At 34.7% G+C, this 130,459-nt stretch overlaps 4 protein-coding genes, 2 long non-coding RNA genes and 1 pseudogene across 6 annotated transcripts; 2 read left to right on the top strand and 5 right to left on the bottom strand.

Annotated features, from left to right (window-relative positions):
• Window positions 1-5,138: 5,138 nt before the first annotated feature.
• On the bottom strand, window positions 5,139-22,316 carry LOC126723346 (NAD-dependent malic enzyme 62 kDa isoform, mitochondrial). The gene is made up of 19 exons (XM_050426699.1): window positions 21,977-22,316; window positions 21,765-21,861; window positions 20,478-20,596; window positions 18,227-18,394; window positions 18,010-18,138; window positions 17,717-17,777; window positions 15,677-15,780; window positions 15,483-15,566; window positions 14,442-14,548; window positions 13,706-13,817; window positions 11,296-11,409; window positions 10,469-10,534; window positions 8,373-8,445; window positions 8,150-8,236; window positions 7,736-7,790; window positions 7,585-7,656; window positions 7,061-7,123; window positions 6,830-6,944; window positions 5,139-5,765 (listed from the first exon to the last, which is right to left on the bottom strand). Exons 1-19 carry the CDS (start codon window positions 22,172-22,174, stop codon window positions 5,691-5,693), a joined length of 1,899 nt encoding a protein of 632 aa, XP_050282656.1. The 5' UTR covers window positions 22,175-22,316; the 3' UTR covers window positions 5,139-5,690.
• Window positions 22,317-48,320: 26,004 nt separating this feature from the next.
• Window positions 48,321-49,793, top strand: LOC126723345 (uncharacterized). Its single transcript, XM_050426698.1, has one exon. It carries the CDS (start codon window positions 48,583-48,585, stop codon window positions 49,537-49,539), a length of 957 nt encoding a protein of 318 aa, XP_050282655.1. The 5' UTR covers window positions 48,321-48,582; the 3' UTR covers window positions 49,540-49,793.
• A 19,434-nt stretch (window positions 49,794-69,227) lies between these two features.
• On the bottom strand, window positions 69,228-73,480 carry LOC126723344 (probable purine permease 11). The gene is made up of 2 exons (XM_050426697.1): window positions 73,125-73,480; window positions 69,228-70,437 (listed from the first exon to the last, which is right to left on the bottom strand). Exons 1-2 carry the CDS (start codon window positions 73,129-73,131, stop codon window positions 69,347-69,349), a joined length of 1,098 nt encoding a protein of 365 aa, XP_050282654.1. The 5' UTR covers window positions 73,132-73,480; the 3' UTR covers window positions 69,228-69,346.
• Window positions 73,481-78,504: 5,024 nt separating this feature from the next.
• LOC126723343 (uncharacterized) lies at window positions 78,505-81,154 on the bottom strand. Its single transcript, XR_007654237.1, has 4 exons — window positions 80,981-81,154; window positions 80,451-80,492; window positions 79,613-79,654; window positions 78,505-78,886 (listed from the first exon to the last, which is right to left on the bottom strand). It is a non-coding gene; the product is annotated as an uncharacterized LOC126723343 (long non-coding RNA).
• Window positions 81,155-94,316: 13,162 nt separating this feature from the next.
• On the bottom strand, window positions 94,317-98,129 carry LOC126723342 (probable purine permease 11; annotated as a pseudogene).
• Window positions 98,130-119,128: 20,999 nt separating this feature from the next.
• LOC126723340 (uncharacterized) lies at window positions 119,129-121,032 on the top strand. The gene is made up of 2 exons (XM_050426695.1): window positions 119,129-119,891; window positions 120,319-121,032. The coding sequence occupies exons 1-2, from the start codon at window positions 119,630-119,632 to the stop codon at window positions 120,762-120,764; spliced, it is 708 nt and encodes a 235-aa protein (XP_050282652.1). The 5' UTR covers window positions 119,129-119,629; the 3' UTR covers window positions 120,765-121,032.
• Window positions 121,033-121,939: 907 nt separating this feature from the next.
• LOC126723341 (uncharacterized) lies at window positions 121,940-124,801 on the bottom strand. Its single transcript, XR_007654236.1, has 2 exons — window positions 123,985-124,801; window positions 121,940-122,677 (listed from the first exon to the last, which is right to left on the bottom strand). It is a non-coding gene; the product is annotated as an uncharacterized LOC126723341 (long non-coding RNA).
• Between the last annotated feature and the right edge of the window lie 5,658 nt (window positions 124,802-130,459).

Raw genomic sequence — 130,459 nt, 5'->3', positions numbered from 1 at the left:
TTATTTTTATTATTCACGTGTAGTAAAGTTATGACAAAATTATGGAAATTTTTGTGTAATTATTACTTACTCTTTTTGGATTTTGATTTTAATTTTAAAATGCAATTAAATTGAATGGACGCGGTTTGAAAATTTGAAATTTGAATGGTCTTTTTGTTGTTTGGGGGATGTGGGGACCACTGGGTGGATGAATTGGATTCGAGACGTTGTGGGGTTTGGCGGCTGAGGTCCAAACTCCAAAGTTAAAAAGAGTCCAAAATTGGATTGGTGGAATTGGAATTGTTGCCGTATATGATGAGAGAGAGTTATCTATGGGAAGGTTGGTCTGAAGGACCGAAGCCATGGCAATTCTTAGTAAACATTTCAACAACAAAGGGCCGTGTTTTAAGCGCCATGTGTGTTTAGCTTTTTTGTCTTTTTCTTATGAGTTAAGGTTATTCATTTACATTTCTTCTATAAAAATAAATAAATAAATAAATAAAACGTTTTTCATTAACATTAATTTTTTTCTAAATTTAATAACTGAGGGAGAGAAAATTTAAAGCATAAAAATCTTCATTGGATTTAACCCAAAAAAAAAATATATATATATATATATCTTCATTGGAAAATTTGGAAAATAGCAATTAAGACTTTTTTGAGAAACATAGCAATTAAGACTTAAATCAACAAAATGCTATAAGGCTGTGTTTGGTTGCCGTAAAACGTTTTCCGGAAAATACATATTTTCCGGAAATGCTAATTTCTGGAAAAGGAAAATATTTCTGTGTGTTTGGTTGCATTTCAAAAAATTTTCCGGAAAATATTTTCTAGTGTTTGGAAAAGAAGAAAGGAAAACACAAATCAGAAAACACAACCCATAAAACACATCCAGAAAACCCGCCGGCGCAAAGGCGATCTCGCCGGCGCGATCGCGTTCGCGAGATCGCGATCTCGCCGGCGCGATCTCGCGAAGGTGAGATCGCGATCAACGTCGCGATCTCGCGTTCACGAGATCGCGGTCGACGCTTCGCGAGATCGCGATCTCGATCCGGCGCGATCTCGCGAACGACGCTTCGCGAGATCACGCCGTCGATCGCGATCTCGATCCGACGCGATCTCGCGAAGCGTCGATCACCGTCGTCGAACTGCTCTTATCCTCTCGCGCGCGTGGACTGGAGCTCGGACTGGAGATCGGCGCGGACTGGAGCTTGGACTGGTCTTCTCCTCTCGCGCGCGCGCGCTCTCTCTCTCTCTCTCTCTCTTTTTCCGGAAATCCTTTGAAGTGAAAATGAAGGCAGAAATTCATTTCCGTGGTCAAAGCTGAAAATTTCGGTCAAACGGAAAATATTTTCCGGAAAATAATATTTTCCGTGACAGCCAAACGCCCTCTTTTCCGGAAATTGATTTCTGGAATGCGTTTGAAGCCGATTCAAACGCACCCTAAATTTGAAATCCTATGTTATCAAGCGCTTCTTCCACAATTCATTTATTGGTTAATTGTATCACGAAATGATACAAATCAGATTTGAGGTCAACTGTATCTCAACAAAAAAAAAAAAACAAACAAACAAACAAACAAACAAAAAAAAAAAAAAAAAGATTTGAGGTCAACTCGTTACTTGACTTGATCAATTCAGGTAGATAGATCTTTGACTTTTTGTTGACCAATAGGTTAGTCATAACCAAATTTATCAATCGGTTCGTTGGACTTAAAGAAAAATATCAGAGAAAGAGAGAAATCAAATTATGAAAAAAAAAATTTGAAATGATTCACAAACTCAAAGAACACAACAAATTAATAAGAAAGAGATAAGACCATTAAAAAAAACACACACACACACCGAAATAAAAGACCATAAATCAATTTATATCACATATTATACTAAATACTAATAAATATTGCACCATAGAAGTCATGGTTATTAAGTGATTATCTTCTCTATGTGGCAAGTTATTACAGTCTCTTTAGCTACACTCTCCTTACACTAGATATTATTTTTTAAATATTTATATAAATTATATAGTTTCCTTATAGTTTTAACTGGTTTCAGATTTAATTCCTAAATTCTATTAGGAGTTAATTAAAAGTTCAAAAACATTACTCTAATCAAAATTATACTATAAAAAAATATTTCAAAAGTTTAAAAAAAAAAAATTATTTACTTTATATTATTTAAGCTATATATCATAATTATTTGTTTTAATAATAAAAGTTAGATTTAATACGTCATGCTTGCACCGACTTAATATAATAAGTATTATAAATTTTATGATTTAATCTTGTGCCTCCTCTTCTAGAATTGCTATCTTGTTTTTTTATAAATAGTGTTACTGTTATGACTTGGGTACTAAATAAATTATTTGAATTTAGATAAGTGATAGAATAAGGATTCTTAGATAGAATAGTATTGTTATTTATTTGTATTCAAATAAATTCTTATATTTTAGGATAGGATTAGTTCCTTTTTTTTAATGATTTGTTGATAAGGTTATCTCATCCTTAGCTATTTATGTACGTTGAATACATTAATGAGAATTAATTAGAAAATTAACCAAAAATGTCTATTTCCTTTCTCAAGTTTAGGAGATTGATCATCTTGAATTGACTGCACTATTTGTTATTTTTCAGTTCACAATAGTTACGTTGTTTCAATTACCGATTCTTACCATTTAAATTATCAATCTATCGTATAATTATAAACCTGGGTAATACTTTCCTTTCCCATCACAAATTTGTGGATTATAGGTCTGTTTGTATTGCGCATCCGCGTTTCAAGCTTTTTTTTTTTAAACTAGCGTGTTATGCACAGTTCATTGGCCATGAACAGTATATTTAGGTCAATGAATAGTGCCAAATAGTAATAAACAGTAATTTTTTTTTTTTAATTGTTTTCAATTTTCAGTTTTAAGTTTTTAGCAAAATAAGTTGTATCCAAACACACACTATACCACACAAAAAAAACTCACAATGCAACTAAGAATAAAAAAATCAAATTGCATAATCACATCAAAATGTCAAAAGAATATCATGGCATATTTACTGAGTTGTTAGGGACATCAATTCCACATACCTCAATCTTACTCAAACCCCTAAACCTTCAGCCAATATTAGTGTATGTCAATGATGTTCGTAAAGAAGCAAGTAGATTGCCTTAAGCGATGTCTTGCTTATGAACAATACTACTACCAACCTGTTAACGGAACCATTGTTGACTGATTGCAGGAACCTAGTGAGAGAGATACCTAACAAGCAAATAACTCATGTCTATAGGAAGGCCAATCAATATGCTGATGCGTTGGCCAAATTGGGTGCAAGTAATTTACCCTCTTTTGTTGTATTTTTGAATCCACCACCTGTGATGGAAAGCATTATAGCTTTTGATAGAGCTAACTTGCTATGTAACAAACCAACTAATTCTTAGTTTAATGCAATTTCCATGGTTGACCCAAAAAAAAAAAAAAAAAAAAAGAAGCAAGTAGATATGCTCTTACAGATACAAGTGCATCTTTCAAATGCATTCCCTTGTTCTCCCCTATCTACATGAGGAGTTGTGTACTGGGGCCACCTACCTGGGTATCTGTCCCATCTATCTTGCCTTTGGAATTATGTAAAAAGGGCTTACGTCTCTTCATGGATGTTCTGTTTAGGTTTTGGTTAGAGATTCTTTTTGGTAGGAAAAAAATTTCTAAGACGATGGTAAAGTACAAGGTAAAATAAAATGCAAATAAATAAGAGAAATGTAAAACTTTTGAAATATACATTATAATAAATAAAATCAAAGAACAAACAAAAATGATATCCATTGCTTTATAGACACAATAAAAATACTCTCAAATCTTGGGAGTATTTTTATAGTTCACGCACCCAAAATATAGCCCTTCGAATGAATTTATGACCAAAATATGATAACCAAAGCACCCTATGAATTTATGAAACAAGCTTTCAAACAAGCTCTCAATCTATGAAATATGTACCAACCAACATATTTACCCTTCTTAATGTGTACTAATTTGCAAAGTTTGCAATTATGCTTAATTTGTTATGGATCATATCTTCATATTTCAGCTTACTTGTTAGTTGTTTCCTCACCTCTTTGTTGAAATCGTCATATTTGCACAAATCTCATTTAGCTGAAGAACGAGTTTCGAAAAAAACAATGAGATAAAAAATGAAATAAGATGGGCCTCAATGACCATTTTATTATGGTTGTTCTTATTTTTAGGTTAATTTTAGTGGTTTTGTATCCATATTTCAAAATGGTGAATTAAAATTGTTATCTAATATTTGTATAAAAATATAGTGTGTGTATATTTATATATTTGTAATTTTTCATACAAACGAAACGATGAAAAATGTTTTTTAGGACATTTTCTGAAACACAATCAAACCCTATAAAACAATTAGTTTTCCCTAAAAATCTTTAACTCGAGCTAAAGACATGTAACTTGAGTAATAAAAAGTATTCAGCTAAAAACATTTTCCGACAAAAAAAGATATCATACCAAAACAACTAGAGCCTTATATAACACACGTATGTTTAGCTTTGAAGTATTGAATAAGACACCCAGCTCAAGACAGAAATTTCCCCCATTGGCTTTTGGCAAACAAGGGAAAGGAAAGTTCCCCCTAGTTTCAACCTTTTTCCTTTCCTAATAATCATCCAAACAAAATGAAGGAAATATTCCACTGCTTTCTTCCTCATCCCTATAAAGTTTGATGACATCCTTTCCTTCATTTTGCCCTAAAAAAAGACATTAAAATTTGAGGACAAAAAATTATTATCATTTGAGACAACCTACAATCTTTTGAAAACTTTTTCTTCTCTCTTAAAATTATAATAATTTTTTGTCATCAAATTACAATGTCTTTTTTATTTCTTGGTCGAAATGATAAGATTAATCGTGTTTTTTTTTAACTTTTTTTTAAAAAAATTTATTCTAACCCATTAATCTAATCCCTTCACCAAGAAAATAAAAACTCTCCCAGTCTTATTTTACTTTGTTCACCTCTGAAAAAATCCAACTTTTAAGAGAGAATCATTTAATGTATTGTCTTACAAAAAAGTTTATCAATTTCCATAACTAATTCTTCGTTATTTTAAATTTAAATAAAGCAAATGGATAGAAAGGGAATATTGACTTTCAGACAAAGAAAATGAAAGAAAATTATGAAATTTATCTATTAACTTATTGAACAATATTTTAGAACATCTGGAAACAAAACAGTGAACATACAAAACAAGATTAAGGTAACCCTCTTTGTTCCGTCAAATCTTCTTAGACAGAATCTCTTACAAGATGACTGAGACTTACCAACCTGTTTGTAACTGGCAACCAAGTAGACAACGAGCTCAGCCTGCACTTTTTCTTGTTTGAAGGGATTCGTTTACAGTTTGCCTTCCAGTTTAAACGGTTATCATCCTATGCAGTTCTTCCATGTACATTGCGCGACCCAGGCTCCCAGCTAACACACCATCGCAAACATAGTGTTTTGGAAATGAAGATTTCTTTGTTAAGTATTTCAGTACATTTGGTTTGGTTACTTCAATGATACACAATTAAAGAACTGCGTGCATGCATCCCAAACATAATTAAGGAGCATTTTGCCATTTACATATAAATTAAGAAAAAAAAAATAATATTACATACAACAATGCTGTTATTCAGTTCTTGTGAGGGTATGGGGTATGGGGGGCTTTGGTAGGAGGTTAGTCGTTCCGGTAAACCAATGTTGGGTAATCTGGATTCCACATGTTGTTCTTCACAAATTCTTCAATCTCTTCCTGCAAAACAGACATGCAGTTATATTATCATAAAATTTAAAGTTCTGAAACTATAAACAGGCCCTAAATTCAAAGATGTTCAAAGTTTATGAACTGTAGCTATTTTTAAAAACCATATATTGGAGGTCCAAGACTTCTACACTACCAAATATTTATCCTGACATCAACCTTTTATGAACTGCGGCTAGACACCCAGAAGTGCCTATTGATGGCCAAGAGGGGCCTATCATGACAGCTTACCATGTATACACCCACTCCTTACATACAAGATTAGTCAATAAGCCAAATATTAAACCACCTACTTTAGAGTACAAGACAGAATATAAGAATTTTGAGTAATCCCTGCCCTTTGAGCATGTCCTCAGCACCAAGGAATGTGTAGCCCATGAGTGGCTTGTTATGCTAAGGCCATTTGCTTTGGTCTCATCAATATTCATGATGGAATAATCTCTTGTTCTTGTTCTCCACACTAAAGCCATTTTCCCAATCCTTTGCCATTTAACAAAACCTGCTAAAAGCCCACAAAGACTCCCAGCATTTTCACTTTCCAGATAGGTGTTCTCTGTTGTTGTTTTGCTTTTAATTTCCTTTATTGTTGTGGAAATTGCCAAAATCTAAGGCATAATGTGTGTGTTTGGATAGTATCTTAGAGGGAAACAAATCTTTGTGGGATATCTCCTTTGAAAATTAGACTTCCAAAATTCTAAAGTCAAATACCAAAACTTAATTAAACACATTGGAATATGGCTGGAGGCTAAGCAAAAAGTAATCCCATCAAATGATAAAAACTTAATTGACCACATGTTGCAGACAATATGTTGAACTAAATTCTTTATGTTGATGCTAACTTGATATCTTACATAGAAAGCTAAAAATGCTATACATCCCTTTTTCTTTTCTTTTTTTCATTGGTTGAAAATGCTAAACTTGCTCCTCTGTATCTATGGGCATTCATGCAAGGTGAACCAGGACATCAAAAGTAACAAGCAAGATTCGAGTTGGTATCATCCAACAAGTTCGGATCATATTATAGTTGCAAGATTTATGATCAGCAGAAAATATACCTGACTAAGTTTCCGTAATTCTCGGGCATCCATGCCACGGTATCCTTCTGCTACATCCTCTTCTATAGCTTCCTTCACCACGGCTGCAGCTACTTCCTTTGTAATATCTCTTATACTGCAAACATGGTTTAGGTCATCAGAAATGCACCAGACTAGAAATAAAATCTGCCTAACTGCCTCATATAAGTAATAAATAAACAGAAAATGAAAGGGAATGGTTAAATTACAAACCTAGATATTGACGGGAATATAACCCCTTTGAGAACCTCCTCTTCAGTCATATATGCAGCAAGGCTGTATATTGCAATTGATTTAGAGAATAAACAATATCAGAGGCTAAGGCAGGTTATTAGACACTGAAAAAAAAAAAAAAATCTACAAGATTGTATTAGTTTTGTTGGAGACCCTCTCCCCACTTCCCAGATCCCAATTCTTGCAAAGGTTAAACCCAAGACCTCCATTTATTTAAGGGGGAGAGGTGCCAGTTGGCTACAAGAGCTGGTAATTATGATGCATAGATTACCAATCATGAATTAGACTATTACATTTATTGAAGCCTGCAAGTGATTTATAATATAAAATAACAAAATTAATGACATATGATAACATTACTATTTTTTTTTCCTTTAAAGGATATTTGGGAGGATGGCAGCCAAGGGTATAGACATTGTTTTGGTGGCGTATAATTCTCAAGTTGCTTAGAACTTTCATCCTAAAGATATCAATTCAGTGAGTAAGGAGATATGATAAAGTACCACTCAGCCGCAGCCTGTAACATGCCATCAGTAATAATCCTGGAGCCAGATAGAAGAGTACCAAGCCCAATGCTGCATAAACAGTCTAGTTATTAATATGAAAAGTTAACTTAGTGAAACTCAAGCTTGGATCTCCCTAGATAAAACTAACCCTGGAAAGAGGTACATGTTGTTTCCCTGGTTGCAGTGGCCAATACGATCATTTCCTGTGGAAGTCAAAAGTAGTTAAGGCTCTTGCATCATATAAAAGTATTTTGAAGAGAAATTTCTGTTGTAAGTCCCCTATCAAAGATTCAAAATTAGCATGTAAGCCACAGACGCTCTTCATCCATCTAAGAAATAATAAGTGAATTTAACAGTTTCACGAGTAACAACTGGTGCATTTTTACTAACGTGTTCTAAATTAAACATATCATAACTAATAACAATTTCTGCACTTCCAATTACTACGCATGTAATCTGATTTTTCAGTAACAATTACAATCTCATGGAGAGACCTTGAAGTAAGACTATACTAATTAAATGAAAGTAGAACACAGTCAAATGTAATGGCCTTAATACATACCAAGATCCACGTCTTTGAATGGGCTTCCACTTGCAAATATTATATTTTCACCCAAACTGGAATATGCTTCCTCAGGAGTGCATTCAGCTGTCCCAAAAAAAAAAAAAAAAAAAAAGGAGGAAAAATAGAAGTCAAATAAGTAATGGTCAAAGTTGTGAACAAATGTGAATTACCATAAAATAATTATCTACTGTAAAAAAGGAAGAAAATGAAAGATCTATACCATTATTTGTAGGATTTGACATTGCAAATATGGCCGGTCTTGTTGAAGTTGAACCTTTAAGGGCATCTAATACCTGAAATGAATGCATCATATCAAATTTTGCAGGAAAAAGTCAGTTGTCAGAAACTTACACCATGTTTGGCAAAATGGAGTGGGAGGGAAGAGTATAGAGGTAAGGAAAGGAGAGTACTTTTCCTTTAAAGTGTTTGGTTCACAAAGAAGAAAGGAAAGGAAAAAAGAAACCTAATGTGGATACCCCTGCACAAACTCTCTTTCCTCTCATTTCTTTCCAATTTGGGAAGAAAGAAAAATGTGAGCCCAATTAAAAACAATCCATCAATTTTCCTTTTCCTCACTCCATTTCTCTCCAACCAAACAAAGGATTTTTCTTATCCTCCCTGCCTTTTCCCTCCCCCATCTTTACTTTTTCTCCATCTTCCCTCAACCCGGACAAAGTGTTAGTAAAAGTTTTTAAGGTACTTGGCTAACAAAATACTGTTTACATAATACGATTAACAGACGCAATTGACAAGATACCATTGAAAATATAAAATGAAAATATCTTCCCAAACTTAGCATTTGCCTCCTAGATAACTGCTTTCACTACCATGTGCCCAAGCTTTATGAGGGCAACATGCATGGTCATATTTTACCCACAAAGTTTCATTTTACGAATTGCACCATAAAAATAATTGGGCTAGATAAATTCTGTACAACCTTCTCATAAAAAAACAGATCAAACAGCTTCTTTTTCATGCAACACAAAAGAAGCTAAGAGCCTAAGAGTAAAAGCATAGATGTATCTTTTAAATTTTTTTCCAGGACTTGCAGTATACATCATCAATGGTCTCCAGCCACCTCAAATGGCAACTAAAAGTCAGGAACAAGAATAATCTAGTAACTAATGTGGGAAATCAAACTAAGAAGAATCCAATCCAACTCCATTTAGAACCTAGGAAGCACAAATGTTTCAGGCATACAGCCATATCAGTATCCAACACGCATCCGGTATGAATACCATGAGATACTTTTTTAGCTTTTAAAATCCTCCCTCTCTCACTCACTTTCTCTATATAAAATTAATAGCTTTTTAGAAGTTTTCTTATTTTTGACATATTCTATGCCCTTTATCATTTATTTTTAATCTTTTAAACTAAAAATTAGCATAACATGATGTTAAATTATTTATTTACATATTAATTTATATAAGTATCTCTTAGAATTAAGTAATGCTACAGACACAAACTATTTCACAACATTTTTACTATAGTAATTTTCAAATAATTATTGGTAAACATAAATGTGATGTTAGTAGTGGACCCTATTAGAACTAATAAAAACTTGCCACATCAATAGTTTGTAAAAATGTTGTAAAATAGTTCGTGGCTATAGCATACGAGGGGCTTCTTAAACTGATAGAATAGCTATATTTTCTTTCTTTTTAATATTTCATCAAGGACTATGCATCATAACATTTTTTATGGTTTAAAAGAGTAGTTTTTTAGGGGTAAAACTTTAAAAATAGTAGTTCATTTAATTTAATCTTGAGAATTAAATCCTCAAGATGGAAAGAAGCAAAAAGGTAAATATTGACTTTACAAATGAAACATCTTCCCCAAAATTGAAACTTTGCCTATCCTCTTTTTTCATCAATAAACTATTATATTTAATAGGTAAACCCAAGAATTAAGAATATGATGACAACTTTTTTTTACGATATTTACAATTGGACAGTTTTCTTAAACTCAAACAAAAATTAAACTCTACTCCTTAAAGCTTGAAACTTTATGGTCTATCCCAAATACACAGGAATATTCTACACTTTAAAATTTTTCATATAGAGGAGCAGACTTGGCATGTACTAAGCCTAAATCTTTTTGCAAGTTCATAGTTAAAAAACATAAGCACACAGTCACAATGACAAGAAAGGCCAAACTCTATAACATTTACTAACCACTCCCAAAATGGATAATAATCTCTAAAGCAGGATCAAGAAAGGGTATATATACCCAAAGAGTTTCATACATTAATATAATAGTCTAATAAAAACAGGACAAAACTTTCATTAATGAACAATATGAATCCTTTCTAGGTACCTCTTTTGAGAACAAACCCCCAACTGCAGACAATCCAAGAAGCACATCAGGCTTCACTTTCTGTACCTGATTAGCAAAGATTAGGCAAGATGGATCAGTACTGTGGTAAACAATGATAAGGCAGACAGTTTAAATGTTCTGCAATTAGACAATATTCCCAATTCAAAATGACATTCTTTCCCTTTTAATTTACGCATGTGTATCATACTTGAGAGTTGGTTTTGATTTGCTTATTTGGCAAAAGTACAGTTGTACCTAGAAAAAATTGAGGCTTTAAAAAGTTGCACATAAGCTGCAAAAAGAAGCTAATCGAAATGCACAAGTAACAACAATAAAACTTGTTTATCAGAAGAATAATAACAGTTCTTGATAATAAGTAATATCAGCTTAAATTACCAATCTCAATTTTTTTCCTGATTAAACTCTTACAAACCTCAGCTTTATTGTTATTTAATTCCCTCATATGCCTCTTATTTTTGTAGGAGGTCAAAATTAGGTGAGCACAAGAGTGAGTGAGAGAGAGAGAGAGCTTCTGTATTGCTGCTTTCCCATTGAGTGAATAGCTTCAGAATCCCTCATTACCAGGAAAGCTTGGTGCTTGGCAAAGAAATATATATACATATGGGGAAGGCTAGGTCTCAAATCCAGTTACATCAATCAATTTTCAATAACCTAACACAAGCAAAATATATACCAAAAGAACAAAGCAAATTTGTATATAGAGCACATAATAGCATTACAATCAAATACCGGAGATAAGTATATATATAAAATAAAATAAAATAAAATAAATTCACTAATTAGAACTAAGTGAGAATTTCACAAACCACTTCCACAAGACTTGCGCCTTCCCATAATTCCTGGCGATTAATTTCATTGACCTTCCTTGCAAACGGAAGTGCATCTGGATCAATGTTTTCACGATCTTCTGTTATCAGACCCTAGACAAGACAAAATACAAAGTCTAATTATCATATCCAGCCAATATTAATGAGTGAGGATAAAGACCAGCATTACAAGAAAGGAGGCCTCTTTTTTTCATATAAGTAAAACCAATTGTATTGAACTACAGATACATAACTAGGGGGCAGCATGGAGTATACCGGTTCTATACTCATTGAAAACCCTTCACATCAATAGTACAATAAGTCAATACAATCAAATGAATTCAAAGGCCTCCGCCCATCTAAAGACATCCCAATATAATAAGGACACAACAATTTGGTCTTTTAACCACTCAATATTCAATTCTAGCCTCTCAAAAGTCCTCTTAGTTCATTCCCTCCAAATGTGCCACATCAAAACACAAGGGAGCCATATTCCTTACCCTATCTCTAAAAGAAATAGGTCTTCAGTGCCTGTATCGAAACACTCCTCATACAACTTTAGGCATCACCCACTTGACTCCAGATGCATCAAAACTAAAATTCTTTTAACTCCCTCATTATTGGGCAATGCAGAAGCAATTGATCCACAGACTCTCCATCCTATTTGTAAATAACACATTGGTTCACAACAAACATCTTCCATTTTATAAGATTGTCTATTGTTAGAATCCTCACCTGAGAAGCTGTCCACCCACAAAATGCCACTCTCAATGTAGCCTTTACCCTCCATATTGCCCTCCAAGGCAAACCCAATGTACCATTCCCTCTTAAGGCCTCATATTACGAATGCACACTAAAGAATTCATTTTTGTTTAACTTCCAGGGTAGTATTAGTGCACCAAAGATATGCCAAAATTCAACTCTGCTACCATCCCCTACTTGATATCTAACAAATAACGAATACCACCCAGCGTTTATGGTCTTCCAAACTCCCACCGTGTATTAGACGTTCAATCCCCTTTGCCATATTTTACTGACACCAGTCGCTTCCATAAATACTCATTCTCCTTAGTGAACCTCCATACCCACTTCCCTAACAATGCCTTTTTAAACAAGCTCAATTTTTAAATCCCCAACCCAACTTTATACAGCAGAGAACATACTTTTGATAGTTACAACAAGGGAGGGGGTATTTGAACCCTAGAAGTTTCCATTGGAAACCGTAGGAGATTCCAACTAGTTAAGCTACAAAGCTTTTGGCAAATTTGGGTATTTTCCACCCCTCCCTCCCACCCCCCCAAAAAAAAACCCTGGTGTGATTTTTTCATAAGATTAACGACATTCATAGGCATTGTGAAAAGAGACATGTTATGAGTTTCTATTAAGTTAGGGGCCAAATAATAATATCAATGTAATCACTCATATATAAATAATATTTATGTGTGTCAGGGTAATTAACTTTGAAATTCCAAAACACACTTCCCGAGACAATATGGTATCAAAGCCCTAATTTTAACTCTCGCTGCCAATGCCAAAGTTTGCTGCTATCACTAAGTAAATTGGCAAGTTCAACAAAGAGCTCTTGATCAAAGTAATTCGACCCCCCCTCCCCCCTTTTTAGAGAGATATAGTTTCTTCCACCCTACTAGTCTCTTCTCCCTGTTCCCAATGCCATTTCATGCACTATGAGCTCTAAATGAAGATCCCAACAGCAAACCCAAATAAGTCAACTGCAGTGAACTCACCTAAGTGTAACACTGTAGATAAAGCTTCCACCTCCAGTACTGCCCCCTCAGAGTACCATCTCACTCTTAGGCTCACCCTCAAACTTGCTGATGCCTCAAAGTATGTAAAAACACTGCAAGAATCTGATGTACGCCAATTTGGATCACAAATAAATTGTGGTATCATCAATAAATAACAGGTGAGAAACAGTCAAAGAACCCCTGTTCCTCCCATCCATCATAAAAAGCAACATCTGTCTGATCTATCATTCCACTGCGAACCTCCATATCCAAAATAAACATGAGCAGAGACAGCAGGTCTTCTTATCTTAGTCCCTTGGAACTTGAGAAAAAATCAGCAGGTCTACCATTAACTAGAATTAAGAACCTCTTAAACACCATGAGGCTATAGAAGTAAAGCTTGGCATGATAAATAATACTCTGTAACACATTGATACCAATGGAAATCATTTTACATACTGGTCAAGGGCATTTAGTGATATAAAAGAACAAATCTGCAAGTAGGGGTCTTTCATAGTGTAATATCAATGATCCAAAGTATCCAATCCATAACTTAAAAATTCATCCACAATTTTAGATTATAGAAATTCCATATCGCAGATGGTACAGCCACTTGTGACCTTATAGCACAGTTGGAAACAGAATTTGGAAGCATGACTACTGACCTTGGCGTCAACTACCCAGAATTGACGCTGAGCACTGTCAAAAGCATGCTCATTATTTCCTAACATCCTTGCCATTGTTTTTCTTGCAGTGTTAAGAACCCCTATTCCTGCACTGCAAGCGGTAAAATAAATAAATAAATAAGCAAAGAAAACCTTAAAGTTGATATTTTGTGCTAAACATGCAGGAACTTTACTGTTGGGTCACACAACATTATTTGCAGATGAACTAAATCCTTGAGAAGCATTGGCACAACTGAAAAAGCCTCCCAACAATGCAATCAACAGGTTGCAAGATTATTGGTGTATGAAGAGAACACCATGGTAAACAAACCCACACAAAATGAACATCACAAACCTGCTGAGATCACCTTTTCTATACGGCTGCTCCATTTAAATATCCTGAATTCAGTTATGGATTTTGTGCATGTCTTTGAGGCGCAGATTATATTATATCTAAAGATTGAATTGTTCTCTTGAGATAAAATATATCTTCCTTTTTTTTTTTAACAAGTAAAACTAAATTAATCTTCTTGCTCTCATCTGAGTGTAATTCTTTGAGTAGCACGTTCTAAACTTCCAAATGGTATTAAGTAGAGTCTGATTTCCCAGGGCAAAAAATTTATTATTGGGATTATGTTCCATAACCATTTCTTCTTCAACCCCCCAAAAAAAAGAATAAAAAAATAAAAAAAAATATATATAAATTCTTCTCCATTATATAAATGAAAAGCCTAACCTTCCAGCACCAGCGACGACAATCTTTTGCTTTGGAAAGTCTATCATTGGCCTTCCTTGTGCTCTAACAGCTCCTAAAAGTCCAGCAATAGCAACTCCTGCAGTTCCCTGTAAGACGAATGAATTCAAAGCATGCCAGTAGTAATTGACATTCATATTCCTAAATGTTGAAATCTAATACAAATTAACGTGGTCTATGTCTTATATCTCAGATCTTTAAATTCGTAAAAGCATATACTCATCAATGAAACAATAGAAAACAATATCCACAAAAGGTACAGAGGCAAACATACAAACACCACTCACTATAATCACAAAGAGATTCATGCCATGGTTAAAAAATTGATACAAATGACATAGAAGAAAGATTATAATAAGAGATATTAATTAACTATACCTCCTTGACATACAGATGCTTGTACCAGTTCATCTTCTGGCTTTTGTACATGCTAAAGTTTACATGCTCGTTTTTGTGCCAGACTTGTTATTGATTACCAATCCCTTATTGCTGATATGCATTTTTCTACCCTAAGTGTAAGTATTGGTCTTGTAAAATGACTGGAGCTTAAAAGCCATGTTTGACAATCAGTTCCCAATAGCTCTTTTTTCTTTCTGATGAAGTATTTACTGAATAATTCAAGTACGTAGAACTCAATTATAATTGACGCAAGATGGCATGGTGAGTCCCAAAAGGATGTTTCTAGCATTAGAAATTAGTACAATTGTACAGAAACAATTATCTTCGCGACGTATATGATCACATAAATACCAGCAACAATATTAACACATAAGAATGCTGTGCTATGTTGACCATAAGTTTCATAGATGCATGGTACCATTAGTATTCATAATAGGTTTTATCATCAAAGCTTAAAACATTAAGCAACAGAAATGTTGTCATTATCATGAATGGCTGAGAAAGATTAAATTTATGAAGGTGGATATGTGACATGAGAGGTTGAGAAAGATTAAATTTATGTAGGTGGATATTGCTGTGAGTAAAAATAATGAGATGCTTTGATATAACCAAGAATTTAATTACCTGGACATCATCATTAAACATTCTGTATGTATTTCTATAACGCTGCAACAACTTAAAGGCCCACTTGCTTTGGAAATCTTCAAACTGCACAAACCCAAGTGTCTTTTATCTCATCCTTTAATAATAATAAAAGAAATGTCATCATGCATTCCAACTACTAGTGATTAAATTAGCATACGCAACATTTGAATTACCTGCACAATCACATTCGGCCATCGAGTAAACACTGCCTCCATGAATTCATCAATGACAGCAACATACTCATCACCATCAAGACGGTTTTCTTGCAGTCCCAAATCTGATAATCAAAAATAAAAAATTTTATTTTTAAGTGGGACTTATGCATTCATGTAGACAATAAAAATTTAAAATAAAATAATAATAATAATAATGAAAGTAAATACAACTTTTTAGATGATTTTTTTTATAGGCAAGAATAATTTTATACTATATGTAAAAAATGACATGAAGAAGCATAAAGAAATAAAATGAAAAATATTATCTACAAAGGTAATGACTCAATGAATGACTCAATGGAATTTACTATCTGTAGAACCCAATGCATAAGACCACTCATATAAGGAGCTAGTAAAAGTTGCTAGCAATTGACTCCTCGTGGTTTCCACATCTTCAAAAGTTCGTCAGTTTCTTTCCCGCCATATAGTCCACAACAAACATAAAGGAACAAGATTCTAGATTTCTTTCCCTCCCCAAATCCACCACCCACATAATAGCTCAACAACCTTGCCCGGTAATACCAATTGAATTCCAAATGATCTAAAAACAAAACTCCACAACTCAAATGCCACACTACAAATGTAACAGAAGATGGTCCACCATCTCCCCACTACATCAGCACATCCACCACCAACTCACAATTGGAAATTCCCCCTTGAGAAGGTTCTCACAAGTAAGGATTTTCCCCCAAGTTGCTGTCAACACAAAAAGGAAACTCTTTGAGGAGCCTTAGCCCCCCATATGGCCCTACAAAGGAAAGACACAAGGGATGAGCCCCATAATGCCCATAAGAAGATCGAACACTAAAATCCTCACTCCTCTTCAACTTCCACCTCATCTGATCTCCACCCTCAAGTAAGGATTTTCCCCATGCTGCTATCCACACAAAGAAGGAAACTCTTTGAGGAGCCTTAGCTCCCCATATGGCCCTCCAAAGGAACACGGGGTGAGCCCCGTAACGCCTCATAAGAAGATCGAACACTAAAATCCCCACCACTCTTCAACTTCCACCTCATCTAATCTCCCCCCTCCCTAATGGGAACATATGAGATTCTAGCAGTTGGAGGAATAAAGCCACCCCTTCTAACTCCCAATCATTAAAATCCCCCATGACCCTCACATTCCATCCCCTCTTCTTGTCTCTATAATAATGACTTCATTGAAGCTTCCCTATCCATCACATTCCATCCCCTCCTCTTGTCTCTATAATAATGACTTCACTGAAGCTTCCCAATCCATGGCATTTTCAAGCAGTATAAAATACATCATCTTCAAAGCCTAAGCTCCAATTTGGCATTATTGAATAAAAAGGGCAAATATAGGGAATGTAACTGAGCAAAAACAGGGTGCAAGATTCATAGACATAATTAAAAGGCTAAAATGCAAAACTCACCCTCTAAGTTTCACCAAAATTCATTTCAGTCTTCTAACTTTGCTTTCATTCATTTAAGTCCTCTAAGTTTCAAATTTATTCAATTAAGGCCTCTCCATCGCCTTCATTTAAATTCTGGAAAATATTTTTCAATGATTAATTGAATTTTTTTAATTTAAAAAATTTGAAGAAAAAAAATTAAAAATTTGAACAATTATCCGCAACATTTAACAGAAGTTCATGGAGAAGCCTTGAATAAACTTGAAACTTAGAGGACTAAAATGAATTACGGTGAAACATAGAGGGTGGGTTTTGCATTTTAGCCTAATTAAAATGTCCATGCTATGAGGCATGAAGAAAAAAAATGCCAGCCAATATGATGTGGGTGAATAGGTCTCATGTGAGAGACAATAGTAGATCAACCCACCAATGCCAACATTCAGCTAACAGCAAAAGATTCTATAGTTTAAATTTTGAACCAAAAACACATGAGCTATTATGCAAGGCAGCATGGACTTTCAAATCTACCACAGCTCACCCACCAAGCTTCACATTTGAGAATGAATTGCAATGACGAAAAAAAAGGTGCAACATCATCACCACAAATGAATGAAGAAGAACCTACACAAGGGGTCTTCCAGCAGCTTCTCGTTGTTAGTTCCCACATCAATCATGACAGGAAGTACCTATAGCAGGGTAAAATCAATTAGTTGGGATTAAGGCTAAGTTGAGTTGAGTTGTTAATTTAAAATTTTTATTATTCATGCATCAAAGTTTTGTTTATGCATATTTGACAACATCATTCACAATAATACTCAAGAAAGTCTACTTTTTTGCATGTGTTTTTGGATGCGTAAATTCATATAAATGCATAAAACTATCGCAATAGAAAGATATGATACATAAACCAAGAAATACCCTTTGAGGGTTTATCCCTGCCGCAGCAACATATAGATCCAGCTTCCCAATCGCAATTCCAATTCCTTGAACTCCAAGGTCTCCTAGACCCAGTATTCTGCTTCCATCCGTGACAACAATCATATCAACCTGCAGACCAAGTTTTTTAATACTTATCAGGAAATTAAAATAAATCAATAATTAATAATAATGATTCTCAATGTCAATAACAGAAAACCTGATCAGCTGGCCAGTTATAAACCATAGACATCATTTCTCCACGATCTTCCGCACTGAAATACATTCCCCTAGGCCTTCGAAACAAGCCACTGTAATTCTGGCAAACCAAACCTACAGTTGGAGTATAAACAATAGGCGCATATTCCTCAATGTTGTTGATCAAAACCTGTCCATTTCAGAAATGAAGTCATGACTTCAACTGTTAAACAATGAAATCCATAAGATTAGCTGTATAGAATGTTTGCAACCACCCCAAACAGCAGGAAATGCAAACAATAACATAAGGTCAATATTTTGATGGAAGTGCGGTAGCATGAATATGATTTATTGTTAATGGTTAAGTCACACACCTACCCAATGGGTATTGAACCCACGACGTCGCCCTCCGCCCCCATTCTATATTGTGGGTGGAAGTGCCATTTGAGAAAACATGGCAGAGTATTTGACACAGGACAAAGTCCACACCAGCATCATTCCTTAGAAACCCAAAATCAATATAAGGGCAAAGCTAATGAAGAGACAAATGTCCTCATTAAAAGAAGGCTCACTGTGCACACTATTATGATGGTGATGGTGATGGTGATGGTGATGGCATGCCAGTATCTTGGAAGAAGTAACATATGATAGTTGCCTGGTGGAAGTGATAACAGTGGTAAAGAATATGTCATACTGAAGTTCTTATTTGAAGGTTTTACAAGGCAGTAGAACTAGGCTTCATTGCATCACTATTATGTTTCAATGTGAAGAAAAAATTGTTCTTTTTTATTTTAAACATGGAAAAATGACACCTATTGGACCAAGGCAGGCAGAAGGGGTATTAAGTGGGTATGTGAGTGTGCACCATGCTTCTCTCAGCAGATTATATCATGTTTTACACCTAAAGAGTTCCTTTCCTTCCAATTTTGTAGCCCATGTGTGCCACATATTAGTGATTGCAGCATTCTGCTTGGCTCTTAAATGCAGTTTCCACGTCAATTTTTTCTTGTATTTTAATTTTTTTTTTTTTAATTCAGAAACTTTTTTTATTTGGGCATCAAACAATCTGTCTTTATTCTGTAAGAAAACTGTTCAAGTATAGAAAATATACACAGGCAAAACAGGGATTCAATATCAGTAGAGGATAGCACCCTGCCTCAAAACCTCTCTCTCTCTCTCTCTCTCTCTCTGCTGCGCTTCCTTTCCTCATCACATTTCTCCTTTTTCCCCCTTGCCTTCCTTAATATGACTCAATGACAATAACCCAAAAGTGTGTTTTCTACTTTTGAACACACAACTTGTAAGTCCAAGGTGGGGAGGAGGTGCCACCCACAACTTTGGCGGTTTCTTTATCATGAAAAAAAATGGGGAATAACCGAATAATCTAGGGCATGCACATTATATTTAAGATGAAGAGCTTAGCTGTGCTGTTTTCTTTGAATGGATTCAGAGCTCCTGATCCTAATGGCTATGGTGCTCACTTCTGCAGGACCGCCAGGAGCATTTTACAAGACAAGGTAGGCTTATATGGAATAATGCTTCTGATATAAGGTTTATATGGAATCATTTTGGTAATTTTTGGCTCTATTTAGGTTGCTTATGCTTAAACCTATTTTCTTAGGGGTGGATCTTTGTTGGAGGTTTCTGTTCCTTCTGAGAGCTTGAGGGCTAGAGGAAAACCAGGTCGGCCACATATATTCCTCTCGACCATTCTATCTTATCCAATCTTATACTCTCTGTGTTATTAACTTAATTAACATGTACAATATCCACAAGAGGGGAATCAACTCAGAATAAAAAAGGATAAAGAACAAGGACCAAGGACCCTGAAATTGAAGATAAAATTGACATCTTTTTGAGCCATACACCTGAGTTAATAGTAGTAATCAAGGTGGCAAATGGTAACACAATTACAGCAAAAGATATTATTCATAAAACTTTTTAAACTGAACAGATATGCAACCAACACTGACCTGCAAGCCTGACTAACAAATAACTAAAGTTGCAGGATGTTAAATGAATTTTATGAAATTTCCTTCTATACCACACCATATAAAAAAAAAAAAAAAATGGGGAGTCTTCCATTTCTTATACCTAAAATAGTCAAATCATCTACTCGTTACTAAAGTATAAAGATCAAAACAACTCCACACAGGCAATTTTAGCAACTATTTTAGATAATCACTTAATTAAGAAGTACTATAACACTAATTTCCAATGATATATGCACGTCAATATAGAGTAGATATAAAGGAATAAAGTTTTCAACCCACCTTATAGTACATAACCTCATTCCTATCATGCAACCGGTTAAGTATCCGCCATTTCGCCAGAGCATTTGGATCAGATGGTCCATCTCTTGCTTGCACTTCAAGCCTCTTCAAGTCAACCACTGTCAATTAACAAAAACCAGCAAAAAAATTGCTGAAACAAAAAAAAAATGCTAGCTTGGAAAAATGAGAAATTTAGTAAAGGAGTAATAAATTTATTAAAGCACCCTAAACCTGTGGGGTAAACATTATTTATATAAGTAAAAAATAATTTTATTCAAAAGCACACAGAATGCATAGCAGACCGCTCATAAAGTATTACAATCATATAACCAAGTGCTCTTAAAAATCAAGAGAATCCAAAGTGGGAATTCCGCTTAAGGCACACGTGACACACCAATCATAAAGGGACCTCAATAAACTCAGTTTGATAGCATGATTAGAACTCTCAACTCCGTCAAACCATTCTTCTATTTCTCTCTCTCGCCAAAATCTCCACATGACACAAATACCTCCAAATCTTTGAGACTTTATGTCAGCGAAATCTTCCTTGTCAATACTCTAGCATCTCAATCACATTCCTAGGCATCACCCAAGATACCCCCCAAACACAAAAAAATACCAGATATTTCTACCCACTAGACAGTGAAGCAAACTAGTGCTCATTTGATTCTCGATTCCTCTTGCACATACAACATCAATCAATAATTAAAGAAACTGACGGGTGCGTTTGTATAGGCCGTTGCAAAACTGTGTTACGAGTTTAAAATGAGCGTTCATAATAAAGCTACGAGGACTTATAATAGAGAGATGTTACGTCCATAACATTTTTACAACAAATCACAGGTGGTTAATTGTTATTAGTTCAAATTTGAACCTAACACTAAAATTACTTTTTTGCCTCAAAAATAACCACCACTAACAACCTACTACTTAGGATTTGTTGTAAAAATGTTGTGAAAATATTGTGGACATATCATTTCTCTTATTGCAAAATAGAATTTTGGGTTTAAAAACGCTCTTTCAGGCTCCCAAAATAGGCGTCGTTTTCAAATAATATTCCTCTTACACATAGACACTGCATATGCGATTATCATGCGCCTAAAATAGCAATATCGTGTAATTGTTTCATGGTTTGTAAACAAGTGACAATCGGATTAAAACCACGTTAATTCTCTTGTTACAGTTCTATCTACATCATTTCATTTTCTTCTTTCTATTTTAACAGTAACTCACCAAAAAATAAAAATAAATATATATATATGTGTGTGTGTGTGTGTGTGTACTTACTGTAGCGCTCAATTTGCTGCTCTGGAGTCATGACATTTGGAGGCAGAAGTCCCCGAAGATCAAGCCGATCCCGTTCCGTCATTGAAAACGCCGTTCCCTAATTTTTTTTGTTCACAATCAAATCAATTTCAATTAACGAAACAAAAAAAAAAAAAAAAAAAGTCAAGAATTTGATTAAATGTGAATTGAAAGAAAGAAGAAAATTGTTATACTTTATTGAACCAAGGATCATGGAGAATGTCGAGGCTGCGTTTTTGAACGATGGCTGGACGATGACACTCGTTGGTAGTGTAGGATCTGGATTGCATTAGCAGCAGCAGCGGATTACTACTTCGGTGGTGGTGGTGGTGGTGTTTAAGCCGTTTGATTAGAGCCGAAGAGGCTCTGATCTGATTGGAAAAGTTTGACATTTTCTTTTGAAATCTGTGGAGAAAGATGAAGATTCTGTGTGTGCCCTAGTGGTAGAGAAGAAAAGAAGAAAAGTTTTAGTTTGGTTTTTTCAGTAGCAGAAAGAAGTAAAAAAAAAGGGAATGATTGCAAAGTGGATATGTACGTTTTATTTTTCAGTCTGTTACTGGTTCACTGCAGTGAATGCGGCCGTGTTTTTGTAGGGTCGGGACTTTTTTTTGGTTGATTTTGACTTTAGGCAAATGCGGAGTGTTCACCCACTGTTAATAATATATGTTTTTTTTTTTTTTTTTTTTTTTTTTTTTTTTAAGTTTTAACTTATGGTGAACATTTTTTATGATAATTTTTTAACACTAGTCGGAAACCGTGCAACGTACGGGAACTTACCTATTTATAATAGACTAAAATAATTTTATAAAATTTTAAATTGATTATGAAACTATACTATTGCGTGAATTGCTCCTATCTTTTTGAGATACAATTTGATGAATAAGCCAAATTTAGATATTGAACAAAAAATAACTAAAAAGTTCTGATGTTAAAACGTTCGAAAGGGGAAAAAAAATCAAAAAATTTACTGATATTGCCTAGAAATTATTGAAATAAAACAAAATATATATGACTACCAAATAGAGAAATATAAGAGAAAGATAGGTTACCTTCAAGAGAATAATTCATAGTTATAACAGTTGAAATTTGTTAAACTGTTTCAAATATTGCAAAAAATTGAACCCAAAAATTTAAATGGTCAAACTTTCAAAAGACAATAAAATTAAAAATCAAAACATTCAGAACCTACAAATTATAAAAACAAAACAAAAAAAAAGTCATTATTGTGAGACAATTTCAGTAAGGATGGAAAGTTTTTCTAAGTTTTTTTTATCCAATTCTTCCTAATTGATGAAAAATATGGTTTAAACATTGTTGAACACTTTGAAGGTGCAAATAATATAGGCTTCCAACATAATCTTTAATTAATAAACAAAGAAGTATGACACCACAAGAGAAAACATAAGATAACATATGGTGCATATACTTTACTCCACAGCTGTGAGAAAATATTCACACAAAAGGAATTGAAAACTTGTACATACGTCTCCATAAGGTAAAGCTTAAGGTTATAGAATCTAAAATAATATAAAATATAACATTTTTGAACCACACAAAAAGTTAGCAAACTTACTACAATACTTGTCTATATATATATATATATATATTATATATTGTAAAGTACTACTTCATACAAAACAAAAGCAAAAAAAACTAATTCACAAAAAAGAGAAAAAACAATAGCAAGCGTACCAAAGAAATTGAAGCTTAGGGTTTTCTCTTTTAGTGGAGACGGACAAAGAAGATTGCTTTAGAGTTTTCAAAGATTTTGTCTCTTATATATATATAAAAAATATATATATATATATATATATAAGAGACTCCTGTTAGGACTCTCTCACTATTTACTTTTAAAAATTAAAATTTTTTTAAAATTAAAATGATGATGTGGAAAATTGTAGGAGTTTCAAAGGTTTCGATTATATATATATATATATATATAGATTAGAATAAAATATTAAATTAATTTTTAGCGTAAATGAGATTAAATTTAAATTTTTTATTCAAACATTAAAAAGTTAATTCTAAAAAAAACATTAAAAAATTTACCAGTTGAATTTTTCAAAAAAAAAAAAAAAAAGGGTTGTGAATTATAGCTGGTAGTCAATTTATGGGAAGATGCTGACGGAAGAGAAGAGATGCTTCTCTTTCCTTATTGGTCTCTCTGCGTAACAATTTTCTCGGCCCATTTATTGGGCTTTAACTGCCCAATTGTGGACAAGAATGGGGAGTGCTGAACTATTTAGACGAGGAATCTACTCTTTTTTTTTTTTTTTTTTTTTTTTTTTTTAAGGTGGTTTACAAGTTTTGTAGTTCAATTGGTATTTTTGGTGTTCATGTTTTCATTATGGACTTTTAAGATTCAAATCTTAACTCTCTCTCTCAACTATCGAATTTTTAATAACCGGTGAAACTTGTGTCTAATGTATTTATGTACTAGATATGATACAATACATATAAGTGTCTAAAACTAAGTTTTGTAATTCAATTGGCATCTTCTATGACCATGTTTTTAACAAAGACTTTTAAAATTAAAATTTTACATCTCTCAACTATCAAATTATCAACAATGGGTGAAGCTTGTGTCCAGTGCATCTGTGCACTTGTACAAGCCATATCCATGAACAGCAAAAATAAATAAATAAATAAGGGGTGATAATTCATGTTAATGAGTCATATTTGTGTCATGTTGAAATGATGAGATTAGTTTAATTGATCGGATCTAGTGACATTTAGATATGGAAAAGTATTTGTTGTTAAAGTGTGTGAAAATATTGAAATTATTATGAGATTTTTTTTTTTTTTTTTTTGGGTGATCAACTGGATATGGGCTGGATTGTTGTTGGTGTTATGTATTTTCTATCCATTTTTTGTTAAATTTTGTGAGATTATACTTTGTTAGAAGTTTGGTATTGTGGATTTACTCTTCATTATGTTAGATTTGTTAAATTAGCTATGTTAATTTTCTGTACGAATCAAATGTCTTAAAATGGTTTTAGAGGAAATTTTAAGCATTTTAAGATCACAGCCAAATACTGGAAAACAAATGGATTTTCAAAAAAATCATCAGTAAATAGAACAGTGTTTGCAAAGAGTGTAACCAAGAAGCCTTAGTTGCTGTTAAAGCTCTCAAATTCTCTTTACATGTTGAAGCTCTCTAGCTCCTTATGGTCTTTTGATTTATGATGTGAAGATTTTTGTAGGGTCTTTTCAATCTATTAGAGTTTTTCACATGCTCATAAACAAAATAACTCTGTAACTTACAAACTCGTTAGACACAAGGTTTTCAGAATCGAATCGGACTGGGAGGTCGGACTGTAAAAACTAGGAACCGGGATGAAAACCGGTTTTTTAAGCCTAAAAAACTGGATTTTTTGTTAATTTCGTGAACCCCTAAAATCGGGGTTGGACCGCACAAACCGGTGAAAACCGTGCGGTCCAACCCCTTAGCAATTTTTTTTTTTTTTTGTTTAAAAAACAACTTAACACAATTTTATTCTACTTAATTAAATTATCCATCTCTTACAAGGAATAAAAAAATTATAATTAAAATCCTTCAAAGATATTCAACTTTACTTCAAAAATTAATCATAAATTTTAATGTTTTCATGGTTATTATTTTATTTTATTAACTTTTTTATTTAATTATTAAATATATGCTTGAAAATCATTAAATTTCCCTCACATATATAGATATATTGTCAATTTTGCTAGTTTTATAAATTTAATATCTATATTTAGGCTTTAATTAATTATTAAATTAATTATGATGTCATCACAGTTCGACCTCAGTTCGACCTCAAAAACATTGAACCTCTCCTTTTTACGGTTCAATGAACGGTCCGGGTCTGAAAACCTTGGTTAGATATGCAATTTATATCATTGGTTTCATAGTGTAGACAGAGAATATTCCTCCACATCTTTAATAAATTTACCAAGTTGCTTCACCTTCAAGGAACTCCATGTCTGCCCACCCTAGAAGATAAAAATTTTTGGGTTCACTTGGTGGATCTGGACCTATTCTTCCTTCACTGTCTAGTTCCTAGTATCAACAGATTCTACACTCTTCCAAGTTCCAATAAATTGAATAAAATTGACTTTTGAAAAATACATTATACATATGTGAAGTCCTTTCAAGGACCTAGCTGATTTGCCAAATTATGGTATTCTATATTTCATTATAAAACGCCTATCATAGCCGCCTATGATTTAATACTTATTTTCCGATTAACACCACCGCCACCTCAGGGGACAAGGATGCAGCTTAATACTTATTTCTTCTACTTTTTTCTCTCTTTTTCAGGATGAACAATACAGAGCTTAGTTCTTATTTAATACAGATTGAAAGGTCCCCTTTATAAAGATAATCTAAAAAATGCTTATAACAATGTAAGCTTTCTATTTTTATTTCTGACTTTTCAATGATCCCAGGCTTTGAAATCATCATGTTAGCAGAAATCAGCCGCAAATCAATCATTAAGAAATTATTATAGTTCTTCGAGATTAAAGAAATAAAAAGTAAATAGAATATTCCATGTTCATTTCCAGTATACACGTTCCATTTTGAACATAGGTTGCTATTTTTTTAAGAAAATAAGTACTTATACTTTTTTGTTTTTTTGGGTAAACGATAATCAGAGACTCTCTAAGAGTGTGGACAACCATTTTACTTACTTGTGGTTTGCCTTTAAACACAACATTTGATTTAGTATTTTATCTCTAAAGTCATACATCTCTTGACACGTTTGTTAAATTATTAAAAGTTCATGCATCATATATGATAAGGTCTAGTTAAATTATCAATTTTGAATTAAGCTATAGACATATATGTACAGAAAAAGGTTCACATTTTTTTATAATTTCTTTAGGTATGATTGAATTTGAACCTATGTTAATATAATATCCACTACATAATGATTACTCTTTATTTTTATTTTGTGTAAACGAAATTTAAATTATAAATATTTTATTTAACGACCTTAGACTTCAAAAGTTGAACAGACTAAAACCCGAATAATAATAGTAAATTAATAAATGTACACCTAATAGGACTGTGATTTGACAAACAAAACCACAATATTTATGAGAGGCTGGAGCCGGTCTCAAGTGAACAACTTTCCGACACAAAAATACAACTGGAAACTTGACCAAATTCCAGATTATTACAGGGCCCAATGATAGGGAAAAAAAAAAAAAGTCCACAATCCACATTTGTCAGTTACTATCAGATGACATAAATCTCCATCGTCAGTATATGGTCAAGGTTTTTTTTATTTTATTTTATTTTATTTATTTATTTAATGGAAGATTTACATGGTCAACTTAAAGCATTAAATTGTCACTTGCTCTCCTTTTTTTTTTTTTTTTTTTCTTTCTATTTTTATCTTTTTTTTTTCTTGGTCTGAGTGATAGAGTTAAACAAGTTCTCAAAAAAAAAGAAAAAAAAAGATAAGAGATATAAGAGTTAAACTTTTTAAAGCTTAAAAAAAAGTACATACTCTACATTGTTTAGATATCATTTATTGTTGAAAACTGAAAACTGAAAACATTGTAACAAAATAATTTTTAAATATGTGAATGGTATCATATGATCTAATTTTTTTTTTTAAATTATTGAAATTCATATTTACAAGTCTCGTAAATAGTACACAGAACCCACAATAAAAATGCAAATGCGCTTTTATCCAAACTTACGCTCAATTTGGTAAACTGGGCCGTACTAGATTGGCAACCGTGCACAGTATAGGTTTTTTTTTAGATTAGATGGCCCGCATGATGTATTTGATGTGTACTAGAAAACACATATTTTGAGTTATGTATTAGTCTTTGTGCAGTGAACCTCCTGTGCAAGTTGCCAACTCTATCCTAAACATTTTTATTTGTCCATGTAATATAATTTCTAATGTCCTTTCATGCTTCTACCACCTAATCAAGTCCTTTCTGGAAACTTTTGATATTTGTGATGAAGATGTCACAGGAGAGGAGGTGACTGAGGCTGGGAATGTCAAAGATTTTGTGGATTTTGAGTTGTGATAGTATCTAGAATTTGGCAATCATTGTCATTACCATAATAGGGTTCCAATGTGGGTTGGATGGTGGGTGGTGGGTGGAGGAGGAGGCAACAAAAAAGATGGTGTGTGTTTTAGGAAAACCTAGTGAAAATTTGAGAGGGGAAGAAAAAGGGTATTAAAAAGACTAATTTAGGTGGATACCTTTGGGACACAACTTGTGTCCAATATCCAGTTTCACTAAACACACTAAGATACAGACAGGTGTCTATATCTTAACGTGTCCTGTGGAATTAGACACTAGACACAAGCTCATCCTCGACCTTTATAGTTCAACTAATTAACATTTTTTTTTTATATTTTTAACAAAGATCTCCAGAGTTTAAATCTCCCTCTTCTAACTAGCATTTTTTTAAAAGTCTAATTTAGGGATATAAGAAGTCTAATAAGGGTTCATGTGAAAGTAATGGTTTACCAATCATAGTCACACATGTTATTCAGTTGTGACAAAAATTGTGACAAAGTGTGTGATAGTAAAAGAATTGATACTTAATATATACTTAGCCACAATTTATAAAATAGGTTGTACAAAATATTTTTAAATATTATATAAACGGATCATATCTAAGTTTAATATTGAAGATTGTGGGGGGTAAAAGACCGGGAAGCCCATGTCAATATCTACATTGGGCCAAGGGTCCAGTCCAAGGAAGAACCTCTCCTCGGCCATGGGAAGAACCCTCCTCAGCCATGGATGTAGCCGAGGACAAAGGGAGCAACCTTCTACTGGTAGTGACACTTCGGGTCATTCCACGGAATATGGTAAGTACTAAGACAGAAAAGGACAACGGGAAGAATCGAAATATCTAAGGAAAAGCTGCCATTATTACGGTGCTTTGTACCTGACATAACCATGCCTCTCTATCTTTACAACCACTCCCAACAACTTTAGGAATGGGCAGATGGGACAAGGAGCAATGCAATGAATCTAAAAAGTTAGAGGAGGAAAGGGGGGTATAAAAAGGAGGCAATGGAAGGCAAATAGGAGGGACTCTGGAATCCCCACCACTCAATGCGAACTAGAGAAGGCTCCTCGGATTGTGCTGAGGACCAATCTTCCTAGATAAACTCAGTTCATCTCAGCTTGATCGTGACAAACACCATATTAACTGTTATACGTGCACTAAAGCCTGGCTCTTCGACCCACTCTCTACAAATTTATTGTATTGGGTTCACTGATCCAAGATGCCATATATCTTGGGCTTGGATTGAAAAACATGACCCTACAAAGATATTCTCAAAAAAAAAAAAAAAAAGTTTAATATTGAAGATGATTGTTTTTGAATTTTGGCTAACCCATGAAAAAGTCCATATAATAATCTCATTTGGTAGAGTATGCAAATTGGTCATTTTTGTTCACAAGGAAAAAAAAGGGCAGTATGTTAACCTATTTATATACATTGGTCTTAATTTATATCGTGATTTTTATTATTATGAAACCATGAATTTGTTTGTATTTATTATATTTTCCAAGGAATTTACTATATATAACCATAATGAAAATCTATTGAAAATGCACAACTATATTTTGGCATATGATATTGTCAAAAATTCTTTTATTGATATTTGTTCTTAAGTTTCGGAATTCAATGATTTTTTTTTTTTTTTTTGAGATAGTTACAATGAATTCTTCCCCTCCCCCCATCCCCTCTCTAGACCCCTAAACACTTTATATATGAGAAAATGTCAATTAAACTATAAGACTCTTTGCAAGGATAATTTTTATTAATCTCAAATAAAAAATATTTATTTAGACCTCAAACAACTTAAGCAGGGGATTAATTCAAACAAGTTATGATTTACCCCAAATAGGCTAGCAAACGTATTTATTTCAGCCATAGGTGCGGTTTGGATTGCGTTTCCTGCGTTGGCATTTCCTGCGTTTTGCGTTTTTAGTTTGTTTTTTTTAGCCGATTTTGTTGACTTTTCAGCGTGAACAGTGCATCCGTGCACTGTTCACGGGACCCACAAATCTCACAACTTTTTCATTAAAATGGGTCCCACGGTACTATTTACACATTTAAAAATTATTTTGCTACAGTGTTTTCAGTTTTCAGTTTTCGGCTGTATCCAAACGGACCTATAGTAACAAAGTGAGGAATCAATAAATAATCTTTCCAATGGAAAACTACTCGGAGGATCCAATCTCATGAAAAACTTACTATAAGTAATTGGTCTCTATACAGCCCGGGTACCAACTCGCCTACACGAGGCGGTGGTGTCTTACTCGCATTCCTATCATAGTAGCCCAGAATCTCTGATATTCTTCTATAATGATTTTTTTCCCAAGAACAAATCTTGTCGTTATTATGGAATGAAACCTCTGGCACTCCTAAGTACTTTCTTTAAGATTTGCCTCATTGAATTCACGTGAAGGAATTTGTGTGATTTCAAGCAAAGGTTTAAGGCACAATGTGCAATCAAGAATACACACTATCTAAATACAACAAATTCTTCCACCTGACTCCCATAGTCCCATATGGTATTTTGCACAAAAATACCTTACAAAATGACTTAAAAATTGTAATGAAAAAAATGCATTTTAAGGAAGATGTTATCATTTTCTGAGGGGTTTTTTTAATTATTTATTATTTGGATCAAAATACTACTTGTTGTTCATATGACAGGTTCTTTAGCATAAGAAAAGTCTAAGGTGTAATTTAATTAACTTTTTGTTATTTTTAATTACTAATGACTGGGATGAATTAAAGCAATTTGAAATTTTAGATTTTTAATTAAAAAATTTTAAAATCTAATATTTAGTTTGAAACCATGCGTAGACCGTAAGGAATAATTTGAGTTTTCCACTAAAATTAGTGATGGAAAAAAGTTTATCATTGCATATGCATGCAATGACTCAATAATGTAGTAAATTCAAACTAACTAACTTAAGTTTGTTACCGTCCTACTAGTAAAGTCTTTTAATTGTCTTATAAAAGAATTAAGTTCAAATATCATCTATATAAAAAAGAAACAATTGGTGTCTTGGCGTGAAAGTAAAGAATAATTATCATGGAGAGTTAATGACATAAATTAAAACCCTATAGCATCTATAAAAAGAGGGAAAAAAAATTATCACATCCACTTGTCACTGTCTATAATCTATATTTTACTAACCTGGTAATTCATTGTAGCAAGAAACGACATATTTCACAAAAGAACCCCAAGTAACCACAGATTACAAAATCAAAGCAAAGCAAACTAAACTGGCCTATCTGACTTGAGAGTAAACAAAACGCTCTCAAAGGATATTCTTAAGCAAAAAGGCAAGCAGCCATGGGAGCTATGAGCTGCACAATCTAAGCTCCTCAACACCCACTTGAAACTAAACTTAACTTCAAGCTTACATGTTACCAGTTCTCTTATATATACCCTCTACTATCTACAAAAATTTCCCAATTGCAAACCTTTTGTAAAGCTTAGATGGACTCAAAATCAACCACAAATTTTGCATCCCCATTGATATATATAGCTTTATTTTCTCATGTGTCTAAAATAAACATGAATGCTTCGCTGGTTTAGCACCAGAGTGGGGCTAATAGGCCAAGTCCCAACATGTGCAGTTGTGCACTAAGGAAGCAGAGCAACATGGGGGGGTTTTAGAAAGAAAATGTGTAATTATTTGAACACCACTAAGTATAGGATAGGTGGTCTTTAATGGGGCTGGTTTTGCTCTTGTTGCTTGCCATTATATTTGACTCAACAACCCATTGTAGCAGTAATGATGATTCAAAGTCTTTCCAAAATAGCCTAATTTAAAAGGCAAGTAAACTTAATTTTTTTTTGTCCGCCAGTGAGAACCTTCAAGCAAGATGCCCAGATTTTCTCTTATCATATTGATTAGATTGTAGTGATGATAGCGCACTTGGAATGGGCATTTGAAATTATGCAACCCCAAAAATTGGGATTGGATAATTTCTATGGTGCTAATATTTTTATATTGATAGCACCTCAAATAATTAAGTGTGTTTGGATTAACCCAAAAATGGATGTATATGTCATTATCTAGCCAAAAAAAAAAAAAGAATTTGTATGTGAGTATGTCATTGTCATCATATAAGTATTAGAAGGAAAAATTTGCTTGTATGCGCTTGGTTGAAAAACATTGGTTTCAATTTGTCTTGCGGACTTTCCCAACAGATAAAATCAAAATGGTGTAAGGATTATTTGACAAAGAAAAGAAGGGCTATCCAAGTATATAGATATATAGTACGAGCATTTTTTTAGCAAAGTATCTCTTTCCAATTTTATATAGCTTAAATGACTTCTCTTTGACTACCAAAGATGCATTTACAATGGGTCTCCCAATTTCTAAATTGTGCTGTTTATATGTCTTACTATATAGATTATAATGAGATTATTGAAAAATAGAAGAAGATAGATTACTAATTAGGATCACCCTCTCCTCCTTCCATGAGAAAATTATCTTATGTAGCATGTTAGAGAGTGGATTTATGAAATTGTGAGTCTAGCATGTGAGAGAGTGGATTTATGAAATTGTTCTATGAGATAATAAGGGCTTGTTTGGTTTGAGCAAAAAAGAGGTGTATTCTGTTTTATTTTTAGTTTTCATGGGACCCACCACTAAAAACTTGTTTGACTTTGTATTTGTATTTAGTTTTCATTTTCATAATGAAAAAAATGATTTGAATACAAAAATTGAATACAACTTTTTGGTGTTTTCATTTTCTTGAAAATGAATACAATGACATTTTCGTAAAAAACCAAATCGGTGGGTTTCATAACATTGACTTGTCCCATCAAAAAACACTCTCTCTCAAAATTATGTTGAATTTTTAATTGAAAAATATAATGTGAAAAAAAAAAAAAAAAGGAAGAAGAAGAAGAAGCAAAAACTAGAGTAGAAAATAATGCCAAACATAAAATGAGTTGGGTAGAGAAAATGACTTCGGGATTTGAGAAACAAAAAATGAGTTCAAACAATGAAAAAAGAAAATGAATCCACCCCTAACAATAACAAAACAGGGCCTAAGCCTCTCAAAATTTTGAAAAATGTATAATTCCTTGAACAATATAAATTTATTAAAAAAAAAAGTTATGAGCTCTCTCCAATAGCGGCTCCAGGATTGTTTCCAAGAGGGGTCAATAGTGTTGGAGCTAGGAATTTGTTGTGAGGGAGTAAAAGATAAAATGATTAATTATTTTTCCTGTATATACAATTTTCATATTATATATAATAATATAAAATATTATTTCTAAATACAATTTAGTATACAATACTACTATATTGTACAATAGTCTAAAAAAATATTAATAGTTTAAAGATTAGTAAGACAACAGTCAATCAGTTATTAAATGTATAAATAAATAAAATTAAATAAGTAATCATACATTTTTGTCAAATTAATAATAATTTATTATATTTATATGTAATATCAATTAAATAAAGATATATGATAAAGAAGAATAGTAACACACCAAGGAGTAGGACTGGGAGTAAACATGAAACAAAGAAAAAAAAAATAGTAATTGATATAAGTTTTTGCTTTTGAAGTATATGACTTTTTATTTTTTAACCATACAAGTGGTCATTCTCTTGGAATTAGAGCAAGTATTAAATAGCTTTTTGGAATTGGAAATCTATAGAGCACTCATCAAACTACTTCATTAGATTAAAAGAAAACGTAGGAGGGAGAAAGAGGTAATGAGGAAAGAATCACAGATATAGATACAAATCGGTTGGTTGTACATGTAGTGTAATTTTTTGCTCTCTTATGTGCTAAAAGTGGTGTATTTTTTTGATAATGAAGAAGAAAAGTGCAAGGAAAAACATTTTCATTTCACGGCCAGTAGCAAAGTAAGCTAGAGTTCAAATAGAAGGTTTTTTTTTTTTTTTTTTTTTTTTTTTTAAAGAATGAGCAATTGTAAAAAGGTAATGTCAATTGTGGGTCTAGACAAAAACCAATTAAAACTTGTCACTTAATCATTACTGTAAAATTATTTTTAAAATAATATTGTGAAAGTAGCACTAAGATGATTGTATTTAAACTTATTTCAATTGGGATTAAAAAAAATTTAGAGTTAGAGTGTTCAAATTTTTATTTTAAGAGTAAAAAAAAATTTATATATAATTTTTATTTTAATGAACCCCTCGGCTGGCTGTAGAGCCGCCCATGGCTGCCACTTCTCAAATGAGAGGAAAAAAAAGAATCTTCTAGTACAAATATTCATAGGGTTTGAACTTTCTCTATCTCATAAAATGAGAACAAAGCTATGATTATATTATGAAGGCAATATTTAATTCACGTCCATTTTTTTAATATAAATGTTAAGTCTCTTCTCAATATTATATGACCACACATAAGAGAAATTGAGGTAAGAAAGTATAAGCTGTTAGTTTAGTCCTTGCATGTGGTTTAGTCCTATCTCAAAAAAAGAAAAGAAAAAAGACATTTTCCCTCACACTTTTAAAGTAGCACATACAATATACATATCATATATGCATACAATTGAGGATGGGTAAAATGATAATGTGGACAAACAGTATAGGCATTTTGGAAATTTCCCAAAAGCGCACTAGTTTGAGTAAAGGTGCCACAAACTTTTTCCAAGCAGTCGGCCTTGGTATTTGTCCAAAGGTGAAATCATGAAAAGCTATGATGAGATTAAGGGAGTTTTAGCTGCATAATCATCAGGATTAAGAAAGATTGTAATGAGAAATGACCCTAAGCATAGGATAAGGCAAATGAACGAGGCATAATAATTGAGGCAGGAAAGAGAAAAATGTTATGTCTACAACATTTTCACGACACTTTCACAACAAACTGTTTGCACCAACACAAAATCATAAGTGGTGAATTGTTATTGGTTTTAATTCGAATTCACAACTTAAATTACTTTTTCATTTACCCATAACAATCAATAGCAACTTGCCACTTAAAATTTGTTGTGAAAGTGTAGGGAATAACAATCAATAACAATTTTGCCCAAAGGTGAAATCATGTAAAGCTATGATGAGATTAGGGGAGTTTTAGTTGCATTATCATCAGGATTAAGAAAGATTGTAATGAGAAATGACTCTGAACATAGGATAAAGCAAATCAATGAGGCATTATGATTGAGGTAGGAAATGTTAGTATATACATTAGTCGGCAAAAATGGGCTTTTGCCTCTTTCGTCCAAAAGATGTAGCAAAATGTCATTGTTCTGAAACTATCTAATAAAATATCTCTGTTTTGAAACTCGATTTTATATTGAAACCCGATTTTCTAAAAATTGAATTTTCAAACAGGGACATTTTGCAACATTTTTTGGGGAAAAGGGACGAATGCCCATTTTGACCTACATTAGTCTAGCCCAAAGAAATTCAAAGTAAAATGGAAAGTTAGATTTTAAAATGACATTTATTAAAGAGTAGGTAAACCAAATCCTACAGAACCAATTAGTTGCTCACAATGTAAACAATATTTTTAACATCTTCACACTCATCATAATACTTGTGTGAAGAGCACCAATCAGTGTTAAACACTAAACAGGAGATTTCAAGGGCATGAAATGAAAATCAAAATGTATGCAGTCGGTTTGGTGCAACTTCACTTCTATGCTTGGCTGATAATCATACACAACGTGATTCTGACAAGGCAAGGGACGATATTGAGACTTGAGAGTGCATGTTCTGAAGCCGTCAAACAAGTCACATTGATGCTTTGAATTATATGAATGAGACATTTAACAACTAAAGATTTATGAAAAGGACCTTTAAAGTGTAAAAAAAGCTTGGAAGGTAAATGAAACAAATCAGATGTTCTGAACAAAAAAATCTAGGTTTTGAATCCTACCACCAAATATCAATCGGTATATTGATCTAATGATAAAAATCAATCATCGTGAAGCAGGGCCAATGAATAAATTTTATCGCACTTTAAAAAAAAAAAAAAAAGTCTTAAACTTCACATATTGAAATCGGAAAAAAATAGGGAAGTTTTTATATAATTGTGTAAATTTACAAGTTTAATACAATAGTAAAGTATATTTATACTAAGACTATTTATATTGTATTTAGTTTTTTTTAGGTATTCCAAGAATGAAGGAGGAGAGTAGATAATGATTGTTATATGTGAAGTAAAATAAAAAAATAAGCAATTAAAAAATTAAAAATATATATTTTAATAAAATGTAGTGTGAAATAAATAATCTGATGTGGGATATTTTGAAAAATGAGTAAGTAAAATAGAACAAATAAGTTCTTATGTTAAAATAGATAAAATTTGTTGCATGAACTGATTTTTTTTTTTTTTTTTTTTAAGAAAGTTTCAATCTATGGTGTCTGCTCTTAATGATAGATCTTTATTATTAGACTAAGACACCAGTCGGTTTTTGATGTAGACAGAGATTAAACTCCAGATCTCTTATTCAACCATCAAAGATTTTATTAGTTGAGTTAAATGTAACCCACTTGAATGAGCTGATGTGAATACTCTTAAGAGTGGTCAAGTTCTTTAAAATTTAGACATCACACACCTTTTGGGCTGTTTTCACATCCCTCATTAATTAGTTTTTTCTATGGCTAAATTTAAAATTAAAAAAAAAAAAAACCATAGTCACATCCAGGAAAAATGCTCTTAACTAAAACTAATAGTCTAATAGTACATTCCTCTTAAGATTCGTTATATAGAAATTGAAGTCATGAGAATTTTCTTTAGGACCTCTTCAAAAAAAAAAAAAGAGAATGTTCTTTAAGACTGTTCTAGTTCACAAGACAATGAGCACTTCTGTGATTAAAAAAAAAACACACACACACACAAGGAAATTTCCTAAGCCTTGATTATAGAGGATGTGTTGTAGACTACAATTAATGTGTCCAATGTTTTTCATGCTTTGGCTCCTGTAGTCCTGAACAACTATTTTCAGATTTTGAAAACATACATGTATATTTTCCGTGTGAAATAGGTCACACACAAAAGACAAAAAGAGAAAGAAAAAGTTTTCCGAGAGAGAGAAAAGGAAAGAGGAAACTTCTTTGTAATTTGAGTTTTGAAAAGAAATGCAAGAGATACAGTTATTAATAAGTTAGTTACCCAACGGACATATTAGGCTATCGAATTTACTGTTGTATCTATTTATATGCGAGAATTGAGAGATGGGAAACGATTCTTTGCCGACCATTTCAAATTCGAAACATGTCCTTTGGCCTATGGGACATTTTTCTTTTTCTTTTTTCTCTTTTTTATTTTGAATAATTGGCTTTTAGTAAGGGCATTTAAAACTTCTAATTAAATCTCCGAAAAAGAGCTATGAGTCAACTAGCGTATTGTCCCCGAAAAAGTTATGGGTCAATCAGCCGTATTGTCGGAGCTTTAGAAAAATTGAGAAAATTTTAAATATTGGGTCCCACGGCTTGAATTAAGAAATTTTTTTATTTAATGAAATAAAGTTTTGGTATTATTTTTATATGAAATATAAAATGTTCTTAAAAAAATCAATTACTTCTTACTTTCCACATAAAAGTTTTTTTTTGAAACATTTCATAAATCAATGTTGTTATGATATTTGTTAATTTTTAAATTGCCTATAGTTTTATACATGTGTTGATGTGATAAATTGAATTTTATATTTATAATTGTGCTTTTGTAATTCCCACGCTTTTATCATGGTAATAGTTATGATTTATGAACTTTTCATAATTTTAAAATTGTTAATAATTTTATGCATGCAGTAATGTGATAAATTAAATTTTATATTTATAATTGTGCTTTTGTAATTCTCATGCTTTTATCATGGTAATAGTTATGAACTTTTCATAATTTTAAAACTATTTATAGTTTTATGCCTGTGGTGATGTGATAAATTGAATTTTATATTTATAATAGTGCTTTTGTAATTCCCACACTCTTATCATGATAATAGTTATGAATGTGTTTATATCTCACCAAGTTTAGTGCGTGGGAGCACTAAATCCAATCCTTATCCATTAAAATCATTGTTCCTTCCATTTAGTTAAATTTGAAACAAAAAATCAAACGCCAATGCACATGCCAAAAAAAATGATTTCTTTAATTTGTATAATTTGCAATTTTATTTCTTCATATGAGATGAGAGAGAAAGAGAGAAAAACTTTACCAAAAAGTCAAAAACTCATTTAAAAATCATTATTTATTTCTCACTCCAAGGGTAAACGCAACCAATGTCTTGCAAAAAATGCCATTTTTTTTTTTTTTTGGCGTATTGATAGCAAATTTCTTCCTATTAAGATAAAGTTTAGCGAAGTGGTTGGAGATTTCATTATCAAAAATAATGAAAGGGTGGGTTTATATTGACACAATTGACAATATATGGATTAATTTGTCACAAGTATAATAAAACTATAGGTTTTTTCTTTTCTTTTCTTTTCTTTTAAAAAAAAATTCCGAAAGTATTTTTAAGAGAAGTTAAGATTTAAAGGGCGTTTGTTGTACCAATTCAGAAGGGTTTAACTTTTTTTTTTTGGGTAAATTTTGTTTTATAAGTCGTTTAGTGACCTTTTTGCAAATAACAGTAACAGACATATAAATTAACTATTTATAACTTGAGTCAAAGAAACTATCAAACTACATATGAGTTAAAACTAACTTAGAATTGATCAGATTTACATTTCATGGTTTGTTTCAAAACTCAGTTGAATTAGCCAATGGGTTCAAAACTGCCTTCTACCCTTCCAGGAAAAAAAGGAGAACAGGATTGAAGTAATGATTTAGTTTACCAAACACTTCTTAATGAATATTGTGTGTAGATGTAGGTAATCCGTAATCAAGTAGTAATTGACCAATACTTAACTGATCAATATGTAGATTTATGTTTATAATTGAGTAGTTATTACTCATTACCAAACATGTTGATTTTTATTTTATTTCTAAGTAACATGTTTGATTATGTATATTATTAAATTATGAGTAGAACTTAAGAAGAATTGAATTATAGAACATAATTAACTAAAAACATATTGTTGTTGCATGATGAATTTATAGTTTTGTCACTGTGTACACATGCGCATGTGTACATAGTGACAAAACTATAAGTTAATGTATCATTATTAAGCAGGGTTCATAAGGGAGGGGCCTATTGCCTGCCTTTCTCTAGTCTTTGACTTGGAAATGGTGGGTAGAAGAAAGTTTCTCCAATGTGTACATACATTCTTAATCAAGTACTCCTATGTAACATGTTTACATAATTTAATAAGTTGTACGATTAAAATACGCACGAACAATATTATGAATTGTCAATTCTTCCAATTGATTTAGACGAAAACTTTATCCAGAATAGTTTTGGTTTTTGAAACACTTGCCACATCTAAATAAATTCAAACTTATGTGCCTAATATCAAATTCCTTCCTTAATAATAAATGAAAATATATAAAATGAATCTCCTTTTTTGGTAATCTAATGAATTTCCTTTTTATTTTAGGGATATGTGTAAAAATTACCTATCCAATGCTCTCCTAAATCAGTGAATTCAACATTCAAATTCGTGAAAAACGTAGGGCAGTGTTTTATGGGATGCTCATAAATTCTATGTCTCAACACAGTTTTATTTTTCAAACAGCAAATGAATCTTAACCCCAAAGACCAGGCAAATCATTGCACCCTGAATCCCAATGCCTGCTTTGTCAAAATAATAGGCACTAGCTTCTTTGTCGTTTGAACATTGAAGTCAAATAGGCTAAATTATTAACAACCCAAAAAAAGGGTCAAATAGGCCATAGTTCAAGATGTATATAAAATAATGGATTAGAGTATGTACAGAATTAGTAGCTTTGACAATTATTGAGATGATTTGAGTAGGTAGAGGCGTAGATCAGTAATGCATTGGGCATGGCAGTAGCATTGATAGCTTGAATTCATTAACAAAGGAAAAAAATTTGCTCCAAATATGTTCAGAACTATTTTGCTCAAACTTGCTATGTAATAATTGAAGAGACCATTTATGTATAATTTTAGTAACATAACTTTTTTTAATAAGTCATATGATTTGTTTAAATAATATACATGAATAGTCTTATATTTGTCACGTAATAGATTAAAAAAAGATAACGTCAAACATGTTTAGAGTCAAACTTTGTTAAAAAAAATAAAAAAAAATGAGGAAATTAACCATGATATTTTTTAGCTTAACACTTATTAGTGTTGGTGAGCTCTGAAAGCTCAAACCTATATCCAGTCCATTGAATTGAGGACTATTAAACAAGTAGTGTAGATCGGCTCAAGATATCGAGTCGAACCAACCGAAATAGTGGATATCATCGGTGTCTACCATCATCAACTCGACCACACATTCTTGGTTTTTCGAAGTAGTGAGAAGGCTTCTCTTTTTCTTCTTAGCAGTTTCTTGATTTAGTGAATTGAGATTGATTGAGTCTAATCAAGTTAGTGATATCGTTAACTCAAGTAAAAACTTGAATGAGAATACCACTATCCAAAAAAACTAATTGTCTTTTTTCAAAATAATTTCACAATAACTGAAATTTAATAATTTTTTGTTTTATAAAAAAAATGATAAATACAAACACAATTCATTATATCATACTAACAAAAATCACGTTAAGAAGTAAAAATTAAGTATTGTAAGGGCACAAAATCTGTAACGGCCCAGCGACGATGTTGGGCTCGCGCACGGAAAGTCCCTCACAATAATATTTGTAGAGAGTGGGGTTAAAAAGCCAGCGTTGGATCACAGGATGGCATTTTGGGCCGGACTTTAGATGAACCAACATGAGATAAAGCTTTGGGCTGGATATTCAGGCCCTTCGTCCTTGTATTGAGGAGGATCTAGCTCCTCGGACAATGTCCGAGGAGCGGTGGTGTTGTCCCCGATTGCCCGTCGGCGGGTTTTTTAGGTGATGTCCGGCGTATATTCTTCAGATATTCTCTTTCATCAAGTTCTTTTTTCAGGAGCTCCATCCCCCCCCCACCTTGGTCACATAACATTTTCTTTTATACTAGCCTACGTTCGTCATCCTTCGTCCACGTGTAGGGTCGATCTTTCCAGGGCAGATATCTGTCCCATCAGTCTAATCCCTGAATTGTGAGAGATGGTCCATAAAGCCTAAAAATCCGGCTCTGTCTGGGGCGATGTCATGTCAATGAAGGATATTTAAAGACTATTTCCTTGAGATATTTTCTGATCTTTCAAGTCTGCCTGTATCCCATTCTTGTCAATGGGGTTCTGGGCTTTCCGAGGACTGAGCGGTCCTCGGACGTACCTTTGAACCACACCGGGCTCACTATTTTTGGGCTTGGGCCCTGGCCTTCTTTAGTTTGGTGATCTGTGGACTCCCTATAAACGAGCGAGCCGGGCCCATAGACTGTTGGGCCCCACAATAACCCCTCAAAACCCTGCTGTCCAACGTCTTAGTTGGAAAGGTGGGTTTTGGTAATACCGAGCCTTGACCGCGGCTCATTTAATTTGGCCCTTGATCAATGTTGATGACTCTTCACCTCCACGAGGGATGCGCCGGTCTACGAGCCGTTTTTCCTGGATTCATGTACGTTGCCGTTATGCCGCGTGGTTATCTGCAACGTGCCTTTAATCTCCTACCATTTACGAGACCTTCTAGATGTAACGGTTACCGATGGTGTGGGAAAACGAAGCGGCGCGTTATACTCTGGATTTCCCTGAGGATCTGAGTGTGTCACATACCCTTTTCTTCGTTCCCTATATAAAGAGAGAAGACGGGGTGACCTTTCCATATCAGAATCCCTCATGCTCTTCCCAGAATCCACTTCCTCCATCCGGTTACTCCCTATTCAATAACACTTATCTCATAATAATCCACCATGAACAAATCCTTCTTTTCCCAGAAATACCATGTCCTGATAAAACTTGAGATGGCTCGGTCGGGGCAAGGGTGGCGGAGGCTTAAGGTTTGCCTCCCCATTCTTTTAGCCAAAATCCGAAGCAGGGACTCGTCATACCCCATTTCTGGTGTGACTGAGTCGAAAGCATCCCTTGTCATCTCCATCCGCTCTCTCATGAGCATACCTAATATGGCTCCCCTTCTCCCTCTTTTGCTCCTTTTACTTTCTTTTCATTGCTTCCCTCTTCTTCTCCTCCTTCCCGCTCATATCCTCCATCTTCTTTTTCCCTTGCTTTTTTTTAGCAACAAGAGCTTGCTGAAGTGCTTCCATGTGTTCCAATTCTTCTTCCTTGTCCTTCATTATTTTTGTATAAGGTTCTTCTCCTGATATGAGCAGTACTGAGGCAGAGATTTCAGAGAGACTTTGAAGGCGAATTCATAAGACACTTGGTGGTTTACTTAGTTATGTTACGGTTGTTGTTACTGTTTTAGCAGTTTATTTTTCGTATAGGCTTGTTTAAGCCCTTCCTTGTATGTTGTAACAATTTTTCATATTAATAAAAGTGATTGTTACTCTATTTCGTATGTATTGTTTATATATTCTAACGAATGTGAAAGCGCTGCTCGGCATAATAGTATAGCGTTTCAATCAATAATATATTAGACTAAAGTAATCGTTGATAAAAAGATGCCACGATGACTTTAACAAAATTATTATTCAACATAACAATCCGACCAGTGAGGAATGAGACTTATCTTAAAATTAGCCATGATGGGTATGAAATGCTTCGATAAGATGTAAGAAGTAGCTATCCGAGGACGTGTTACCCACCGGATGAATGGCCTCTTTAGGTTGACGATCATCAGGTTGTCCTGCCACTTTCATGATACGTGAGACTTAACCCTTTCCAGTATTTAAGCTGAAAAAATTCCTTCATTAGGACAGTTGATTTCCCAAGAAGCCTGAGTCCGAGGACTTTGCAAAACCTGGGCTTTGTTCAGGACTTATACGTTTTATCTTATGTACTTGATTCTTCCCTTAGGCTTGAGTCCGAGGCTTGTGTCTTTGTCGGTACTTGACTTTCCCTTTTAACTTGAGTCCGAGGACCATGCAAGCCTTAAGTTCTGTCCAAGACCAACGTCTGCATCAGTAATTGGTTTTCCCTTTTAACTTGAGCATTTCTTGAGGTGCCAAACAGGGTGTCCCTGGGCCTTCACGCAAAGCGGGCCTGGGCCGCGAATTCAATGGACCCGCAGATTAAGAGATATTTCTGCAACCTCTGGCCATGCAGTACTTCTCTGACGCCCCAAGGATCGAGGCGCGCCTTTACGAGGCTCTTTGAATCTCTTGGCTGCAGTTGACGTTGGAAGTTAGGCCAAGACTACTTTGTCTGTAGTGCTCCTTGGGACGCCGCATGAGTTGACTGCCATCATCTTGTCTTTTCAAATAAATAGGAGGAAGAAAAAGTTGCTTTATATATATACACCCCTCCTTTTGGTTTTCTCTTACATCACGCCTTCCATATCCGGAGTCCTCCTTTCTTGGCATAACATGTTGAAAACGAGGGTTGGGAAGAAAGAACTTCCTCCGCCGCAAAAGCGCCGTGTCTTCATGAGGTTTATAACAGTAAGGTATGGGCACAGGAAGCACAAGTTCAAGGGAGTACTCCATCTCCACCGAGAGGGAAAGGAATCTTCCCCTCTTTCAGTCAAAATCCGAAGCAGGTTCTGTCCTTGCCAGAGTTTTGGTGCGGCAGAAGAAGGGTTTTTCCCCATTAGCGCCTCTGCTTTGCGGTAGGCGTATATTTAGAGAAAGCCCCACCACCTCCAACTCCCTACACCTTTTCTTCAACGGTGTCAGGTTCAAGTTGGGTCTCTTTGGCTGCCTGAGTTATGGGCAGGCAAAGATGCGGGGGAAGAATAAGGTCTCGGAGCTGTAGCCAACCTCTCCCCCGACATACCTCCTCGGCTTTCTACAGCTTTCTTGTATTTTTCTTTTTCTTGCTTATGTAGTAGGCTTCGACGTAGGCTGATTCCAGCTTTTCATTGTACACTGTACTATCTCTTCTTCATAATAAGAATGGAAATTTCTTTACTTGTTTTGAGCACTGTTTCTTTGACAACACTGTTTCTTGAATGGGTGTGCCCTATGTGTGCGTTTCGAGATATCAGTTGGATATTCTGTGATAAGCGCGTGAATATCGTCCAAGGCTGATGATTTCTAAGCAATCCATCTGAGCAATCGACTGGGATATAGGGGGTTCTAGTGATGTCTTCATTGTTCTTGGTTTCCCCATAGGCTTGGGTCCGAGGACCATGCAAGGCCTTGGTTCTGTCCATTACTTTTAAGATGTCTTCATCTTTGTACTTGGTTTCCCCATAGGCTTGGGTCCGAGGACCATGCAAGGCCTTGGTTCTGTCCATTACTTTTAAGATGTCTTCATCTTTGTACTTGGTTTCCCCATAGGCTTGGGTCCGAGGACCATGCAAGGCCTTGGTTCTGTCCATTACTTTTAAGATGTCTTCTTCTTTGTACTTGGTTTCCCCATAGGCTTGGGTCCGAGGACCATGCAAGGCCTTGGTTCTGTCCATTACTTTTAAGATGTCTTCATCTTTGTACTTGGTTTCCCCATAGGCTTGGGTCCGAGGACCATGCAAGGCCTTGGTTCTGTCCATTACTTTTAAGATGTCTTCTTTGTACTTGGTTTCCCCATAGGCTTGGGTCCGAGGACCATGCAAGGCCTTGGTTCTGTCCATTACTTTTAAGATGTCTTCATCTTTATACTTGGTTTCCCCATAGGCTTGGGTCCGAGGACCATGCAAGGCCTTGGTTCTGTCCATTACTTTTAAGATGTCTTCTTCTTTGTACTTGGTTTCCCCATAGGCTTGGGTCCGAGGACCATGCAAGGCCTTGGTTCTGTCCATTACTTTTAAGATGTCTTCATCTTTGTACTTGGTTTCCCCATAGGCTTGGGTCCGAGGACCATGCAAGGCCTTGGTTCTGTCCATTACTTTTAAGATGTCTTCATCTTTGTACTTGGTTTCCCCATAGGCTTGGGTCCGAGGACCATGCAAGGCCTTGGTTCTGTCCATTACTTTTAAGATGTCTTCTTCTTTGTACTTGGTTTCCCCATAGGCTTGGGTCCGAGGACCATGCAAGGCCTTGGTTCTGTCCATTACTTTTAAGATGTCTTCATCTTTGTACTTGGTTTCCCCATAGGCTTGGGTCCGAGGACCATGCAAGGCCTTGGTTCTGTCCATTACTTTTAAGATGTTTTCTTCTTTGTACTTGGTTTCCCCATAGGCTTGGGTCCGAGGACCATGCAAGGCCTTGGTTCTGTCCATTACTTTTAAGATGTCTTCATCTTTGTACTTGGTTTTCCCATAGGCTTGGGTCCGAGGACTATGCAAGGCCTTGATTCTGTCCATTACTTTTAAGATGTCTTCTTCTTTGTACTTGGTTTCCCCATAGGCTTGGGCCCGAGGACCATGCAAGGCCTTGGTTCTGTCCATTACTTTTAAGATGTCTTCTTCTTTGTACTTGGTTTCCCCATAGGCTTGGGTCCGAGGACCATGCAAGGCCTTGGTTCTGTCCATTACTTTTAAGATATCAGCCCCTAGACCATGGCAGGGGGGATTTGGCCTGAAGCCGGGAGCCCCTAGAGCTGTCCGCGCTGTTGACACTGCAGGGCGTAGCCCCTAGCAGAAATTCGGGTCGGAGCAATGACGGCTTGTCGCCGGAGACGGAGGGAATTCCACAAACCTCAGCTGGCTAGAGAGTTGACTCAAACACCTCCTACGCCAACGCGCAAGCTTCCCACAGACGGCGCCAATTGTAAGGGCACAAAATCTGTAACGGCCCAGCGACGATGTTGGGCTCGCGCACGGAAAGTCCCTCACAATAATATTTGTAGAGAGTGGGGTTAAAAAGCCAGCGTTGGATCACAGGATGGCATTTTGGGCCGGACTTTAGATGAACCAACATGAGATAAAGCTTTGGGCTGGATATTCAGGCCCTTCGTCCTTGTATTGAGGAGGATCTAGCTCCTCGGACAATGTCCGAGGAGCGGTGGTGTTGTCCCCGATTGCCCGTCGGCGGGTTTTTTAGGTGATGTCCGGCGTATATTCTTCAGACATTCTCTTTCATCAAGTTCTTTTTTCAGGAGCTCCATCCCCCCCCCACCTTGGTCACATAACATTTTCTTTTATACTAGCCTACGTTCGTCGTCCTTCGTCCACGTGTAGGGTCGATCTTTCCAGGGCAGATATCTGTCCCATCAGTCTAATCCCTGAATTGTGAGAGATGGTCCATAAAGCCTAAAAATCCGGCTCTGTCTGGGGCGATGTCATGTCAATGAAGGATATTTAAAGACTATTTCCTTGAGATATTTTCTGATCTTTCAAGTCTGCCTGTATCCCATTCTTGTCAATGGGGTTCTGGGCTTTCCGAGGACTGAGCGGTCCTCGGACGTACCTTTGAACCACACCGGGCTCACTATTTTTGGGCTTGGGCCCTGGCCTTCTTTAGTTTGGTGATCTGTGGAATCCCCATAAGCGAGCGAGCCGGGCCCATAGACTGTTGGGCCCCACAAGTATATTTATGGTTAAAACAATTGGGAGCAAAGACATAGCATTAGTTCACTTATAAGATAATTACTGCCCACACCTTGATGCTACTAGTACTTGGATCCGACACTTTGTGGTCCTCTTGCTATTAGTTCCTTAGCATGTACATGCTGCCATGGTAGCCACAACAGTCTTACCTCCTTATCTCTTTTAAATTCAGCCAAAAAAAAAAAAGTTACCAAACTATCTTCACTTTCTTACTAAAATGCTGCAATTGAGAATGAGATTAAATTTGTTCAAGCATTTTAATTGTTCAACTTATTAATTATCATTATTATTTAAATTGAAAGCTCACATTCATAATGACTATAGTCATTAAGTTAATAACATTTGCAAATCTTTTGTGCAATTTGCATTTTAGGACAGTAGCTGAATATAGATTAAATCAATGCTCTTCAATGTGCATGTCTTTATGCATGAATTACAAATTAGTCATTTTATAAGACAATGACTAAATATAGATTAATAAATACCCTTCAATGTGTTCATTTTTATGTTTGAATTATCAATTAGTTATTAGAATATTTTAAGTTAATGTTGTTGTAGGGGATCAGATCAAAACGCCATTAGCATATGGAATAACCTAAACTGATGGCATTCTTGAAAGGCATAGAACAAACGTAATACTGACTACAACTAGATAGCGATTAACTATTCCCATCTTAACACCGAAACCATCACTTGAAAAGGAGTAATGACCGTTTAGAGAGATGATTACCTCCACATTTATTGTGCGTCAACCACCTCACATCACAAATCATATTAAATGTGATGCAATTTGTCCCCAGTTGAAGGGGTACCCGATTGTGCCTTGCAAGTCCGCAAGTTAGAAAGACAAGCATCATGTCAATTAAGAGGCTTGGGTCTTAGCAAAGCTATTAGGACTAGGAGGGAAAAGAGCTAAGAAGAGCAAGTATAAATAGAGGCATGTAAGCAACCAAAACATAAAAGAGTTATATTGTTACAGGGAGGGATCCCCTCCAATTGAATCCTCCAATTTTCTCTCATTTTTCATCCGGATGCGCAACACATGTCATTTATTTGATTTATAAATACCATATGTCTTACTTCTAAATACAAATTTGAAGATATTTGAGGATTCAATGGGAGGAATGACTTTATTATTGGATTGGCATTGGCGAACCTCATGGGAAATAGTCGATCTCACAACAAACTTCTTTAATGTGTTACGTAGGCGTGATATTCCCGAAGTCAACCTAATCCAATGATCTTACTTTTTTTTAATACAATCTCATCCCCTCAGTTGTATTTGAGGTTTTTATGTATGGGAAAACATTGTGTGTTATTATAGACCAAAAATATGCGTTAAACCATTTACACACGGAGTAAAAAAAAGAAACCCTAAAAGAGGTCTCAATTTAGACTTGACCCTGAAAAAGGCACCAAAAGTAAACTCATAAATGGAGGGATGTAATAGCTACTATTATCAGTCTTTTCGGGTAGAATTTCAACATCTCCAGGTTAGCTAGACAGTAACAAGTAAACTCAAGAAGTAAACAAGAAGGGATTAAGCAAACGAAATTCAAAACTCATAAAAGCAAGAAAAATAGAAGTGAAGAAGCAAACAAAGCCCATTGGTTTACAAAAAAAAAAAAAAAAAGTCAACAGCATTAGTTTTTTTTTTTTTTTTTTGGCTTTCAGCTTTCCCTTTCAATAAAAAATAACAACTCAATTACCCAAAAACATAGGTGCTTTTTATGGTGATATTAACTTATCACCAGTTGTACATTTACAGCACGTATTTCCCCCATTACCCAAAACCCATTTGTAGTAACAATATTTACTCTGATCTAATCCTTTCTACCCGCATAATGCTACTTTTACATTTTTATAATAAATTTTACGTGACAGATTATTATTTATTATTACTAATAGATAAAAAAATAATTTCAATGATCGATTAAAAAAAAATGGTAAATGTAGCACCAAAATATAAATTCGTGTGGCCAGCGTGTCCTCGACTTAACTTTGACTCTATCTCTCTCTTTATCTCTCTAAAGATATAATAAAGGTAACCAAAATTGAAAATACTCATTAGCCCTCCAACAGCTACAACTTACACATACAAGTACTCTTTCCATTTCATTCTGAGAAGAAGACAAACCTCTCTCCTTGGTTTTCCTCATATCACAGATCTCTCTCTCATTCGGCTTTTATTGTTTCAGAGACACACCGCTCTCAAATGCCTCTTCCTCACAAACACAAAAATCAAACTCCAACACTATAAAAAAAAGTTTCAACACAAACACACATAGATATAGATACATATATACGCATATATATATAAAAAAGTAGATGAAGTGTAAGAGGCATCTCTCTGACCTGAGTAGCACAGTCGGCGTGTGCGCCTCCTGTCTCCGCGACCGTCTCTTAGCTCTCATCGCCGCCCAGGCCCAGGTCCAGGCCCGAGCCCAGTCGGAAGCCCAAACCCAAGCTCAGTCCCGCGATGACCCGAGAAAATCTGACCCGAATATAAAACCGCCACCGTTGGTGTTCCCTCGCTCTGTCTCTCCTTACGTTTCTCGCCGCAAATCAGACGAGGCCACGTGGCAGCAACGGCAGCACCAGAATAGTTATCAGGATCGTCGGTTCTATAGTACTCCTCAGGTGGGGCCTGCCACGTCATCAACCGCCCCCGCCAGCGCCCCGACCAGCTTCACCGGCGGTAGGTCGTATGGGAAGAAGAACGGTAGGTTCTCGTTGCTTACGAACCTGTTCAGGTCCAGATCCGAGAAATTGGAATCGGATCCTAGGGTTTCGACTTGCGAGCCCTCGGCTGCTACTACTACTACTACTGCGACTACTGCTGCTTCTACGAGTTCGTCTTCTCCGTCTTGGTTCACCGCGATCTTCGCCGGCCGCATGAAGAAGAAATCGCGGCTTTTCGTTTACGACGAGTCCACCGTGGAGAGAAAGCCTCGTCCGCGGGCTGATCGGGGAATGTCGCCGGCGAGAACGGGAGATTCCGACGAGGACTGCGAGCGTTCGCCGCCGGTGAGCGGTTACTCCACGGAGACGTGGAGGTCGCCGGCGTTTCAGGTGCGTCGGACACGGCACGGGCACAGCCACAACGTGTCCGGGATTGCATTTTGCCTGAGCCCGCTCGTGAGGGCGAGCCCGAACCGGCACTGGAGCCAGAAAGGTATGCCGCCGGACATCGCCATCTCCGGCGAGGTCAGAGCTACGGGGAAGTTTTGCAAGAACCGGTCGCGGAAGCTTGTGGATTTCGGAAGAGTCAATCACAACCGTTGATTTGTTTGACCGCTGACATTAAGCTCGGTAACCGTTGATGAATGTCTCTGTGAAAGTACGGTTTTGCCCCTATCCCATTACATTTTCTTTATGTAATTTTTTTTTTTTTTTTGGTGGGTATGGTAAAAATAGTTTAAATTATATAGAGAGAGAAACATGGGGTGGGTATTTTGTGTGTTATCTTTTATACCAGAGTGTTGATTACTACAGAAAAATTATTTTTTAATGTGAATATGGATTCTGATTTTTGACTATTCAATTTGAGTGGAGCTTTTGACAGATAACTAATTCCCTTTATCATATTAGAATATTGTTGTTTTTTTATTATTCTAGAGCAGTTCAAATGTTTGATTATGTATTGATTGTTTGTCCATTTTTTAAAACTTTATTTAAATTGTTTGATTTATATATATAAATTTATTCTCGCTTTCTTTTTTACAAAATATATTTTGATACAAGTTTTTTGATCTAATAAAATATAATAAAGTATATTAAAATTCCTTATATTTTGTCTTCTCTAAATATTAACTAATTGAATTTAGTTATCTTTAGAAATATAACATTATAAATAACGTTAGACCTTTTTTTTGAGTATATTATATCTTTTTAATGAAAATTTCTATTATTATGTTAACATGCCAATTTACTTTTTTTTTTTCACAAGCATGATTCATCCCAAACTCAAATTCAACGATAATGAATTTTATTATAGAGCGGACGTTATAGGTTGATATACTATCTCATTTATATAATATAAAAAAATTAGTTTAATTTTATTAATTAAACTAACTAAACCCATTATTTATGTTGTATTACCGTATAAAATAATGTGTTTAAATTTAATTAACAACCCTAAATATTTTGTGCATAAAAAATAAGCCATTATAGGTCTTTGAGAACGACATTGAGTAATTCTTCAGTTATCTAAATTCACATATTTTGACTCAGTTGACACGTTAGTTAATGTATGATTGAATTATATTTACTTATACATGGATTGTTCCGAAAATTACCATGTGACTAATGTGTGATTAAATTACATCACTTCTACGCAAATTGTTCAACAATTACTGCGTGTTTAAGTTATGTCAAAATGTGTAGACGCGTGTGGTCGTGGTCCTAAAATTTTTGACAATTCATAGGAGGAAAATGGGCAATGCTCATGCTCTTGCCCACTTTGAATAGTTGCAATAAATAATAACTGGTATAAGCAATATGGGTGGGGCACTAGGCCAGGTGGTTGAAAACTTGATGGGTTCTGGTAGAGGTGGGTGGGGGCCACGAGTACAATTAAGAATGACGTGTCGTCCTTTCCGTCCATCCATATTGTTTGAAATATTTTGGGTAAAAAAAAATTGAATAAATTTGTGGGGTCCTCACTTTTAACCCCACAAAATTCAAGCGTGTCCTTCAATAGATGCAAATTTAATGCTGTATCTACCTTCACTCTTTTCTTTCTTTCTTTAATGCGATGATATAAGCAACACTTACACAGAATTTAATGAATTTCTTTTAAAAAAAATTTTTATAATTTTTTTGAGAAAGAATTTAATGAGTTTGAATCTGATAGATCGGAGGGCTATTTATGCATGTCAGAAATCAATCAACCCGACCTGTTTTATTTTTTTATTTTTGAGAAGGAACCCGACCTGATTTTTGTTTGGCCTTTGTTGGACCACACTCGACAATTTCTGTGTTCTGAGTTATGAGTATGACAAAAATCTTGTTTATTAGTAGTACTAATATTAATCGGCCTAGAAAAAGTGGGGTCATAAATATATGATGATTTAAGAAAAAAAAAGGGTTTGGTTTGGTCTGCAATTTAAAGGGGGGTTTTACGATTTCCTAGGGAATAATATGATTTTAGATTTTTAGTACGGTCAATGTCCTTTTAACCGTTAGCTTCCAAGACTTTCCTTTTCTTTTACTTTTCAGTTTATTCTTCCTTTTTTTTTTCTTTTTTTTTTTGTGTGATGATTTTGGCTTTAAATCAAATTTTAAGTATTTGATTTAAAGGCTTGGTTTTTAAATTTGTTTGTTTCCCGGGGTTTTCCTCTCCTATTGATATAAAATTTTCATAAAACTTTTAATAATTATTGAGGGAATATAATTCAAAATAAAAGTGATTTTTTAGTAATTGATTATATGAAAGTAATGTTTTATCACCCTTAATTTAACACTTTAGCAGTCTTATAACTTAGCAGTATTGTTTAATCTCTTTTGTAAGAAGAATCAAAGTTTAAATCCACCTCTTCATTGGCGTAAGTGTAACTATGAAATTATTTTTTTTAAAAAAAAATTTAACACTTCAAATAAATTATGAAAAAGAAGAAGATATTTTTAATGTGATTTTTATCTTTTTGAAAATAGGAAAATTTATGATGTTTCTTCTTTTATTTGAAATGGATGAAGAATTTATGATCCAACTTGAACTTTAAAATTTGTAGATGAATTTAAATGTGATAGCTAGTATATGGTGTGACTTAACCATTTGCATTCAAATTCAATATTGCCCTAGTTTTTAATTTTTATCGCAATTAATTAGACAACTTACCTTTATATTTTTCCACTACTTGACATTTTGCAACTAATTTAGTATTTGCTTTTATTCTTTTTAAGGGATGCTTATATTTACTAGGGATGTTAGAGATACTACAAATTATACCAAAATAACCTTTACAAACCGATATAGTAATGATTAATGAATGTGACTAGTGGATATCAGCAACATAATAAATTAATGTTAGGATTATTTTTATGATTTGTGACACCTCAGTTTGTAAAAGGTTATGTAGTAAAATTTATATTATCTAAACCATTTCATTGAATTCTCTGATGTCAATTGCAATTTCATTTGTACTTATTGAATTTCACAGTTAGGCTTTGAATTTTTAAAATCAAGGATTAACAACACAATTAGTTAGAGTGATTACTAAATGTACAATTTAAGCCTAACTAGATATGGAAAACAAATTGGCCAATTTTAATTAGGTTATATTTAATCCACTAGTAAATGCTTTTTTTTTTTTTTTTTTTTTTTTTTGATAAGCACTAGTAAATGCTTGAATCATAGCTCATTGACATTATTCTCCAAATGAACCTAGTACTAATCTCATATAAAGGCTCATAATTGTGGCTTATTGTAAGGGCTTTGATATGGAGTAGACCGTGAGTTTGAATTTTTTGGGATGATGGTGTGATGTTGTTTCAACTTAAAGCATTATTTTGCGTTCTCCACAAAAAAAAAAAAAAAAAAAAAAAAAAAAAAAAAAAAAAAAAAAAAAACCCTTAAAGCGTTATTGCACTCTATTTTTAACACCCGAAATAATTGATGCTCTAGGTGGAGTTAAGGTCAAGCAATGAATGACACAACCACTTAAGGGATTGCCTGCGACCATTTAATCAGTATTAGTCCCTTAAACATTTACCTGTCTAGGCCCCTTAAATATTGGTTCTTTAATTCTTAGAGGATAATCACCCTCTTGCTCTTTTTTTCTTTTTTTTTCCCTACAATATAAATAAATAAATAAATAAATAAATATATATATATATATATCTCAAATAAATGCTTATTAATAACTAATATAATCATCAAATTTTTTTATATTTGGAAAAAAAAGTATTATATCTCTTTTGTTAAACTTATTCATGCATTTCACGAACGGACTACTAACTAGAATTATGAATGGACTACTAACTAGAATTACGGGAAAAAATAATAATATCTGTATCAATAAATCTCTTCCCTGGATAACAAACTTTGAACTTAATCACCTAATTTTTTTTTTTTTTTTTTGGGGAAACCAACTTACTCACCTAATTAAAGAAACATAATACCTGTCTTCCCTTTTAAAAACTTAATGGTTTGAACCCAACCTTTGAAAGATATCTCATATAATGAATTTTCTTTCAATAAATAATGTAGATAAGTTTTTTAAACCCCTCTCTCTCTCTCTCTCTCTCTCCAACATTTGGAAAGGAGGATTTGACCCTGATTCTCTTTCTAAAGTAAAGTAGATAATACCATAAGTTACAAGACTCTTAGTACCATTCTTTTTAATATTCTCTCTATATGATTGAAGTAGAAGATGTTGGTGTCCTTTTTTTATCTTCCAAAACTGTTCAATAAATTGTTAATAGAAAAATTAAAAACTATGGCTCTATGAGCTTATCATTCGTTTGGTTGTTTAGAAAGGGGAAGAATGGAAAAGGGGGTGGGTGGAGATTTTCCACTTACTAAGGCCCACCAAAAACCAGCCTCCCAAATTGAGAGGAAATCTTGGAGAGATTTTTTTCCCATTTTTTAAAACATGAAATTCACCATTTTACTCCTTTTGATTATAATATTTTCTATCATCTCTTTATGTTATAGGAGTATAGTAGTAAATTTAAGGAAATCACCTATCTATCCCCCATTTTCTTCCTAATCTTACAAATCATGTGTGTGTATATACATATAAAATAACTAATAGTTAAAACGTTTGACTTTTTGTTAACCGTGTCTCATTGCGCCAAGTGGCTACACAAATTTATGCCATGTATACATTTAAAAATACTAAATAGTTGTGCCTTTTGAACGAAAGGAGCCTATTGACCGAAAATATGCATGTTAAACAAAAATGTGCCTATTGAATGAAAATGTGCATATTGAAGAGTCATAATCATTTGGGTATAAATAATGGTTTATATTCATTTGGTAACTTCTTCTTAATTTCTTTCATTTCTCTAAAATTGCTATTTGTAAGTTATTTTTTATTTATTTATTTATTTTATTTTATTTTGTGTTGTTGTTGTTGTTAAATAGTGAAAATGTTTAGGAATCAAGCCATACCAATGGTAGCAACAAAAATACTTAATGATTTCTTCATTTGGTAATTTCTTCTCTTTCATCTTTCTTAGAAACATAAATTACTGCATGACTACAATTAAAAACACATAAAACTATAACTTTTCACTTGGCAAGCCGTTCCAGTCCTATTTTTCCTACCGTTGGTGTACAATTGCACCATTCCTTGGGATAGTTATTAATTTTTGCAACCCTCCTCGACTAACCACACAAGAAATTAGTATATACTATAATGAAGGGTTGAAAACTCTAGGGTTTTGGAACAATATGAGAAGATTAAGTTTTTTTGTTTAAATATATATATATATATATATGGGATCCACTAATTGAATTGATTATAAAAAAAAGATTATCTTGATTTTAGCTTCATCCTATCTGATTCTAAAAAAGAAAAAAAGTTTCATCCTATCTAAAAGACTAAACAATTAAAATGGCATTTCCCTATTCATTTAACTACTATTATGATATATATTCATTTATGAGATAAGCAAGAAATTTTGGTCCGTTTAGATTAAGAGAGAAGAAGGGGGAGTAGAGTAGAGTAGAGTAAATTTAGTACAAAATTAGTTTATTTTTAGTCAATTCTACTCTACTCTCCTCCTTCCCTCTTTCATCTAAATAGGCCATTAAAATACTTCAAGAGTGAAATGGGTAAAAACCGTTAAATGTGGGGCAAGAAAAAAAAAATTCTGAAAAAATGATTAGGTTGGATTGGTGCGTCAGGGAAGTTCTTTTCCCATATTTTTCGGCGTTTATGTGTCTATAAGCCTATGGTATATATAAAATGAAAAGAAATATTTGATTAGTGGGACAAGACCACGAGGATTGGAAAACATAAATTATAAAAAGAGAAGTGCGTACCTAATCTTAGACTTTTTCACTATTTAATAAAAAAAACAAAAATTACAAATAGCAATTTTGGAGAATGTTTATATGTTTTATTTATTTTTTGTTTTTAAAAAAGATGAATAAGAAGAAGTTATCAAATAAATATGACAACTATTTATACCTAAAGGATTATGATTATTCAATAGGCACATTTTCGTTCAACAGACACCTTTTCGTTCGATAAACACTTTTTGGTATATCCAATTTGAATGGTTATAACTTTTTAATAGACATCTTTTGGTATATATATTACAACCTATCTTGTATATACATACATATACAACTCAAATTAAATTAGAGACGCAATATTATGTCTCTTATTTCTTCCCATAAAAAATAATAAATAAAACAACATTTTTTATTTATTCTAAAACTCATCCAATAGCTATTCTCGTGCATCACATGGGTTAACGATTAGTGTGTGTGTATATATATATATATATTTCTAGCTCTTCACTTTTCCATACTTTTTACTGACCTCACATTTGGAAAAATTGAGGCATTTTTTGTTATTTCACATTTCAATATTTCTTACATTTTTCTATTCTTCCCCTTACCCTTTTTTTTTTTTTTTTTTTTTTTTTTTTTTGGGATAGTTGAGGTAGTGGGATTTAAACCAACATTTTTGTTGGAAATACCAATATGTGTTAATTGATTTATAAGACTTCTGGTCCCTAATTAATTTATAAAAAATCTAAATAAAGTGAAAGGTAAGCATTCCTCTCCTCCTCTCATTCTCCCTGAATCCTTTACTTTCCTATCCCTTCAATGCATGTAATATCATTCTCCAGGGTATTTCATGACTTATCAAATTTGTTCATACAATAATCATGGGTGGACCCGCTTAGAAGGGTGGGGAGCCATGGCCCTCTCTCTCTCTCTCTCTCTCTCTCCCCCCCCCCCCCCCCCCACCCCAAAAAGAAAACTTTTCCAATATTATAAAATTGCCTCTAAAAATTTCCTAAAGTTTTCAAAATGTATATGGTTGGTCCTGTCAAATTTCTCGAATATTAGATTTTTACTCCTAAATTTACCTCAAACAAAAAAAAAAAGGTTCCCCCCCCCCCCCAAGACTCTTCATATTTCTTGTATAATATATATATATATATATATATAACCGAAACCTCTGCTGGCACCACAATTTTCCACGTCAGCACAATATTTAAAAAATAAAAAATAAAAATAAAAACAAAAACATTATAACACCTCAAAACCCTAGCAACCTTACCCCTCTCTCAAGTTAAGAAATATAAAGCCATAGTTTCTGCAAACTCTCTCTCTCCAAACGTAAATATCAAATTCAACCCCTTTAATTTCTCTTTATATTTTTTAGGCTTCTATAGAGTTATAGTGAGTTATGCTGATTTTATTTTTTGTGTATGTGTGTATAGATAGTCATAATACTTCGGTATTCCAAAAGAAGTTTGTGTTTTCGTTAATTGAAGGCCTTAATTTTCCACGTCAACACAATATTTAAAAAATAAAAATAAAAATAAAAATAAAAACATTATAACACCTCAAAACCCTAGCAACCTTACCCCTCTCTCAAGTTAAGAAATAAAACCCTAGCAACCTTACCCCTCTCTCAAGTTAAGAAATATAAAGCCATAGTTTCTACAAACTCTCTCTCTCCAAACGTAAATATCAAATTCAACCCCTTTAATTTCTCTTTATATTTTTTAGGCTTCTATAGAGTTATAGTGAGTTATGCTGATTTTATTTTTTGTGTATGTGTGTATAGATGGTCATAATACTTCAGTATTCCAAAATAAGTTTGTACCAATAAAAGTGAATGTGTATAAATTTTGTTTAACTATCCCGTGCATCGCACGGGTTAGCGACTAGTGTTATTAAATTGGTTCAATTTTTATATTCATTATTATTTTAGCTACCCATTCATAAAATTCTAGTTCTATGCCTGGCCATAATCTTTTAAAAAATATTTCCTAGTATTAGTTGCATTAACAATCAACGGTAACATGATTCTAAAAAATAATAATAATAATAATAATAATAATAATAAAGCAAGTAGCCGTAACCGTATTTCTAATGAGTTGCATCATTTTGACCTACTCAAAACCTACTAATTTGGAACCCAACAAAAATTGATAATAGACTTAACAAGTTACAAGACTTGAAGTGATAGGCTCAATACTTTGCTTGTACTCTTGCTTTAGATCTATAACTTACTCTTTTCCAAAACAAGAAAAGAATCTATCGAGATCACAAGATATACTAGTATAAGTAATAGGACTTTACACTAACCTAATGCAGCAAATGGTACGATTTTTTTATCTTCCTTCAAAATAGGATGGGTACAAAATGTTAAAACCCGACCTGTTTTTTGTTTGGCCTGTGTTGGACCACACTCGACAATTTCTGTGTTCTGAGTTATGAGTATGACCAAAATCTTGTTTATTAGTAGTACTAATATTTATCGGCCTAGAAAAAGTGGGGTCATAAATATATGATGATCTAGGAAAAAAATGGGTTTGGTTTGGTCTGCAATTTAAAGGGGGGTTTACGATTTCCTAGGGAATAATATGATTTTACATTTTAGTACGGTCTATCTCCTTTTAACCGTTAGCTTCCAAGGCTTTCCTTTCCTTTTACTTTTCAGTTTATTCTTCCTTCTTTTTTTTTTTCTTTTTTTTTTTTTGGTGATGATTTTGGCTTTAAATCAAATTTAAAGTATTTGATTTAAAGGCTTGGTTTTTAAATTTGTTTGTTTCCCGGGGTTTTCCTCTCCTATTGATATAAAATTTTCATAAAATTTTTAATAATTATTGAGGGAATATATTGTTATTGGTGTGAATTGCGAAATAAAAGTAATTTTTTAGTAATTGATTATGTGAGAGTAATGTTTTATGACCCTTAATTTAACACTTTGGTAGTTTTGTAACTTATAAGTATTGTTTAATTTCTTTTTTAAGAAAAATCAAAGTCTAAATCCACCTCTTTATTGGTGTTAGTGTAACTATGAAATTATTATTATTATTATTATTTTTTAAATTTAACCCTTCAAATAAAGTATGAAAAAGAAGAAGAATTTTTTAACGTGATTTTTATCTTTTTGAAAATAGGCAAATTTATGATGTTTCTTCTTTGGATGGAGAATATATGATCCAACTTGAACTTTAAAATTTGTAGATGAATTTAAATGTGATAGGCTGATAGCTAAATTTGTAGATGAATTTAAATGTGATAGATAGTATATGGTGTGACTTAGTTTTTAATTTTGCCCTAGTTTGCATTCAAATTCAATGTTGCCCTAGTTTTTAATTTTTATTGCAATTAATTAGACAACTTACCTTTATATTTTTCCGCTACTTGACATTTTGTGGCTAATTTGGTATTTGCTTTTATTCTTTTTAAGGGATGCTTATATTTACAAGATCAGATGTTAGAGATACTACAAATTATAACAAAATAACCTTTATAAACTGATATAGTAATGATTAATGAATATGGCTGGTGGATATCAACAACATAATAAATTAATGTTAGGATTATTTTTATGATTTGTGACATCTCAGTTTGAAAAAGGTTTTGTAGTAAAATTTATATTATCTAAACCATTTCATTGAATTCTCTGGTGTCAGCTACAATTTCTTTTGGACTTATTGAATTTTGTGGTTAGGCTTTGAAATTTTAAAATCGAGGATTAACAACACAATCGGTTAGGGTGATTACTAAATGTACAATTTAAGCCTAACTAGATATGGAAAACAAATTGGTCAATTTTAATTAGGTTAGATTGAATCCACTAGTAAATGCTTGAATCATAGCTCATTGACATTACTCTCCAAATTAACCTTGTACTAATCTCATAGAAAGGCTCATAATTTTGGCTTATTGTAAGGGCTTTGATATGGAGTAGACCGTGAATTTGAATTTTTTGAGATGACGGTGTGATGTTGTTTCAACTTAAAGCATTATTGCTTTCTCCAAAAAAAAAAAAAAAAAAAATCCCTTAAAGCATTATTGCACTCTATTTTTAACACCTGAAATAATTGATGCTCTAGGTGGAGTTAAGGTCAAGCAATGAATGACACAACCGCTTAAGGGATTGCCTGCGACCATTTAATCAGTATTGGTCCCTTAAACATTTACCTGTCTAGGCCCCTTAAATATTGGTTCTTTAATTCTTAGAGGATAATCACCCTCTTGCTCTCTTTTTTTTCCCCTACAATATAAATAAATATATCTCAAATAAATGCTTATTAATAACTAATATAATCAACAAATTTTATATTTAGACAAAGGGAAATGCTAACGAGTGTTCTTAGGGCACTAGTTAAGAATCCAGTTAAAGAAAGTTTTGACATCACTTTTATGGGAAATGAAAAAAGCTGTCAAAATATTAATTGTTTTTTTTTTCTTTTCCTATTAAAATTTTCTTTAACTGGATTCTTAACCAGTGCCCTAAGGGCATTCGTTAGCATGACCCTTAGACAAAAATATATATTATATCTGTATTAATAAATCTCTTCCCTGGATAACAAACTTTGAACTTACTTACCTATTGTTTTCTTTTTGAAAACCAACTTACTCACCTAATTAAAGAAACATAATACCTATCTTCCCTTTTAAAGCCTTAATTAATGGCTTGAACCCAACCTTTGAAAGATATCTCATATAATGAATTGTCTTTCAGTAAATAATGTATATAATGAATTCTCTCTCTCATATATGGTGTCCTTTTTTTAACTTCCAAAAATGTTCAATAAATTGTTAATAGAAAAATTAAAAACGATGGCTCTATGGCCTTATCATCCGTTTGGTTGTTTAGAAAGGGGTAGAATGGAAAAGGGGGGTGGGTGGAGATTTTCCACTTACTGAAGCCAACCAAAAACCATCCTCCCAAATTGAGAGGAAATCTTGAAGAGATTTTTTTCCCATTTTTTAAAACATGAAAATCACTATTTTACTCCTTTTGATTATAATCTTTTCTATCATCTCTTTATGTTATAGGAGTATAATAGTAAATTTAAGCAAATCACCTATCTATCCCCCATTTTCTTCCCAACCTAACAAATCACATATATATATATATATATATAGCTTTTCACTTTTCCATACTTTTTACTGACCTCACATTTGGAAAATTTGAGACATTTGCTGTTATTTCACATTTCTATCTTTCTTACATTTTTCTATTTTTCCCCTAACTATTTTTTTTTTTTTTTGGGAATAGTTGAGGTAGTGGAATTTAACCCAACATTTTTGTTGGAAACACCAATATATGTCAATTGATTTATAAAACTCTTGGTCCCTAATTAATTTATAAAAAATCTAAATATGGTGAAAGGGTAAGCATTCCTCTCCTCCTCTCATTCTCCTTGAATCATTTACTTTCCTATCCCTTTAAACTTCCAAACACACTATTAGGGATAAACTCTTCAATGCATGTAATATCACCCTCCAGGGTATTTCATGACTTATCAAATTTGTTCATACCATAATCATGGGTGGACCCACTTAGAAGGGTGGGGAGTCATCCCCCTCTCTCCCCCCCCCCCCCCCCAAAACTTTTTTAATATTATAAAATTACCTCCAAAAATTTCCTTAAGTTTTCATAAAGTATATGGTTGGCCCCGTCAAACTTCTCAAATATTAGATTTTTACCCTTAAATTTATCTAAAATTTTCAAAAAAAATGGTTAACACCCCCCCCCCCCCCCAAACTCTTCATATTTCTTGTATAATGTTATTAAATTGGTTCAATTTTTATATTCATTATTATTTTGGCTACCCATTCATAAAATTAAAAAAATATTTCCTAGTATTAGTTGCATTACCGATCAACGGTTGCATGATTCTCAAATAATAATAATAATAATAATAATAAAGAAGCAAGTAGCCGTAACCGTATTACTAATGAGTTGCATCATTTTGACCTACTCAAAACCCACTAATTTGGAACCCAAAAAAAATTGATAATAGACTTACAAGACTTGAAGTGATAGGCTCAATACTTTGCTTGTGCTCTTGCTTTAGATCTATAACTTATTCATTTCCAAAACAGAAAAGAATCTATCGAGATCACAAGATATACTAGTATAAGTAATAGGACTTGACACTAACCTAATGCAGCTACTGCTACGAATTTTTTTTTTCTTCAAAATAGGATGGGTACTAAATGTTAAAACCATGGACTGAGTCCAAAAATGAAATTCCCACTTAGAAGTTTTGTTATAATTAAAAAAAAAATATTGGTTTTTCTCTCAATCAAAATAGACCATTAATTATTAAGTGCCTATTGTGTCATAGCTAGCACGGTAACGATCCTTATGGAGGTGACATCTATGTATAGCACTGCATATTCTTGAAGGCAATGCATTCTCACAAGATTGCAATAACAAAGTTCAGGATATTTTTAATATGAATAACATAAAGAATGTATCAAAGTGGTACCAAAGTATCCAAAAGGAAATGATTTGATATTCATGGAACACTTTGTGTTTCTATATGTTGGTGGGTAAGTAGGGAGAGATTGGTTGTGGGACAAGCAAAATCTTCAACCTATTATCAAAAATGGTTGTATATTAATGTAAAGGAAAAATTAAGGAAGATAATTGTAATTAATAAACAAGTTGTAGAAATCTATAGGCTAATTCGAGATTCTGCTAGTCTTTATTGGGTAGGGAGTTAGGTTTTTGTTCTGTCGGTGGCTTGCTAATTCTGCTGAGATTAGGCATTGTTTAGTGCACTTTTTATTCAATTAGTGGCAAAATATTTTGTAACATATATAGGTGAAGGGTTGGATACGTAGGTAGGAATATCTTTTGTCACATACGTAGGTTAAAATAAGAAAAAAAAGCACTATTTCAAGCCCTTCATTAAATTAATATGGTAGAGGCAGACACACTAAGAGAGCATTCCCATCTAATCTTGTTTTATTTTCTTAGTTTCTTAGTGTTTTTTTGGGCCCCCATGTTATCCATCAAGTTGACACTCAAAAATATATAATTTGAACTTCCTTGATTTAAGACGATGGGGTCCTCAAATTGTAAGAAAATATTCAGTACTTCCAGAGTTATATTCTCGTCTCTCGCATGAATGGTAGATCACAACTTGAATGTATTTGTGCGACTCCTTATTACGTGAAAAATAAAGCATTAATACTCCTATAGTAGTAAATAAATGATGATCTTACAATGAAGCTCTTGCTGTTTGATTCTCAAAGTCAAGATCTAGCTGGCTTTTAGAGAGAAAATATAATCCCATTTCCATCTAACATTAAATAAAGGGGGACAAAAACTCTACTATTGTAGAATTATACCAACTAACATTGGCTTATTTGACAGTGAATTGTCTGGTTTTTCTCTACAGCTCTCTTTTCCTTGGTGTTTGGGTATAATAACTTACAGTGAAAGGCATTCTACATTTCTACCCAACAAGCTCATTGTCTTAATTCTAGGAAATTATACTCTTCATCTCTCTCTCTCTCTCTCTCTCTCTCTATATATATATATATATTCTACCATTCCTTTATTCTACATTTCTACCCAACAAGCTCATTGTCTTTCCTCTTTTTTTGAGCAAATAATATTGTGTCTTTCCTAGGACAATCACATTGGATAACTTAAGTCAATGTAGGATTGTATTGTTAAACAATCTGATCAAACAAGGAGTTGAATTCGGTGCCAAGTTGAGCAGTATCAACATTGAATTCAAAACAATGGTTAACGTAATAACACTTGGCAATATTTTAACTTTTGTATTGTCTGGAACAAACATTAATTTAAGATGGAAAACTTGCTTTCTCATTTCAGATTCTGTATTTTTTTTAGTATGGTTTATTCATTAAATCATTCATTATGCTATTATCCAACTTTCAATATTTACGTAATGAGCATTTTATTGAATATTAAAAGATGTATGCATCAACTGCTACTTTTAGGTCTTGTTTAAGGAAGGCTAGCTTAGCTGCACATTCACATATTGTTAACTTAAAGAAATGTGAGACCGCAATCACTGCATAATTAATAGAATCCATTTCATTGACTTCTAATTTTGTTTTTATTTTTTGCCTCCCTTTCCTTCTGATGCTCTATGCTCTCAATTACGTATATGATAATGATATTGACAAGTTTCCAACTTGGATAGGAGTACATTATTGTGACTATGTACATTTGTCACTGAGCCTTCCATGGAAGGAAATGATTCTCTCTCTCTCTTACCAGGTCAACAGTGAAAATCAAATTTAAATCCTCATCCTTCCCCCACATTTTGTTTTTTAATTTTCCAGAATCCTTTTCCACATTAAAGGATGAGTTTATTGCAATTTGCAAATCAATAAAAATAATTCAATGATAATCACAAGTATATACTTTAATGGTATATTTGCAATAGAACAAAATTTAGCTACAAAATTGGTTGTACTCTAAGGCTACAATCTTACACAATAAAATAAATATTATCACATATTTTAAAAACCTAACTATTGAATTGTATTTTCTTTACCCTTTTAATGCACATATCAAATTTTGTGTCAATCAGATATTATTTATTATATGATCTAGAAGTTTATGTTTTATGTATAATTGTAAACTACAAAAACTTGCAATTTAAATAACTTATTGATAACATAGCTATTGATCTTTAATTTTCTAGAAATTTTGCAAGTATGGAGGATATAAGAAGAAGATGTAATCCAATGGTGGATTTGTCAAAATTTACCTCCAATAAAAAGATATTGAGTAAAGTTGTAGTTTAAAACTACAACTAATTTTGTAGCTAAATTTTGCCTTTTGCAATATACATTGATTTTTTTTTTTTGGGACAATTCATTAAGGTTTTGTTTAAACACTGATGATTGGTCAAATTCTAGTGACTCATTTTACAATTTATCAATGGGATTTTAGGAATTTCATAGGTTTTTTGTTTGTTTGTTTGTTTGTGTGTGTGTGTGGAGAAAAAAGCTGTAAACTTTATTAAGAAATATAAGCCAAATCGGATTGGTTGGACATAAGGAAAGCTAAAAGCCTAAAACTTTGGAAAGATGGTTAATATTTTTGCATCTCGTATCAGAAGATCAAAGGAGGCAAATGAAGGGGATTCATCTTTGAGAGAATAATCACTAACTCCAAATCACCTTCAATTACTATAGAAGAAATCCTAATTTCCAAAGAAAATTCCAATGCTCTCACAGCTGCTACCAGTTCAACTTCAACAACTGAGAGAGGCAGAGCAATAATTTGGGACATTGAGGCTATAACCATACCCTAGTCATCTCTAACATCCACACCAATATTAGCTCTTTCTTCCTTTGTGAACACGACTCCATCAAAGTTGATTTCATAGTTGAGTTTCCTTAATAACTTATAAATGAGCCTAATCCATACATCATATACTTCAAAATTTTACCTACACACTCTAAATATGATATTGATTTATAATGTTTATCCCACCATCCAAATTAGTGTTTTAAAACATATCAGTGGATAGATTCCACATCCAAATTTAAAATTAATCTACCTTCTATGAGAGTGCTTTTTTTCTTTAGCACACAGGCCCAAGGATCCTGGGCCAAATAGTTGTGTTTTGGTGGACTGGGCTTGGTTCACCGCAGCTAAATGGGAGCTGATTACGAACCAAGTTGTGCGCAAGTCACATAAATCTCCTTATGGTAAAAATGCGATTCCTCCCCAGGTGTATTGTCATGGGATCCCGGGACGTACTGTCGTGGGATCCCGGGGCGTATTAGGCCTGTAAGAACCTAGAATCTCTGGTTCTGTGCACTATACAATCTTTCTCCATGCTTGTTATGCAATGGAGTTTTGTCCTTTCCTTTTACCTCTATAGGTCCTACACAAGAACAACTATACAATGCACATATCTTCAAATAATTGTTAGTTTCTTATATTAGGATATATATATATATTAATACATATACATATATGTAAATGAATTTCATAAGGACGATTCAGCCACGAGGATCCTGGCCCCAATTCTCACAGACTTATGCTTTTGCACAAGACTTGTGGGATTTGGAACTCAAGTCTGAGTGGCTTTGCTTGGGCAGGGACTCAGCTTTACAAGCAAGAATATATATGTATTGAGCAGCAAGAAGCAGTAAAGAAATATGCAAAGTAAATGTTATAAATTCTCAAATCAATATGAGATATTTCACTATTTTTCTTGATTGTGGATTACAAGTGTGCTCAGTAAGACGTGATACAAGGTTCAAATAAGCTCAAAAATTACAGACTTTGATGGCTATTCAAGCCTCTAAGACTTGCAAAGTTTGAATCATTTTGAATCCAAGTATGTTCTATAGTGACTGTTTCTGGGATACCGGGAGACATTCCTCTGTTTTTCTTAAATTTTACAGAGTTCTAATGACTCTGTTTTGATATTTTTCCTACTGAAAATCCTCCCCCCTTCAACATGGGTTTTCTCTTCCTTTTATAGCGTGTTTTCTAGGGCTCTGAGGTACTAGTGATTTCTCTCTTTTGCCCCTCAGAGCTTGTGCTGTGACATTTTCTTAGGGGCTCGTCTCTTCCTTTTTTTCTCATGGTTTTCATCTTTTAATACTGTTTCTCTAAAAGTCACTTGCTGACTTTCCATTCCGGGGCGTCCTAGCCTTCAATTTCTCTTCCTTCAAGATTTCTCACTTTTCAGACTCAGCTGCGGTTGTATTTCCTTGTTGTCATTATTCTCAAATAGTTGGAATCTTTTACTGCTGGGTTGAAAGTTCTCTTCCAATTGCTTCTACGTATGATTTTCTCATTTTTGGTTCCTTGTGGTACAACTCCTTTGTTCATGAATGTTTGCTTTATACTTTCTGATTCTTTGTTGCACCACTGGGTACTTGAGAAGGACATCTCTGTTCTTCCTTTCTTGTATTTCGTGGTACCTCTCTTGAGCTGTTTCAATCCCACAGTATCTGTGCTGCATTACCTGAGGATCCCGGGCCTCTGGCAGCCTCTGGGTATCCCGGCCAAGTTCTTTCACTGGATTTTGCTGGACTTTTTGATGACCTTTTTGCTGTAAATCTGAACATAAATTGGGCCTTAATGTTGATTCTTCTTACTGCTTGAATTGGACCTTCTTTATTTTTCATGGAATTGGCTTTTAGTGAAATTTTGGCCTTCAACACCTTCCAATTTGATAATTTGGACACTTCTTCAAATAGTGGATTAGCATTGGATATTCATCTAAAATTAGGATTTTAGTAATTGTTTTTGTGCACATTGCAAATATCCTACAATTTATATTCTCAATAATTTTAAAAGAAAAAAAAGACTGAGTCCAACACAGAAACTGGTTTACTATTATTTTCGAAAGTACTATTTTACTCTACAATTTATATTCTCAATAATTTTAAAAGAAAAAAAAGACTGAGTCCAACACAGAAACTGGTTTACTATTATTTTCGAAAGTACTATTTTACTCTCACCGGCTTAGATGAAGACTATATATAATCAATAAATTGCCGAAGTTTTCATAGATTTAGCATGGCCAAGTGTTATATTAGTGTGTTTGTGCCCGTATTAGACACACTTAATTTAGTTTGTATTATATGTAATATAATCTACATGAAATTATTTTTGTGAGCACGATCTAATGGCATTTCTGAGTTCACTATTAAAACATTTAAAATTAATGTTTACAACGTTGACAAGACTTTTGTGACATTGTGGTAGATATCATATTGTGTCAAAGAAGAAAGGCGGTGGTTGGAGGTTACAATCTAATCAGTGGATCAATAAAAAAAGAAAAATTATATATATATATACACACATATGAGACTGAGCTTCCAATTTATAGAAACTGGAGAAGCATTAGATTCTCTGAAAATTGTTCAAATTCCGAAAGTGAATTGCTTTTATTGGAGTGAACGTAGTAAAAGCGAATATGTTTTTATTGTTGGTGTTGAAAGCGAATCTACAGATTGCGATAAGATTGTTATATATATATATATATATATATACTCCATTTGCACAACCACTCACTTAGATATCATCATTTAAATTGAATATTTTGGCTAATTAGAGTTGTGACATGAATGCATAGTAGAGGACAACTCTTGCTTTAATTTTATATGTCCAATGTTTTATGGAAGTTACGTAGAACAATTCCTTGCCTATATTCCCTCTATTCGAACCTTGGATGTGATAAAAGAAAAGAAAATTATTATATTGCTTTAGTAATCAGCTTCATTTCTCAAGCATTTCAACAATTCTTTATTTCTTTATCTTCTTATTCCAAGAATCAAATGGAGAAAGTGAATTATTTCCCTCATAAAAAAAGAGAAAAGTGAAAAGTCCACATAAACCATCAAAACTTTCTTTCAGGCTCTCCATGTTGCCAATTAAACACATTTGGAACCAAGTTAAGCAATCTATTTTTCTTTAAAAAAAAAAAATTAAGGATCTGTTTAGATATCGCTTATTACTAAAAACTAAAAACTTATTACTGAAAACATTATAGTAAAATAATTTTTAAAATATAAATAATGTCCATGAGACCCAATTTTAAAGTTACAAATACGTTTTTTCGTACAAGTTGGTCAGCAAACAATGCATAAGACCAAGAAGAAAATGCAAACGCATGGACAAAAACACCGTGCAAACGCACACTAAATCAACTTATCCAATTGGCCTTGCTACTTGCAATTGCGTAAGTCTCCAATCTTTGAATCTTCTAACATAGGCCCATCATCCAATGATGGATATTCCAATTTGATTGATAAGGACTAAAATGACTAATATTTATTAGCATCCCATTATTATTATTATATACTAGTTTCTAAACCATTATCCCTGGCAGTGGGCAATAGAGACACTTATGATAGAATAGTGAACAACGCTTGTTTGGTTTAATTTTTTTTTTTTTTTAATTTTATTTTTGGGCTTATTTAACTTAATATAAAATTTATGGGCTTTTTAGAGAATTTTCTTTGTGAGAGAGAGACGTTAGCATCTATATGCTAACACGCGCATGAGTCCAAAAATTACCATCAGATTTGTCAAAAGCTATTAGCAACGACTTGAGGGAAATGCCATCATATTTGTTCTGAATTACCTTCCAAAGAATTATAGTGTTATGTGATCAATTTTCATTTGGACACACTGATCTCAAAAACTGCCAGAACTACCAGTTCATGCTCTAAATAGTAAATATGCAATGCTACTTGTACTCATGAGAAATTACAGTGACTTCGGATCTGGTTGACAAGGTTCACTGTGAAGCCAATAAGCTCTAAGCCTCTGACTCAATTGGCATTCTCTCTTCCCATAAGAATGTGCGGAGAGTAAAATTGTGGGTTCAAAACCGATTGGTGCAGGTGTTGTTTGCCAATCGAAAGAAGGTTCATTGTGGAAGTTTAATACAAGAATATAAATTCATACCAACTTCCTTGACACAGAAGGAAAGCTGAAGGGAAGATAGATAGATAAATATATGAGAGAGAGAGAGAGAGACCATCAAAGTTTCTTCAAATTTTAGCCAATCCTCTATAATTTCACTTTCATTCTAGCATAGCTCTTGCTCTTTCATCCAAATATAATTCGATGAAAACAGTCTAAAAACCTTGATGCCATTCTTGAAAGTTGTTCAAAACCACCATAGAGCAACAAAACACAGATAACATAAATAAATCAAACTGCACAAGGACCATGGATAGGGAAAAAAAGGTAAAAAAGCCAAAAAGAGGTCACACAGATCATTGAAACATCCTCATCCATGTTCACATCTATGAATTTTTAGAACCATTTCTTGCAGAACTAATTAATTTCTACATTTAAACATCTCAATAGTGTTGCAATTTTATTTTTTAATAAAAAAATTTAGTCACATATGCCCTATACCTATTCCAATACCTACAAAACAAGGAAATGAAGTCATCCCGATGGATCTTCCGAACACCATTATATAGAATATAACAGGTTCTATCAAATAACCATCAACTGGATAACTGACCCTAAAAAAGAGATACAAAGCAATAAACCTGTAAAAAATACGCTTTATTCTGAGGCTGGTAGTGTTCACAGCGGGGGAGGACAAATAATTAAAGATCATCCATGAGAGTCAGTTTCTAGGAAATTTCCAAAGTCCAAACCCATCAACATAGAGGGCCAGTTTGAGATTCACTATCATTGTTCCGGGTTCTCCTTGCCTTACAATCATCAAGATAATTCTGGTAAATATAAGATACAAAACCCCAAATAGCCAAAAGCAAAGCAATTACCTTGATGCCATTCATCTTATCATGGAACACTATCACGGAAGCAACAGGAGTAATAGCCAAAGAGGCAGTACTGATTACATTGGAGAAAAGAGACGACACCACAAAAATTAATCCCACAACACCTACAGAACAAACCTGCCAAGCCACCGCTGTCCAAACCAAGGTCATAACATAAGAAACTCTCCCCGCAGAAAAAGCAACCATTTCCCCATGCAAAGTCTTCCATTCCCCACTTGCAAAAAGACCAACAACAGAAACACAAGTGGCAACAAGTGCTGTATAGATTTGCATTTCCAGAACCACTGAAAATGTTTCCTTTTTCAGAACCTTTTGGAAGGAAAGCTGCATCAGGGAAAGCAAAAGAGAGTAAAGTGCAGAAGCTCCAAGGGTACAGAGGAAGCCAATTACTTTTTGCCACTTGGAAACTCGGGATGGTCCATCAGTGTCATCATTAATTCCAACCAGGGCAGCAGAAAATGAAAGGATAACCACAGAGTTAAAAATTAAAGCAGTAAACTTCTGAGAATTGATGAAGTAAGAGAAAATCGCATTAAAAGCTAATTGGGTTGCACATATGAGGGAGTAAGTAGAGGCAGAGAGGTACAAGAGTCCAACAGAATACAACATGTTGTCACCAGCTATGAGCACTCCAAGAGAGAAGTAGATTGAGGCAAGAATTTTAAAAGAGGGTGGGGCTGAAGAATTTGAAGGCTCCTTGGAGGAAGGAATAAAAAAGAAGGGGATCAAAAGGATTGGAAAGGCAGCAGTTTGGACAAGAGTAGCCATCCATTTACTATTGCCACCCTGATCATAATAAAACCTCCCAAGAAGAACAGCAGCAGCTTGGCCCACAATGAGGAAGAAAATGTTTAGCCCCACCAAAATCCACCATTGCCACTGGTTGAGTTTTCCAATTAGTGACTGGTTACTCAAAGTCCCATTTTTTATCATTGGCTCTTGATGATCTGTAATTGGACATAAAACACTTGTAAATAAGTTTAGCATCCCTATAAAAAGATGTGTTTTATCAATCCACTGCAAAAATTTTAGAACTTAGAAAATATTTGAACTGAACCCACAATCTCACCCATCACCTTGCTCTTACAAGGTAAGGAGGTCTGGAGGTTCCATTTGAGCTAGAGATCATGGGTGTAAAAGCATTTAAAGTTAAAGGATCAATTATGAAACAAAAAATCAAGTATGGCAATGTTTATACAGATAAATATTTCTCTACGGCTTGAGGTTTCTGAAACATCAGGTACATCAGTAGAGCTACCATACATGGAAAATATCAATATGGTTTTATATGTATAAAACTGCATAAAGGTCCTAGTAAGAGCTATGTGGCAATTGAGGTAAAAAGAAATGGTTCTGTGGTGAAGAAAGGATCTAATGTACTATGTAGCACGGGTGCGTTTCGGGATTCGGGTGCGGGTGCGGGTGCGGGTGCGGGACTCGGCAATTTTTGAAAAAGGTGGGTGCGGGTGCGGCGGGACTCGGCGATTAAAAAATTATTAAAAATATTTTTATTTATATTTTTAATATATTGCTAAGCATACTTTTTTACATTATACAAATATATACCAAATTTAAGAGCAATAGACAATAGTAGATAATAACTAAAACATGATGTTCATAAATTAAACACAACCCACAAGATTGAAACTAAAACATTCATGATGTTCGGAAATTAGAATACAACTTGCAAATTTGAAACTAAAACAAAATAAAAGATCATCAACAAGACAATCAAATACTAGCATCAACATCAACATCAACATCAACATTAAACGGTGCGTTCTGGGTTTTTTTTTTTTTTTTTTTTTTTTTAATTTCGGCCGTTTCGGTCGATATCGGCCGATATCGGCCGATATCCGCCGATACGGCCCGAGTCGGCCCGATTCGGCCCGAATCGGCCCGAGTCGGAGCCGCATCGGCGCGAGTCGGCGCGAGTCGGCTTCGATCTCGAGTCTGCCACGTGGCAGGACTCGGTCGGACGCGGCCGGACGCGCGGGCAACGGCGTCCCTCGCGCGTCGCCGCGTCCGGCCGCGTCCGACGCGGGTGCGGCACCTCCGGTGCCGCGTCCGTGCTTCATAGCTAATGTATAGGGTGCTCCTTTACTAAAAATAGCGGTGAGGAAATTCTTCTAATAATCTTTTCTTCTTTTGTTTTTTTTTAGGTTGTGGGGTTGGGGGGGGGGGGGGGGAGAATCTAATGGAAAACTTTGTCAGATTTTATTATCAGGTTTACTACCCAAAATAATTAGAGTAATGATAACAATAAATTGCTAAAAAAACAGCCTAGAGTAAAATGATGGCTTAGCCAAAACTAAAGAATTCCTATAGGCAAGCAGTGAAGCTTTCTTAATCCTTATAATCTGAAAAAACTAGATAAGTACTTGGTTGATATACACAAATTTAGTCTCCAAAAGGCACGGGCAAGAGGTGAAAGATAAATAATGGTTCTAAATATCCTAGTAAGAACTAGCACTCTCACTTTGTAGCCATTTATGTCCTCATTCTTGCATCATTGAAAAGATGTAAAGTAAAGATTGGTCAGAGAATAATCAAAAGAGAACAGGGATAACTAAAAAACATGCAAAAGTTACAGGTATAGAATTATTAGCAGGGCTGTAAATGAATCAAAGCGTTCGTAAACAGTTTAGGCTTGGCTCAATAAAAAACTTATTCATGTTTTTGTCTATAAACAAGCCAAGCTTGAGTTTTAGTTTAAGCTTGTTTGGTAAATGAGCCAAGTTCAAGCAAAAAAAATTATTCATAAATAGGCTCGTGAACATTAGGGTTTGATACAAAACAAGTTGAGCCTAGGCTCGTTTATAAGTTAGGTAACATGCTTGCCCATATCTTACTAAGGTTTTAATTAATTGGGAGTTAGGACCACTCGTCCAAACCAAATAAACTCGATATGGGTTTGATAATGTAGCTATGTTGGATCTCAAGCTCAAAAGGTTGATATTTAGTTTGAGTTTGAGCTTGGTTTTAGCTCGAGCTCAGCTTGACTAATGAATCAGCTGAGCAAAGTGGGCGCAAGCTTTTTGACTTTTTAACGGGCTCAAGCTCGAATGTTATTTATAAGCTTGGTTCTAGCTCAAGCCAAGCTTGAATATTTTACTTTTGCTGTTGAGCTGTGCTCGAACATTCACTATTTTACAAAGCTTGGATTGTTTACGGACCTAAAATTTATTGGAACAAGCAATAAGATAAGTAGTATGAGATTAACAGATAAACAAATGAAGAAACCATTTGAAAAATAAATAAAAGGACAGAGAAGCCAGTTGTGCAGCTTCGCTTAAAAATTGAAACCGACCTTCGTTTGATTGCTAAGAAAACAGAGAAAACAAAAATATTTCACAACATAAATAAGTCAACATCTATAAGTGGGGGTTCCGATTTTCTTGGGCACAAAAGATTCAAAATTTCATTTTCTTTGTTTCACACGGTTTCTCAGCAATCTAACAGCGAATTGAATATTGGTTCCATCCATAAAAACCCAGAAACATATGATTGAAACAAATGAAACCCATCTCTAAATTCTATTCCAATAGACGAAATTCAATACTCTGACTAAATAAATAAAACATAATAAATAAGAGAGAGAGAGAGAGAGAGAGAGAGAGAGAGAAAGACAGACCTGTCATGGTGTTCTGAGTCACTGGGTTTGAATGAAGATTTTGGCCCTCCAAAGATTAAGATTAAAAGTAAGAATGAGAGGATTTAAGAGGGTATTGGGTGCATAAATTTTATGCTTTTTTTTTTTTTTTTTTTGAGTGGGGGTTTTGGAATTTTTTTTTTCCTTTCGTTTTCCACTTTCAAGAATTGCGTGAGCTTCACGGGCTCAAACTCAACGAATGAAAGCTGAGAATTTGGTGTGGGAAACAATTGTGCACCAATGATTGTGGCAGCTGTAAATATACGACTTAGAAATGAGTCAGAACTCAGAACTCAGCTGGTGCAAACAGAAAATACAGTAAAAGATTTGTTCGGTTTTGAAAGTTTAAAGTAAGTACATCAAAGCTCAAGAGAAAAACAAGTACTATCTTTTATTATTATTTTAAAATTTTTAATTATTTATTTTAGAATGGGGCCAAAAAGATCCCGATCTTGAACCCGTGTACAATAGTGAATATAAAGCCAAGATTGAAAGGTAAAAAAAAAAAATCGTTTTTAATCTCAAGCCCTAAAATCAGAAACTTTAAATTTTTTTTTTTTTTGACTTTTTCACATTTCTAACTTTTAGATCTAAATCCGCAAATTTAGGTTTTGTAAACTCTAAAATTAAAAAAAAAAAACCTTCGAGTTAGTTAATTATTCTATCATATCAAAATTTCAAAATATTTTTCAATAGATAAAAGCTTACCATAGATTAACAATTATATTGACACTTACCATAAGTCAAAGTGGGCTTGTTGTAAAAGTATCATAAAGATATGTTGTGCATATAGACTTTCTCAAGAATTTCAACTCCCCTCAAAAAAAGAAAAAAAAAGAAAAAGAAAAAAGAATTTCAACTAGAATATCTTTTATTTCATGATAATATTTCCTACCAATTAAACTAACTATAATCCCAAAAAAAGAGAAAAATTTTACTTTGCCATTATGCTTTATGAGAATGTACTAAGTCAAATATTTACTGGGGTTGTTCTGCTTGAGATAATTTATTTTCTTGGTATTTATAATTTAAAAAAATAAGATAGAAAAAAAAAACAAAACCAAAATGTAAAATTGACCCTTTAAGTTTTACAATTTTTTATTTCATTCCTTTAAGTTTTGTCATTTCAGTTCTCTAAGTTTCATTTACTTTCAATTAAATCATCTGTTAACAATCTGTTAATTGCTATCATTATCTATAGCAAAACTACGTCATTTTGTCATTTTTTATCTTAATTTAGAGTAATTCTACGGTACCCCCCAAAAAAAGGGGGGGGGGGTACGGTACCCACTAGAAGGTAACCTGCTACACCAGGTTACTTTTTTCCTCACATTTGACAGTTCCATTCTTACATTGTGCAGTTCTAGTATCATATGTGACAGTTCTTTTCTCACATTTGGTGGTTCCCTTGCTTTTTTCTCACATTTGAAGATTCCATCCTCACATTGTGCAGTTCCAACATCACATATGATAGTTTTTTTCTCACATTTTGTGGTTCCCTTACTTTATTTTTCTCACATTTGACGGTTTCATCCTCACATTGTGCGGTTCCAACATCACATATAACAGTTCTTTTGTCACATTGGGTGGTTCCCTTACTTTTTTCTTTCACTTAACTGTTCCATCCTCACATTATGCAGTTCCAACATCACATGTGACAGTTCTTTTCTCACATTTGGTGGTTCTCGTACTTTTTTCTCACATTTGACGGTTCCATTCTCACATTGTGCAGTTCCAACTTCACATGTGACGGTTCTTTTCTCACATTTGGTGGTTCCCTTACTTTTTTTTTTCTCACATTTAACGGTTCCATCCTCACATTGTGCGGTTCCAACATCACATATGACAGTTCTTTTGTCACATTAGGTGATTCTCTTACTTTTTTCTCACACTTGACGGTTCTATCCTCACATTGTGCAGTTCCAACATCACATGTGACAATTCTTTTCTCACATTTGATAGTTCACTTACTTTTTTTTCTCACATTTAATGGTTTCATTCTCACATTGTGCAGTTCCAACATCACATGTAACAATTTTTTTCTCACATTTGGTGGTTCCCTTACTTTTTTTCTCACATTTGACGGTTTTATCCTCACATTATGCGGTCCCAACATCACATATGATAGTTCTTTTGTCACATTGGGTGGTTCTCTTACTTTTTTCTCACACTTGACTGCTCTATCCTCACATTATGCAGTTCCAACATCACATGTGACAGTTCTTTTCTCATATTTGGTGGTTCCCTTACTTTTTTTCTCACATTTGACGGTTCCATCCTCACATTGTGCAATTTTAATATCATATGTGACAATTTTTTTCTCACATTTGGTGGTTTCCTTATTTTTTTTATCACATTTGACGATTTCATCCTCACATTATGTGGTTCCAATATCACATCTAACAGTTCTTTTGTCACATTGGGTGGTTTCCTTACTTTTTTCTCACACCTGACGGTTCCATCCTCACATTGTGCAGTTCCAACCTCACATGTGACAGTTCTTTTCTCACATTTGATGGTTCCCTTACTTTTTTCTCACATTTGACGGTCTCATCCTCACATTGTGCAGTTCCAACATCACATGGGAGAATTCTTTTGTCATATTTGGTGGTTCTCTTACTTTTTTTTTCTTTTTTTTTTTCACATTTGACGGTTCCATCCTCACATTGTTCAGTTTCAATATCACATGTGACAATTCTTTGACCTTACGATTTTGTAACCTAAATGACCCTAAAACCTAAAAATGACCGAAATAATCTTGTAACCTAAAAAATAACTGAAATACCCTTAGAACCTAAAAAATGACAGTAATGCACTTGAAACCTAAAAAAATTACCAAAATACCCATAGAACCTTGAAAATGACCGAAATGACCCTGAAACTTAAAAATTGACCGAAATACCCTTAGAACCTAAAAAATGACCAAAATGAAACCTAAAAAATGACATTGTAACCCAAAAAGTGATTGAAATACCATTAGGACTTAAAAAATGACCTTAATGCACTTGAAACCTAAAAAATTACTAAAATACCCTCGAAACCTAAAAAATGATCAAAATACACTTGAAACCTAAAAAATGACCGAAATGGCTCTGAAACCTAAAAAATGACTGTAATGTCGTCGGAAAAAAAAAATAAAAACACCGAAATACCCATATAACTTAAAAATTACCGAAATGACCTCGAAATCTAAAAATTGACCTAAATACCCCTAAAACCCTTTAAAATTACCGAAATATCCTTAGAACCTAAAAGCTTATCAAAATACCCTTAGAACCTAAAAAAGACCAAATGATCCTGAAACCTAAAAAATAACCGAAATATTCAATTGTGATGAGTTATGCTCAGATGATTCACAAATGAATTTTGATCTTTTTCTTAGAGATGGAGAATTGGAGATACAAAAATAAGGTGGTTTTGTTTCCACCTTTTATAGTCTTCCTTGTTTGACCACTTATTGAATAAATTTACATAATAGAGCATTAGTATTGATGGAGGCAAATTTCTAAAATGCTAAATTTACTAACCAAACATAACAAAATGCTCATGCATTAGTGGAAGCAAAGCCAAATTTTTTGGCTTTTGAGCTATGGTGCATAGCTTTCTTTGCATGTGCACTGTAGCTCAGAAGCTTAAGGAAAAAAAAAACAATATTTTTATTAAAAGATATATTATTTTATTGTGTTGTTGGTGGTAGTTGTTATTTATTGTAGTTGATATATTATTTTATTGTGTTGTTTATATTATTTTAGGCGAAAACACCATTTTGGTCCCTACATTTTGGAGTCATAGTCAATTTGGTCCCTACATTTTTATAACAATCAATTTGGTCCTTGTTATTTTCAACTTACAATCAATTTGGTCCCTACCGTTAACTCACTAACGGAAAATGCCTACGTGGCACACGGTGTGTGACAGTTGGCACAAAAAATGTTGACGTGGCTAAAAAGTAATGTTTAAAAAATGCCACCTCAGCATTAAATTGAAAAAAAAAAAATCTTAATTTAAAAATAAGAAAAAAAAATGTGGAACATTGCCAGATTTTCTTGAATTTTGTTTAGCAACCAAAAACAAAAATGCAAGCAAAATCATTGGTACAATTCTTTAGTTTTTGAGTTTGTTACTGTGTGCAAATCTAGGTTTCTTTTATCCTTAAGAGTTAAGCCTATCATCATCCTCTTCCCCGTCAACCACTTCCTTGGTTCCTTAACTCCATTCGGTACTTCATAGAGAAACAAGTCTGAAGTTTGAATGGAAAGCCCACACTCATTTCCAAATATCCAACCCTCAACTCAACTCAAATATGGCATCCTAGTCCAGTACAAGGTTAAAGATGATCCATCAAAGGTGAAGGTGGCTGGACACGGTCAATGCCCTTATCTCCCTTGAAACCCAAAACTCATATTGAAAACCTTGCACAAATAAACACCCATGGATCTACAAACCCCATGTCTGAAATCCACCCACAGACCCATTTTTTAGAGCAAATCAAAATCCCATTTTCAAACAACAAACCCAGATCACCAAATCCCTACAAACACAAATGGAAATCTAATCTCTATATAAAGCTAAAATAGAAAAATTAAAAAGAGAAGGAAAATAAAAACAACGAATAGAGAGACACACGAAACGACAACCACGGTCTATGGTGCCGCCATCATGCATCACTGTCAGCAGTGGTGGTTATAGGTCTCAGCCATTGTGGCCGATTTAAGCTAGACGAGAGAGAATCGAGGGAGTGAGATTGAGATGACACAGAGAATTGAAGGAGTGGGACTGTGGGAGTGAATGAGAGACTTTTATGTTCTTCAACTGAAGAACAATGTTTGGGAATTTTGAGTTTTTTTTTTTTTTTAATGCATTCATTTTTTTTTTTCGATTAGAAAATCATCAGGTTAGATTTTTGTTTTTCTGACGTGGCTTTTTTTAAAATAAAAAATTCTGAGGTGGCATTTTTTAAACATTACTTTTTAGTCACGTCAGCATTTTTTGTGCCAACTGTCACACACCGTGTGCCACATAGGCATTTTCCGTTAGTGAGTTAGCGGCAGGGACCAAATTAATTGCAAGTTGACAATAACAGGGACCAAATTGATTGTTACAAAAATATAGGGACCAAATTGACTATGACCCCAAAATATAGGGACTAAAATGGTATTTTCGCCATTATTTTATTGTGACGAATACTAAAATAGAACCACTAATATTGGGTGCTCTGTAAAATGAAATGGTAAACTAGATAAAGTAGCTTTTTGTGGTACTAAATTACTAAATTTTTGGCACCACTAATGCTGATGCTAAGGGCGTCTTTTACATAAGTATTGTTGCAGCACAAAGGTAGAAAAAGCTTTATCATTAGTCATTTTTCATATCAAAATTCAAGGCAATTTCTTTTTCTTTTTTTATTAATCTTTCAGTTCTCCACATTATATCAGGGTAATTTGCGTTTTGCATTACCACCCTAGCGCATCAAATGAACTGAAGATTTTGTTGAAATGCCTTATTAGCCTTAGCATTTACAGAAATCTAAAAACACCTCAACTTAGTTCAAGACATCTACCCCTATTTGTCAAAAGAAGAAAATTAACTATTTTATAGTTGAAACTAACTAGATAAAGCTTCTAACTGCAAGACAATAACTTCTTAACAAATATATCACTCCAGAGCCCGCTTGACTCCTTAAGTCATTGCATGTGTGATCGATCTTATGTGATTTTCTCTTGCAACAAACATCTGTGGACAATCTGAGAAACAAATGTCAAAGAAAAATAAGAAAAGATCAAATTAAGAGTCAGAATCAATTTTACATTGAATTTTGATTAAAAATATTTCTAGATTTGATAAAAGCTGTTAATATATATTAGAATTGACATCCTCAAACAAGTCCAATTGTCAAGCACAAGCTCATGACAAAGAAATCCAATGCTATGCTTCTGCATTTGGTTGTTGCTACAAGGTCTAGGTAACTTGCAGCAACATTCATTTCTCAATCAAGTAACATTGTACTTTTCTACATAGCTCACTAAAATGAGTCAGATGGAAGTGTCATTACCAACAAGTTGAGAACAATGCGCATTTATGAAACTCTTCCCATTTTCTTGACAGTTTTTATATTAGGATAAAACTTACCTAAATCCTTACTTCATATCCAAGAAAGTAGGAAAACATTGGACAAAAAATTGAAAAGAGACATCTAAGAATGCTAGGAATAACTGAACTCATGCAAAATTGATGCATACCCCAAATGCAAAGAAGTGTCTGAATGTTCATTTTCCTCAGATGCAGAGGTAGAAACAACTTTTGAGCCTGAGAGTAAAAACTTCCTCTCCAAAGGGTTGAATTCAAGGAAAGGTGACTTGCAGGTTCACCGTATTTCATCAAGCTTTTTAAGATTTGAACTTGAAAAATGAAGGCAATAGATTTTGTTTTATGCAAAAACTATTGTATACAAGAAATGGTTTTGATCTCACCTATTTGCTCAGAGCCTCATTCTCTAGCAGGTCCTTTTGTTCCTGAAGGTAAATAAAGCCAAAAAGAAGATAAAAGACATACCAAAGTTATTTATTTAAAAATGGAATGGTAATCCAATGAAGCATGCTCATTGGGTTCTACACTACTATTTTCATTAGCCTGAGTCTGTTTCTTGCTTTCTATGATAATACAAACATGGACACTTCAGCAGAAGATATCATTTTACTTACTAATTCCCTAGTAAATGCTATGCCAAATTGCCCCCCCACCCCCAAGAAAAACGTATGAATTCTTTAAAAAAATTTCATCTTTCCAACTTTGGTCAAATTATTTCAAACCAGAATTCCATATTTTCTTTTATGTGATTTCAATTGAGCCTATATGTTCACCATCACCACATGGGAGCAAACTTTAAGTGTGCTTGGGTGGAACCAATACAAAAGCTATACTAATTACTGTTCCCGAATCCCAATTAAGTTCTCAAAAACCAAAAGAATGATTTTTAAAAATAAATCTCCAGATTGATATATGACATAACCCAAAAACAGATCTTACTAAGAGGTTATAAATTTATTTTACTTTTTCATACCAAAGGGAAACATTCAAAGGCACCCTCTTTTTGGGCCTTTGCTGTTGGACCATGTTTGTGACCTACCAAGTTAATAGGTGAAAACTTTGTGCTCTATAACTCAAAGGGTCAATCATAAACAACCTTTTGTAGAAAGAAATGCTTTCTAACTGTTGAGACCCTTTTTTTTTATTGATCCTAATCAAGGGCTCGTTCATAAAAGCAACCAAAAGACAGGAAAAAAAAATTAAAGAGAATATTTAGTTTACCTGTATTTTGGACTTCTTAAGTTGCTCCAAAAGAACTTCCTCCTGCAATATTAAAATTTAAATTAAGTCTTGTGGAAGAAGCCACATAATCACCAAGCTTTATTAAATTGAAAATTGGTTGCCATTTTGCTAACAATTGAGGGACTAATTACAATTTGGGTGATCGCCTATATGAAAGAAAGCAGATCTTCTATATATACATGTAAAACAATGCAGATTTTTCTTAGAAATCGGTAGAAATTTCCACAGTTTTGGTCTCTAAAACTTCCGGTTTGAAATTTCTTACCCAAAAAGAAAAAAAAGTTTGTATTGTAACGTTTGGACCGAAAATAAGAAGGAAAAGAAAAAGATTGACGTTTTCCAGAAATCCAAATCTTCCATTATGAGTAATATGACCCACAAAAACCAAGTTTGTTCGACAATTAATATAAGCCATATTGTGCCACTTAACAAATAACAGATCAGGGAAGAGTAAAAAACAAACCCAAAAATTAAATTAAAATGATTAAGTAAAAGAAAAAATATCTAACCATTCTTCACAACTCAATGAAGGTCATGTAGGTGTAGGATTTGATCTTTCTAGGTTCCAGTGACTTCAACCAATAGAGAGGAAAATGATTAAAAATCAAAATCCTGATTTGAATACCAAACACAGGAGCCATGAAGGTTTGAGAGAGGCGGCTAGACAGAAGAACCGTGATCTCTCTCAAGCTCTTTGTCAAAAGAAGAACTTTTTTTTTTTTTGAGAAAATTGTCAAAAGAAGAACTTTATTTTGTTTTTTCAGGTTTTATATAAAACCTAGATGATCGGTAGCAGGTATCTTAATAAAATTAAATAAATGAACCAGATTAAAACAAGCAAGATCTATGGCTAAGAATTAAGTGGGTACCGTACCCCCCTCAAAAAATGGGGGGTACAGTAGAATGACCCCTTAATTTATTATTAATTTAGTAATTTTAAGAAAACGTTAAAAAAAAACCCAGATATTATATTAAGAAACGGCATCGTATGTGGAGAACAATATTGAAGAACAAATTTAAATCCCCACCTGATACCCTAGCCCGATTCTGAGAGACTGAGAGGGAGAAAGAGGGGGAAAGAGAGATCGAAAGGGGGAAAAAGAGAGAAGAAAGACTGAGAGGAAACAACCATAATATGAATTTGAAAATTAGAATGGGATAGATTTGCAGCAATGGCTGACTTAGTACTTATGAGGCCTAGTGTTGCTCCAAGGGTTATCTTAGTTCTTAAAGGAACGTTGCTCAAAAGCCCAACAATGCGAAGGGATTTTGAAGATGACCTCCGCTTTTTGGCTTGGGAGAGTTTGAAGGGCTCTGTCAGGTTCAAAGTAGCTTTGGAGGCATTGAAATCGGTTGCTGATAGGTATGGAAGCAACAATGTATGTATTGCAGGTCATTCCTTAGGAGCTGGGTTTGCTTTCCAAGTGGGAAAAGCATTAGCCAAAAAAGGGATATACGTGGAAACTGAAAACCCATTTATTCAATGCTCCTTCTATTTCATTAGCAATGTGCTTAAGGAATATATGGGAGAAGAGGCTGGGTTTGCTTGGAAGAGATTTAAATCAATGCTTCTTAATTTGTGAGTTTTTTTTTTTTTTTTTCTTAATTAATAAATATAAATAAATAATTTTTTATTTAGAAAAAAGATAAAACAATGTCGTTTTGCCATAGATAATGGCAGTAGCCAACAAATTGTTAATGAAAGACTTAATTGAGAATAACTAAAACTCAAAGAACTGAAATGATAAAATTTAAACTTATAGGATCGAAATGAAAAGTAGTGAAACTTAGAGGGTTGATTTTGCATTTTAGCCAAAGAACAATATATTTCAAAAAAGGGTAAAGTTTTCAAAAGGTTGTCTAACAAATTAAATTTAGAAATAAGGGTTTTTTTTTTCCTTTTTAGAAACAAAATAAGGGATTTAAATGAACATACAACTAATTTTTTAAGTTGAATTATTCTCAAATGAATTTTAAAATCTATGGTTTTTTTTTATTATTATTTTAAGGATGAAATGTGTTTTGTGTGTTGAATATATAAAGTAAGAGATGAGTTCAGGTAATTTGGTGTAATTTTACATAAGTTACACTTTTTTAAAACCATTGATTTCTATTAAATTTAACTGTGAAAAAAATACCAATAGCCTATAGTCATAAATTTATATAAATTAATGAATTAGAGCAAAATCTCTCATCATCGTCATGCACCGTGCATTTATAATCGTGCACCATGCATAATAGATACTGAACATTCATAAATTCATTCAATAAATTAATGAATTAGATTCTCTCTACAGGTTTAGGGGCTATGGTCATGCACCATGCATATAGAGTGATGCTCTACTAGTATAATGCATTTTAAAAATAGGTTTACATGGTCAAATAAAATTTGGGGTAAACAGAACATTAAAGAATGAATCGATAGAGAGCTCTAGCAAATAGTGAATGGAGGATAATGTTCAATAGAGCCCAATTTAAACACCTTCTAGCAATAGCTTCTAATCAAAAGCTTACAATTTTAGAAACAAATGGGAGATGGTAGGAGCTCTCTAGTTATTACCAATGCTAGGGAAAGAGATTAACGGATCACTACAATTCATTTTAGCGAACAAAATTAAAGAAGCCAAACAAGATCTAATTAAGGTGGTGGAATAAGAATGTCTTTGGGTAAATATAACAAAGGTTAAAGAAGTTGAGAGGATCGAAAGAAAAAAACATACAAAAAAGAGGATAGTGCCAGTATGAGAGAAAATGAGGAATAGCTCCAAAGAGAAATACTATGAAATGCAAAAAAGGGAAGAAACCCTTTTGAGACAAAAATATAGGATAAATGGCTAATCCCCTAATCATAAAGAGATAGGGGATTGCTTGGTAAATTTTTTAAGAATTAATTTATTGAGCAATCCCCCAATCTCTAAGAAGATTCACAACTTAATCCAACCAATGATACTTTTTTTTTTTTTTTTTTGAGAAGATCCAATCTCAATGAAATTTTTTTTGTATGAGACAGTTTCATGAGACCTATGTTTCAATGACATGTCGGTCCCACACACATGGGAGCTATATGTCATTGAGACATAGATCTCATGAGATACTTTCTCTCAACCAGTGGTACATAATATTGAAAATGAAGACCTAACTAGGATCCCTACATACGAGGAAATTAAGGAAATCATCATCTTTAAATATGAGATCTTTAAAAGCCATAGAGGCTGTCAAAGCAGTTCAAAGTTTCTTTATCAATAAAAGAATGCAAAGACAACTAAACCATACTTTCTTGACTTTGATTCCGAAGGTAAAAGGTGCTGCTAAATGGATCTGCTTAGAGCCATCAGTCCATGCAATAAAGTGTACAAACTAAAAAGTAATTTCCAAAATTATGGCTAATAACTGAAACAGTTACTCCCAAAGTTAGTTTCTCCTAGGTTGGAGCCTTAGTTCCTGGAAGTATAATTCAAGACAATACTATTATTGTCCACTAGTCGCAAACCGACGTTATATGTGGAAAAATGTAATACGATAATTTTATAATAGAGTTTGATGTATAATTGACTAAAGTACTTTTTCGGCTCTTAAAGTTTGGATTTTTATTATTATTATTTATTTTGGTTCTTTAAGTTTCAAAATTTTCATTTTAACTCATGAAAATGGAGATTTTGAACCAAATGAAAAACTAAAAATATAATTGTAGGTGCACGATTTACGTTGAACCACAGTAGGATTGGGTTCGCGCGTAAATGGACCCGTACAATATCATTTGTAGAGAGTAGGGACGAAAGGCTAAATCATATTTACTCGGCTGTGGTTTTGTCAAGCTGTTCATACATCATTTAGAGGTGTTCACCCCTTTTGGTCCTTTTCTCCGGAAAGAAGAAAGATCCCTCCTTTAGGTTGCAAATTTTCCTTTTATATTAGCATGCATTCAATTTCCTTCGTCCACGTGTAGGGTCGAACTTTCCTAGCCTGACACTTGTCCCATCAGTTTAAGACCTGAGTTGTTGGGAGTGGTTGAGTAGGCTAAAGAGACACGACTCTGTGAGAGGCAAAGTTCCGTCTAGGGCAGATAGTTTGGGCAGCCTTTCCTAGATATTTTAGATTTCTTACAAGCTTATCCCTATGCCGCTTTTACCCCTTTCCTTAGTGTAGCTCTGGGCCAGCCGAGGGCTGTACCTTCCTCGGCGGTTTCTATGGCCCATTGGTGCTTTGCGTTTATTGGGCTGGGACTACTATCCTCTTCGGCTTGGGCCTTAAGTATTCCTGTGAATAGGTGGATCTGGCCCATCTGTTGTCGGGCCCCACAATAGCCCCTCAAAACCCTGCTATCCAACTCCTCGGTTGGAAAGGTGGGTTTTGATAATACCGAGACTTTATCGCGGCTCATTAAGTTAGGCCCTTGATCAACGTCGGCGACTTTTCACCTCCCCAAGGAATGCGCCGGTTTACTAGATATTTCCCTTGACTTACGCGTGATGCGTTTATTCCGTTTGGTTAGTCGTAGTGCGCTTTTAATGTCTTCCTTTTACGAGGCCTCTTAAATCTAGCGGTTACGGATAGCTTGGAGAAACGAAACGGTTTTGCATTTACTAGCAGATTTCTTAGAGGATCGGAGTGTGTCACGTACCCTCGTCTTTTTCCCCTATATAAAGAGAGAAGACAAGAAGGTGATTCTCTCATATGCGAATCCCTTAGACTCTTCTCAGAATCCACTTCTTCTATCTGGTTATTCCTCATTCGATAACACGTCCCCCATAGTGATCAACCATGAATGAATCCCTCCTTTCCCAGAAACACCATACCTTAACGAAACTTGAGATGGCTCGGTCGGGGCAAGGGTGGTGGAGACTCAAGGTTTGTCTCCCCATTCTTTTAGCCAAAATCCGAAGCAGGGGCTCGTCACATCCCATTTCCGGTGTGACTGAGTCAAAAACCTCCCTTGTCATCTCCATCTGCTCTCTCATGAGCATACCTAATATGGCTCCCCTTCTCCCTCTTTTGCTCCTTTTACTTTCTTTTCATTGCTTCCCTCTTCTTCTCCTCCTTCCCGCTCATGTCCTCCATCTTCTTTTTCCCTTGCATTCTTCAGTGACAAGAGCTTGCTGAAGTGCTTCCATGTCTTCTAATTCTTCTTCCTTCTCCTCCATTATTTTTGTATAAGGATCTTCTCCTGATATGAACAGTACTGAGGCATAGATTTCAGAAAGACTTTGAAGGCGAATTCAGAAGACACCTGATGGTTTACTTACTTGTGTTACGGATGCTGTTACTATTTTAGCAGTTCATTTTTTGTATTGGCTCCTTTAAGCCCTTCCTTGTATGTTGTAACAATTTTTCATATTAATAAAAGTGATTGTTACTCTATTTCGTATGTCCTGTTTATATACTTTAACAAATGTGAATGCGCTGCTCGGCATAATAGTACAGCATTTCAATTAATAATAAATAAGGCCACAGTAATCGTTGATAAAAAGATGCCACGATGACTTTTAACAAAATTATTGTTCAACGTATCAATCCGACCAGTGTGGAATGAGACTTATCTTAAAATTAGTCGTGATGGGTATTAAATGCTCCGATTAGATGTAATAAGTAGCTATCCGAGGACGTGTTACCCACCGGAGGAATGGCCTCTTTAGTTTGACGATCATTAGGTTGTTCTGCCATCTCCATGATACGCGAGCCTTAACCTTTTCCAGTATTTAAGCCGAGAAGTTTCTTCATTTGGGCAGTTGATTTCCCAAGCAACCTGAGTCCGAGGACTTTGCAAAACCTGGGTTCTGTTCAGGACTTATGCGTTTTATCTTATGTACTTGATTTTCCTTTTAGTTTGAGTCCGAGGGCCATGCAAGCCTTAGGTTCTGTCCGAGACCAATGTTTGCATTAGTACTTGGTTTTCCCTTTTAGCTTGAGTCCGAGGACCATGCAAGCCTTAGGTTCTGTCCGAGACCAATGTTTGCATTAGTACTTGGTTTCCCCTATCTTTGAGCATTTCCCGAGGTGCCCAACAGTGATTGTCCTCGGCCATGGCCGCTGCTCGGCGTCGGCCAAAGTACCTGGGCCCTTACCCAAAGCGGCCCCGGGGCCACGAATCCACCTAGCCCATGAATTAAGAGATGTTTCTGCAACTTCTGGCCACGTGGTACCCTTTGATGTCACGATGACCGAAGTGCGCCTTTACGAGGCTCTTTAATTTTGTGGTTGCAGTTGATGTTGGAAGTTGAGCCAGGACTGTTTTGTCTATAGCGTTTCTCGGGACGCCACATGAGTTGACTGCCATCACCTTGTCTTTTCCAATAAATGGGAAGCAGAGAAAGTTGCTTTATATACGCACAAATCCTTCAGATTTTCTCCCACACCACAGTTTCAATATCCGGAGTTCTCCCTTCTTGGCATAACATGTTGAAAGTAAGGGTTGGGAAGAAAGAAATGTCTCCGCCGCAGAAGCGCCGTGTCTTCATGAGGCTTATAACAGTAAGGTATGGGCACAGGAAGCATAAGTTCAGGAGAGTATTCCATCTCCCCCGAGGGAGAATGGCGTCTCTCCCTCTTTTAGCCAAAATCCGAAGCAGGCTTTGTTCATGCCAGCACTTTGGTAGGGCAGAAGAAGGGTTTTCCTCCATCAGTGCCTCTGCTTTGCGGCAGGTGTATATTTAGAGAAAGCCCCATCACCTTCAACTCCCTGCACCTTTTCTTCAACGGTGTCAGGTTCAAGTTGGGTCTTTTTGGCTGCCTGAGTTATGGGCATGTAAGGGTGCGGGGGAAGAATAAGGTCTCGGAGCTGTAGCCAACCTTTCCTCCGACATATCTTCTCGGCTTTCTCCAGCTTTCTTGTACTTTCTTTTCTTGCTTATGTAGTAAGCTTTGACATGGGCTGATTCCAGCTTTTCATTTGTACACTGTACTATTTCTTTATCGTAATAAAAATGGAAATTGATTCACATGTTTTAAACGTTGATCTAATGGGCAACACAACTCTGTGAACGAATGTGCTCTATGTATGTGTTGCTTTAAGAATATTTGCAATAAAGCTACTTTGAAGCATAATCTAATCAAATCTCATCTCCCATCACTATCAGGCGTTATACCGATAATTTGTAATAAATCAAAGTTACGAAACTAACCGGGATACCAGTTGGACATTCTGTGATAAGCGCGTTATACCGATAACTTGTATGCTTCTTTTTAAGTAGTTGGTTTCCCCAGAGGCTTGGGTCCGAGGACCATGCAAGGCCTTGGTTCTGTCCAAAACTTGTATGCTGCTTTTTAAGTAGTTGGTTTCCCCAGAGGCTTGGGTCCGAGGACCATGCGAGGCCTTGGTTCTGTCCAAAACTTGTATGCTGCTTTTTAAGTAGTTGGTTTCCCCAGAGGCTTGGGTCCGAGGACCATGCAAGGCCTTGGTTCTGTCCAAAACTTGTATGCTTCTTTTTAAGCAGTTGGTTTCCCCAGAGGCTTGGGTCCGAGGACCATGCGAGGCCTTGGTTCTGTCCAAAACTTGTATGCTGCTTTTTAAGTAGTTGGTTTCCCCAGAGGCTTGGGTCCGAGGACCATGCAAGGCCTTGGTTCTGTCCAAAACTTGTATGCTTTTTTTTAAGTAGTTGGTTTCCCCAGAGGCTTGGGTCCGAGGACCATGCGAGGCCTTGGTTCTGTCCAAAACTTGTATGCTGCTTTTTAAGTAGTTGGTTTCCCCAGAGGCTTGGGTCCGAGGACCATGCGAGGCCTTGGTTCTGTCCAAAACTTGTATGCTTCTTTTTAAGTAGTTGGTTTCCCCAGAGGCTTGGGTCCGAGGACCATGCGAGGCCTTGGTTCTGTCCAAAACTTATATGCTGCTTTTTAAGTAGTTGGTTTCCTCAGAGGCTTGGGTCCGAGGACCATGCAAGGCCTTGGTTCTGTCCAAAACTTGTATGCTTCTTTTTAAGTAGTTGGTTTCCCCAGAGGCTTGGGTCCGAGGACCATGCGAGGCCTTGGTTCTGTCCAAAACTTGTATGCTGCTTTTTAAGTAGTTGGTTTCCCCAGAGGCTTGGGTCCGAGGACCATGCGAGGCCTTGGTTCTGTCCAAAACTTGTATGCTTCTTTTTAAGTAGTTGGTTTCCCCAGAGGCTTGGGTCCGAGGACCATGCAAGGCCTTGGTTCTGTCCAAAACTTGTATGCTGCTTTTTAAGTAGTTGGTTTCCCCAGAGGCTTGGGTCCGAGGACCATGCAAGGCCTTGGTTCTGTCCAAAACTTGTATGCTTCTTTTTAAGTAGTTGGTTTCCCCAGAGGCTTGGGTCCGAGGACCATGCAAGGCCTTGGTTCTGTCCAAAACTTGTATGCTGCTTTTTAAGTAGTTGGTTTCCCCAGAGGCTTGGGTCCGAGGACCATGCAAGGCCTTGGTTCTGTCCAAAACTTGTATGCTTCTTTTTAAGTAGTTGGTTTCCCCAGAGGCTTGGGTCCGAGGACCATGCAAGGCCTTGGTTCTGTCCAAAACTTGTATGCTGCTTTTTAAGTAGTTGGTTTCCCCAGAGGCTTGGGTCCGAGGACCATGCAAGGCCTTGGTTCTGTCCAAAACTTGTATGCTGCTTTTTAAGTAGTTGGTTTCCCCAGAGGCTTGGGTCCGAGGACCATGCAAGGCCTTGGTTCTGTCCAAAACTTGTATGCTGCTTTTTAAGTAGTTGGTTTCCCCAGAGGCTTGGGTCCGAGGACCATGCAAGGTCTTGGTTCTGTCCAAAACTTGTATGCTGCTTTTTATTTGCTTGTCTTCTGAAGGTTTAGCTCCTCGAATAAGGTGGGGGAGCTGGCCTGGTGTTTGAAGCCCCTAGGCTTGTCCATGTCGTTGACACCGTGGAACGTAGCCCCTAGTAGGAGCTTATGTTGGAATATCAACAACATGTCGCCGGTGATATAGGCACCTTCATAGCCCCTTGTTCGACAGAAACTCAACTTCGCCACCGCTCGAGCTAACATGCAAGCCGCCCCACGGTGGGCGCCAATTGTAGGTGCACGATTTACGTTGAACCACAGTAGGATTGGGTTCGCGCGTAAATGGACCCGTACAATATCATTTGTAGAGAGTAGGGACGAAAGGCTAAGTCATATTTACTCGGCTGTGGTTTTGTCAAGCTGTTCATACATCATTTAGAGGTGTTCACCCCTTTTGGTCCTTTTCTCCGGAAAGAAGAAAGATCCCTCCTTTAGGTTGCAAATTTTCCTTTTATATTAGCATGCATTCAATTTCCTTCGTCCACGTGTAGGGTCGAACTTTCCTAGCCTGACACTTGTCCCATCAGTTTAAGACCTGAGTTGTTGGGAGTGGTTGAGTAGGCTAAAGAGACACGACTCTGTGAGAGGCAAAGTTCCGTCTAGGGCAGATAGTTTGGGCAGCCTTTCCTAGATATTTTAGATTTCTTACAAGCTTATCCCTATGCCGCTTTTACCCCTTTCCTTAGTGTAGCTCTGGGCCAGCCGAGGGCTGTACCTTCCTCGGCGGTTTCTATGGCCCATTGGTGCTTTGCGTTTATTGGGCTGGGACTACTATCCTCTTCGGCTTGGGCCTTAAGTATTCCTGTGAATAGGTGGATCTGGCCCATCTGTTGTCGGGCCCCACAATAATGAATGACCAAAATGAAAATTAACCCACGTGTTGAGCACCAAAAGTGTATTTTAGTCTAAGTGCATGTGTTATTTAAAAGTTTTTTTTTTTTTTAAATGTATAAGTTTTATGCAATGAAACATATATAATTCATTTGCATTCAACAACAATATATGGTGATATACGTATGATAAATGTAATTTAATAAAAAAAAAAAATCTAAAATGCTTAGTTATAATAATTGCTTTATATTTTTTGAGATGATGTTACTAAAAGGAGTTTATTTTAAATATTACCATATATATATGCGTGTGTGTGGGAACACATATATGTTTCATTAAGTTTAAATACTATATAAGTTTAGAATTGTAGCAGGTTTTTCTTCTCTCTGGGGGCATTTGTACAAATTGTTGGAAAATTGTGTTTTGAGTTTAAAATGAGCGTTTGTAAAAAAAAATTATGAGGAGTTGTAGTTGCAAAATAGAGTTTTGAATTTTAAAAATGCTCTTTTAATCTTCCAAAATGTCTAACCAAATGGAACTTTTAAAATATAGTATAATGCCTATATTATTAAAACTAGAATTTTAAGGTAATATTTTGAGCATTTTTCATTTTAATTACTTTTTTAGAGCTTATGTCTCTAATTTTTTATGCATATCTTGTTTGTATGTTTCAGCCCAAAGCTGAAGAGTCTAACTTGAATAAATTTACTTTTTCACCATAAATTTTAATTTTTGAAAAAACCAACCCGCACAAAGAACCAATTTAAAACCTAATTAATCCAACTCAAGTCCAATCAAAGTTAACAGCACCACACTGCCAAATCAACCATAAAAACAATACCTATCCACCAAAAAAAAAAAAAAAAAAAAAGTCCATTGAAAACAATAATTTTTGAACCACCTGCGATAACAAGGGTAAGTGTGCGTAATATAAACAAACAAATCGGAATGGGGCAAAATGGGTAAATAACCTTAATTTTAAAACTATATAGCAAAATACCTATCTTTTCAAAGTATTTAGCAAAATGTTTCTATTTTTATAATTAGATTTTAATAAAATTGAGTTACAAGTGAAATTTGACATTAGCAATGTCGAGTTCTATGCATAATTTGCTATTTAAATTTTGACATTGTTAACGTCAAGTTCTACTTAAAAATATAAGTAAAACTAGATTTAAAGAATATCGAGTTTTACACAGAACTCAAGTTCCAAAACAGGGACATTTTATTAAATATTTTAGAAAGAGAAGTATTTTGCTATATAGTTTTAAAATTAAGGGTATTTATCCATTTTGCAAAATTGGTGCAAATTTGCAATTTGCATTTTGAAAAAGAATAAGAAAAAAGACATGTGCGCAAATGAAAATACCGAGAGCCGAAAGGAGTAGGGGCAGAGGGAGGGGGAGGGGGGGGGGTGGGGGCAGGTGCCCCCTCTGAACTTTCAAATTTTTTTACTTACAATATTATAATGACCTAAAATGCCTTATTTCCCCCTTGACACAAAAGACAAAAAAAAAAAAAAAAAAAGAATCAATTCACGATACCTTTTCTCAGTAGACTTCTCCTCCTACTACAATTCTAATATATAAAACCAATGGGTCCCATTTAATAATGATTAAAAAAAAAAAAAACTCTACATTGAATAGGATAAGAGTATGCACACACTACACAGTAGCCTGATGGACTTTTAAAAACAAAAACGTACAATTATAATATAAAACAATGGGTCCCAATGATTAAAAAAAAAAATGTTTCATATTCATTAGTTTACTCATTAGTGACTTTGACGTTGATCTTACTAGTTATAACAGCTATTGTTGAAATAGCTTTTTCGGCAATGAACATAATTAAAAATTGATTACATAATCAAATAGAAGATTAATGGATAAATGATTGTTTAGTCACATATATTGAGAAAAATATATTCAAGACTATTGAGTATGAAGAAATCATGCAATGGTTTCAAAATATGAAAAATTATCGAAGGCAATTGAGTAAAATAAGCTAAATGTAAAAAAATAAATTAAAGTTTACATTTTATGTTAGATTCTGTATGACAATTACATTATAATATAGTAGTTTATTTATTTTGCTATTAATATTGATTAATTTTTTTAGGTTAATTTTTTACTTTTAATCTTATCTTTTAATCTTGCCCTCGACTTAAATTCTTAGCTCCCCCGCTGAAAAGGAGTATAGTGTTTCAAGTATGCAGAGGAACAAAGTTTTTTCTGTGTTCAATGATTGCCTTGCTTTTGCTGTTTATAAGGAGTTTACTATGACTATGACAGAGAAATACTTTGATAAATGGGTGATGCGTGAATATGGGGTTGAGGATTCTTGGACCAAACAACTTGTTGTAGGACCCTTGTTAGGAATTCACAAGCCCCTACAATTTTCCAAGAATGGAATGCTTCTTCTTGTTGGTGACGATGGCGCAATAGTCTTGTATAACATTGGTTCTAAAGAAATTAGGAAACTTCAAATTCCAGAGTTTCCGAAATCATTCATCCCAAGAGAAGCTGTGGTGTACGTTGAGAGCCTAGTTTCACTCAAGAGTGCTTGAGCTCCTAGTTATTTATATCAAAAATAATTTTTCAGTAAGTTATGTGTGATTTAGAAATGATATCATATGGATAATGTATTTTTTAAAATTTAATTCTATATTCCTCTTCAATCTCTGTCATTTGTTGATGGATCAGTAAATTGTTGATTTGTTATGCATTGGAATTGTGATAGAATTTTGGGGGAGGTCTGGTTATTAATCTATGTGGAGTGAGAGCTGGTTAAGGTTTTGAACAGATTTTTCTGCAATAACGTCTCAGCTATTGTTTGCTTTGGTGCCTATTTGTTTTAGGGAAATTCACAGACTTGGTCACTTTAGGATAGGGAGGGTCCGTACCACTGGGTAATGTGACAAACTAAGTTTCATAAAATTTGATGGAAACTATGGTTATTGTAAGTAGATGAATATTTATAGAGAAAATTTCAAGAGGGTATTTCATCTTATTCTAGGATTTGTGGTATGATTTCTTCCAAGCTTCGTAAAATCTTTATCTGGTCTTTATTTCTTATACTAGTAGCAGAGATTTTGATTTGCCTGATTCTTACTATTATTAATTTTTACTTCCCATATATGATACATGCTCTCTGTTTTGCCAATGTTATTCATGATATGAAATTCCTTGGTAATTTTTCTTTTAGGTCCTAATCTTATCTTTTTTCATATACTCATCTAATCGCATTTGAATTCTTTGCGGGTCTGTTGTAATAACTCAAGCTGGAGTAACTCCATAACCAAGAGAAATGGAGAAATATTATTGTTTTTTCTTTGTCTTTGCCAACTTAATGATTGAAAATCATTGGTTGTAAAATTGTAAAACCAGTTATAGCTTTACAGAAAGCTCACAATTTCATTTTAACTTCTTGTCATGTCAATGGGGGCATAAGGTGTCTCTCTTAGCCTCTCCAATAATCAATTTTAAGATTGTAATTAACTCATAAAATATATTATGCATTCAATATATCAATCTTCTTTCTCACAATGAGAATACCCTGTATAACTTTGGATTTTGTACATTAAACTTTATAAGAATGAGAATCAGAGAATACATATATCCTTTTTCGCACCATGTGCATACCCCATATAACTTTGAGATCTGTACATTAAATAATATAAGAATGAGAATACATACATCCCGTGAGGAGAATCAGTGCAACTTGAGGGATGACAATATCTAAAACTTTAAGCCTTGGAAGGGTAAATAGAGAATGTTACAAGCTCCTCGAGTGAAGTAGTCACATGCACTTAATTGTTCTGATTTTTGAGTGAGGAAGGGCTATGCTCTTGAACTAGAAATGGAGAGGAGATCTGTCTAATAGGAGACAGAATTGTAAATTGGAGCGGAGAAGTCACCTTTTTAACACATACCTAACATGACAGAAAGATTCTTTCAAAATAAAGGATAGACCCAAACAGTTGTATCGCATATAATCATTTTTAGAAAAAGAATTTGTAGTTAAGTTCACTGAAGATACTAATTTTCTAAAAATTTACCAAATGGTACATAAATCCTTTAGCAACCAACCAAAAAGAGGGGCAAAGCTACAAAAGAGGACAACGAGGACTTTACAAACACGATATAATTCATAAGACATTTAATATGGGACAAAGAAGTTGGAGCCTAGGTCCACAACATGTATCAAAATGCACATCCTCCTGACTATGATTGTGACTGCATTGCAAATGCATTGCTAGCCTTGAGATTGACATCAACCATGTCTTTTTTTATTTATTTATTTTTTTATTTTTATAAACATCATTGTCAACCTTTCATTAACTTGAACTCAAAATACAGTGAGATACATCAGATTGAATTTGGTCAGCTATCATGGGCAGAGTCTTTTCTACCCAGAGATTACACTCATTCATAAACTTGGCTTGTCTAGCCATGATATGAGCAGCACAATTGCACTCCTACGGGTATGGGACACCTCCCATGCGTTGAAACATCTCAGACCCAGTATGATTCCTTCAATTATTTTCCTAATAGAACTCGGTGACACACAATGGCTCCTCAGAGAAAAAGTCACCTGTTGAGCATCAGTTTCTATAATTATCCCTTTAAGCCCAAGATCCCATGCTAGCAAAACTCCTTCCTCCACAGCTTTGGCTTCGATTTCCAGCACACCCAAAGGCAGTTCCACCTTCTTGCTCATAGCCCCCATTAATTGACCCCTCATTTCTATTGACCACACCTATGCCACAACACTTTATGTCCTTAAAGATTGCTCCGTCTGTGTTAACCTTATACCACCCCTGTTTAGGGGGTGCCCAAGGGTGTTCATCAGGTGCAGGGGATGTTTCTTGGGGCTGGTTTGCAGTCTGCACTTCTTTCCAGCACTCTACGGCCTCCTTGGCAATCACTTCTTGGCTTTTACACTGTCCCCCGTGTCTCACATTGTTCCTATTATTCCAAAGACTCCAGGCAGTGATAGCAAATAATTCCCAATTCACCTCACCGTAGTTATCTTTAATCGCCCAAACAATATCAATAAACTCACCTGGGGGGTCTCGAAAACATCAACCATGTCTTCTTGATTGGTCAAAAAAAGTGTTTCCATTCCGAAGGCTACTGCAATCTTTGTAAAAAGTTCCTGACAAGGGATTGATAATGAAAACTAAGTTGCATGACTATGAGGTTTTTAGCAATACAAAAACAATAAGAAGCTTACATAAGAGGGTTTTTTTTTTTTTTGGTTGCTGGGAAAGAAATAATCATATGCTGTCATTGTGTTAATCAGATTATAGCAACATAAATCATTGATGAGACATGAAATATTTTAGGAGACCAGAAATTCAGCTAAGCATGAAACAGCTGTTGTAACTATTGAGTATGTATGAACTCTTGACATCTAGATATTCTCCTTTATTCAAAAGAGACCAATAAACGAATTTTACCCTTTGAAAGAGAAATATAGCAGAATCATTGATGGTCAGATCATTCGCATGATTCACTAAAACCTTTTTCTTTTCGAAAATGAAGTCTCTAGTGTTTGGAGTGAGCCCAAACAAAATCATGTGCATTTACATTTTATCAACAAGCCTTTAACATTTGTATAATTAGCTATCCAAGTAGAGGAAACTAATTGCTTACCTTAATATTAAAGCTGGCCTTGGCACTGGTTTCAATAAACAAAACATTCAAGTCATGGTCGCTTTGGCTTCTCCTTCCTCTACAGAAACTTGCCTGCCCAAACCATTCACATGATGCCAAGGTCACAAGCACAAAAGATTGCACCAGAAATCAACAAGGTGAGTCATTATGAGACTCACTAACAATGTTCTGCGATCACCTTGCCTTAGAATCATCAAGATAATTCTACTAAATATGAGATGCAAAACCCCAAATAGCCAAAAGCATAGCAATTTCTTTGATGCCATTCATCTTATCATGGAAGACTATCACGGAAACAATAGGAGTAATATCCAAAGAAGCAGTACTGATAGAGATGATACAAGTACAAATTAAGTCCACAACAGTACAACACTAACAGAACAAACCTACCAAGCCACAGGTGTCCAAACCAAGGTCATAACATAAGAAACTCTTCCTCCAGCAAAACCTACCATTTCCATACAAAAAGTCTTCCATTTCCCACAATAGAAACACAGGTGGCAACAAGTGCTGTACAGATTTGCATATCCAGAGCCACCGAATATGTTTCCCTTTTTAGAACCTTTTGGAAGGGAAGATGCATCAGGGACAGGCAAAGAGAGTGAAGTGCAAAAGCTCTAAGGGTATAAAGGAAACCAATTATATAATGCCACTTAGAAACTCCTGATGGTCCATCAGAGTCATCATTGACTACAATCAGGAAAGATGAAAATGAGAGGACAACCAGAGTTAAGAATTAAAGCAATGAACTTTTTAGAACTGATTAAGTTTGAGAAAACTGCATTAAAAGCTGTTAATGTTGCACATATGAGGGAGTAAGTAGAGGCAGGGAGGTAGAAGAGTCCAACAGAATACATCATGTTGTGTTATCCAAAAAAAAAAAAAAAAAAAAAAAAAAAAAAAAAACAAAACAAAAACAAACCAAAAAAAGGAATACATCATTTTGTCACTTGCTTTGAGCACTCTTAAGAGAGAAGTAGATCAAGGCAAGAATTTTAAAAGAGCGTGGGGCTGAAGAAGTTGAAGGCTCCTTGAAGGAAGGAATAAGAAAGAATGCGATCAAAAGGATTGGGAAGGCAGCAATTTGGACAAGAGTAGCCATCCATTTACTATTTCCACCCTGGTCATAATTAAGTCTCCGAAGAAGAACAGCAGCAGCTTGACCCACAATGAGAAAGAAAATGTTTCAACTAAAGTGGCAAATTGCACAACATGGGACTGAGTTTCAGACTTAGATTTAAGCAAGTATACCCGAGTACATTTGGAATAATCATCAATAATTGTAAGAAAGAATTTGAAAACATCAATGGTAGGAATGGAGAAGAGTCCCCACAAATCAGTGTATGAGTTCAAAACAAGCATGAGAAACATTAGTACAGGAACGAAAAGGAAGCCTTTTTTGCTTAGCAATTGGACCAATCATACGAAGATCATCTTTATTGCTATTTACAACAGGAAGCGCCCTATTAAGAAGGGCTAATTTCTCATTAGAGGGATGACCTAAACAATAGTGCCAAGCATTTAGGGGACATGTATGTATAGAAGAAACAATTGATTTGAACATATCTGACTTGAAGTCTTGCTGCAGGAAGTAGAGACTACCTGTTCTTTACCCAGAGCAATCATGATCCAATGAGCAAGGTCCTGAATAAACCACAAGTTAGAAATGAAGAAAAAGCAGCAAAATAAAGATTTTGTAAGATAACTAATAGAAATTGAGTTGAAACTAAAGAAGGTACACAAAGTACACCAGTCAAGATAAGAGTTTCACTAAGTTTAACTGTGCCTATTTGAGTTACAAATGTTGTTTTTCCAATAGATAAATGAACAACAGTATTGATGACAAGAGTAATGGTGGTAGGATGAGTTATTGAATGGACTATATGATCAGTTACCCCAGTGTCCAAGATCCAACCTTTAGATGCAAAAGCTTGTCTATCAACAATACTGCCCCAAAAAATGGAATGTTTGGAATCTATGCTAGGAGTAGAAGGGGAAATGCACCTGTGAAATTGTTAATGAAGAACTGGCACCACCAGACTGAAATTGAGCACCAGAATTCAATTCACCATAGCAGATTCATAAGCAGAAGAAATTTGAGATTCAGAATTGGTTCAATCAGTGATTGACTGAAACTTCAAAAAGCTTAGAAGTTACTCACATCGAGCTTGTGTAATAGGACATTGAAAAATAATAATAATAGTAGCAGTAGTAAGGGTCTGTTAATATATGCTCTAATAATATATTTTAGGAAACTTTGTATGAGAAATTGAAAAAGCTTTAAAAAAATCAATTACTTTTTCATTTTTGCATAAAATATTTCTGAAAAAGTTTATTAATATATGTTAGAATTCAAGCACATACACCTTCAACAATGGTGGAACTCATGGAGACCAGAAAGAGTGAGAGAAAGAGAGAAAAGTTTGTATGTGAATGAATCTGTGTATTAAATAAAATGAACTCTGTTCCTATATACAATGAGAATAGGCGTGAAAAACTGACTGACTATTAACAACCTAACTAAATAACAATCTACCAATACAGAGCTAACACGTCCACTACTAACTAACTAATTACATCAAGGTTAAACTACTTGTAACCCTAGAACTATTTATACAATACGACCTGTAGCTTCTCTGTTTTCCTTTTCTATCTGCTGCTACTGCAATCTGCTCTCTAGCCTGAGGCCTCAAATGTCATCCTTTAACAATATATGTCCCAAGGTAACTTAGTTAAACTATAATAGTAATAATTAATATTTCGAAAACACAAAATATAACAGAACAATTTCATTACAAATTCAGAGTTTACAATACATGCAAGCAACAACACGCACTCCACGGAAATTTTTTTTATTCATAAAAAAAAAACACGCACTCCGTGAAAGTCTTTTCCGAAAGACAAGTAAACAACACAAATTTGACAAATGCACATGAAAGAACAATTTCACAAACTAAAATAGCATTAAAGCAGAAACTATCAAACTGGGCCGACCAAACCAGGTGGCCCAATTACAAATGATTTTTCTTCTGAAAGCCCAATAACAAGCCCATGTAACTACTGAACTCCCGTTTTCATCTTTGACAATATTTGCGCAGCCAAATGTACTTCAGGCAGGGCTTTGCATGTCTCGCATGGCACTGTCTGGGAACCTTCTTTATTGACGCAGCCATACCACCCTTCTATAACCCGTTCCTTGATTTCATCAGTAGGATAATCATCAGTCAAAAATTCTCTCATCAATTTGAGTGTGCAATGGTCTCTGATTTTCCGTAACGTCTCATTATTTTGATCTCCAAAATATTTTTTGAAAGGACAATCAGTTACGCATGTCTTTTTTATGATTTGGCTGCACATAGTACACCTCATAATATCTGTTTCAGAAGCACAGGAAGACAAACATAAAGTCATAAGTGTCAATTTCCTGATCAAAGTGGAGCTTTTCAAGAATTTTCATTAGTTCCACTTTGAATGATGATAAGAAGAACAAGGGTTAATATAACATAGTTGAGCTACAAAGAGAAACACATCAAGAAGAAGAGGAACAAGAGAGACAGCATCTCCTGCAAATCAAAATTAAAATAAAATACAGAAAGGTGCGGTGAAGAAGAGGTAGGAGATGAACAGTAATTTGTGGAGACGTTGCGTTGGGGACCAAATGAACAGAGTCAAATGGTTAGAGCCCTGTATTTCAAAAAATAAATGGAAGGTCATGTTGCTACTGAGGTGAAGAAGAGGTTTTGAGATTTTAGGAGTCAAGAAACGAAGAAGAAACCTCACTGTTTGAGGATCAAAGGTAGGAGATGAACAGTATTTGTGTGTGCCAAATGAAAAGTGCCAAATGGTTAGAGCCCTGTATTTCAAAAAATAAATGGAAGGTCATGTTGCTACTGAGGTGAAGAAGAGGTTTTGAGATTTTAGGAGTCAAGAAACGAAGAAGAAACCTCACTGTTTGAGGATCAAAGGTAGGAGATGAACAGTATTTGTGTGTGCCAAATGAAAAGTGCCAAATGGTTAGAGCCCTGTATTTCAAAAAATAAATGGAAGGTCATGTTGCTACTGAGGTGAAGAAGAGGTTTTGAGATTTTAGGAGTCAAGAAACGAAGAAGAAACCTCACTGTTTGAGGATCAAAGGTAGGAGATGAACAGTATTTGTGTGTGCCAAATGAACAGTGCCAAATGGTTAGAGCCCTGTATTTCAAAAAATAAATGGAAGGTCATGTTGCTACTGAGGTGAAGAAGAGGTTTTGAGATTTTAGGAGTCAAGAAACGAAGAAGAAACCTCACTGTTTGAGGATCAAAGGTAGGAGATGAACAGTATTTGTGTGTGCCAAATGAACAGTGCCAAATGGTTAGAGCCCTGTATTTCAAAAAATAAATGGAAGGTCATGTTGCTACTGAGGTGAAGAAGAGGTTTTGAGATTTTAGGAGTCAAGAAACGAAGAAGAAACCTCACTGTTTGAGGATCAAAGGTAGGAGATGAACAGTATTTGTGTGTGCCAAATGAACAGTACCAAATGGTTAGAGCCCTATATTTCAAAAAATAAATGGAAGGTCATGTTGCTACTGAGGTGAAGAAGAGGTTTTGAGATTTTAGGAGTCAAGAAACGAAGAAGAAACCTCACTGTTTGAGGATCAAAGGTAGGAGATGAACAGTATTTGTGTGTGCCAAATGAAAAGTGCCAAATGGTTAGAGCCCTGTATTTCAAAAAATAAATGGAAGGTCATGTTGCTACTGAGGTGAAGAAGAGGTTTTGAGATTTTAGGAGTCAAGAAACGAAGAAGAAACCTCACTGTTTGAGGATCAAAGGTAGGAGATGAACAGTATTTGTGTGTGCCAAATGAACAGTGCCAAATGGTTAGAGCCCTGTATTTCAAAAAATAAATGGAAGGTCATGTTGCTACTGAGGTGAAGAAGAGGTTTTGAGATTTTAGGAGTCAAGAAACGAAGAAGAAACCTCACTGTTTGAGGATCAAAGGTAGGAGATGAACAGTATTTGTGTGTGCCAAATGAACAGTGCCAAATGGTTAGAGCCCTGTATTTCAAAAAATAAATGGAAGGTCATGTTGCTACTGAGGTGAAGAAGAGGTTTTGAGATTTTAGGAGTCAAGAAACGAAGAAGAAACCTCACTGTTTGAGGATCAAAGGTAGGAGATGAACAGTATTTGTGTGTGCCAAATGAACAGTACCAAATGGTTAGAGCCCTGTATTTCAAAAAATAAATGGAAGGTCATGTTGCTACTGAGGTGAAGAAGAGGTTTTGAGATTTTAGGAGTCAAGAAACGAAGAAGAAACCTCACTGTTTGAGGATCAAAGGTAGGAGATGAACAGTATTTGTGTGTGCCAAATGAAAAGTGCCAAATGAAAAGTGCCAAATGGTTAGAGCCCTGTATTTCAAAAAATAAATGGAAGGTCATGTTGCTACTGAGGTGAAGAAGAGGTTTTGAGATTTTAGGAGTCAAGAAACGAAGAAGAAACCTCACTGTTTGAGGATCAAAGGTAGGAGATGAACAGTATTTGTGTGTGCCAAATGAACAATGCCAAATGGTTAGAGCCCTGTATTTCAAAAAATAAATGGAAGGTCATGTTGCTACTGAGGTGAAGAAGAGGTTTTGAGATTTTAGGAGTCAAGAAACGAAGAAGAAACCTCACTGTTTGAGGATCAAAGGTAGGAGATGAACAGTATTTGTGTGTGCCAAATGAACAGTGCCAAATGGTTAGAGCCCTGTATTTCAAAAAATAAATGGAAGGTCATGTTGCTACTAAGGTGAAGAAGAGGTTTTGAGATTTTAGGAGTCAAGAAACGAAGAAGAAACCTCACTGTTTGAGGATCAAAGGTAGGAGATGAACAGTATTTGTGTGTGCCAAATGAACAGTACCAAATGGTTAGAGCCCTGTATTTCAAAAAATAAATGGAAGGTCATGTTGCTACTGAGGTGAAGAAGAGGTTTTGAGATTTTAGGAGTCAAGAAACGAAGAAGAAACCTCACTGTTTGAGGATCAAAGGTAGGAGATGAACAGTATTTGTGTGTGCCAAATGAAAAGTGCCAAATGGTTAGAGCCCTGTATTTCAAAAAATAAATGGAAGGTCATGTTGCTACTGAGGTGAAGAAGAGGTTTTGAGATTTTAGGAGTCAAGAAACGAAGAAGAAACCTCACTGTTTGAGGATCAAAGGTAGGAGATGAACAGTATTTGTGTGTGCCAAATGAACAGTGCCAAATGGTTAGAGCCCTGTATTTCAAAAAATAAATGGAAGGTCATGTTGCTACTGAGGTGAAGAAGAGGTTTTGAGATTTTAGGAGTCAAGAAACGAAGAAGAAACCTCACTGTTTGAGGATCAAAGGTAGGAGATGAACAGTATTTGTGGACACTGCGTTGATGCAATTGCATTGCTTGTTCTTCTTCGATTAGATAAAAAAAAAACTAAAAAAACAGCAATTACAAGAAAATTAAAACCTAAAGCAAAAAGAAGCTTACCAAAATAGTATTTGCAACAATTTCTTGTTCTTCCTATGGGCAATTGGTTGTCTTTCTTCTCGTCTCAAAAAAGTGTGAAGGAGCTCTGTTTAAATATAAATATAAATATATATAAAATAATAATAATAATCGTTCATTTAAAAGAGAGTGGGAGTTGGCGCTAAAGGCGCATACTGAAACAGTTGGGCTAACAAACGGCATCGTTTTACCCAAACTGTACTCCACCGTACGGTACCCTTTTTATTTAAATCCATCAAGCTATACCACGCAACCAACCCGATCCAACCAGGTTGGGTCGTTTTTTAGGAGTTGATGGGTTGGATTGGGTTGTGATTTATTTATTTATTTTTCTGTGGATCGGGTTGAGTTTAGGTCATTAGAATCACAAATCCGCTTAATCCAACCTGACCTACTTATATTTAATACATATTTAAAAATATATTATATAATTTTGTTTTTTTTTTTTTTTGCTCATTTTCCTAAATAAAACCCAAACCCTAAGCTTTCCTCGTATAGTTTGTGTTGGTTTGATGTTGTGCTTAGGATTATTTGATTATAATTTTCTCTTATTTGTCGTGGTGTTATTCTAATGCTCAATTTAATAATAATAATTGTAATTAAAAAAAAAACTATCAATCCCATGGGTCAAACCTGACCCAACTTGATCTTGTGTGGGTTGGTTTGGATTGGGTTGGATCTTTTTAACCCACACCATGGTTGGTTGAGTTGAAAAAACCCTTCAACCCAACTCATGCACACCCCTATTGAGCACCGTTTTGAAAATTTGTTTCATCCTCTAAAATCCAAACTATGCACCATCATATATATATAGACACACAGACACATATTTGTGATTATTTATTTATGTTTTATTGTTTTTATTTGTCCAAAAAAATGTGAAATACATTTAAAAATTGTTTAAGTTTCTCAAGATATTAAGTATTTGTTTAGTCAGTTGTTCTAATTTTACACTTTTAATCCATTTATTTGTACTTCAAAAAATATAAAATTAATAGTGAAATTATCATAGTTTGTCTTCAATATCTTAAACCTCTCATTTTTTTAGTTCATTGAACAGCTCCATTTTTAAAACCATACTAAAAAAGTATAGGTGTCAATGTTCGACCCAACCCGCGAACACGACATGAACCCAACACGGGTTTTTTCGGGTTAGGGTTAGGCCTTAATGGGTTTGGGTCATAAAGGGGTCAACCCGAAAGCAACATAATAAGAAACATGTCATAAGCGGGTCAACCTGCATAATCCGTAATAGACACGTTTGACACGTCAATTTAATTGTGTCAACCCGAAATGACCCACTTAACACAACCCATTTAACTTGTATAAAATAAATATTTATTTTATTTTAGATTTGTCAAATACCTTTCATATCCAACATATATTTTAAATTTAAAAGAAAAGTGAGTAATTACAACAATTTACAAGGGATATAATTGGAAATTGAAACTTTACTTACCCTAGAACTACTAATACTTTTTTTTTAATTTTTGGCATAGAACTTTGCATTTGGCAAGTTCCAAGGATATTATATTTTTGTTGAACTATGTTATTTTATTTTTGTTAAACTTTGTTATTTTGAATTTGGGTTGGACTGTATGCACTTCTTTCGGAGTGTAAAGAACTTATTTCTAGATGAAAGTTATATTTTTGTTGAACTATATTATTTTGAATGTGGGTTGAAGACTTGAAGTATATGCACTGTTTTTTGGGATGTAAAAAAAATTATTTATAGATGGATGTTATATTTAATATTATGCAGATTGAAATGGGTTGTGTTACATTTGTGTCAACCCAACACGATTCTTTTATTAAGCATGTCAAATGGGTTGGGTCAGGTCAACCCGCTTTATTAATAGGTCGGGTTAGGGTTGAAAGATCATGACACGATTATTAAATGGATCAAGTTAGGGTTAAGCCATTTAGTCGAATACCCCTACCTCAACACAACACGAACCCGACACGCTAACCCGAATTGACACCCCTATCAAAAAGTAAGGTTTTTTTCTTTTGGTATAAACCTAGTGGTAAATGGAACTTGAGACCTTATGGCACGTCCTACAAGTCAATTCAATTTGTGTGGGTCACTTTTCCTTTGAGTTAATAAGGTAGTAACCGTCACAATTAATTTATAAGTATGGGTCAAGAACTTGTACAAATATAGAATTCAAAAAGAAAAAAATTTATGCAAATGGAAAATGAGAACTTAAGAAGAATGCTAGATATGCTATTCATTACTTGTCCTTGGGCATGCTGATGATGGACTTTTTAATACAACTATTCCTCACTTGATCTTTTTTAAATTTCACACTTTTCTGTGAGGGTTTCTAGATCCCATGCTCTTGGGGTTCAACTCTTATTTATATAAAAAAGGATCTCCTCCTTATTGTCCACCTGTAGGGTAGATGGTGAGAGGGGGAGATACTTATCTCATTCTACTATTCTCCATCTTTTGAGGTAAGGGTGGATGGAAGTATGGGTGTTAGAAAATTTTCAGATAGGTCATTTGCTAATAAATGTGGCCTGACCAGTAGATAGAGGTTATTTAATGTGGAGGTGATGGTTGCTGAGTTCATATGCTATTTCTTCTGGATCCTCGAGTGCATTTGACCTTTTAGTCTGAATGGATTCCTGCTCCTCTTCTCTACCTTTGGAAGGCCTTTGGCAAATGGCCGCGGACAAAGTAGTCCTCAACAAGTAGCTGAGGATGAAATGGTCCTCATCTGATTACTCCTACTAGACCTTATTTTGCCATGGTCTCCCCTTTCCAACTAGCTCCTCGGCTTGTCTCCCTAGGTCTGTTAGGGTGGGTCTGCACTACTCTTCCCTCATTTCCCCCTTTTTATCGTTAGGTCCATGGCCTTATTGCTATTAACCAACCCATTCCCCCATTTCCCCTGACATTCTTTCAACATCAATTTAGAATTTATATATTCTCTTTTTCTTTTCTTTTTTTGAAAATTTTTTAATATAAGATTCTTGTAAAGTTTGTAGTCTCCAACCAATATATATAAATTCAAACCATGCCCAATATGCATTAGTTACATATGATTTGAGTTCTTCATATGTATAATAATCAATATATATGTAAAAGTAGAGACCTCATGCAGGAGAGAATGGGGTTTCGCCATGTGGCACACTCTATAAAGAGAATTGAAATACTCTAATGCCACATCAAAGATAAGAACAAATTTAAAAATAGAAACTCTTTATTTTTTTGGTTCAATGTTTCTATTTTGTTACATTTTTTATTCAATATTTTAAGACTACTATTTGATTCAAAGTTTATTTTGGATGTGATAAAAAGTTTAGCTTATTTGAGTTTTTAGCTTCTTTTTGGTATTATTCATGGGTCTTATTGTATTTTTTGGTATTATTCATAGGTCTTATTGTACTATTAAGCTAGCTTTTAACTTTTTTTTCCCTACACTTTTAGTAAAAAGATTTTAGTTTTAACTAAACAAGTTGTTCCCAAACGGACTCTCAATATTTCAAGACTTTTCATTTCTTTCATACACAAAAAACTCTATGCATTTCCATTCACCATTTTCACTTCTACTCCTTTATATACACATGCCCATAATCCTTCATGCCATCCCATCTCAAATACACTCAGACAAAAAACGATGACATTTACCTTCAACCTTTCAACAACATCTACATAACTCCAACATTATGGTACCATTTGATTCTAACTCATATGAGTAGGTTATGACCAAGAAAGGGGGGCTTACATTTTTTATTCAGTGACAATAGCTTACGGTTTTGATGTTGAAGTCGGACTTTGTGGATTTTGTGAAACTTATGATTCACTTTGAGTCTTTGGTCGTTTAGGATTTTGGTTTGATAAAGTCATAAATGAATTTTGTTTTAGAACTAAAGAAAAGGAAACATTCTAATTGATTATTTATTAAGTTAGTTGTTGTTATTATTATTATTAGAACTCATATATGTAGGTTTTTTTACTGCTAATTTGTGCGGTATGAGCCATAGTAATAAAAATAAAAATCGATGATGATTTCAAAGTATTTTCCATTTTTTTAAAGGAGATGTTGGGGGGGGGGGGGGACCTTGGGTACGCCAAACCGTGTCACAAGGTTTCTCCACACGAATCTTTTAATGTTAGTATCTCGAATATTGGCTAGGGACTCAACTTCGGCCCATTTGGTAAAGTAGTTTGTCCTAACTAGGAGCCATCTTCTATTGCCAATTGCTTTAGAAAAAGGTCCCCTATATCTAGTCCCCACTGGGCAAATGGCCTTGAACTGGAAATTGGATTAAGGAGGCCCCTGGGTTGATGGATTCTAGGAGTGAACCTTTGGCATTGATCACATTTCTTAGAGAAGTCTTACTCTTGCTTTTGCATGTTTGTCCACCAATACCCTTGAGTAAGGGCTCTGTGGGTCAGAGACCTTACTCTCGTGCAACTTCCATATATTCCCTCGTGTAATTCTTCCAGAAGTACTTCGACTGCCTCGCAATGCATGCATAGCAAAGAGGGTCCTGAATACGACCTTTTGTAAAGCTTCCCTTCCTCGGATACCCAATACCTGGGTGATCTTTGTTTGACTTGCTCGACTTCTTTTCTAGCCTTGGGAAGAATTCGTCCTTGAAGGTATGCCATAAATGGATCCATCCAACTAGGAGACGAGTGTATACTTGAGATTAAAGCTTTCTCAAGAGGAAATACACTGGGAGATGGCAGGAGCTCGATGGATACATTCCTCGAGAGTGGATCTGCAACGGAGGAGGCTAAAGTGGCTAGAGGGTCGGCATGACTATTATTACCCCTAGAGATTTGTGAAATCTATACCCTCTCATATTGACACTTTAAGACTCCAACTTCTTTCAAGTAGCTCATCATCCTTTGATCCTTGGCCTCAAATTCACTGTTGACCTGACTGTCAACCAACCGAGAATCACAATGCAACTACAACCTTTTTGCTCCAAATTGCTTAGACATCCGAAGCCCCACTAGGAAAGCTTCATATTCTGCTTCACTGTTTGATACTTGGAAGTCCAATCTGAACGACTTCTCCATTCTAATTCCTTCTAGAGAGATTAGGATGATACCAACTCCTACTCCTCGACAATTCGAGGCTCCGTCCACATACACTTGCCATGTCTTCTCCTTCCAAGATTCTTTTGGCCTACTTCCTTTCACCCATAGGACCTTGTGGTGTTTTGGAGCGAACTCCACGACGAAATCTGCTAAAACCTGGCCCTTAATAGAGGTTCGGGTAAAGAAGCTCCCCACTTTGCTATCCTTCTCAAGAAGTCGGCCCTTCTAAGCAATGCTTGCAAGGGACGCTCGATTAGTACTACCACTATATAAGCTTGGAAATAGTGAGGCAATTTTCGAGTAGCATGGATTATTGCTAACGCAACTTTCTCTAAAGGGAGATAGTGTGTCTTAGCCTCCACAAGAGTTTTACTAACATAAAAGATCGGCTTCTGAACACCTTGATCCAATCTGAAAAAAACACGCTTACCGCGTGGTGTCACAGCCAAATACATTACAGCATCTCTCTAGCCATCGGCCTGGATAAGATTGAAGCCCGAGATAAATACAACTTTAACTCATCGAACGTTACTTGGCATTTGTTGGAAATCCTTCCATTTCTTCAGTAACTAGAAAAATGGTCTACACTTATCTGTGGACCTTGAGATGATTCGATTGAGTGCTGCAGTCATACCTATGAAGCGCTGGACTTCTTTGGGATTTTTTGGGGGTGTAAACATTGTATTTTGTACCCATTACAACTTGGGCTCTCATTCCCCAATAATGCCCAAACTCTAAGGCCCAATGCCAATTTAGACCCCAATCAAATATCAAATTGACTTGAGGAGTGTTAAAATGAAAAATATAACTTCTTAAATGAGTAAAAATCTATTTTTGGAAATAAAAAACCAAAGTGGCCCTCGGCCCACGTATGTGGGCAGTGGCCTGCGTACATAGGCCAAAGCATGCATATGCAGGCACACTCTTGCATATGCAGCTAGGGTTTCAAAAAGTATGAAAAAGACAAGTTTTCTACAATAATAATTGAGGTTTGGAATGAATCCCACATTGTATGGGAGTCGTTCCAAACCCCATTTTTTTCACTATAAAAAGTCTTACATGGTATATATTCAAACGCATATCCCACGGGAGAAATCTAAGATTCACTAGAAAATAGTGAATCAAAAGGGAGTTTTTCACAAAACACCCTCAAAACATATTTTATTTGATTATGACCTTTTCTGGCCCCAATCCTTTGAGTTTAAGATTACTAATCATTTATTTAATGACTTGTGATAAATTTGACCGAAGGGAACAGTAAAAAATCAAGCTTGGGAACTCTTTTTTAGGTATCAAGCTTTAACTTTTTTTTTCTCTCTTTTTTAGTCTTTCTTTTACTGTTTAATCTGTTCTTCTTGCTTTATTTGTATTGTAACTTGTTTGTTTAGTGTAGGTTATGTTTTCTTGTATATTCTAAGCATGTTTGGCTGCTAGAATTAGGGTTTTCATTTTTGCTTGTTTGTTTTTGGGTTAGGGTTTAGGCGTATCTGCGTACGCATACTTTTGTATGCGCACACAGGAAGTATGCGTATGCATACAACTGGTATGCGCACGCATTCTCGTGCCCAGAAACCCTAATTTTGATTTTTCTGTTTCTTTTGCTTTGTTTTACCTAATATGCCTCTGTTTTAACCTTCTTATATGCTTTTGAGTTGCCTTTTCTTTGTTCACATGTTTGTTTGTTATTGTATGCTAGATTAGGGTTTATCTTCTTGTTTTTCAATCTTAATACCATGTCATTCATTCACATGCCCATGCATTAATGCCATAGGTGCTGAGTTGCTGCAAGTTAAGTAAAGGTAGGTCATGCATTGAACATGCATATTATGTGATGAATTTGCTTGTATGATGTTTGGTTTTGAGTTTGGATGTTTACATGATCTTGTGATTGCCATGTTTAAGTTGCTACCTTGCTTTAGATATATGATAGGGTTTTCATATGCTAGATGAGTGTTAGGGTTTGTATATGTGTGTGGTTTGGCTCTTTATTGCTTTATGGATAGATATGATATGTTGTTTTGTAATGATGATGCCATGTTGTATGTTAGATGCATGCTAGTGTGTGTGTGAGTTTAGAATACAAGTATTGAAATTGTTTTTAATAAAGTTAAGATATAAGACACAATGATGGGAGGCAACCTTAGTGTTGGGCGGTCTTGGATGCTTAACACCTTCCCAAGAATGTACCTAAACTCTAAACCCATAGCCTTGGTAGTAAGGGTAATGGTCATTCCTTGAAAAGAACACTATATATATGGTTTCTAAATCATTGCAAAAACTAGGTGGCAACTCCAAAAAATTGCTTGCACCCATAGGGGTACTTCAGGTTTTGTAATGCTACAATTTGGTCCGGGTTCACCTCAACGCCTCGATGTGTAACCAAGTATCCTATAAATTTTCCCAAGCTAACTCCAAAGGCACATTTAGAGGCATTCAACTTCAATCGATGTTTCTGGAGAGTCTCGAAAGTTTCAAGGAGATCGGAAAGGTGATCCTTAACGACCTTACTCCTTACCACCATATCATCTATATAGGCCTTCATATTTCTCCCCAGTTGTTTCTTGAACATTTTAGTAACCATCCTTTGATATGTTGACCATGCTTTTTTTAACCCGAACGGCATGACCTTGCAATGAAAATTGCCCGTAAGGCTAATAAAATAAGTATTCTCTTGGCCCTTAGGAGCTAAAGCTATCTGATGATATCCTTGGAAGGCATCAAGGAAGCTCATTCTTGGGTGTCCAAAAGTTGCATCAATAAGTTGGTCAATCTTTGGTACTAGGAAGGGGTCCTTTAGACAAGCTTTATTTAGGTCTGTGAAGTCAACGCATACTCGCCATTTTCCATTCTTCTTTCTCACTATTATCGTGTTGTCTAGCCACTCTGGATAGTAAACCTCTTTGATAGCCCTAGCTTCCTTAAGCTTATCCACTTGTTCTTTTGCTACTTCTATGTGGACGTCCGAAGGCCTGTATGGTTTTTGCTTCTTTGGAAGACATTGGGGGTTAACATTAAGTCGATGGCATATGAATTCTGGATCTACCCCAGGCGCATCATACGGGCTCCACGCAAACACATCCAAATTGTTTATCAGAAATAGTATCAGCTCTACTTTTTCTAAGATTAAGAGGCTTTCCCCTTCTTAGAAATATTTGTCTCTGAGGTCTATGGGTATCTTTTCCAGTCGTTCACATATGTACTTTGGTGGAGACTGTAACTGCTATAACGAATCAACTGGTTTGACTTCTTCCACTTACTTGCACCCAATAGCAGCTACTTGGCATCTCCGAGCCTTACTTTGATCTCCGCGGAGTTCAACAATGCCCTGTTCGGTTGGTAATTTGACTTTCTAGTGTAAGGAAGAGGGCACTACACCCATGGAATGAATCCATGGGCGTCCAAGGATAGCTGTGTAAAGGGAATAAGAATGAACTACTATAAAATCTACTAGCTTTTTCCTTCCTCCAACCTCTACAGTAGTCTCACTTGACTAGCTGGCGTGACTATAGTTCCATCAAAGGCTACCAAAGGAGTATCATACTGGGTTAAGTAACCAGGGGTGAGGCCTAAACCCTCATACAAATTGGGGTACATTACTTCAACCCCATTTCCTTGATCTATCATAACTTTCCTCACATCAAAGCCCCAAATTCGCAGTGTCACCATTAGCGCATCATCATAGGATTGAATAGTACCTTCCTTGTAGGGGAGGGTGAATCCGTTTCCGAATCTGAAATTAGGGCCACAACCATGACCCGGAATGTAGCTTGTCCTATTTTAACTGATTGCTTGACCGCATGTGTCACCCCTATGAGCACCTGAGAAGGAGTTGAGGTCCGTGAAGTGCTTGCCCCTTAATGTCTTGAGGCCGAGGATCTTCCCATACTATAAACTCCTTTAAATACCTTGGCTCTCTAGGTGGCTCATATGATCTTTCAGAGTCCAGCAATCTTCGATCTTGTGCCCTCTGTCTCGATGATATAAATAGAAAAGACTTTGGTTCCTTCTTGATACATCTCCACTCATCTTATTCGGCCAACGAAAGTAAGGCTCATTTTTTTTATCTTCTCTACAATATGATAGACTGGCTCCTTGTAAAATGAACCCACTATCTCGGATCTTGGTTTATGAACTTGGGGGAAAAAGTCTCTTCTTGGTTAGGGAGCATGATCTACTTTAACCTCTTTCTTCTCCCTAGCATGTACCTTGGCTTTAGCCTTGTCATACAACTGATTGTCTTCTAACTTTTTATACTCTTCTACCCACTCCATTAATTTATTCATATCCGTGACCGGTTTCAAAGCTAACGAAGCCCTTAGATCGGAATCGATGGGAAACCCCACTTTGAATGCACTGGTTGCAATCCCCCCATTAGCTCCTCCAATCTCATTATGTAACTCCCGGTAACGATTAGAGTAGGCCTTGAGAGTTTCTCCCTCCTTCATAGGCATAGTGAGGAGAGAATCAAACGACTTCGGGGTTCTACTACATGTTACAAATCGTGCCTTAAACACTTTGATTAATTCATCATACCTTCTAATGGATCCTTTTTCCAACCATTCATATCATCTCATTGCAATGGGACCTAAGCTAGAGGGGAATATCTTACACATCAGAGCTTCATTTTTAGAGTAGATTGCCATGCTTTGATTGTAATGGTTGACGTGTTACATAGGGCTTGTCTTACTATTATATATCGTGAAGGTCAACCTAATGGATCCTTTTTCCAACCATTCATATCATCTCATTGCAATGGGACCTAAGCTAAAAGGGAATATCTTACACATCAAAGCTTCATTTTTAGAGTAGATTGCCATGCTTTGATTGTAATGGTTGACGTGTTACATAGGGCCTGTCTTACTACACATCATAGCTTCATTTTTAGAGTAGATTGCCATGCTTTGATTGTAATGGTTGACGTGTTACATAGGGTCTGTCTTACTATTATATATCGTGAAGGTCAACCTAGTGAATCTGTGCAGCAAATCTGTCTTTTCAATTTCTTCTGAAAATGGGGATTGAGATATATGTTGCAAGGCTTTACTCATGGCATCAGTACCAGAGGCTCGAGGTGTAACAAGGTCTCTGAGATTGTGAAACGTTAAACGTTGAGGGATTTGCCCCTTAGACTTCTCCCTATTTGTTATTCCCTTTTAATATTCCTTCTGTAAGGGGGGGGGGGGGAGGTAACTGTCCTCTCCCTATGGGGAGGAGATTGTCTCCTATCCCTGTAAGGAGGGGATTGCCTTCTATCCTCGTGATGCAGAGATGGCCCCCTATTCCTATGAGGAAGGGATTGCCTTTTATCTCATTTCTTGAGCCGCTCTTTTACACTGTGTTCATCCCCTAGGGAATGACTTTGCACAAGACTCAGACCCCTTTGATGAAGAAGCTCTTCATCATTCCTTCGAAGGTGCTCCTCGTTTTTCACAGCTTGCTGCTACAATACCAGCACTTGCTCCCTTAGCCTATCTATCTCCCTATCTCGGCTAGAGTGAGATGGACCTGCAATATTGGTAGTCGACCTTTCTTCCTACAGGTGGGGGGCAAGTTTCCAGTTGTTAATCTGTGAAGGTTGTCCTTGAGTCTCTTTATGAACTTCAAATCGTAAGTGCCTATCTTCATGAACAGACTCTTCGGAAATATTCGAACAAGAAAGCTAGGTAGGTCCACTTCAGGATCGATTCGCCATGCCTCTCTCAAAAACCAACTCTTGAGCCTACTGCTTTGTGGAGATTCCCACAGACGGCACCAATTATAGGGGTCAAAAGCCACCCTAGATACGTATACGCAAACTATCTAAGGGATGGTGTTGGAATGCCAATCACAATTTATTTATCTAAAACATGTAAGGGAAAAAACTCCACAGTGGGAAACTCAAAAAATTGATTTTTTACTAACATAACTTGTGTTCCAATTGAAACTTGCATAATACAATTGAGAAAATTGTCTTTCCCATGGTATTCCACTATTACAGATTGGAGTTTCTTTCGATTTCTCTATTTCTGTCTATTCTCCTTTTCTCTGATCATCCCTCTTCTATTTGTCAGTTCCTTTCCTTATATAGGCACATTTTTTTCCCTTATCCTCCTAGCTATCTTGTCTCCAGCTGAATTCTCAGGGATATTTTTCATCTTCTTTATTAGGTTCCCCCCTTCCTTATCTTAGAATATGACTTTTGTGGGTATTTCTACTGTTCAAGTTGTCTTATATACATTCAATGCGGCAGAGGTTATGTGGATGACCCCTCATTAATGCAGAGGTAAAGATCTCTACTATTCTTATATGTTTAGAGGGTTTCCCAGGGTTACATATGCCCATTGTGGGCACACTGTGGATTATCTATGTTCATTTCTTCGGATAAGACTTTGCTCAATGTAGTTTATTGTCAACTTCGTGGGGAACGATTCGCAAGGATTCCCTTCACCTCCTAGATGTTCGGGCCGATCTTATTCCAATTCCACTTCATAGGGTCTTCTAAGCTATTGGGCCTTACCTTAATCGGATGAGTCTAGTCCATTCCACTCCACGAGGTTTGGTAGGTATTTGGGCTTTAGATCTCTACTATTCTTATATGTTTAGAGGGTTTCCCAGGGTTACATATGCCCATTGTGGGCACACTGTGGATTATCTATGTTCATTTCTTCGGATAAGACTTTGCTCAATGTAGTTTATTGTCAACTTCGTGGGGAACGATTCGCAAGGATTCCCTTCACCTCCTAGATGTTCGGGCCGATCTTATTCCAATTCCACTTCATAGGGTCTTCTAAGCTATTGGGCCTTACCTTAATCGGATGAGTCTAGTCCATTCCACTCCACGAGGTTTGGTAGGTATTTGGGCTTTAGGTCTAGGTGAAAACTCTTCCACTCCCCACACCTTTTATTATTAATTTATTTTTTACTATTTTTTATTATTAAAATGCTAAACTATTATAGAAAAGTATTTTGAAAAATATACGTGATAAAGTAATAACATTATGAAGGAAAATTATTGAATATTCCGAAAGTACTATAAATGTATACTCCCCCTCTCACATGAATTATGGGTCCTACCATAAATTTAATTAGTGAGACACACAGTTATGTGAGAGGGAAGAGTACGCATTTATAGTACTTCAGGAGTACCCAATAATTATCCCATTATGAAACTAAACAATATCACTCATAAATTAAATCATACTATACGTAAACAATATCACTCATAAATTAAATCATACTATATGGTTATCGGAATAGTTACAATTAGTCCCTAAAATATATGATTTTTTAATTTTTAGTCCCTAAAATATCACGTATAATATCATGGGTCCTTTTTGTGTTAATCTGACTGTTACAATTAGTATTTTATTTTTTTACATAAAAATTAAATAACGTGGGATTGTTATTGTGTAATTCTCTCACTTTTGATTTATTTAATTAGCAACTGGACTTTAAGACATTCTACCCTCTCTCCATATGCGTTAAAAATACTTAGTGTTCTAAAAAAAAAAAAAAAAAAAAAAAAAGCAACCATAAATCTACTTCATTTATGAGTTATGAGTTCTAGCCTTCTAGGGGATTAGAATTGTAATTTCATACTAATTTTTCATATCAATGTTAATTAAAAAAAAAAAAAAAAAAAAAAAAAACATAGACACATAGTACACATATACAATTACTAATAGTCTAATATCAACATTTATTTTTATTATTTATTTTTTTTAAATGCCATCTCTATCAATTTATTATTTATTCCCACATGCCTCTCACATGAGTTTCTTGTTAGTTTTTAGGGTAAATTACACTAACCTACCTGAGGTTTGAGGTAATATCAAGCACATCTAAACATTTTATGAGAGATGCTACGCCTACAACATTTTTACAACAAATCACAGGTGGCTAGTTATTATTGGTTTAAATTTCAAACTAATGCTAAGATTACTTTTTTGCCCCAATAATAACAACTAATAAGAACTTGCCATTTAGGCTCTGCTTGGGAGAAGGGAATGGAAAGGAATAAAAAGAATAATTTTATAATATTCTTCCATTCTCTTGTTTGGGAGTTTTAATGGGGGAAATGGAGAGTCCATTCCCCTTATTTGGGAGTTTAAGTGAGAGGGAATGGAATGGGTAGGAGGGAACACTTATTCCTCTCAATTCCCTTAAAACCTCAAATTTTCATTCTCCCCGAAATTGGGAGGAATGAGAGGGAATGAAATTAGATTTAATGATTTTTTTATTAAAACTCCCAAAATACCCCTATATATTCAACTATTTATTTTAAAATAGGGGTCTAATAGTAATATTGTCATAAAATGATTCCATTCCATACACTCCATGTTACTCCCAAACAGGATTACTTACATTCCATTCATTTTCATTCCTTTATTTTAAAACATTCAATCAAGGTTACTTAATTCCATTCCATTCCTTTCTCTTACTTAAATTCATTCCATTCCAGTCTCTTATGAACTCCCAAGCAGAGCCTTAGGATTTATTGTAAAAATGTTGTAGACATAATCACTTCTCTTTATAAAATGACCAATTTGGTCCAATTTGGTCCTTAAACACTAACACCGTGTAATGCCGTTTGTTGACTCTCATGACTCATCCAAACAATTTTCTAGTTCATCTTGTTCTCTATTTCTTCATTTTCTCTCTTCTTTGCCCAGAACATATACAACACCTCATTCACTCACTCTCAAGCTCAAACCAGGAGGTAATGTGCAAAACAGCAATGCAAAAGAATTGTATATAGTTAGTTAGGCAACGTTTGAAACAATAAAGGAAAGTAGCATCTCGAGTTTTAGAAACTCGAGATCCATATTAGAAAAACGTCCCATAGATCTCGAGTCTTTAAGACTCGAGTTTCATGCGAAAAAAATTTCACCTATAGTGGCGTTTTTAAGTCTTTCAGTGACGTTTTAAAGCCCTATAGCGGCGTTTTTTTTGAAAATTTTTTTTCCTTAAGTACAGATTTATGGAGTCCTATAGTGGCGTTTTTAAGCCCTATAGTGACGTTTTATAGACCTATAGCGGCGTTTTTATTCAATTTATGGAAATCAACTCTTTAAAACTCGATTTTCAGCTTAATTTTTTTCCACTTTAAACTAATCCACATACAAATCGAGACTTAAAAACTCGATTTTTATCTTAGAACTCGAGTTTTAGACACTCGAGATGCTAGTTTTCAATATTGTTTTGAAACGTAACAATTATCTAAAATTTTTAATATTTATTGTTATTTAGAAAAAAAATTCCTCAAACCAGTATCAAAGGATATACATGACCATGTATTTAAGAAACATACAGAAAAATGAAATCAAATCTGTATTCATTTTCCAAAACCAAACCTAGTCTCAATTGGGGGGAAAAAATTTACAGAGCATTCAAAAATAATAACAAAAAATCTACTATTTTGTTCCAATAAATTTCTTTAACTCTTTCTCTCTATCATTTTCGCAACGAAGCTCCTTCAATCCCAATAAGCCGCAAACTTCTTTTCCCCAGAAAGACCCAAAAAACTGAAAACAAAAGGCACCCTTTGTATCTATTTTGCTAGAACTAAGATCGAAAATTGCTGACTTTATTTATTTATTTTTTTTCCCAGAAGGAAATATAGATCAATTCAACCATCCAACATCACTCCTCAAACAGACCCAAATCAAAAAAATTTCAAAATAAAAACCCATACCCACAATGGCAAGAATCGTGAGACCCACAATCGCCATCCACCACGGCACCACCCATCACTACCTATCCATCCTCTTCAATCCTAAACAATTTCAACCATCCAACATCACATGATTTACCGTTCAAACCCAAATCAAATCTTAAAAATAAAAACTCATACCGATGACGGCAAGCTCCAAATTGTGACCTTGCCACTGCCGCCCACCACTTGTCTCAACCCAGCAACCACCGCCACCATCCTCGTAGATCCCGACCTAATTGATGTCCACCATCCTCATATGGCATGAGTTTTGTGGGTGAATCGGCTCTGAAATAGTTCCGGTGGCAGAGTTGTTGGTCATTTACTTGAGTATGAAACCCTTGTGGCTTGGGCTTGAGAGAGGGAGAAATTTTCTGGCGTGAAGAGAAATTTTCTGGCTTTGGCGTGAAGAGAGGAATTTTCTTTTTCATTTTTTTTTTTTTGGGAGAAGAGAGGAATTTTCTGGTGTGAAGATTGAAGAGAAAAGCAAAGAAAAGGAAAACTAAAACCTAACGCAAAAAAATAAGGCTTATTTTCTATAGGTTGTTTTCCAAAAAAAAATTTTGGAAAACAATCTCTCTCTCATACGTTGCATCTCCTATAAATATTGTCTTCTTCTATAGTTATGGGAAACATAATTTTTTGGCGCCTTCTCTCTCTCATGGTAAGTTTTCTCACTTTTTCTCTCTTCCCTTTGCTTTTTCTCTTCTCACAGTCTCACTGTCACTAACTCTGGTCTCTCCTCTTCCCATAGATCTCTCTCTCTGTCTCTCTTTTCTTCATGTTTCTCTTCCCTTCTGTAATGCAATTCTCTGATTAGATTTTTTTTTTCATTCACTAATCGGTCAATAGCTCCGACTTGCAAAGGAGAGCAAATTCGCAGTGGTAATTATTTCATTGCTCTCTACCAAAATCCCAATTCTTTGCTTTGAATTTCAAGCTCGATTTTCTTTTTTCTCTAAGAAATTTTCTGTTTGATGGATTCCAGGCAAAAGTTATTTCTTTTTCATACATAAAGTGCAAAAAAATAAAAAATAAAATAAAAAGAAGAAGAAGAAGAAAGAAAGAAAGAAGTAAAAGATGAAAATTTTAAATATAGTACCTATATTGCTCTAAATTGCTTTTACATGGGACAATCTTTACCGTGGACTAATAATATTATTATATAATGAACGATAATTGTTTAGGAGAATTGCACTTATTATACAGTACATTATGTAAATACATAATTTAGAATAATATTGGAGACTTGTGGTTGACCATAATAGATAATTAGTATACCAACAAAAAGAGTGGACAATTAAAAGTTATTATTATTTATACTTATTGATAATGCATTCCCTTGTCAAATATATATATATATATATATATAGACAAATGGTTGATATATGTGTGTGTGTGTACGTACGTTACTGTCTATATATATGAGCAAGATGAGTGGTAGAGATCATGAAAATTTGACAACTAATTAATTTTGATTGTATCTATTGTCAAAATTTTAGTATGAAAACCAAATTCATTATTGGTTTTTTATTTATAATGATTACATTAGTTAGTTTACATAATATACATGTTTTAAATTATAAAAGAAATATTTTAAAAAAAATTGCATACCAAGCACTAGAAAACATTCTCAAGCTCATTTTCAAGGTTGTTACCAAACATTGGAAAATGAGACAGTTTTCTAGAAAATGCTCTTTGGAAAATGAGCAATTTTCCAGAAAATGTTAATGCTGAAACAAACAAAGCGTTAATAAAAGGATTTAATAAACGGTGCACAAACGGCATTAATGTTTAAGGACGAAATTGGTCATTTTTTAAAACCTTTGGATGTGCTTGGTATTATCCCAAATCTCAGGATAAATTAGTGTAATTTACCCTAGTTTTTAACGGTAGATTAACAAATGTATTGATTTGGCTGTTGTCCAAAGTTTAGACAGTGCTAAAATAAAAGTGTAAGGGTATCTTGTTTTGGCATTTTTCTAAATTTTGATGACTGCGGAATCTAGGATACCCGCAAAAGAGTAGCTCAAGCATTAAAGAGGTTGGGCTTTGCTCGTTCTCACTACCTGGACCTGAAGGGATATTCAAAAGGAATTTGACTGCTATGAAACTTGAATAATATATCTTTTTTTTTTTTTTTTTTTTTTTTGAGAAGCTGAATAATATATCTATAGAAGAGAAAATCTAAGACCATAACATTTTGTAACATTTTGTACCATAACTTTGTCACAACTCTGATGTAGCATGCATAAACATTTTAAACTACTAGTATATTTTACAAGCCTTTCCTTTGTCATATATGTGTCGAAATCTACCCAGCTGGCTCTACTAGTGGTGGGAAGAAGGCATTTAGAGGGATGTGAAAGTGTTTGATTGTTATAGAGAAGGCTGGAGATATGGGCTTCGATTAAATTTTGTAGGAATAGTATATAAAAGATTGAGTGATGAGTCAGATGAACTCAGAACTCAGTGTTGTGGGTCGAGCTTACCAGACAAGCTCTAGTGGGCTTGCTGTCCAAGCCCAAGATTTGAAGGCTCCTATTTATTTCAACTTGGAAATAGGAGAACGTGACTTATTGCTTCTCTAGAGTCTGTGTGCCGAGGAGTCAGAGAAGTAATTAAAAAGGTTTTTGTGTTTCAAATACTACTCAATCGAATCGAAGATGGAGGAGAGGTCGAAGTGGAGGTGGAGCCTGAGGTCGAGCAGGTTCACTTTTAGGTATAAATACGTCCTGCAATCCTATCCTGATGATGATGATGGTTCTGTTTCCGAAGGAGGAGTACGCATTGTGGACTTCCGTGAGGAGAACATGGCTGGCTTGACCACACATGAAGTAATCACCAACATGTTTGCTTGCGCTTGCATCAACGGTTGCGACTGCGGGTTGTATGGTTTTGTCTTATGGAATCCGGCGACTAGAGAAGGTAAGACTGTTGCCTATCCCCAACGTCCTGATTGTCCTGCCCATCTTGTTCCATTAAAATCATTTCCTATTTTGCATTTGGTTATGATCAAAAATCTTGTGGTTAGAATTGTCGAATATAAAAAGAGGTACAACTCTTTTTATGTTTACTCCGTTGATTGCTGGACCCACATATTTGGCACCCCTATTCATCATTCAAACATTAATTAGGGTGCATTCTTGTTTTCATGAAATATCCTTTGATGGAGTTCATTGGATCGGTTTTCTCAACAGCGAACTCGGGGAGAGTTATGATCATCACATAATTATATCCTTTGAAATGAGCCATGAGGTTTTTCAAATAATAAGGTTTCCAGATAAGTTTCTTCCAAATAAAGTTCTTGCCGTATTCAATGATTGCCTTGCTTTTCTTGTTTATGGTATCACAGAATACATCGAGATATGGGAGATGCGTGAATATGAGATTGGGGATTCTTGGACCAAACAACTTGTTGTGAATACCCAATTACCAATTGGATGGCCACTACGATTTCTTGTGAATGGAGAGTACCTTATGATTGATAAAAATGAGGCATTGGTCTTGTATAACATTGCTTCTCAAGAAATTAAGATTCTTCAACGCACAGGGTATCCAAACTCATTCACCCCAGTACAAGCTATCATTTACGTGGAGAGTAGTTTCATTCACGGGTTGAAATGTGTTTTAGAGTTATTGTGCCTCAGCTCCTGGTTATTTGTATCTTTTTCTCAAAAGTTATGTGATTTAGAGAAGATGATATTGCATCTCATATGGATGTTGTGTTTGTTAATTTATGTAGAGTGGGAGCTAGTTAAAGGTTTGACTTTAAGCAGGATTTTCTGCAATAACATCTAAGCTATTGCTAGGTTTGTTGCCTATTTGTTCTAGGGAGATTTACAAAGACTTTGTCACTTGAGGGTCCGTATCACTGTGTGATGTGACAAATTAAAGTTTCATATATTTTGATGGAAACCACAGTTATTGGAGGTAGATAACTCTATAGCTAGTTTTTGTGAAATTGTTCATGTTGTTGAGCTTTTTACTTACAAATTTAGATGGATAGCTTTTCATGTTATGTTATTCATCATGATGTGCTTCTTTCAGCCAAGCCACAGGTTTGTGTTCTGTTCAACCTTGTTTCCATGTGTTGTTGTTATATTAAAATTAAAATAAATTAATGGGGTCGGGGAGAATTCCCCTGATGATTTGTGTGGTTAGTTCACTGTAGCAAGAGCATTCTATGACTGTCATGACATAATTTGTTTCTTCTTCTCAATCCCCTTAACATGAGAGGCATTGAAACATTATTACAGGCATGATGTTCTTTATTATCCTTGTCCAATGCACGCCCAAAACTCCAAATAAGAAATAACCCACCGTTTTCCCTCCTTTCCATTCTTTTCTTTCTCCTAGGAATCATATTCCAAACACAAACAAACTTTTAGACAACGTCATATTCTGGAATTTATATTTTATATTGGTCATCCTACTCTTAGTGTGACCAGGTCAATTTCCCGATGCTTTGAGTCTGACCTCTCTAAGTTCAACAACCATTCCTAAAGCTTTTTTGCAAGGTTCATAAAATGTTTCTCTGGCCTTTTTTTCATATACGAGTACTATATTTGATTTTTGTGATGCTTTTTTTTTTAGATTTCCAATATATGATATGTGCTCTCCGTTTTGCCAATGTTATTCATCGACATGAAACTCCCTGGTGATTTTCTGTTAGATCCTAATATTATATGAGTACTATATTTGTTTTTGTGATGCTTATTTTTTTAGATTTCCCATATATGATATATGCTATCCGTCTTGCCAGTGTTATTCATCGATATGAAATTCCCTGGTGATTTTCTGTTAGATCCTAATCTTATCTTTTTCCATATACTAGTCTGATTGCACTTGCTGTTTTCTTCTTCTTCTTCTTCTTCTTCTTCTTTTATTTATTTATTTATTTTTATTAAATAATCTGCAATTTCATTAAGCAAGAAAGGAAGAACAAGTGGCGGTAATCCACCTTACAAACAAAGTCGATGAAGATTACCATTATTGAAAAAAAGGACTGGCCAGAATTTAAAGCAAATCTAGCAACCACATGAGCTGCAGAATTGCGTTGTCTCATAACCTAACAAAACTTAACAGAAGTAAAACCTACAGAAAGACAATGAATATTGCTGATAATGGTACTAATAGACCAATCTAGGGGAGTGGATGATGATAACACATCAAAACAAGCCTTAGCTTCTCCTTCAAAAATCAATTGCTGCCAATGCTCACGACTTGCCAGCTCAACTGCCCATTGAAGGGCTGCTACTTCAGCTTGGACGGGAGAACATAAGGGGCGGCATCTTCCCCAAGCTCTGATTACATGGCCGATGTGGTTCCTGGCAATGACCCCAAGAGCTGAGTTAGTACTAGATAGTAGATACTACTAAGCCGCATCAACATTGATCTTTACCGAGCCTAAAGTTAGAGGGGACCAAGTTGGTGCACTTAGGATAGAGGGATTGGGAAGGTTACCACCTAGCAGCTTGGAGCACTCTTAAGAATTTAACTTGCACCGAATGGACTGATTTAGGAATATCAATCTGAGCCTTTTGGCAATGATATGGTTCCTCAAGCACCAGATTTCATCTAAAACGAGGGCCATATTGAGAGTGATCAGCCAATGGTCATGAGCAGAGAAGGTTGAGCTTGGAGGCTCCAGGATCAGATTGCACTTGCTGTTTGTTGTCTACTATGATTATCCCCATTTGTCCTATATATGCCTTTGGCATGAGCCAGAATTAATTAGGATCACAGTATAAAAAGAAGAATTATATATTTTTTAATCATAAATTATACAAGTACTACTCGACAACATAGGTTAGGAAGCTATAGTCGACATAAATTCCTGGCTTAACTCACTCACAAATTCTATTACTTTTTAAACACCCATTATGAAACTTAGTCTTAGAAAAAAAAAAAAAAAACCTTTTTGACACCAGTTAAGACTCCAACAACAGATATATAGATGTGTTTACGTGAGACTTTTTAAACCACCATTATAAGATCTAAACTTGTTTGATATTGTGAAAGTTGTTGTATGATTGTGTGTGATAATTGAATGATGAATGGAAACATGAAAGAGAGAGCATACATAAAAGTTTACGTGGTACGGTTTAATGGTTATATATTATATTAAGCACTTGTGTTACAATAAATTAAACCCAATGTAGGGATTATATACTAAAAAATATATGACTAATTCTAGCCTAGTCATAGACAAACTTAAGGTTAAGAGCAAGACTTAGATATAGTACTTAAGTATTGTTCCTTAGGTTCTTCTTTTAAGATTATGTCATGTGGTTTTTTTCTCATAAATGGAAGTGTATTTTTTAAGTTAAGCAGCTACTTGGGCAGAATCTTAAGAGAGAAATCTAAGGAACAGTATTTAAGATACTGTACATGAATTTTGTTCTAAGGTTAATATATTTATTCTACAAGTACATGGGCCTACAATTAGTGGGTTACTTGGGCCATAATATATCTAACAGATTGCTTCATTTTGCATTGCACAAAAGCAATCTGCTTCAATTCCTCATTCAATAAATTTCCGAAGTTCTAGATTTGTAGTAATCACAATTAATTTTATAAATTGCCAAGTGATATGTTTTCAGCCAAATCTAAAATATGATAATTGGAGCTATGGGGCATCTTTCTCTCCATTGCTACAAGGAGGTCCAAACTTGATATGAAGTAAACAGTACAGTCAACACATGGTAGGATAGGTATCATTGTTGCTTGTTGGATATAGAAGGTCAAAATTGGTTGGTAGCAATCACTTGGATCCTAAAAACCAAGCCTATAATTATTTGTACTCATCAATGGAAAGATGTAGATTTCAAGCAGTGGTTAGGCACATAATTGTTGCCAGCCTCATCACGTTGCACAAATTGTGTTGGAAAGCTTGCAGAATAGTTAAGATTTAAACAATATTCATGATTGGAGGTCCAAATTTTATACTAAGAAACACAATTCAATTAAATAGAACAAACATCCGCCAAGCAGGACCCTCTAGTTTAAAAACAAGTACTTGTAATAACTGGCACCTGAGCCATCTTGGGACAGTTTTCTCACCGTTTGCCTCTGGCACCACTCTCTTAACATAGGACAATTAGAATTTCTGATACTAAGGACAGTTGGACAGCCCTTACTAGTGAGGATGGCAAGGATAACAAGATTAGTGATGTAATTAGCCTTTTGAGCTCTCTGGAGCAAGGAAGAAAGATGCAAAATTCTGAAGAGGACCAATTTCCAAAGCTCAGAGAGGTAGTTTTCTCATCTAATGATGTAAACTAAATTTTTTTTAGGCGGATATGGAATATGGAAAAGATCCTTGCCATTGTGGGCAATAGTAAAAGATTCTAGAAATAGTAGAATTGATGAAGAAATATTTTAGTAACATAGGATGTGACCAAAAATGCTTCTCTAATTAATCTGAAAACAATGACAAATCGGTTGGAATGAGATGAGCTTACCTCCTTCGATTGCATGAACCATCCGGCATGGATTTCTTTTTAGTGGTATTCCAAGACTTGCAAGCCAACATATATAGTTTTCACTTTTCATTAGAGTCAACAAAAGAGGCAAGAATTTCAAGCAGCCCCACCTCCACCAGAAAAGACTCCCTTATAGTCGATATCTTCATGATTATATACTCCAACAGGAGGACGTCATTAAAAGGCCATTCCACCCACATTTTGATGTGTTTGTCACATATGGAGTTTGGCATTTACATAATAAAATGGATTAAGGTTTGATTTAAATGAATGTGTATTAAACTTTGATCACTTTTAACTAGGGGCGTCAAATTCAACCTAACCCCTATTTGTCTACCCAAACCCACCCAATTTAATAATTCTAAACTTTTTTTTTTTTTTTTTGGTTTCTCATAATGTATCTTGAAAGTTTTCAACCAAAAACTAATCACTGTTCGCGTCGGGTGGGCCCACGAAGGGGTACAGCACTAGCCTAGGAAATTCTTTTCAAAATGCAGGTAGCAAGATTCGAACCGGGGAGCACACCCAATCAAGCCCAATACAAACACCTTGAGACCGAGAGCCCAATCAACTTGGCCAACCTTGGGTTAATAATTCTAAAGTTTATACTTTACAGCAAGCTACTCCAATAATACAGATGGCTCAACAGATCAGATCCATCATGTCAGGATAAGATTGAAGTTTGAAACGCAACCCATGTCCATGTGGGTGCATTATAAAATGAATGTGCATGGTCAAAAGTTAACCCAAATAAAATATGGCCTTGTCTTGTATAGCTAGAAAATCTCTCTCACCCAATTTGAATTGTGGCCGCTCTATTTGACTATTGAATTATGGCCTTGTCATGTTTCTTACTTTCGGGGTTTGAAAGATCACACAACTTACAAGAAGTCACTAGCCATAAAGAGAAACAATAATGTACCATTGTCATCAACTACCTAAAGAATGAGGAAAACTGCAATAATGGCTCATAAGTTATAATTCAATAGCAGTGTGGAAAATTAACTCATAGCACATAATTCTATTGGCATCAGAACATACCAAGAAACATACCCTAACTTAAATTTTTTTCTCTATCTTTTCTTTTCTTTTTCGTTTAATTTAAAAATCTATAAATGTTTACTTTTTTTTTTTTTTAATTTATTTATTAGAAGTCAATAACTTGTTAGGCACTTCTTTCATTTTCTTTTATTTTTGAAGGAAAACGACAGTAAAATGGTTAGGTTGTTCAAAAGTGTAGCTCCACGGTACCACTAATTGCGCTGTATTTGTTATTTACTTTCTAGGCATGCATTATGTAAAAGGGAATGTGAATTGTGTGAGATTTGTGGAGGCTAGCTATAACCCCATGGTTATTTATTCTTTACACATGGCATATATGTTGTCAACAAAAAAATTGATATGCACAGCGTGATGTCATCTATCCAAATAATTTGAAATTTTGATATGAGTAATTCTTAAATACTCTTGAAGTACAGAGAATGGTATTTCTCCTCTTACATTCATAGTGAGGTCTACTCATTAAATTTATGGTGAGATCTACTATGAATGTGAGAGGAGAGAGTACAATTTCTTTATACTTTGAAAGTACCTAAAATTTTCCCTTTTGACACATGTCAAGTCATACAAGCTTCAAAGTTCAAACTTAACAAATAGCAGAACTTCAGTAGAAGCTTTGTAATAATATAAATATACGTATATTTAAAAAAAAAAAATAAAAAAAATAAAACTCTTTTAAAAGAAATAGCAAAATATTAATTTTATTTGTTTGAATCCGGTAAGAGATTAAAAAAAAATTCTTTCTCCTTTTTACTTGGAATTAAAGGGCCTGTTTGGTTAGAGAACTCAAATAACTATTTTCAGTTTTCACTTTAAACATGTATTTTCACAAGTCTAGGGCCTTATAATTTAATTGACACATTTTCATACACAAAATGCTTGAGGTGTAAGGGGAAAAAGGTTTAAGCTGTGAAATTAGCACAATAAAAAATGAAAAATCTGAAAAGGTTTCGGGTTTTGAAAGAAAGAAAAATTAGGAAAGCTGGGAGAGAGAACTGAATTAAAATGCAGCCAAATCAAATGGCAACAATGAGCGAAAAAGATAAAGAAGCAATCAAATTGTTTATTGATGCCACTCTTTGGAATTTATAGTAAAATAGAAAACGTCCCGACCGTTTTCTATTTTACCAAAAACGACACCGTTTTAATAAGTGCATTTTGTCTTAGGCTACGTAGATTTTGGTTATCAATTTTTTTCATCTATTAATCTATTTTCTTGGGCTATGTAGATTTGATTATCAATTTCTTGCGGTCTCCTAACAATGTCGTTTCCCATCAATTTCTGCACCAAAAGGATCTTGCCGACAGTTGCATTCTTCTTAACTTCACTAGTGACTATTTTCTTATTTAGATTTGTATATTTCTCAATTTCTCTGCAAGTTTTTAGTTTTCCATCATTAAAAGATAAGTGAAGTTTATATTGCTTAATCTAGAAGATTAATTAATAAGAATAGTCCAAAAAATTTTAGAAGAGAGAGAGAGTGAGAGACTGAAGCTAATTAAAATGAGAAACATAAACCTATAAAAGAAAAAAGAATAAGAAACTCTTTGTAACGGTACAGGTTTGTGGGTTTCTCCTTTCGACAGTCATAAACTTATGTAGACACAGATTCTTGTACTTTGAATCGTTTTTTTCCCCCACAGCATGCCAAGAAAGCATGACTCAGCTGTCAACGTACCAAATCTGTGTAATAGTCCAAATATATGGAACAAATAAACACGTACAAATTTAAATGACCAAATTCTTTTTAAAAAATGCTATATTAACAACCGTTTGACAATAAATTTTAAGCGGTGATAAATTGTATTATTTGCTATTATATGTAAATAAGAAAGTAAATTTTAGTTATAAATTAAATTAAAATCAATAAAAACGTGTTATTTAAACTTTGTTATCAAAGTATTGTGACTTAGAGCAATTACATCGGTCTGTGCAATAAATTCCGTCTATTTTACACAAAAAATCTATTTTTTCTATTTTACACTATCACTTTTACAAAACACCCACATCAATTTATCTATTATATAAACTTTTTTATTAAAATAATATTTTCTCTCACTTTTTTTATTATCTCCCACCTACCCCACCTAACCCTTCTTTTTTCTCTGAATAACCCCTTCTTCACACCATTCTTATCTCTATCTCTGCCTCTCTTTCTTCTCCTTCTTCTTCTTTTATTTATTTATTTTTTTATTTATTTTTTGAGAATCTTTTTCTTTCCTCTTCTCCATCAACCCATTACAAGCACTCCATCAACACTGATCTCCGTCAACCCATCATCGATCTCCATCAACACCGATCCAACGATTTTGTTCCACTGGTTGATTTTTTTTGTTGATTTTGTGGTTGATTTTTTTTTTTTGTTGATTTTGTGGTTGATTTTTTATTTTTGTAGTTGATTTTTGATTTTGAGTCTGTGGGAGTGTGTGGTATCAGAGGAAGAAAGAACATGGGAGGGAGGGTTAGTTTTGCAGATGAAGAAGAGAGAGAAAAAAAAAGGAGCGAATCAGAAATTAATAAAATATTAAATGCATATGCTACAGTAGTCATGCATATATGCATGGTTACTATAGTAATTGTGCATTTATGCACAATTTTATACAATTTTACACCTATTGATATAGGTGTTTTTTTGCTTAGAACGTATAAAATCAATTAGTTTTTTCATTTTGCACAATTTTGCATAGACTGATGTAATTGCTCTTACACTTCTATCTTTTTCCTCTCTTTTTTTAAGAATGACTAGATTTTAAGACTCTTACAACATCACCCTTTGAAATTAATACTACTCATTATGGTTTAAAAGGGTTAAAAAGAGAAAAAGACAGCCCTTCTGTAATATAGGAGCACTTTAGCGTTAGTTTGTCAATTTAGTTATTTGGTCAAACTGTTTACCAGTTTTTAGGGTTTTTTTTTTTTTTTTTTTTTTTTTTTTTTTTTTTTCCACAAGTCACATGGAGTAAATTGACTAACTAAAGGAAACAAAAGGAAACAACGGCTCAAAGGGCGGTGCTGAAATTGGGACCAACATCACCAACTATGATCTTTGCCATTCAAAAATTCAATGAGCCCCACACAAAAAATAAAATAAAATTGCTAGCGTGGCCATCTTTTCCTTCGTTCATTCACCCCCCGGGTATTTACGCCTAGCTATTGGGAACTGCCCTTTCTAAAAGATGGGGAAATAGGGCCCCACTAGTTTATGCTTTCTAATTAGGGCTCTTGTCACTTTGGGACCCACTTCACAGCCGTCTGATCTTGCCACGCCAGCTCGTATTCATCGTAAAATATAGTCAATTTCTTCATGATCACATACTCCAATCCAACAGGAAGACGTCATTAAAAGGCCATTACACCCACATTTTGACGTGTGTGTGTGTGTTTTTTTTTTTTTTTCCCACCATGTTTCTTCAAGACTTTTAATCAGAAACTAATCACTGTTTATACTGGGTGAACTCATGACGGGATAAAGCACTGGCTCAAGAAATTCTTTTTAAAGTGCAAGTAGCAGGACTCGAATTAGGGAGCACACCTAGTCGAGTCCAGTACAAGCATTTTGAAACCAAGAGCCCAACCAACTTGGCCAATCCCCTGGGTTCATTTGGACTTGTGTTTGTTACATCTGGAATTTGGAATTTACATAATTAAATGGATAAAGGTTTGATTTCAATGAATGCGTAATCAACTATTCCACCAGTATTTATCAATGGTGGATTATGGATGGTCAGCTTCGAGCCTTTTAGAGTTAGAGTTTGTAGTTTAGTTTGCTGAAAATACGTATTTTCCCAAAAAAAATTAGCCAAATGGCACCAAAATCCCTTTTAGCAACCAACCAAAAAAGGGGGCAAAGCTACAAAAAGAGGACATAGAGAACTTTACAAACACATGATATAATTCACAAGACATTTAGGATGGGACAAAGAAGTTAGAGCATTAGCATTGGGGGTGTAAAACTCCCTAAGTTACCATTTTACACCCCACATGCCAATAACATGCTCCATCTGGGGTGGAAACTTGAAATTTTTTACAAACCCGCCACAGTGGGTTCTTATTTATAGAACCTACTGTAGCAAGTTGTAAGAAATTTTTAATCTATACTATTATTTAAAGGGTTTTCTCTGTTTGAATTCCTCAGTTTTAATTCCCAAAATATCATCATCATTTATACTACTATTTAAAGGGCTTCCCTATTTGGATTTCTTAATTTTGATCCCTAAAATACCCTCATCATACCTAATTACAAGTTTTCAACTTACGAGGATAAATATGTAAATTAAAATCCCTACACTTTAAAATCTACAAACTCACGTATGTTTTGCAAGTTTTTATCTCATTTTCTATCTTTCATTCTTCTTCAGATTGAAGATATTCAGTTTAACTCTACATCTTCCTTTCTTCTTGTTCTACTTTCGGATTTGGTTTCTAAACAATTTAAACAGGGTTCCAACAACTTTTCAAGTTCTATTTTTTGCAAGTTCCTCTTTTTTTTTTTTTTTTTTTCTTTTCTTTATCATTAACTTTCTTTGAGTTCTTACCTACCATGGCTGCCAAGTGTTCATAATTTGAGGAGTACTTACCTGTGAGTAAATGTGATTAGGGATGTGTTCATATTTTGAGAAGTACTTACCTGTGAGTGAATGTGATTAGGGATTCAAAGGTGTTTGACGTGGCTTATCACCCGCGGCTGACTTTGAAATTTCAAAAGGATTCTTTCTTTTTGTTTTGGCCTAGAATTAAACATAAACTCTTTTTTGGTTTTTTTATTTATTATTTTTTTTAATTTACGCTTCTTCTTTTTTTATATAGTAGGAATTTATGCTGACAAACTAAAACTCACCTGTGCATAGCAGCTTGCGTGATGAGGAAAGCACTAATTTTTTGCCAAAGCATCAGTTTTACTAGTCCAGGTGGCAAAATTGAATTCGGCAAAATTACATTCCAAATTACAA

Source organism: Quercus robur, chromosome 4, assembly GCF_932294415.1.
Source record: "Quercus robur chromosome 4, dhQueRobu3.1, whole genome shotgun sequence".
Taxonomy (NCBI): Eukaryota; Viridiplantae; Streptophyta; class Magnoliopsida; order Fagales; family Fagaceae; genus Quercus; species Quercus robur.
Note: the sequence above shows the minus strand (reverse complement) of the source record. Positions and strands in the feature narration are given on the sequence as shown.

Excerpts from the sequence above, each read along its gene's own strand:
- LOC126723346 (XM_050426699.1), bottom strand. The coding sequence starts at position 22,174 with ATGTCAAACTTTTCCAATCAGATCAGAGCCTCTTCGGCTCTAATCAAA. Across the intron at positions 7,657-7,735 it reads AACATGTACCTCTTTCCAGG|CATTGGGCTTGGTACTCTTC; the intron begins GTTAGTTTTATC and ends CTGTTTATGCAG. Across the intron at positions 6,945-7,060 it reads ATATTCCCGTCAATATCTAG|TATAAGAGATATTACAAAGG; the intron begins GTTTGTAATTTA and ends CCATGTTTGCAG.
- LOC126723345 (XM_050426698.1), top strand. The coding sequence starts at position 48,583 with ATGAAGTGTAAGAGGCATCTCTCTGACCTGAGTAGCACAGTCGGCGTG.
- LOC126723340 (XM_050426695.1), top strand. The coding sequence starts at position 119,630 with ATGGAGGAGAGGTCGAAGTGGAGGTGGAGCCTGAGGTCGAGCAGGTTC. Across the intron at positions 119,892-120,318 it reads GAATCCGGCGACTAGAGAAG|AATACATCGAGATATGGGAG; the intron begins GTAAGACTGTTG and ends ATGGTATCACAG.